We start from the raw sequence: 143,733 nt of genomic DNA, 5'->3' as shown, positions 1-143,733 counted from the left end.
GAGATGACTTGCGTATGTGTGAAAAAATGCTTTTTTCACTTGTTGTTTTGTGTTTGCTATCGCCCACCCAACTCTCGTTCTTTTGTCTCCGAATTTCACAATGCCCTCAGTTACGTGACTAATAAGTTTCCCAGGTCCAAAGTAATTATTCTCGGTGATTTCAATTACTTTAACATAAACTGGTCAACGACCTCTGCGGGGGACTTGCAGCACCAAGCATTCCTCAACATCTGCCTAGACTTTAACTTGAAGCAGATTGTCATGTTTCCCACACGTGTCACTACCTCCTCGGCATCCCTTTTGGATCTGATATTTACCACTGATCCTGAGCTGTTTGGTGAACTCTCATGTGTGGGTGCTTTGAGTGACCATTCTGTCGTCTATGCTCCACTGAATTTATACTGATCTCCACGAAAGCGCTCTGTGAAAACTATTATGTTGTATGACAGAGGCAATTTCGGCCTTATCAATGAAGAACTCACGTCCTTCTACGATAGCGTCATCTCTGACTTTGAGTCGCGTGACGTGGACGAGAACTGGTCCCTCTTTAAGAACAAGCTTAATATTCTAGTTGATCTACATGTTCCTACTGCAAAGATACCTGCGTCCTCCAGTGCCCCATGGTACAACTGCCATCTAAAGCGCCTCGCCCGCAAAAAAAGACGCTTGTACAAGGCCAGTACTTCGTCATCCTCCATTGATATTGCATCTAAATATAAAATCTGTTGCCAAGAGTACAAACATGCCTTATCCGAGGCAGAACGTCGATTCTTCCATGATGTAATGCCGAAATTGCTGTCCACTAACCCCAGAAAGTTCTGGAGTTTACTTAGACCTACCACTAACACCCAAATTGTGCTACACGATACAGAAGGTAACACCATCTCAAATGACGAATGTGCAAACATCTTTAACAACGTGTTCTGTTCAGTGTTCACCAAAGAGGACAACGTTGCTCTGCTTACGTTTCAACAATATGTATCATCATCCATGCCAGACCTTGTGATCTCTGTACCCGGCATTGTGAATATCGTTGAGGGTCTCAAATCAGCTGCTGCACCAGGGCCCGATTTGATAAACCCCAAAGTGCTTAAAAGCACGAAGCTCATTAGTAGTGCATTTTTGTCTGCCATTTTTTCACAATCTCTGTCTACCGGTACAGTACCTAAGGACTGGTGCTTGGCGAGGGTCATTCCTGTCTATAAAATAGGTAGTCAGCAAGACCCCCTCAATTACCATCCCATTTCCCTCACCTCTGTGCCCTGTAGGATTATGGAGCACATCATTTACTCAAACATTTCTGCTTTTCTCTAATCTAACTCATACTTCTTTCCACTCCAACACGGATTTCGTAAGGGTTACTCCTGCGAGATACAGTTGGCTTGCTTCATACATGACATTAGGTGTAACATGGATAACCGCATACCAACCGATGATCTTCCGCATAACGTATCTTCCTGCTTACGACTATTCGCTGACGATTGTGTCCTGGTGCACTGAATGGAAACTTCAGTTAACGTAGGTAAATGCTGTTACGTGCCTTTCTCTCGTAGCACCCCTGTTCCATCAAACGCGTACCTCCTCTCTGGCACCCCCATTATTATGGCTTCATCATACAAGTACCTAGGGGTGACTCTTCCTTCTGACCTATCTTGGAATGAACACATTAAGAATATCACATGCTCCGCTAATTCAACCCTTGGCTTCATTAGGCGCAACCTTAGGATATCTTATCCTTCTGTTCGACTGTAAGCTTACACCACCCTCGTGCGACCGAGGCTGGAATATGCTGCCTCAATCTGGGATCCACACCAAGCATACCTTTGTGACATGTTAGAAGCAGTTCAGAATAGAGCCGCACGGTTTATTCTTAGCGATTACTCTTTTCACTCTAGCGTCACATCACTCAAACGTTCCCTCGACCTGGCACCACTTGCTTTGCGTCGTAAATTCTTCCGTCTTTGTCTTTTTCATAAATTCATACATTCTCCACCATTGAACAGCACATACATCTCACCTGCTTCACACATCTCCCGGCGTCGAGAGCACCCTATGAAAGTACAGCTGCATGTCGCCCACACGTCATACTTCCTGGAATCTTTCTTCCCCCGCAGCAGCAAAGATTGGAATGACCTTCCCAAAGCCTTGGCCATCATCGATAATACAGACACTTTTCAAAATCATCTACGTGCATTTATGTTCTCCTGATGTTTGCTGTGCATCACTTCATTTTTTTCTGTATGCCAACTATGTACCCTCATGTAATGCCCACAAGGGCCCTTGAGATATTATTAATAAATAAAAAAAATAAATAAATAAATATTATTCATCCGAATCTGTGGGTATCCTGTCCATAAACTTCACGCCGTTGAAATCCTTTTCCCATCCAGCTGCATACTTTCGTACTAGAGTATCTTCTGCGGTGGAATGCTAAATAACTCCGGGTGTCTCATTATATTCTGCGTGAGCACTGTCTTGCCACACATGGACGCGCCGGAGATAAGAATTCGAGCGGGGTGCTGAAACTACATGCACATCGTGGAATAACTTGAGCAGACTGTGTAGCGAGGTGTGATGCATCTTTATTTTCATCCATAGCTCCTAGCGCGATTGATGATCGTCTCCAGGACTCTTATTTCTTCCTGACATAGTTCCTGAAGCTCGCGCAGTGATTGCTCCCTGTAAGCCGACAGGTACTCGTCCAATATTTCATGTATGATGCCCCGCAGCTTGTTTGCGGTGAAACGGGAGCGCGATATGTGGCAACACATCTCGACGAAGTTCTCTCGCTCGTGTGGCACCTCGAAGTGGAACCACGTGAAGTTGACGCACCTGAGTTGTGCCATCTCGTGGCACGAGGCAAGTTTGGACATCTGAGATAAAGCCGCAGCAGAGCTGCTCCCGAGCGGGCGGGCGCTAGTGAAGGCTATGTTCAGTGGGCCGGGCCGATTGGTGGTCGGCCAATCAGAGGGCTTGGAATTGGCTTCTTTCTTTCTTTCTTTCTTTCTTTATTATAGACACAACATGTTACATCAGTTGATTAGAGGCGGCCAAAAAGCGGCAATACTGCAGCTTGACGAGGGCACGCCCCTTCAATAACGTACAGCAGCACCACAACAATTGTGCAACTATATAAAGCAAACTATAATAAAGCAAATCGCAAAACAAATCGCTAGCACTGCATCAATGTGAATTCACAATAACAGACATAACAAAACAAAAACTAGATAAATCTAACGAAATTAATCAGAAATAGAAGTTACAGAGATGACTCTGATGCAAGGCCTAGTAACAAAATATTAGTCGCAAGAGAAATTGCAAGTTGTCAGAATTCAAACATGGCTCTTAGAGTTGTAAATGATGTATTCGCAAGATCGATACCGTTCTTGATGTACTTATTAAGAATTGTTGCAATGTTATACTGTATCAATTGAGTACCGAAATTAGTACGCAAGCGGGGTACATTCCAGTAGACTGCCTGGCGTGTCCTTTGGGTGAACTGTGACTGCAGGTTGAAAAGTGACAGTATTACTAAGTTGTTATTTTTTACGGCCGATATGTAGAACTTCAAAAGGAGGTATTCATAGTATTGATGAACTTTCATGATACGAAGTTGTATAAATAATTCCGCAGTGTGATAGCCAGGTGGCACACCGGCAATCACCCTCACTGTGCGCTTTTGTTGAAGATACAGGTCTTTGATGTTCTTTTGAGAGGTGGTGCTCCACACAAGATGGCAATAGGTTAGATGCGACCTTATCAATGAATTGTAAATAGAAATCATAACATCTTTTGGTAAATTATGGCGATGTCTACAGAGTATACCCGCTGCCTTTCCTATTTTAGATTTGATATAACCGATATGAGCATCCCATGTGAGGTTGTCCGAAAAATGCACACCAAGTATTTTGACAGTCTTTACGATCTCAATGAGTTGATGGTCTAAGACAATGTTTAGTGACAGAGGTGCGGGTTTATTTTTGGGCCTATATAATATGCCTTTAGTTTTGACAACATTTATGGCAAGGCGGTTTCTCTTGCACCACGTGTTAATACTAGAAAGAGATAAGTTTGTTTTGTCAACAATTTCATCGACGTTAGTGCCGGTAAAAAATACGCTCGTATCGTCTGCGTACATGAAAAAAGTGCCATGCTGTGAGGTAGTAACAATACTGTTTATGTAGATATTGAATAACAGTGGTCCCAAGACACTGCCCTGGGGCACGCCAGCAGTCAGTGGTAGCATACCCGAAGTACAGTTGTTGTTAGTGACATACTGATATCTGTTGTGAAGGTAGGATTTAAGTAATGATAGTGGTGTACCACGGATGCCATAACGTTCCAGTTTTTGCAGTAGTATTGAATGATTGAGAAAATCAAAAGCTTTTGTAAAATCAATGTATATTCCTAAGGTATATAATTTCCTTTCAAGGTTTTTTATTAAGAACTCTTTCTGGTGCAAAAGTGCTATTTCTGTCGAGTAACCTTTACGAAAACCATACTGAGAATTTGTAACCATACTGAGGCTTGTGTTGGATTAGAACTGGATTTTGGCTTAGAATTGGATTAGAGGGGCGGAACTCAGCGATCAGCATGCACCAATCAGCGTGAAGGAGCCAAGTAATTAGCATAAAGGGGTGGAGTCAACCAATCAATGATCAGTAGGCTTAGCATGGGCCATTCAACGTGAAGTGAGCGGAACCAAGCCAACTAATTAGCATAAAGCAGCAGAGCTACGGTCAACCAATCAACGATCAGTAGGCTTAGCATGGGCCAATCAACGTGAAGTAGGCGGGCCACCACTCAGATGGCTTAGAATTGGCTTGTGTTGGCTTAGAACTAGATTTGGCTTAGAATTGGATTAGAATAGGCTTCTATTGGATTAGAATAGGCTTCTATTGGATTAGAAAAAGGTGGTTCTTATACAGTCTGGTTCTTACACAGTCTTTAACTATACTACTGGTGTCAAGGGCCGATAGCCACACTTGAACACGCCGACAGCCACGCTGAGGCCGGATGGCCGTGATCGCGGGCTGAGTATATCTGTAAAGTTACTGTTTTCGGGTGTCAAGGGCCGTATGGCCACATTTAAACACGCCAACAGCCACGCTGAGATCGACACACACTGGAACACACGGATAGTCACGCGGAGGCCGGATGGCCGTGATCGGGCTGTGTAATCACTGAATTTGAGTGTCACGGGCCGGACGGCCACACTTGGACACGCCGACAGTGACACTTTTTATTTATTTATTTATTTATTCATTCATTCATTTATAATACGTCTAAGGCTCCTACAGGGGCAGTACGGCGGGCTGGTGAGTTTTTGACAAAAGAACAAAAAAATTAAAATGGCCTCAAGTTATCAAAACACTACTCATTAGGCAAGAAGATGTAACAATATTACCTGGCCACGGTCAATACCTTAGCAGCAAAGTGAACTGTAAGTTGTCACCATTTAACATTCTCTGGGCCAAGGGTCCATATACCATATAGGCTGGATATCCAGTAAACCAAATATGTCCCAAGGATATCCTGGGGAAGAACTGAATTTGACATTTGGATATTCCAGGGATGTTCGTGAACGTCCTGTTTACGTCCGTGCGACGTCCCTGGGAACAGACTTTCTTCCTCATTTTGCAGTCCGGGGGACATCTATGAACGTCTCCGTTGGATACCTGGATGCATATGGGACGTTTACCGTTTCATATCAAATTAGCTTGTATGCTGAGCACTATGCATTATTATTCAGTTTTTGTTATCTGTCCACGTTTTAGAAATTGTTTTGGATAAATAATCGACATCTTTTATTTGAGAGCGGTATGCAACCGCTGTATATAGCTATGGATACAGCACCTATCGGCAACGCCACGTGACCTTGCGTATCCCATTGTTGTTATGGGAGACCGCTTGCACTCGCACATACACACATATGTGATATCGAGTGAGCACTACCTACGGAGGCCTGTGGTGGCCTCTTTTGGCGTACTGGATGGAGCATATACTGAAATGAGACTTGTAGGAGTACGTTCAGTAAGTGTACGTTCAGTAAGTGTACAGCGCGGTGAACTACGATTGTAACGGTGAAGACGTCTTGGGAACTAATTAGTTCGTGTGCCAACAACGCCGAAGCATAACCGTTGATACTTCTGGCCTCCCTTTCTCACAAACATTGTTTTTAATTCAAACTATCTTCCATGATGCGATTGCTCTGCAAATAATGGTCTAAACCCAAAATGTTTCTCGCTTTGCTTACGTCACTTCAGTAAGCGTCACGTGTCCCAGATATGTGCGCAAAATGCAACGCGGTGGGGCAATTCTTTTTACATCCTGCAGATGTCCCTGGGAGATACAATGTCGGACGATTTTCATTGTCACATTGTGGACGTCCAAATAACGTTTGGTGGGCTTCCTGGACATAGGTGACGTGTGAGACTTTTCTGGGACGTCCCTGGGATATTTCTGGTTTACTGGGTAGCCACTCTCTCAGAGCCGCATGTATGGCCACATACCCAGGACTGGATAACCACACACCAATGACAGGGTAGGTATATACCTTGTGTGCCGGATGGATGTTTCTTCTGCACAATTATAATTTGGGCAGTGCTGGCCAGGGTAAGTCCAGGTGAGGGGCCCCCGTCACCGTTAGCTTCATTTAGCCCTATTGGAACCCAGATCGTAGACCAGAATGATGTAGCAGACTGGCAGATTCTCACCGTTTGAAATTAACCTTCCTATAGCCAGTGACAACTTGAGTCCTACAAGTGGGACCGCCCACTCATCCGTGGAAGGCTCCTGCGATTGGCCACCAGCCTTTGCACGACTCTCCCACTTCGCGATGTAGTGCCGGCTCTCTCCCTCTGCCCCCAGTCCCCACTTGCTTGGCCGCGCCGCACTACATTCGCGCGCGCGGACGGGGTCAAGTGTATGACTTGTGTTGTCACTGACTATAGTTGTTCCCTTGGTCAGTTCCGAGTTGAAGGCTCTGGAACGGGAAGCCTCCAGATTCAAGAAACTGCCGCTAACGTTGTAACGGGGAGTGAACTATGACGATAGATGAACTGTCCTATGAGAATAGGCAGCGGCGGTGCTGCTGTCAGTTCTTAGGTGTCACTGCTGCAACGTTGCACAAACCCGGGGCAGGAGTTCTCCAATGCATCAGAGGATGCCCCGAAGTATATGCGGCCTGGAAGGGTGGGACGACAGGTCATCGCCGACCAAATAGCGACCGCCCTGTCCGACCTTTGCAAACGGACTGCATGTCTCAGCAGCGAACGTAGAGAGGCTGTTTTCTCAACCGCATTGTCCCAGAACTACGCACTCGGCATGGTCACAAAAGAAACACATCCAGTGGACGAAACGGCGTCCCAACTATTCGTTGAACCATTTCTTGACAAAGTGGACCAGGAACGATATCCGTTAAGTTAGACTCAGGCGCACGTCTATGCAGCCAAAGTAATAACAGAGGAGCCGCAGGAATAATGAGGTATGTGTTCCAATCCAGTGCACACACCACGCTTTGCCCTTCATTTGTGTGTGTGTGTGCTCCCCGAGAAGGACTTACAGTTAAGACCAGCCCCTTGTCGTCTGATGACTTCTATGCAATCTGTAAACTTCTTGCACTCACTAGGCTTTATTGCCATTAAAACGACCCCTCACTTTGTTCCAGTTCAGAAGCTCCTTTTCCTTGGTCTCGAGATTATCAGGTCTTTGGCAGTTGGTCTTCCCAAAGAGCAGAGCATGGCACAGTGATGTATCCAGATCACCTCCCCTCCCCCAACACTCCCCCAAATATTTGGCGACACCCCTGCCTTTCTTTCCTGGGCTCCCCGTCTTTAGACACATCTGATGCGTGAAGATATTGCAACAAAACTTGCCCACCCCATTCTATTTAAGCCCCCACTCCCCTCTGTGTACTTGCGATTCTGGATAAACCACTACTACAGCCAGTATTTGGACACCTTATTGAGGCAGAGGATGTGCGTGAGGCAGCTGGTGAAGTGACAAGACATCACTGGTGAAGTGACAGGTGTGAGCCCTGACAACTCTCGAGGTGGAGGGTCACCTCATGTCTCCCAAACCTCTCGTAAACCAAGCTTTGAGTCAGAGTTCTTACGAGAGCATGGTTACGCTCATATCGGAGGTCAAGGAAGAACTGGAGGGGACAGCAAAGTTCTTTTGTCACTCCCGGCCGGCTGGAGTTCGAAAGTCCGGTAGTACAGGATATTCAGACGTACAGGCCACTCCAAGGTTGGAGGGCCTAGTCTCGGGGCTATGTAATCGAACACCATTGGTCCAAGGAGCATGCCCAGGGCCCCTGAAGCTGTACTTTTCATTAATCCATCGGTTAATGCATCACTCGCTCAATAATCACCACGAGCACCAGCGCGAAGTCCGATCATAACATTGTTGGGAACCTCGACCTACCAAAACATCTTTCACATCCGGGCGCGTGGCAGGTTAAGCATCGGGACTGAGCTCTACATACACAAGATGGAGTTGGTGGCTGCGACTCCTCCCCAACAGGAGAGCAGTTACAGATACCATTCGAATGAGGAGCACTCGGTCCATTCGCCTCAATAATGGTGGTCATGGTGTGATAGGGGCGCCTCACAGTGCGAGCGCAACCTATCCCAGACAATTGGAAAGATGGTGGCAGATACGGCGTCACTCTATCAGCCCAACAGCAGCAGTTGGAAACTGCACACAACAATTTCTTTTGAAGAAGATAGACAGGCTGTGGGGACCATTACAAATGGGTCCCCCTGGCCGCTCTTTTTATTACCAGGCGCCACACTATTTCCGTTCGAAACAAACCAGATAGAGGATTGAATGCCCTCAGCCAGGACTGACTGAGCAGGGCCAGGTCGGTGCGCATTTCCCCCGTTCGGTCTATGGAAAATGTGCGGGTCGATAAGCTGTCTCACCTTGGTAGCCGGGATCTGACCACCCCAGCAAAGCTATCCCTCTTGCGACTGGCCTGCAAAGAGCTTGGGGTGATTCCACCCCTTCCAGTCCTGTTTTACTCCCAACCTAGTTCAGCCACTGGTAGGGCATGGGTATCAACTGGCAGTATGAAATTTGCACACGAATCAACTTCACGTGCAGGTCTTTCCGAGGAAATTATCACTGTGTATTAGGGGCACATGGATTGCATACGACTCTTGCTGGCGGAAGGGGTGTTAGCTGGTGCAGTGCAAGGACGAGTAATACCTTTCTCCTATTCCGACACAGGAATTTCCTAGCCGACCTTCATTTCACTGAGACACTTACTGACAGGACAATTGGTTGCTATCGGTCAGCTTGGCGCAGACTACTGATATCGCGAAGGCTAGCCTCTGCATGACCCTCTGCCAACAGCAGGTACACACCAGAGAACACACAGCAGGTTACATTGTTCATTTCCTCCTTAGGGCCTAATGTTTCGCGTGCAATGCCTTCTAAGAGGTGAGTCTTACAAGAGTACTCTGCCTTGAGTACGGCGGGCCGCTTAGCAGACCTTATTTTGTTGGTCCTGACGAGCATTTGACATAAGGAGTCGGGTAGGGGGTTGATGGTCGATCATGTTCAGAAGACTTCTCGGATCTCAAGCCTTGGCCGTCAGTCGTTGACCCAGGTCTACCTCAAGAGCCGCTTCTCTTGCGTTATCTTGAGTCATACATCTCGTGTACCTTCCCTCACCGTGCTGGTTACTCTGATATTCTATTATCAACTCAAAATTATTTCATGCTAGCGTCTCGAGACTCCACAGCAAGCTGCATAAAGCATCGATAGAGCTAGCTGGCTTTGACACCAGGACCTTCGAGGCACATTCCACTAGAGGAGCAGCCAAGGGAGCAGCTACTTCCGTGTGCAAGATAATTGTCTCTCATAGCTAAACTTTTGCGGACTGTCCTATGAACATAATTTGCCTAATATTACAGTCAGAATTCATACATACATAAAACGCCGCGCTCGACCGTTTCGCCATCTGACGGGAAGGAGCTGAAACACAGGTATAGCCGATTAGGCAGCGGCGGTTTTTCAATTTTCACGATTTATCCGTAGAGAAGCACACCAAGCGACATAAAATTTCGGGGCATAATACGTCCTCTAACATCTACTTTAGCTTTCCGACGCTGTTCTTATTTGTTTTATCTTCATTACAAACCCCGAAGTTTATCTTGGCGAACCCTGTATAATTACCAGTTCTAACGAATGGTACTTACCTGAAGTTAGAGCTGGAATTATACGATGTATAGCGAGACACTTACTATCAGGGGGTACGCCCATCCTTTTTAGGGGAACCCCCACCCAGTCTCCTATTTAGGTTTATTTGTCTCATTTATTGTTCCTGTTCTCGCCCTCTGCGAGTCGTGGCAGAGGTCCAGAATGTGGTTATTCTCGTGTACACACACTTTAAGCGTAACTGCCCAGTCACTATTCGGAAAGACGAGTAGGGATGGGGGATCGACGCGTTATATAGGGACAGCGGTGCCATCTGGAGTTACAAAAATTAACCTTTGCTTTGAATTTGACATCTGACTCAAAAAAAAGGGGAAAAGCAGTTGTTAACCGTGATAGTGTCTCCCTATACATCGTATAATTCCAGCTCTAACTTCAGGTAAGTACCATTCGTTAGAACTGGTAATTAAATCCAAGACAAATAGAAGACATACGCGCACGCAGACAAACTGCAGGTTCGATCGTTCGTATGTTGAAACCGAAACCAAAACTTCATTCGCGAGAACTGTGTTCTAAAACGTGCTCTCTATTATCTGAAACGCAGTTCGATAAAGTGAGCCTTCCTTTCGATGAAACGTAATTCGCTAAATAGCATTTCTTTAAACTTTTGGGGCCTCGGTATCCGCGTCGCGTACACTGATCTTCTATTCTCTGGTGCGCCACAGCGTGGTCACCGGCCGCCATATTGGTGGGCCGAACGCATCCTGCCGTCTGTATTTAAGTTCAAGTGGGGCTGCCCGCGTTTTTTTTAAATTTCCTATAAATTAAAGGGCATGTCATGCCAGTTTGTTGCAGTTTTGAGTACACTTCACGCACGGACAGAGAAAGGGGGATAATTTTTCACAGGTACACTCTTAGAAATGAACTTCACCGCATAGCACGCTCCTAGCCAACCACCAGAGCAGATAACGATATCATTCGAGATGATGGTTGGCCAGGAGCGTGCTATGCTGTGAAGTTCATTTTTAAGAGTGTAAGCTCTCCATTTTGAGGAAAAATCGTGTTTATTCGTATCCCAGGCATCTGACAACTCGGACTTGCTTGTACTACTACTTCGCTGGAGCCATTAAGTAATAAGAAATTATATTTGGGTGCTCTTATAAATCTCAGAACCATGTATTTTCTATAAACAATGCGCTTGAGCTATACAGGTTCCCTCACAGTCGCAGAGCCGTGCCGAAGAAGCGGGTGCAGAACCTGCGTCACAAAAATTAGGGCCCCATCTAAATCTTCGGTGCTCTGCAGCAGACACCTTGAGGAGACCTGTTTCGATCGTAGAGGGAAAACTGTGCGACTTTAGAGTGATGCTGTGCCTACAAAGTTTGACTTTCCGAAGCACTTCCTAAAAGCAACACAATAGTAACACATTAGAATTTGCTGGGGGTACCTGTGGAGATGTGTGGTACTAGTTCTAAATGTGGTAGTTGATCCAACGAGCTCAGTCTTCAGAAGTATAAAATCAGTCAACATACATATGAGAGAACTCTATGCAACAAAATTTATGGTACAAAATAATTTACATTCCCTGCTTAACTACGTGTCAGCTTTTGTAAGACTCATGACAATGAAAGAAACAGCTTCCTAACAAAATTTTGTTATATTGAGGTTCCACAATTGCTCAATTTTAGTTAGTGGAGATTACAACAGCTCTGAAGTTGTGCATCTCGGAAAATGAGGTTTGAATAGGCTGTGCGCAAAGTCACAGATAAATTATACAACACATTCTTTTTTCTTTTCTTTTTTTTTTTTGCGAACTCGATCGCATTGCACTTGCTGGACTGAACTGACACACCACTGCTTTTTGCTTTTATGGTTCCTCGCGATGTAATTTTACATTCGCTACCTAGACCTTTAAAGTTAGGTCCATGATTTGATTATTCAAGATAGTCGAAGTCTAAGATCAGGGTCCTGTGGCGTAATATTCAGACTTCTAGGAACCAATACGTACGAGCTCGTTAGGTGTTTATCATGCAATGCAAAAAAAAGTAATAATAATGAATGAATGAAAAATAATAACTTGTAGGTTTTCGCTGCAGTGCCTACTGACCTCCATCATGACCTCCACGAGCACATGTTCGAGTGCCCTCCTGAAGAAAACCACGTCATACACCTCATGAACGTTATAGCTAACTGCCATGACAAAATTCGACTTCACCATCCCGCAAAGGAGCACATAGAGAACGTGAATGACAGACCACGACTACGGGAGAAGCTCTCAAGAATCATAGTATTCAACAATCAATGACGACGACACATGGCCGTAGAAGTCATGTGTTTCAATATTAATTTTTAATTTCTACATGTCATGTTCGCAGTGAAGTTACATACTGCCGTTTTATCTAATTTTATCTCGGTATCACTTTAAGCAATACGAAGCTAAATATGCTAATTTGTTCCACTTTTCTTTTAATTTGTGAGGTAGGGTGGAAGTAAATAAACTGCCGTGCTAACCTGGTAAGTGCAATCGCTCCTAAAGCATGTGTAATAACTCATGCGTGTGTGTGCTCTTTGTGCAGAGCGCTTCGAATTTCTGTAATGAAATGCGTTGACAGCTGAACAGCTGCAACACACTCGTGACAGCAACGTTATTTTAAGATGAGGAATGGGGAGTTTCATCGCCACGGGCGGTACTCTACCCCATTGCTGGTGGTGATGTGGGGAATGTGGGAACTCGTAGAACAAAATATGATTATGGAAAAAGCCAAACGAGAAACATGCAACAGCAAACGAAAACCACACAATAACGAACGAAAACCACAGAACACCACAGGAAAACCACACAATAATGAACGAAAACTACAAAACACCACAGGAAAACCACACAACGAACGAAAACCACAGAACACCCCACGAGAACCGAACAACAAACGAAAACCACACACACACACACACAAAAAAAGAGGAAAACGAAACTACCTTACAATAACAAACAGTGTAAACCCTTTCTGAGCAAAAGGAGTTAATTTTATAGGCTAACATTTACCGAATTTCTTCATGCGTATGCTTCCCGTGCACGACACTAACGACCCCATATTCGGATTACAGGCAGCGGAGAAGAAAAAGAAAGTAATTACCATTAAAAACTACAGGAACACCGGTGAAGCACGGTTGGAATACATCAGCACACTGACTGCTAAGAAAGATGTGTGCTAATCAGCAATGAGGAGCGTTTAAAGCGCAACAAATGCTCCAAATCAGATCGCTTCCCATTGTTTCCTATGGGAGGAGCCTGCGCCATTGGGCCCACCAACATGGCAGCCGGGAGCCGCACCTCTCCCACGAGCCCCTCTCCTATGCGCGATCCAGCCTTTATACAGGGTGTCCCAGCTAAGTGTGAACGTATTTTTAAATATAGATATATCACTTTTTCCGAGATGAAATCAATTGCAATATAGCATATGCTGAAGGGCACTCCTTAGGAGTGCATTAGCAAACTCCTAAGACAATGTCTTAATTAAATTTCAATAATTACCCCTTTTTTTATAAAAGCTACAAAGTTGTCCAATGAGAACATCTGTTCCTTTCGGTCACCTAATATCGTAGCCGTTTTCAGAACAAAAATTCTTTCGGTAGATCGTCCGCAAAAAATTCGTGAAGGAACACCGTTTTTTTTTCCTTTATTTTGTTCATTGCGCATCTTCTTCTGGGACACCCTGTAGATAGCACGTGTACATAGAGATCACTGGTCGCGTCACGCTGCTCCTCCCAGGCGGAAATTTGAACTGGAATCCCAAACGGATCCACTTGACTACCGAAGTGGTTTGAAGTAGACTGAACTGGTCCCACTTCAGAGTCAAGTGTTTCCAGTAGGGAACCACTAAGCATGCTTAGTGGTCCCCAACTGGTTCCTTTCCAGCCCCAAGTGGATACCACGTAGGAATGAAGTGGTTCCATTTTGCCAGCAAGTAGACTTGACAATGTCCACTTTAATCCAATATGGTTACACTTTGGTGATAAAGCGAAAACTAAAGTGGGTTAGACGGGCCCACTGAAACCACTTTGACAACAAAGTGGGAGCATCACTGTCTGGTGGCATCGCCATCGCTAGCGACAGAATCAAAAGGAGACCATCCAATCCGATCCAATCCCTGTCGTTCAGTTGAACCATATGGTTGAACCGTTGTGTTTTGCGGTTATGGCGTGAACGGGAACGCTACATTGAATTTTATGGACTACTGGATCCGATCACAAGTAATTGCAAGGTAAGGAGACTACTTTTGTTGTTGTGGCAATCAAGATGCATTTTGTAGACCTGGTAAGGCCATTTCATTCGAGATTGAGAGTGAGTAGAACGTTGTTATGTTGTGTGGTAATGACAAGATCTAGACCGCAAAGACTACATAATCCAAGGTGCGTATTGAAACGAATATGTTGCGATATAAACCTGATGAAAAGGGGAATGAAGGATAACATGCATGCTTTACTATCGGCAGTTTAATGATGCGAGCCGCCACTTTCGATCATCGATAAGGAGTGCAGGTTTTTACTGGACCTAGTTAGCTTTGCGAGTTTTGGGCATTGTTTTGGTAGGGGTCACCATTCCCCAAGTCGGCTTCACCTAGCGCACGGGTGCATTAGGTGAAGCCCACTTTACAAAACTACCAGTATGGCTAGACTGCAGGTACGTTTCCGCCAGAAATGGCGAAATGTAACATTTTGATGTCAGGTGAAGCCCACTTTACGGAGCAGCTAATGTTGCTCCGTGTCATTTTCTCCCCTTGGTATTCTTTGTAAAAAATTTGCATTTTTTGGCACGCTTTCTTTTCTTCCTCATTTTTTATTTTGCTCTTTCCTTTGTAACTTTACTTGTGCATTCTTATCTTGCATTTCGGCTTCATCATTCGGCAGAACGTCGCACCGGGCACAAAAGCAGCGAGAGACGAATGACAAGACTACAGGTGCATAAGCTACCTGCACGAGCTCAACGGGACACACATAAATCTTCAGTACGCAACAGTTAACCACAACTTGAAGTTTGTGTGCCCCGTGACGGGCACTAACACCCAGCGTATACCTGACCTGACCTGACCTGACCTCACCTCACCTCACCTCACCTCACCTGACCTGACCTGACCTGACCTGACCTGACCTACCCTACCCTACCCTACCCTACCCTACCCTACCGTACCCTACCCTACCCTACCCTAACCTAACCTACCCTACCCTACCCTACCCTACCCTACCCTACCCTAACCCTAACCCTAACCCAACCCAACCCAACCCAACCCAACCGAACCGAACCGAACCGAACCGAACCGAACCGAACCGAACCCAACCCAACCCAACCCAACCCAACCCAACCCAACCCAACCCAACCCAACCCAGCCCAGCCCAGCCCAGCCCAGCCCAGCCCAGCCCAGCCCAGCCCAGCCCAGCCCAGCCCAGCCCAACCCAGCCCAACCCAACCCAACCCAACCCAACCCAACCCAACCCAACCCAACCCAACCCAACCCAACCCAACCCAACCCAACCCAACCCAACCCAACCCAACCCAACCCAACCCAACCCAACCCAACCCAACCCAACCCAACCCAACCCAACCCAACCCAACCCAACCCAACCCAACCCAACCCAACCCAACCCAACCCAACCCAACCCAACCCAACCCAACCCAACCCAACCCAACCCAACCCAACCCAACCCAACCCAACCCAACCCAACCCAACCCAACCCAACCCAACCCAACCCAACCCAACCCAACCCAACCCAACCCAACCCAACCCAACCCAACCCAACCCAACCCAACCCAACCCAACCCAACCCAACCCAACCCAACCCAACCCAACCCAACCCAACCCAACCCAACCCAACCCAACCCAACCCAACCCAACCCAACCTAACCTAACCTAACCTAACCTAACCTAACCTAACCTAACCTAACCTAACCTAACCTAACCTAACCTAACCTAACCTAACCTAACCTAACCTAACCTAACCTAACCTAACCTAACCTAACCTAACCTAACCTAACCTAACCTAACCTAACCTAACCTAACCTAACCTAACCTAACCTAACCTAACCTAACCTAACCTAACCTAACCTAACCTAACCTAACCTAACCTAACCTAACCTAACCTAACCTAACCTAACCTAACCTAACCTAACCTAACCTAACCTAACCTAACCTAACCTAACCTAACCTAACCTAACCTAACCTAACCTAACCTAACCTAACCTAACCTAACCTAACCTAACCTAACCTAACCTAACCTAACCTAACCTAACCTAACCTAACCTAACCTAACCTAACCTAACCTAACCTAACCTAACCTAACCTAACCTAACCTAACCTAACCTAACCTAACCTAACCTAACCTAACCTAACCTAACCTAACCTAACCTAACCTAACCTAACCTAACCTAACCTAACCTAACCTAACCTAACCTAACCTAACCTAACCTAACCTAACCTAACCTAACCTAACCTAACCTAACCTAACCTAACCTAACCTAACCTAACCTAACCTAACCTAACCTAAAGAGAGCACTACCGTGTATGGAGTTCTAGATTGAGCAGTGGGACAAATATAAAAACGGAAACCATTGACATGCTCATTAATATGAGTCGTCCAAGTAATCTGATGAACGGTGGAGGTTGTAGTAGCGCGGATAGGGAAGGCAATCTCGCGTTCTTGATTACCTTGAGGCGGAAAAGAAATTGACATTAGAGTACCAGAAACTGAAATACTTGTTGATGCTTTCAATAAATGCGGTAAGATAAATTTATAGAAGTAAGTGAGCGGTAGCGTGTTCCTTCATTTTTCTTTTTGTTTTTGTCGAAAGTACAATGATTTCGTGATTTGTCAAAAGTACAATGATTTGCAAATTATCATTACAACTGCACTTTACAGGCTTTGTCGATTGTTCTAGCAATGACTCAGGCAAAACAGCCAGGTATGCCTCACGAGTCATTGAACATACCATCCAAGACCTCTATACAGAGTGTTTCACCTAAGGTGATAAAATATTCTAAGGATTGTAGGACTTTCGGCAATTACCTTCTGGAAACTTTTGCGACGATTGAGGAAGGCTTTCGACAATTTTTAATTGCAGGAAATTTATTTTTTCAATTCAACTTTGAAAACTGCCAAGCGAACCTCACTTTTTTTTCACAGAAATACGAAGTCCTCCACTGATAACCGCACACCCAACCGAAACTATGCACTGTATAGCAACAGAAATAGTCTAAAAAATCAGTAAAAATTCGGCTTTAGCCCCGCCTACTTCATTGTCGCAAAGAAAAGCCCAGGGTATTTGCGGGGAGAGGAGGAAGTGTTCCCGCCTCTTGTTTTACCTTTCTTTGCGCCGCGTTGACCTTGATGGTGGTGACAACCGACTTATCACAGGCTCGCAGGAGGTCAAGAATTATACTCGGATATCGTCTAATAATTTGGACATTATCAGAGGACAGTTTGCATGTCAGAGCATTTGAATGTCCTCATGCTATTGTCTTGGGTCTATTGGTTGTACGTTTTTGTCCCCCCCCTCCTTCGGGAATTCTTTGCCCTGGGCTGAAAAAAAGTCACAGGGATGCCCATGGTACAGACGAAGAAATCGTGCCAACAATGCACATAATTTTACAATGAATACGAAGGGGGGACAACGATACGAAGCTACACAAGCTGCTACACAAGGGGCGTCCTGAGGCTGGAACATACAGACGGACAAACAGAACGACCAGCCCAGCGTGATCCAGTATCGCACCTGACCGGCAACCATCACGTACATGCCCATGTCCCACTGTTGTTTGATTTTCTTTTTTATTGTTGTTGTTAATCGCTGCGACCTTTCATGGAGCCGAACCCAGCGCTCACATTCTCCTTCCCTTGACGACCTTCACAGCGTGATGTCACCAGTAGACTATAGCTGGTGGACGTTGACCCCATGGAGACGAGGTCGCGTTCACGAGGTAAATAAATACTTTCTTTGATAACCCACACCATATGTGCAAGTTCCACCACATTACACGCTATAAATTAATTACTGTCAAGTTGAAAGTGCCACTCCGTTATGGGGTATACTACCCGCCACAACACAACAAGGAAATGCAAAGGAGAGGTTAGTACAGACCATGGGAGTACGAGGGAAGGGGGCCAGGCGGGGGGAGTTCCGGCTCTTCACTCGCAGCTAGGTAGTCAAGAACAATACCCGGCTAACCTTTCCTTCTTTTTCTCGGTTGAGTTAATCTTTCCGTCTTTTTTTTTCTTAATAAATATATCCCCCCACACCCCCAGTTATCATTATAATGATTTAACCTCCTCAGCGGACCGTCTGCATATCCGAGCTTTCGATTGCCCTCATGCTAGTCTTTAGCCTATTAGTTGCAAGTTCCTCCCCCCACCCCGCCAGGGAATTCTTTGTGGTAGTACAAAAAAAGGCAAGAAAGAAAGCCAAAAAAGAAGGTACAAAATAAAAACAAAAAAAGACAAAGAAATTGTGCGAAATAAAAATGCACATAATGTTACAGATAAGGGGAGAAAACGACACGAAGCAGCACAAGCGGTTCCGTAAAGTGGGCTTCACCTGATACCAAATTGCTACATTTCGCCATTCATGGCAGAAACTTACGTACAGTCTGACCACAGAGGCAGGTTTGTAAGGTGGGCTTCACCTAATGCACCCGTGCGCTAGGTGAAGCCGACTTGGGGAATGGTGACGCCTACCAAAACAATGCCGAGTTTTGTATTAGTCTTGGTTATGTGCTTTGAATCTGTGGTATTACAGCTGTTTTATTGTAGTGCACTTTTTTTTTCATCTGCATTGCTTCCCGTCCCTGTTTATCAACAGATTTTATCGCGTATATTTTTGTGCGTCGGTTCATCCCGAATTCCTTGTAACAAACAGAGATAAGTCATGGTTGGATATGACTGCAACCTTTTATGTTCACTTTTGGTGATTAAACTGTTAGCAGTCCAGCGTGCGTGTTGTCCTCGTTCATGTCTTTTCATCGCTGGTTTATATCTCTAACACCATGTACGAACTTCATATATCATTCTGTAAAATAAGCTACATTGTCCCTGATAATGTAACAATCAACCAAAGTAATGTCAGTTTTGAATTTTATAGTGGGCTGAGATGAGTGAATGGCCTTTTGCATAAATGCTAGGTTAGCGAGCATTGAGTTGTGAAATAAATTTTCTTTAACTGCCCTTTTTACCTCGACAGAAAGCCTAAGGTACTCTGGGCTGGCCTGAACAAGAAAATGGTTGCCAAAAGGAAGACAGATGTCTCGAGAGCAGTTAACCAGATGTGTGAGCTTCATTATTTGGTGTGCCAAGTTTGTTAAACTTTGTAATGTTTCAAGTTTTGCTGCATTCTTGTTTCCTTTGACACCATAAGTTCCTCCTCTGTTGGCAACAAATAAAAGTGTGCCCTGTGTTGGCATGCAATGCCCATTACTAAGGATAGGTGAAAATTTTGTCCGAAGCTCGTAGACTCAAAACTTACACTTCAAACTTTACTGCAATTGAAGTATATTGAATGCGAGACTTCGCAAGTATTTGAGAAAAATTAGGTGAGCATCATACGGATACCGAGCACGAACCGCCCCTCGATACCGAATACAATGCTCGCATTCATTTTGCACGTGTAATTAGTTTCTAAATTATGACAATTGCAAACCGAAACAGAAATGCGAAGAGCAGAAAACAGAGCTCCATACTACGGCGGTTCGTCCGGAGGAGGATACCGTGACGTCACCCAGCATTGTTGTCTACTTCAAAACCTGCATTCTCCCTTGCCAGATGATGTCAGCAGCGTGTTGCTTTCAGTACCCTCTCGCTTGACAGAGGCGAAGCCCTTGCTTCATAATAAATTTGTTTGAATAAAATCTGTGTAGTTTGAATACAATCTGTGTATGTCGTACACATGTTCCTGACATCCCAAACGTTATGGCTATACCATAATCTTTGTGGTGATTTTGTTGTGGAATCCTACTTTAAAAATAAATGTCTATCCAACAAATATAGATGTGCACACAGCAGTTGATACACTTTTATAGGTTGCCACCATGTACTCTTTGCTTGAAAGATTTGTGGTGACATGTCGTGTTATTTTGATGAACATTTTTTATAGCTTCACGCATAAACTGTATTGCGCACTATACTCATATTCAACTTAAGAAGAGAAAGGAAATCTAGTCCGTCAGCTCTCCAAATATGAGTGCGCCACGGATAGAAACGCTGGACACAGTGAGGTCACGCTCCCTGCTTGCGCCAGATAACATAATCCATCATACTCACTACACTGCAGTGTTTCTCCTGGCACACTATTGCTTTTCATTATCTCCAACGGTGTATGTTGTTGACAGACTAGATTCCCTTTCCTTCTTATGTTGAACACTGCTGTCGAGTGTGGAGGGAGACATATCTTTTCTACTTTTTTATGTGTCATTCTTGGTGAGATTAAGCCCTTGCAATACATTTACCCGTCGGGCTCTGACATCAGAGCTCCGGTCACTGCTGTCTGTTAGCATGTGACTTCTCTCCCGCTCTTCCTCATTGGCAGAAATGCTTACCGTGACTCATTTGCAACTGGGACCTGTTCGAATAGCGAACATCTGTCAGGTACATGGTACCATGGCAGCTCTGCCCGTTGGCTTTTGTGTGAACTACCGCCTTTTAAATTAGAGCGTAGTAGTGAATATCAAAACTTCACAAGCTTCGATATTCTTGATGCCATTTTTCTGTGTCTATTGCTCCCTTTGCTGTGAAACTTGGAATACTGGATGACATCAGTGCAAATAAGTGAATAAGTGCATTTGACATTTTTCCGTGACAGCTTGAAATGAATTGTTGCAGTTCATTTAGTATCTGTTTCTGTCTTTGTACTCCAGTGCTGTTTTACATTGCTTCAAAACCAGCTGAGAGTGTAAAAATGAGAAATAAAAGTGCAATGCAGTTAAATAGGCGTCTGTGGCTGACTGTAAGTGGGCTACGGAAGTGGAACCACCTGCAAGTGATTCCCCCAAGTGGAACCACTTGCAAGTGGTTCCCCAAAGTGGGAAAGGTTTCATAAACCACTTGCAAGTGGTTTTCCCTAAAGTGGATATTCCCAAAGTGGTTCTCCAAAGTGGGAAAGGTTTCATAAACCACTTGCAAGTGGTTCCACTTGCAGAAAATTTCCGCCTGGGCTTCCCATTTGTTTCTTAACCGCGGCGCTGGTTCAGTTGGGAGATTTAGAAGGATTACAAGAGATTTAGCAGATTGGAAGGTCTTTCGATAATGGTTCCGAAAATACATATAATACGTCAAGCATATGATTCCTTTGAAGTAGCTGACATCACGTTGCTGATCTTGTATTTTGACAACTGTCTTTATAGTACAGTTTTCGCAGAGCCCTTGCGATGTGCTAAAGCTCCCTAAAACTCCCTAACTATGGCTATGAGCGACGTACAGACAGAAGGAAGGAGTGGGGAACAGTGCATTAGTATGCGGCGTCCTGCAGTGATGGGCAAAGTACCCCAAAATGGGCATGGTAGTGGGGCGGGGCGACGTAGGGGAGGGGACATTCAATCACTACTCGCAGACGACGGTCTCCATGGCTACGACCGCTGAAAGCACGTTCGTGATTGGCTACCGCCTTTAAAAACACGATCCTTATTCGCTGACACTTAGCTGTTACGTCACGTCGACGATTAAGCAGGCTTTCTCTATCTAGGTGGTGGTGGCACGGCGGCGGCATTCTGAAAAGCGTGTCATCACTGGCCGGTTGCAGAACGGCGTTTTCTCGTTTTTCCAGAGAGGGAATTCCGGCATACCCTCTATATCCGACGTCTGCTCTTTTCTTATTTATTTATTTATTTATTTATTTATTAATCCCAAGGGCCCAGAGGGCATTACATGGGAGAGTGGCAGAGGTGGCAACGAAAACAGCATATTAATACAATAGAAAATAGGCAATAAAAGTACATAGACTGCAACATATCAGAACATAACTGAACAAGAGAACAAACATAACAGAATAAACGAACGAAAAATGTGCTAATTAATGCAGTAATCGATATGTGACGTAAAGAATGAACATTATAACGAAACAAATGTGGACAATGAACTGCGGAAGCGATCGGGGGGAAGATGAGAGATGACATCGGTGGGGAGGTTATTCCAATCAACGCATGTCTTGGGAAAGAATGAGTTAGAAAATGCCGTCGTTCTGCAGCGGAAACGTGATACCTTGAGATGGTGGTCAATGCGTGGAGAGATGGAGTGAGCTGGTGTGATGTAGGGAAACGAAGGAATGTCAGAATGATAGAGCTTGTGGAAAAGGCAAAGCCTCGAAATGTATCGACGGGTTGATAAAGGTGGTAGGTCCAGGCGAAGCTTTAGCTGGGAAATGCTAGCGGTAGTGGAGTAATTGTTAGTGATAAACCGCGCGGCACGGTTTTGGACCTTTTCCAATTCATTAGATAAGTACGCGACAGAGGGGTCCCAGATAGCAGCAGCATATTCTAACTGTGGTCGAACGAGGGTAAGATAGGAAAGGCTTTTTACTTGGGGGGAGGCAAGGCGAAGATTCCGTCGTAGATAACCAAGCGTACGGTTCGCCTTTGCGGCAATGGTGGAGACGTGCGTGTTCCAAGAAAGATTAGATTGAAGTACGACACCAAGATATTTGTATGAAGAGTTTGACGGGATGCTAGTATTATTGATGCTGTACGAACATGAAAATTTAGGAATGCGACGACAAAACGTGATGTGACAACACTTGTCGATGTAAAGAGGCATGAGCCATTCCTTGCACCACTGGTCCACCAGGTTGAGATCATCTTGGAGTGTTATTGTGTCTGCCGCGGTTGTGATTTTTCTGTACAAGACGCAGTCGTCGGCGAACAGTCTTATGTTGGAGGAAAGGTGGTCAGGGAGGTCGTTGATGTATATCATAAATAGGAGAGGTCCGAGGACGGAACCTTGCGGGATGCCAGAGACTACGGGGGTAAGTGCGGAACAACAGTCATTGACCTGGACAAACTGAGAACGTGAAGCAAGGAATTGGCGGATCCACGATAGGGTGAGGTCATCAATGTTAAAACGGCGAAGTTTTAGTAACAGACGGTTGTGGGGAACACGGTCGAAGGCCTTTGAAAAATCTAAGAAGATGGTATCGGTTTGATAGCGACTGTCAAGGTTATCGTGGAGGTCATGAACGAACTGAGCTAGTTGGGTTTCGCATGAGTAACCCTTTCGAAAACCGTGTTGCCGATGGAAAAGAAGATTATGATTAGCTAGGTGGCTGATAATATTAGAGTGAATGATGTGCTCGAGAAGCTTTGAGGGAACACTAGTTAGTGAAATGGGGCGGTAATTGGCAGGGGAACATCGATCACCTTTTTTATGGATAGGGATCACTTTACCTATACGCCAGTCAGAGGGGACTTGGCATTCGCTTAGTGACTGATTAAAGATGACTGATAAGTACGCTGCAGAGGTTGTCCTGGTGCCTTTCAAGACCTTAGCATTAATGTTATCAATCCCAGCAGATGATGACATTTTTAACGAATCAATTAACTTCGTTATACCATGAGCCGTGATTACGAACGGTGCCATTGGCGGAGGAGTATGCCATGGACTGCGCAGCTGGTCAGAGATGGGGGCTTCGACAGTGAAGTTACTGGCAAAGGTGCGGCTGAGGATTTCAGCAGACCTAGACGCATCCAGTAGTGTGCCCTCGCCGTCTACAAGCTGGATGTCTGGGACCGGGCGCGGGTTAATTAAATTCCAAAACTTCCGGGGGTTTGAGCTCAGAATTGACCCAAGTTCGGATTGAAAGAATTTAAGTTTGGCCGTTCTGAGAGACTTCCTATACAGCGAAAGGGCAGAACGATATATCTCCCAGGCATGCTGGGAGTTTGAGCGTTTGGCACGGCGAAACATTTTCTTCTTTTTACTAGCCAGGGACTTGAGCGAGCGATTAAACCATGGAGCGGTCTGCGAGCATGGAATAGTGATCTTGGGAATATGAATCTCTGCAAGGTTGCAGAGTTTATTTTTAAAGAAAAGCCAGTTGACCTCGACCGACCTATTTGCGCTGTCCCGGCAGAATGTGGAGAAGTGAGACTGAAGCTCTTCGTTGATAGCTTCGAAATCTGCTCTGTCGTAGAGACGAATAACTTTCTTGGAACGAGGGCGCCTAGGCACGGATACATGTAGTTGATAGTGTACCACATTGTGGTCGCTAAGTTTCCCGATATCGGAGATAGCTTCTATAATGTCAGGACGTGTGGACAAAACTAGGTCGAGTGTGCTTGAACAGCTGGTTGAAACTCTTGTAGGAAAAGGTACCACTTGCGTAAGGTTGAAGTCGTGACACAGTTCGAGAAAATCCTTATCGATGGAAGCGGAGCCAGGTGTTACACACGGGACAGACCAGTTTATACCAGGCATATTAAAGTCGCCCATCAGGATGATAGTATTGCTAGGAAAGCGAGCAGTAACGACAGACATGTCGCAGCGCAATTGATCGATGAAACCAACATGAAAACTTGGTGAGCGATAGCATACACCGATGATGGCATGACTATTACAACAGTCAATTTTTAACCATACAATCTCTAAGCTTGATTGCACACGTATGACAGACGACGAAAAGCAGTCTCGAACACCAAGGAGTACGCCACCCCCGCGTCGGCCCTCTCTGTCACAGCGATGAATTTTGTACTTGGTGTCGTACGGCAGGAGCTCCGTGTCAGATATGTTAGCGGAAAGCCATGTTTCGGTTAAGGCAATTATATCACAATCGCAGGAGGACATGAGGCTGTTAAGTTCATCCTGCTTTGGTAGGAGGCTTCTAATATTGGTAAAAATGACCGAGAGAGACCGGGGCGCGGAGTTGGTAGAAGCAGGAAGTGATGCACTCGATACAATGCGCCTTTCGACAGACTCTTGCTGCTATGCGCCTTTTTCAACAATGCTTGAGGTTTCGTGGTTAAATGTATACAATTTGCCATTTAATAACAACTTGTCGAAGCGGAGCTTGAAAAGTGGTGCTCTTGTCATGTATTCCGTCGTATAACAGTGAAACTACACCAGTATCTCAGGGATTTTCCATACCGTGGTCAGTGAAACCGACTGGAACCGATGTGACCGTCCCTTTCAGGGGGAACTGTGCGGACATTTGTCTTGGAAGTCTACCGTAATATCTCAGACAGCACAGCAGGTGGTAGGATTCGAATCATCCCTGTCTACAGCACGACCCCGAAGTAACCACCAATAGCGGATGCTTTTGTCCGCTCGGTCATGCAGCTGGAGCAGTGTGACACTTTGATAGTGCGGTTCATTACATCATGCATGCATTGTATTGCACCCTAGAGTATTCAGAAAAAAAAAAAGAATTATTTTACTGCGTGACGTACTTGGCGAGATATCAACCGGTGGTGGTGATGATGGAACTGCTTCCCGTAGTCGACCAAGCAGAGCAATGTCACGACTATCGCAGTGGAGGGGGGCGTCCTGGGCCGACTTCACAGGAAACAGCACAGCCGGCGCCCGGAGTCCAACCCGGGTCGCCTCCCAGCCTCAACGTAGAATGCTATCACCATAACCACTAGGCCACGGGAGCTGGTAATATATCAACCCTTGAACACACGTATTCATTGAGCTCTGACATCAGAGCTCCGACCATTCCCATTGGTAGTCATAAGCACGTGACCTCACTCGCGCTGCCTCACTGGCGGAGATGCCTGCTAGGATGTCCTGGCCGGATGAATTTCGGTATTCGTGGTGCCGTTTATGTACGAGCAGCATGGTATCCAGAAAAATATATAGGGGGGGTTTCTATGGGGATTTACATTCGAGAGGAGGTGTTTCCCCCCTCCCAAATGCACAACCAAAGGTACGATTTTGGCTATACGAAATGGCCTGGCGACGCCCACGTCTACGAGTTTATTACCCTTGCCACCTTCTTTTACGATTATTTGGGACCAAGTGCCGCATCCCCTTTAATACCAACGTGTTTGTCATTAATTCAATAGAGCCACATATTACAATAGATCTCTCCCTGTTTACAAACAAATGACGACAGATGGTACAACGTCGCCGCCAACTTGGTAGACTGGAACTACAAAAGAAAGCAAAAAATGAATAAGTCACAAGAAAGTCACGGTTACATATAGTTTTTCATATTGTAAGGTTTTTATGCAATTCCTTGCATATTATTAGTTGTATGGCCTTGTTCTGCTCCATTCTACCGGTTAACCCATTCTAAAGTTCATTAGCCCTTTATAAAGATGGCTACCAGGCTTTTCCTGAAGGGCAGGAGTTTCTCTCGGAGTGCACATTGTGTCTCTGTACCAAGCAAGCGCGAACTAAGTCATAATAACAAACCACGTTCCGCGCAGGATTAGGACGTTGACTTTCTAGACGATGCAGCGAACCCTTGGGTGGAGCCTTCTTTTCTTTCCGTGGTGGACAGTGGACTGGGAACGCGAATGCAGACACGAAAGCGACTAGTAACGTGACCTCGTTTGTGTGTACCACTAATACAAGCAGCCCTTGACTTTCGTGAAGGAATACGGCTTTGTGAAACGGCAGTGTTCTCCGCCCCGGCTGTTTCGGTTTCACTATGTCTACCAACGTCATGATTACGTCACGGCGACGTTTCTTCGGCAGAGGTCCATTCTTTCGGCATGCTCGGGGTCTTTTTGACCTTCCTCATCTTGGCTCATCACTGGCGATCCTCACCGTGCCCAGAAACGTGAAACAGTCAGTGCAGCATACTATGGCTCTAGGCTGTACCGTTTAAAGGAGACTTCGAAAGAAAAACGGCGACGTCTCCATTTACAGTAAGTAAGAAAAAAAAAAGTTTTTTTTTTCTGGGCTGGGCAGTAGGGCAGGGCTGGGCAGTATTATAATAGTATTACTGTAATACATTTTTGTATTAGTATTACGTACTATAATACAGATTTTAAAAATGTATTTGTATTAGTATTATAATACGCAGAGACGCGTATAACAAGTATTATAATACCCCAGTAATACTTCTCGAATTTTGACGTGTTCGTTCATCCCGTATGCGCTATCAGCATGGTGATAATCCGGTTAGGCGGGTCAGCATCACACGTTTTAGGTCGTCAGCTCTTTGAACACCTACTCTTTTGGGGATTAGTCAGTGTACCCTCTCTGGTCACAAAATTCCCCGGGAAGAAAGGAACAATCAGAAGTATTTCTAGCTCTGTGGCTTCTACTTCTGGTACACGGGAAATTTTCGCCCCCCTCCCACGCTGGGAGGGGGGTCAGCTCAGGAGGGGCAGTTGCCCTCAACCCTTGCTAGCCTTAGAAGGGACATGTTTTAGACGTCTTGTGGCATATTCAATATGACACAAGACGTTCTTTGCTTCGACCGTACAGGAGGGCACTGTAGGTAGGGGCGGATCCAGACCTTCGGTTTGAGGGGGGCGGTTTCTTTGTAGGGGCGCGTAGTGGGGGAGGGGAGCGAGGGAAATCCAATGTATAAACTGACCTTTTTCTCCCCAGGATCCAGCACTGACTCAAAGACTGAATTTTTGAGAAAATATTATTAAAGCCAAATAATCAGTAATGCATCTATTGTTTCATACAACAGGCACTGTAAATCGTGAAATAAATGTTGTGTACGCTCTGGGCTTTTCAAAAAGTTATGTATTCCTTTATTACCATAATGTATTACCATACAGTATTAGTACTACGTATTGTCACAGATGAAAACAGACGAGCGAGACTGCGAATAATCGGCGAACGCTTTATTCTAGCTGCTTAGCTGGCTAACACAAGAGTGGTAGCTCTTAGACAGAACTAAGGTAAAGAATGCTCCGACTGGGAGCTCACAAGCTTTTATACACAGCGGTGAACATTGTAGAAAACACGCGTCGGTGGAGAGGAGGAAATATCGAGGCTTCTCCAAGGCCGCCGGCCCGCCCTTGAGATTGATGCGAGCGAAGGAGCAGATGCTTCTGGAAGGATCGCTTGGTAATCGCGCGGCGTGTCGTAGATCTCAGCCCGTCGCTCGACGCCTCGCCGTCCGTTGTTACTGTTCCGTGTGGTCGCTTCAAAGATGATACGTGGCAGTATTATAATACACATTTTCGAAAAGTATTTGTATTAGTATTATAATACGCGTTTTGTGGAGTATTATGTATTAGTATTATACGATGTGTGTTAAAAAAATACACGGACTGTTTGAATTGCACGGCTCCAGCTGGTTCCAGGGGAATCCGCTTGGTGCCGCTAGATTTCTATACATCAGCTGATGAAACGCCGTTTTCCGATTGCAGAAATCTTCATTTGTTGGTTAGCTACGCGGTGTTTCGTGAAGTCTGTTCTTTCCGTTTGTCGGATTTCAGAATGAATGACCTGAGGGAGCAACGACTTGCTGTGAAATTTTGTGTTAAACTTGGAAAATCTGCGACTGAAACATTTGCTATGCTCAACACGGCTTACGGTGATGTTGCTATGAAGCGTACGGCATGTTTCAAGTGGTATGAACGTTTTAAGGGTGGTCGACAGTCGATTGAAGACGACGAGCGTCCTGAACGTCCTTCCACGTCAACTGACGACCCACACGTCGACGAAATGAACACCCTGGTGCGGGCAAATCGACGTCTGACCATCAGGGAGCTTGCTGAAGAGTGTGGGATATCAGCGTAGGATCATGTTACGAGATATTGAGCGAAAAATTGAGGATGCACCGCGTTGCTGCGAAATTTGTGCCACGCCTGATGACAGACGACCAAAAAGCCAATCGCGTCCACGTTTGTCAGGAACTGCTTGATCGTTCAGAAGAAGATGAAGACTTTTTGCCAAGGATCATAACAGGTGATGAATCATGGGTCTACGGTTATGACATTGAAACGAAGGTCCAATCATCCCAATGGGTGGGTGAAACGTCCCCCAGACCCAAGAAAGCTCGCCAAGTTCGATCCAATGTCAAGGTTATGCTGACGGTTTTCTTTGATGCCAAGGGTGTTGTTCACCACGAGTATCTCCCCCAAGGCTCCACAGTGAATCAGACTTACTACATTGAAGTTCTGAAACGTCTGAAGGACGCCATCCGTCGCAAAAGGCCAGAAATGTGGAGGAGTGGCGAGTGGTTTTTCCATCACGACAACGCTCCAGCCCATTCAGCCCTCAGAAGTCGGGAGTTCTTGGCCAAACACTCGATCACTGTTCTTCCCCACCCACCCTACTCGCCTGACCTTGCTCCTTGTGACTTTTTCCTGTTCCCAAAACTCAAAAGACCCTTGAAAGGAAGAAGATTTGAGACAGTTCCCGAGATTAAAGCAAATGCGACGATGGAGCTGAAGGACATTACAAAAGAAGCGTACCAGGACTGTTTCAACAAGTGGAAACATCGTTGGGATAAGTGTGTCCGTTCGGGAGGGGAGTACTTTGAAAGGGACCCGGACATGTAACTTCTAAATAAAGTACATTTTGTTTTATGACGTCAGTCCGCGTACTTTTTGAACACACCTCGTAATACGAAAAAAAAACAGTATTACTGCCCACCCCTGCAACAAACAAACAAACAAATGCGAGGTCTTCCTTGTAGTCATTTCGTCTATCAATCTTTGGTCGTTACCATGTTACGTGCACTTTAAGTAAAGCATCTATCTATAGCTAGCTAGTCCAGGACGTTTTTTTTTTTTCATTTTGTTTGACGAGACGATGCAGCTTTTGAAGAATTTGGCGTGTGAACAGCGCCATTCGCACCATGCTTCGCTTGAAAAATGGCGAAAGCTTAGATCTTCATATTCACTACTTAGCATTTTACCACAATAGTAATACCACACATTGAATTAAATTTTAAGCATAACAAAAGCCTATACACGCGCCTCATTGCAACATCATTTATCACTTCAAACATCCAGAACGAATTATGCTGATTTTATGTTCACAAAATACTCTGCTAAAACATGAAATTCGTTACCATTACGCATGTTTACCGTTTAGGAGCATCACGGACTTTCCAGCCTTTAGGGCTGCCTTACTGTGTTTTTTTCAAACTGATTTTCTTCAACACGTCGGTACATTCTTGAAATTCTCATTTGGTACGCTCTCTCTGTTGCTCGCTATTAAAATTGTGTTAATAGCAGGAGGTCCTTAAACTAATTTTTAACTATAGGACCTCCATCTGAATATGCACTGTGTGCATTTTGTTTGATTAACAATAAACTTTATTGGATTTATTGATTGATTGATTGATTGAATATTCGTCAGTTGCTCCGTTTGTTTACCTAAAAAATGAAAAAGTCTGAAATGAGGAAGCGACTCGTCCCTCTGTTCAGTAACTTAAATTTGTCTGTGATCGATCGCGACTTGATGGACTCGGAAGTACTTTGCAGCAGCGCAGGAGTATTTCAGTTACCGGGAGTCGGTTTGAAGAACAATTTGCCAAGTCTGCTGAACTCAGATGAATATGTCGAATAGCCATATATAGCGCATGCCTCTAGGACGTGTTGTCCAGCATGCCCTTGTAGATGCCAATAACATCTACTTTCCTCTCACGTTGAGGTGTTCCCGCAGGTACATTGTCAGTCGGCGGAGCATTGAATGGTCCTTCCGTTCCTCACCCATGCCAGGTCGCCTTTGTTGCGCTGGGTAGAACCTCTTCGCTGCTTTCGCCCAAGGTTCTCCCCTTTCTACAAGTCGGTCCATTAACTCATCTTTAGGACGATCCTTCATGCTTCTTGGTACCGCTGTTGGGTTATTTTTCCTTGTGAGTATCATAATGTAATCTGAAAGAGGGTGCCACTTTCCGCCACGGTAGCGGCGGAAATGACGCTGTGGTTCGTAATTGGAGTCGGATAAGTCGTGTGGGTGTCGGCGATGGTGAGCCGTGAGCAGTTGCAAGAACGCGTCAACTGGTGGTCTGGTCATCGTTGATTGTCTGGCAGAAGTAGATGCTGGCACAGTTCTTCGCCGTAGTTTAAATGAAGACATGTCGCCACTAAGAAAACCTGCATAAGTTGACGGATCATCGATGGTTTGTGGAGTAATTGTTCGTTGGGTTGCCGTCGACGAATTGGTCGAAAGTCTCACTGACCTTGGACGTAGCTCTGATGATGAGTTATCGGTTGTAAAAGACCATGAGGTCTTGGAGAGTTGCGAGCCGCTGAGCACTGCGACCATAGTGAAATCTCGATCTGTTCTTCCGTCGTCGGTACGGGGAGGTCTTGCTGTCTCCAGGTCTAAGAATGATGTTTTTCGTGCGGGTGACATGACTGATGTTAAGAGGGGCACCGAACATCTAAGCCCCGATTGTGGGGTCTCCACCCAGTTTGTGACAGCCTTTGTTATATACGTCGGGGTAAGTGTAATCGTAGACATATCTGTCGTCGACCTGCTGAGCAACTCGCTTCTTTGGTATATGAGCTGTGGTCCCGCGTCGTCGAAAGCAACTGGAGATGGTCCAGGTCGTTGAAAGCCTATGAGTCGCTGAGCCCATTTGAAAGCTCCACCCAGTCGTTGCGCAATTTGGTGCCGAGGACTCTGTTTCAAGGTACCGTAAATCGAACGTCGAATCTGAACGAGCCGTTCGTCCTCTTCGTTCAGAGGGTCCCCGAACGCACCCTGAAAGGCTGCTAGTAGGGCCACGTATACAATCATTGGGAACATGATGGAATATTTGTTTTTGCAGGAGTACGTATTTGACAGGCGACTGGTGCATTCTAAGGCTATCTTCTTCTTCTTCCTCTCAAAAGATGGCCGTGGGCCACTAAGGGAGATTGGCCAGGATAGCCAGGACAATCCTTATTTCTCCTTCTTCGTCCAAGCAAAAGATGGCCGTGAGCCACTAAGGGAGATTGGCCAGGACAATTGGGCGTGTGTCTGTGTGGCAGTGATGAGATGTAAAGGCGGAGTCGGCGCGTGTGATAACTGGCATATATATGACGTATGACGTCTGTGCATGGATAAGTATGTATGTAATGTATGTAATGTAGGCGTATGTATGTGTGTAAGTGTATGTATGTAGGAATGTGCGTACGTGAAAATGTATAAGAGGAGCGAGAAAGTGCCTAGAAGCAGATCGAGAGCACAATGTAAGACACGAGACCTGTCACAACAAATCTATTACAGAGCGCAGTACGGGATGCTCCAAGAGACAGCAGTGACGCTAACGGAAGTGGGGCTCCCAATGGACGCAAATGGGTGCAAATATACCTCTGAAGGAGTTGGCAAAGTGAGGGCAGACGAGCAAAAAGTGTTCAGTTGTTTCGCCCTGGCAACAATGGGAGCAAACAGGAGACAAAGAGCGTCCAGCACGGTGAAGATAAGATAAAAATTTTAGGGTAGCGTCAGGCATCGAGCTCGTGTCAATCAGATTTCTGGCTACCTGGAGCTGCAGATGTTAGGATTTCATCCGTCCATCACACACTCCATAGCTACCTTTAACACCATCACACATCCTTAGCACTATCCATCACAGAGTATGGAGCTCAGCATTAGCAAGGACATCGTTGCTCCCATTCGGCCAGGCACCCTTCTTGTTCCGCTTTCCATGGAGACTTCCAGACCAATCTTAGAGGGAGAGGCACCGCGCTTAGAGAGAGAGGGAGTTGAAGCCATTTTAGTGTCTATGTCGAGTGAAGGGCAAATAGAGATAGGCGTACAGGCCAACAAGGAGGGGAGGCGATGCAGAGGGGATTGAGCACCGTTGAAGGCGAGAGAACCTGCTCACCCTCTGTAGGGAGGGCCGAAGGAAGAACAGTGGGAGCAGCACGCGTCACGGTCGAGACCACAGTCGAGACCACATCATGCAAAGCAGCAGGCAAGGAGGCAAGGAGAGAGTTGAAGGAGGAAATTTCATGTCTCAATTTGGCAACAGCATTATCTACGGCAGAGCTAATCATTATTTCAAGCCTGTCGGAAGCAGGTCCTGCAGCCTGAGACATGGCAGCGAAGGAGCTGCCACGGCCCTTCAAAATGGCATTAGCGTCGCTACGAGAGCAGCGCCGGGAGTCCATAATCTCCAACACAGAAGCCTCATGGTCGCGTGAAGGGCAGCTTTGATAATCAGCAAGGTGCGCTCCACCGCGCAAACTGCACTTCAAGAGCGAGTCTGGAGGGTAGTCAGACCCGTCATGGGAGTCAGCGCACCGACGGCAACGCACCCCAGACAGTGTGTAGTAACATGCCCAAAGCGGAAAAAATGACTACGCTGAAGTGGCCTACGCATAAAGGGATCCACGAGAAATATTGAATGAATGAATGAAATGAATGAATGAAATTTATTTTACACCAAACGGTGAGGGGTAACTATGGCAAAAAAGCCAGAAAGGCTTGACGGGGCCATAGCTCCCCGTACATATTAGCGGCCACGACTTGATTTCAGAAGGTCCGTTATGACAAGCAAAAGTAACAATAACCGACCCTGTGAGAGAACGGTCCCCGTTTACGGATCTGCTGCATACGGTAGACTTTCACTGCACCAATATGCGAGAAAAGATCAAGGATTTCCAGTGCAGATAGTGCCACATCCACTCCCTTCACAACACCTTTAACACAAGCCAGATGAGGGGGATAAAAGCTTTCGCTGGGCGTCCACCGAACGACGAGGTCTCGAGTAACGAGCGGATAACAGCGACATTTGAGGATCGACATACAATCCCGTCACCGCCATACTGGCGCACTTCAGAAATGTCCCTATATAGTCATCTGTAATACCTCCAATGCATTGTTTAAAGAACTTAGGGTTCTTCGCGCAAATGGAAGAGCCACTTAAGGGTCGAAGGACAACAGGGATGGACACCAGTCCATTACCTAGAACGTGTTCTAAAGGGAAGGACAAACTGTCACGTGTCGCTGACCAATACTGGTCAGGCCCCACGGCGGGCGGCATCATGTAGTTGCGTAAACGCCGGCTAATCTCCCTTACCTCAGGCCGTAGAGGTATGCCAATAAGATATCTTCCTCCCAAGACACACTTACCGGTGTAATTCGCCTCTTCAAGAAAAACCCAGCAAACCTTCAGCAAGACATACTCTTCAGCTTCAGTTGACTCGAATTCGTTTTGTGCCCTCCTTCTTCTCCTTTCAGTTCTTCTTTTTACCTGCCTATACCTGAAGCTCCACCTACTTTTTTAGCTCTCTGGCCAATCACGAGCCAAAATACAGTTCGCTATTAATCCCAGTCTATCCAAGCTATATATTACCTGTATTCACTGGGTGCCGACATTTTCGGGAAACTGGATTGAATTAGATTGAATAGGATATCCCCTGACGACCTACCAACATAATGGCGTTTGCGTCCACTTTTATCAGCGCCATCTGGATGCAGAGGGGCATGTAGGGAATACGCAGAACAGCAGAAGTGCTTGCTAGCAGAAGTGATTGGCCGGCAGCAGGGATGGGCAAGCCCTCTCGCCATCACCACCACCACCACCACCACCATAATACTTTGTATTATAATACTATTACTGTAATACTTTTGAGTATTTGATTATGTATTATAGTACTTATTTTTTAAATGTATTCGTATCTGTATTATAATACACAAAATCGATGTATTACATGTATTATAATACTTTTGAAGGTGCAATACTTTCCCAGAGGTCGTAAGTTCGACCTGCAAAGTGTCACCCGTGCACTTTATCAGTAATTTTTCGTATCCCACAAACATCTGAACACGAACAACGCCCCTTTTATTTCCCTGTCCCAAATTATCTCAAAGCGAGTGACCTCGGGGCCAGAGGTTACTGGAGACTTCCTCGCATTTCTTCCAGTTCAGCATCCGTAAGGATGAGTCATAAGCCTTTTGTCATATGAAAGAGTGCGTCCAGTTCAGCCAATCACCCCTGTACGCGGTTGCACTATGGGCAGTCACAGTCTTTTGAACGGCCCACATTTTCTCGTCCAGACCGGATGAAATCAGGACTCTGCCACACTGTGAGCAAGCTATTCACTGCAATCAAATTGATCAGCGCTATCTGATCATAATCGGAAAGGCCATGCCCCAGGCATGGCCACGCACATGGCCAGGCAATGTGCAAAAATGTAAACGTGAATAAAACGCCATTAGACTGCCTCGATAAGTAATGCGCAAATTGTATATATTTCTTATTTTCCTTTCTTTCTCCCGAAGTTACGCAGCAATGTATTACTAGTGTTGCTCGTGTAATACACAGAAGTATTAGTATTATGTATTATAATACCTCAGAATCAAAGTATTATGTACTAGTATTAAAATACAAAATATGAGTATTACTGCCCACCCCTGACCGGGAGAACCGATTGTTGAAACAGACTGCCGGTATCATACGGATTTTAACTATAAAACATAACAAGCTTGAAAAAAGAACGGGCTAAGGTGTGTATCTGAATAAAAGTCTGTCATCAAATGCAAATTTTTGGCCATCCGTTGCGTTTTTCTTGCTATTTGCTTGCGATCGCTGTCTTTACTACGCTAAACAAGGACGACGAAACATATTCTTTTCACATAAGCATCAGCACTGGAGCGTAATTAACAGGTGATTTGCAAGATAATTGCAACAGAATGTACACTTACGGTATAAAATTGAAGTAACTTGTGAAAAAGTTCTGTCACGAAATCTTCGCTTCGCCGTTCTAAGCTACGCCGCCATTTTCAGGAAAATTTTGGTGTCATGGCGGCCAGCATACGAAACAGCAGAAAATCAAAAACGCGCAGTTTGATTGAGAGGTCGAGCTTCTTGTTTAGAGTCCGCCTAATGGCAAGACTTCCTTTGGCATACACGGCACTGATGCCATGTGACTAGGGTTGCCACCTGTCCGGATTTCACCCGAACTGTTCGGATATTCAAGGCTTGCGTTCGGTGTACGGGTGAAAGTGTAATCCGGACATGAAATGTTCCGGAATTGGCCAAGACGAAGTAAAAACCTTATGAGTTGAGTTTTTCGTTCGTGCCCCCCTAAGCCGAGGGTGTGGATCCGCCTGTGTCCTGACGCCAGTTATTCGTAGACTGACATAATTTAAAAACAACTTATTTGATTAAAAAAAGACATTTCATACATCGTATTGATTCAAAGGTCTATGCAGTGATTTATCCAGACCCCTTCTACATCTCAACACCTCCAGATGTATTATGCCGAAATCCTAACTTTTTTACCTGTGCCCTATTTCCCCCATTTTTTTTCAACACCCTCCCACCCGTGCTTGGGATTGTGGATAAACTTGCGCTTGCTACCACACAGTAAGGAAGTTTAAAACGTTTTTGTTATTATGACTTTGGAACCAGCGATATACGAGGGCATTGTTCCACATGAAAGGGGTCCAGCGTTACATTTTGCGAATTTTTGGGTCACCGTAGCTGCAGTTGCTGTGAAGTTTAAAACGTTTTGTTATCATTATGACTTTGGCACAAGCGACATACGAGGCCATATGTCCATATTAAAGCGATCCGGTGCTGCTTATTGAGAATTTTGCAGCTACCGCTGCTACAATCCCTGTGAAGTTTAAAATGCTTTTGTTACCATTATGACTTTGGCACCAGCGATACGAGGGCATTGATCCATATTAAATGGATCCGGTGTTGTTTTTTTAAGAATATTGCAACCATCGCTGCTGCAATGCCTGTGTAGTTTAAAACGCTTCTGTTATCATTATGACGTTGGCACCAGCGACATACGAGGGCATTTGTCCACATTAAAGCGGTCCGGTGCTGCTTTTTGAGAGTTTGCGGCTACCGCTGCTGCAATCCCTGTAGAGTTTAAAACGTTTTGTTATCATTATGACCTTGGCACCAGCATTGGCAGCAGAGGGCATTGATCCATATTAAAGGGGTTCAGTGTTGTTTTTTAAGAATTTTGCGACCACCGCTGCTGCAATGCCTATGAAGTTTCGATTTCAATTCAATTGGATTCTCAATTTGGATTTCGCAAACATCGCTCAACAGAACAAGCTTTATTGAAACAAAAAGGCTTGATATTAGCAGGTTTCAAGAAACACCTCTTAACACTCGGAGTTTACGTGGACTACACAAAAGCATTTGACCTCATTAATCACCAAATATTTTTTTCCAAACTCCCACAGTATGGGATAAGAGGTACTCCCGAAAAACTAATTGAATCGTATCTTTCTAACCAACAACAGTACGTTAAGATCAAAAAATATTCTTCAGTTACAATGCCTATCAAATCCGGAGTACCGCAAGGTAGTATCTTCGATCCCTTACTATTTATTATTTACGTTAATGATTTGTTCAGCACGTTACAAAATGTAAGCGTTATTACATATGCTGATCACACCAGCCTCTTCATGCAAGGATACTCTTCTTCAGATGTAGTAACCAAAATGAACCGTGTCTTGCACGAGTTATTCACCTGGCCTACATCAAATTTTCCAAAGATAAACACCTCTAAAACGAAAGCTGTCATGTACCGCCCGAGGAATATGACTGTCACTTGTAATAACAAACTATACATATCAAACAATTAAATAAAGTTAGTGGACAAAATAAAAATATTGGGTGTTTGGTTTCAGGAAACGATGGTTTGGGATGAACATGTTAATTACATAGAAGAAAATCTCTCAAACGATAGGAACGTTAGGTCGCCTTAAACACTTACTTCCGACTAAAGCCAAGCTATGCATATACAATTCCCTGATAGATTCACATTTTTGTATTCTCATTTAGTTTGGGGTACTACGACCGAAAGGAATAAAACTAGGCTTCTCCTGTCACAGAAAAAAGCAACTAGATTCATCGCCAAGGTATCTTATTATGATACCACACGTCAGCCTTTCAGGAAATTTAACGTTCTTAATGTAACTCGATTATATGAGTATCGGTTGGCAATAGTAGTAATGAATGACCACGTTTATCTGGAAACACACAACTGAGCCAAAACACGATTAAATTAGCAATTAGAGCTCATTGGGACCCCCCACAGTAATCAGGACCCTCCAGGGAGTCACCACACTAATTAGGGAGCATCTAACTTGTGTCCAGACCAGTTGTGTGTTTCCGGATAATCGTGGTCATAAAAAAAAAGAGAGATAGAAATAGAGTGGAGAGAAACAATTTATTCGAAAATCAACGACGTCCGAGTGACCAGCGCCCGCCATGTTGCTTGTTGACGGCCGGTAGTTGCAGACATCGACGACAGGTGGCCACCTAGTTGCAAGGCATCATGCCAGATGGTGCCACCGTCATACCTCTATGCAAGAAAGACAGAGGACAACAAAATACTAGCAGCAGGTAAGATTGCAACACTGCTCAACAAGTCTAAGCATGCCAGAGCGCGGGGAAAAAGGCCTAACCGCTACTGCTAAACATACGACAACATGGAGAAAACACTATAGATCGGGGAAAAGGCTTAAGGCGATCGACTAGGCCTAACCACAGCATCACCTCACAACACTACGCGGCTAACACAAGACAACCACAAAATGCTATGCGCACAACGCTAAACATGCGTCAACACGGAGAAAATGCTTGGTACGCTACAGGTCACCGCTAAACAAGTCTAAACATGCGCGTACAAAACACAGGGAATAAGGCCTAACCGCTACGACAAACATCCGAGAAAAGGCTTAACATGAGTGCGGTAAAAAAATGTGCAATCATCGGGAAAAACCGCCACGGCAAATCACTCACCTTTTCCTCCGCGGCAACAAAGCGTCCGATCTCGACGACAGCCAAGTCTCAACTGACGCAGCGCGGGGACAGCGGAGCGACTGACCGCACGTCTTCGCTCCACAACAGCCAGTGCGCGAATCACAAGAGCGCCTCTCCGCGGCCGCTACGCACGTGCTTTGTGCCACCACTGCGCCTGGCTGCCCGGCATCGAGCGGTCATCTCTTCGCGGGCGCTCCTCGTTTCGGTTTCGCTCTCTCCTTCCACTGTGCGTGCATGCTCCTAGCGGCAACGGGTTGCTTCTCCGTTTCGGTTTTGCTGTCGTTTCTTTGCGCGTGTTTATTGGAAAACACTGTATAAAGGCAGCACGCACTGCGCTCGCGTCATCATTCTGACCGATACGTGGAAAACGTCATGTGTGGTTTATTCTCCTGCATTTCTCGCCAATGAGGAAAGACAAAAAACGAAGAACTTCGCGAATTTATTCGCGGCATCGTGGAGGAAGCCTTTCAAGTTCACCGCATGGAATGGTTGCAAGCACGTCAAGAAATGTGTCAAGACAAGATGAAGACGCTTGACCGCATCTTAGCGGCGGACAGACTGACGAAAAAGAAGTCCAACTTTAGCCTGGATAATCTGTATTGGGAACGCAGTTCCGATCTAGAGGACGACGACATGTAAATAAAAGAGATGCATTTCCCTACGAGGCTCAGTCTCTTCTTTTTCTTCGCGCAACGTGTACACACGCAGCATGTCTTCCCCCGAACCTTTTCGCTTCCGCCATCCTTTTCACTGTATTTTAAGCAGCCCCTCCCTGTGAGGTAAGTCCACGTTCATTGCGAAGGTGCTGAGGAACCTCAACGACATTGTGGACAAGCCTCCGTCACAAATATTTTACGTGCAGAAATATGCTTTGCCGAGCACGCAGGATGAATTTGGGGACTCTGTAAAATCCGATCTTTTCATTCGGGGTTCTCACCACGGCAACGCGTCGATCTTCTTACTCGTTCAAAACATCTTTTTCAGCAGTAGCCATTTTAGAACTATATCCACCAACGCCAGTTACGTCGTCCTGTGGCGCACCGTGCGCAGCGTCCACCAGGTGGAACATTTCGGGCAACAGCTATTTGGCAGAAAAAGATTGCAGTATTTTCTGGACGCATATAAACAAGCGATGTCGTCGCCCCATGCTTATTTACTCGTAGATCGTCACAATTATACGCATGAGGATCACAGGTTGCGTAGCAATATCTTTCTGGGAGAACGTCAATATATCTACGCTCTGAAATGAATCTCCTCCCTCACCTCACTTTACTCAAAGTGCTCTATACTCTACCTCCTCCGCACTATCACGACGTCTTGAGACGTTCTTCCTCGTCCGACATGAAACACCTCTCCGAAATTTGTCTCAATGTATTGAACGGAAAGGTGGCTCTAGCTCCAGACACATTTGTGCATTTGAAGAAGTACAAACGCTTCTTACGTCGGCTCGCCTGCAAAAAGATTCACAAGAATCCGCAACGTTTGAAGCGCTATCTGTCTCAGCAGCGACGGCAGGGCGTTCTTTCGTCGGTGGTTCCTCTCCTGCTTTCTGCTGTGTTGAACCTTTTCGCCAATGGCCAAGAGAATTGAAGTGACCATCTCCATCGGAAACATTCTTTTCTCGAAGGAGAGTGACGACGTCAAAGCGAAACCCATACTGCAGGCACTGTATCGCATTCTCAAGCAGTACAGATTCGATCCCTACGACAATTAAAACAAGGCGTCCGATGCTACAAATTACTTTGACTATACGCTCCTCTCTCCAGAGGTGGACGAAGAGGAAGCGGAAAGGGTCGTCTCGGAATTAAAGAAGGTTATTTCCTGAGATCGCGAGGGTTGTGTCTCCGTGTCAGGCAAGCCCATCAGACACTCCTCCGTTTACGAACTCGTTAATTATTTGTTGCAACGTAAGACAGGACAGAAACTTTCCTGGTTCCCCAAAGTCTCGAAACTATTGCGCCTCATTTCTCTGCCCAAATCTCGCGAGCCTCAGCAGCAGCAGCAGGCGTCAATTGCGTGGACGACTTATGGAGGGATATGAGAAACCAGAGGGTGGTTTGGTGGGAGTGGACCGCTATAGAAAAGCGCATCACTTGAGCTAAGAGAAGGCTCTCACCATTCTCAGAAAGCTGGATGCCTACTCACTACACCATCCGGTGAGAAGAAAGTTTAATAGGAGACGCATCATCACGCTCAAGATCAACGACTTGTGGCAAATGGATCTAGCCGACTTTTCAAAATACAAGGGGTTCAACGGTGGCTACCGCTACATTCTCGTGGCAATCGATTCTCTCTTCCGTTTTCTGCACACCTTCCCGCTAAAGACGAAACGCCCAGCCGAAATGAAAAGGGTCATGATAAGACTTTTCCGGGGAGGTAATGCACCTACACACATCTTTTGGCTAGTTCCATCTCAAATCGAACAATCCGGTACACTTGATGTCTTGAATGAACGGGAAAAAAATATATGTTGAAGCCATCGGTGAGTTAGGAGAAACAAACGCGTTCCGAATTATCTGCGCTGCGCGGTTCGGGAAGTAGGAGACGAGGAAAAAACTGTCTCTCATAAGACGATGTCGTCGAGCGCGGGTTTGAGCGTTCGTTGCAAGGCTATTTCTTGTCGCATTATAAAAATTTCTTGATCTGATTTTAGACCACTTAGGGCACAATAGGATCCTGCGTTGGCAGTGCTGTACCGGTTTTCGTTTGTCTACAAAAAAATGTCAAAGTTGACTCAAAGTGCCGAAAAGCACCATATTCACTGAAACTTTGCGGACGATGTACAAAACGGATGAGATTGAGCTTTATGCCGTTTAATTTGTCATTCATGTGGCTATCAAAGGATGTATAATTTGTTGCTCTACTCTGTCAGGAACGTAAGGGATACTTCTTCCAGTAACACCATACCACCGAAAAATGACGAATTTCGGAAGCCTTTATCTAAAAAACCCCACCAAAAACTTACCTCGAAAATTTTATATGTTGTAGGTAGTTCCTCAGACTATGCACAAGAAAAATCGAAAGTTGCACTTTGTCGGTAGGCGCACTGTGAATTTTTTGCCAGCCCTATACGCAGAGCGCATTCAAGCCGTGGCACCGTGTCCCGCGTGTTGCAAAATCGAATTTTCCAAAGGGTCTTTCAACTTCTGTCTTCACATAAAAAGTAATTGCTATCATTTGAAACCATTCTGCGCGCTTGCGTTCATAATAGTGCTGTAATCGCTGAATGTAGATTGTGGAGCAATCATATGTGCTCACATTTTTGCGGGATGACACACATGCATTGCAAGTGGTGGGAGCCCGTCAAGAACAGAATGCTTTAGAATACTTTTGCGTCTTTATAAGAGGTATATTTGTCCATGGTGATCATATCGAAGCATATTTACAGTACACAGAATAACAAGAACTTGACAGCGAAGAAGACAAGGTGACGAAGGTAAGAAGTTAACGTAAGTTATGCAGAGCATTCTGGGTGGATGAGAGTGCTCGTGTCATGAACTGCTTTATGCCGTTATGGAAGCCACTTTCCTAAATGTTACTTTTGATGGCAGGTTCTTGTCAGATTTTCTTTCAAATGTGGGCAACATTGCTGCATGTTGTGATTCAGATTCATGGAGAAGAAATACGGGTGCACTTCAGTAGGGACGAAGTAACATTTAGTATCTCCAATCTACCGGCATGTCCGCACTTTCGCTTTCGTGCTGGACCCTCGTTACAAAGAGGCCCACCAGGGGGTGCCACTACAATCCATCCATCCATCCATCAGCCACCTTTGCTGTGAAGTACTTGAAGCAGCTTCTGCATAGCTGACCCACTTCTGTTACGCCTTCGGCTTGATCTGCTGGAACCACAGTCTTTATGGCAGCTACGCCGATCTCCGAAGCAAAGCGAAAATCCTTTGTCTATAGCACTTTTTTCTTGTGTATGAGGCGGTAGTCAGCGAAATCCACACGATCAGCACTGTACAACGAAGAGGCCATTGAGGTAGGTGTGATACCAGGACAACACACTACAGTAATGCAGATGTCGTCGCACACTCTGTATAAGGGCACTTCCATGCACTTCTGTAGTCGAGAAGTGAGTGAAGCGTCTTCTGTGTGTAGGCGAAACTTTGCGCAAGGTGTCTTCAGGGAGTAAATGCGATCAGGACCTTCCCATGGTCGCAGCATGTCGAACCGAATGACATATTGGACAGCGGCGCCAGTCGGGCTGTTTCGGCAAGGTTCACAAAAGGCACCATGAATTAGCCTTGAGTGTGTGCGTATGACACTACAACATTTTCCTCAGTGTAATTTCCCCTGTCCGAGGTCATGAGGCCGTAGGAAAGGAAATGTTTCAAAGAATACTGGAAGTCACTGCGTCCCTCCTGCCATAATGCGTACAGTAAGTATGCTTGTTTAGAATAACCCTGAACAGATATGCCTCTTACAAAGATGTAAAATCATTCTGTTCTTCCCTTGCTCCCAGCACTTGCAATGCATGTGTGACATCCCGCAAAAAATGCGAGCGCATCTGGTTGCTCCACAATCTAGATTCAGCGATTATACCATTGTTATGAACGCAAACGCTCAGAACCTTGAAAAGGAAACCTTGAAACCTCAGAATGGTTTCAACTGACAGCAATTACTTTTTATATGAAGACAGAAGTTGAAAGTCCCTTTGAAAAGTTCGATTTTGCAACACGCGGGACACGGTGCCTCCGCTTGAATGCGCTCCGCGTATAGGGCTGGTAAAAAAATTCACAGCGCGCCTACCGATCAAGTCCAAATTTTGATTTTGCTTCTGTGCATAGTCTAAGGAACTAACTACAACATATAAAATTTTTGAGGTAAGTTTTTGGTGGGGTTTTTTAGATAAAGGCTTCCGAAATTCGTCATTTTTCGGTGGTATGGTGCTACTAAAAGAGGTATCGCTTACGTTCCTTACAGAGTAGAGCAACAAATTATAGATCATTCGATAGCCCTATGAATGACAAATTAAACGGCATAAAGCTCGGTCTTATCCGTTTTGTACATCGTCCGCAAAGCTGCAGTGAATATGGTGTTTTCCGGTACTTTGAGTCAACCTTGATATTTTTTTGAAGACAAAGGAAAACCGGTACAGCACTGCCAACGCAGGATCCTATTGTGCCCTAAGTGGTCTAAAATCAGATCAAGAAATTTTTATAATGCGACAAGAAATAGCCTTGCAACGAACTCTCAAACCCGCGCTCGACGACATCGTCTTATGAGAGACAGTTTTTTCCTCGTCTCCTACTTCCCGAACCGCGCAGCGTAGAGAATTCGGAAAGCGTTTATTTCTCCTAACTCACCGATGGCTTCAACACATATTTTTTTCCCGTTCATTCGAGACATCAAGTGTACCGGATTGTTCGATTTGAGATGGAACTAGCCTTTTGTGACAGAGGAGGGGAATTTTACAACAAGGCCGTCAAGGAGTACCTGGCTCGAAAGAAGGTCCGCATGTATTCTACCTTCTCTCCAGTAATCAAAGCATCACAGGCAGAACGAGTCATAAGGACGCTGCGCGACAGAATATTTCGTTATTTTAGAGTAACCGGAAAATACCACTTCGTTTCCGCGCTTCCCAAGATCGTGCGCCACTACAACAACACCAAACAGAGGACCCTCTGTGAAAAAGAAGCTCAAAGTGGGGAATAAAGTGAGGGTCCTACTACACAGAAAAGGTTTTCAAAAGAGCTCGGAAGGGAGTTCGTCGCCTCAGATTTTCACCATGCATCGTGCATTTCGTGCATCTGGAAGATTACCGGGGTAAGGAAGTGGACGGATCTTTCTACCCGGAGGAAGTACTCGTTGTAACCCGAGACACCAATCAGCCTTGGCCAGTAACGAAAGTGCTGAGAAAGAAGAAAGTGAGCGGTCAGAGCTTCTTCTGGGTTCGCTGGTTTGGTTACGACAAAGAACACGACAGTTGGGTTCCTAGCAGTGACGTGGTCAAGATTGGGAAATGACGTCAGACATCTACGTCCACCTCCTCTCGAACGCCGGCATGGATAAGTTTCCATCGAATAAACTCCATGCCTTCACGGTAGCTTTCGAAAGCCCGCTTCAGCTCTCGAATCGTTATAAAGTTGGTCTGATGGATCTCAGCATAAGCAACGATTTTTTAAATATCGGATACGAAAGGCAAGATGCGAAAATCGAGGTTTCTTTCGAGGACACGGTCGAAGCCAGGAGAACTTTTCGCGTCACCTCGGACCTCGAGAGGCATTTGAGAAAAGCCCTTTCAAAATTTAACGTTTTTTTCGCGTACAATAAATCGCGATACGACTTCATGTTACCCGTAGGCGTGAAGGTCGTGGAATTGGACCCTCGACTGGCACAGGCGCTCGAGGCGTCGCTGGCATCGCGGGAAGCAGGTCGTGTGGTGAAGCCTCCCAAATTGAGCGAATGCGAAGCCACCTCCGTCTTATTGGAGCACACTGCACCCGTCGCTTTCGACAACGTCATTTTGAATTCGCAAACCACGTTCCTACGTAACACACTCAACAAGTATTTCCAGTTGCACAAGTTGGACGCCTCGCAAGAATTCGCGGATAACGTCTACTCTCTGAAAACGATGAAAGAGATGCTCCTACCGGAACCCTTTTTAAAGCTGCTACAGTTCACACCCGTCGAGGGACACGAAGAAACTCTACGCGTCACTCTCCCAGTTGCACGTCAATTTTCTTTCACGATCAAGACGAAAATCCCTCGATCTTTGCAAGTACATCTGCCTCCCGGCTATAATGCTACACCCCAAGCACTCCTGGATGCGATAAACCAGCGCGTAGGCGAACGCGCGCGCTTCAGCTTCGACGGAACCGAACAGAAATGTAAAATTCGACTTTCCGAGGGCACCACCACCTTAAGCCTTTCCGAGTACCTGACCGTGCTTTTGTGCTTCGAATCGCATACTGTGTTCACGGAGAAGGACGCCACGAGCTCCGTCGAGGTACTTGACGAGTGGACGAGTATAACGACAAGTGTATTCAATCGCCTTTTTCACCTTGCTGCGGGCTTTTTTTATCTACGTAGACACGCGCATGTCGAAACGCTACGGCTTGAAAAATTGTGTATCCGTGTTTTCCTGAAACCTCTAAGAGAATGACGAAACAATAAAACGTCTCCTCGTGAGTGAACTCGCTTCGTAAAATAGCCTATTTATTTTTTCACGACTTACATAAGACGCTTGCTAGACGATCTTCCAACGTGCTGACCCGACGTTCTTCGCCGGTCACCGTGACGTCAAGGGAATGTGGAGTAGCGAGTAGCGACGGACGACGGGTCGGTTGAAACCCGCATTGATGAGACACGGGTCAACTGCCTCTCCTCGTCTATACTTTTTCAACAACTCGAGCTTGTAATCTACGAAACGCTTCATTTTCTTTGCAATCTTCCCACTGCCGGTTAACAGACGTAAGGGTATCGTCTTGAGAATCGAGCGAAAGTCACCCTCACATCCATCGGCATGAATACATTCGCGTTTGCACAAAGGTTGCAAACCTCTGCTCGGGCGTCATGACTGAAACGGAATGAGAGTATACCCAACCTTTTTTTATTTATTGTGAGAGGTTACATGAGTTAACCTCCAGCTTTGGTTTTGTAGCCAGCAAGACAGCCCAAATATGGACAAAGGCTCGAGTTTAGCCAATGGCTGGGGTTTCTCGACCAGAGTCCACCACAACGACAGGTGCTCAGCTGATCGCCGATTCGCAAAAAGAAGGTCTTCGGAGGAGGCTTGAAGGTTAGGACCAGGGGTAAGTCTCTCGTCAGTAGCCATCTAATCTGCATGAAAGGAGCGTGAGAAACACGTGTTTTTTTTTAAACACACACACACGTACAGTCTCCTTCAGTCACAGAGTGACACTGATGGTCCATCGTCTCCATCTTCCTTCAATAGTTGAAGTCCTTCGCAACGTACGTCGAACGATACCGTCCGACAGCCGAGAGACGGGCGTATCAATCGGTCCGTCCAATGCTTTTGGTCTGAAAAAAAAAGTGGACAGTTATAGAACGTATTAAAAATGAGGACAAAAAAAGCGTACCTTCAGACCACAATCCACCGCAGTTGGTGCAGAAGAAGCGGGCGCTGCCAATCTCCCAAAATATGTGAGGCGGGAAAAAACTGACTTCATGCGCCGCAAAAGTCTTGTAAACTGTAAACGAAACTGTTCAAACATTTCGACGATGATGACGTCATGGGTATTACTTACGAGGATCTACCATGCTGAGCATGATGGCGAGAATGACAATCAAACGATCGCTTCGACAGTTATAGTAAAGCTTTTCCTCTCACTCTCTATAACGTCCTTGCACGTGTTTGGACATGTTTGGACGTGTTTAGACAGGAATCCCGCGATATAAAAACGTCATGCAGCACGCATTAGACTAGTGGTTATATAGTGTATCACGGCCAGTGCCGGAGGTTTCTGGGTTCAAATCCCACTCTCGGCCTTCTTGTAGCCATATAGAAGTCGGCCCAGAACGCACCAGACTGTTAGCTAGACATTGTTGTATTCTTTTATTCAACATCGATGGGATCATTGTTATATGCGACTAGCAACGAAAAACGGCGCGAAAGACGGAAGGCGGGATGGGCAAAGTACAGACGACATCGTCGCAATGCGAGGAGGAGGAGAGCGGTGTAGCGACTATCAAAGGTGCTCTAATTCTACGACGATTGATCGAGAGCCCATGAGGGGCATCCATCCATCCTTCCATGACGTGAGCCGTTTCGTGAAGAAAAATGTAAGTTGGCCGGCTCTGCTGTGTGAGTGTATTCTATATATGGAATTGTTTTTCGGGAAACAATAGCCGCTGTCACCGCATGTCACTAAACACACAGGGACTCATCCCAACCTCTCTCATCATCATCAACCTCAGGTGTTCCTCAACTGAAGGGAAAAGTGAGCATTGTTTCATGAGGGGGAATCTCATACTGAATTTATTTGACCGCAGTGCCACGCTGTCTCGTATGTCAGTACGATCCCATCGATGCCATGCTCTTGGCCGTAGAAAGAGAACACGAAGCTGAAGCTAGAATAGAGGATCTCGGTAACAGTCCAGTCGTCCTCTCCAACGATGACGACGACGACAATTGGGTCAGTAGTCCGCCTTTCATAATATCTGAAACGGACGACGACAAACCCCTAGATGGGCACGAGAGTGCAGACGAACTGCTCATGTGGGAAGAGGATCAGTCGTATGCAGATTTCATTCCTCTGTCTGGTAGGGCTAGAGATGAATCACCAGATGCAAGCCCAGAATTTCGAAGGGATGAGGACCCCGTCGAGGGTCGTAGAATCGTTGAATTAAGAGAACACGTCGTAGAGGATCATCCCTTCGTCACGGAGAGGTGATTCCTTCCTTTTTTTGTCACAGATGAGGCATTTGACGGAACGGCTACTAGGAACACGCTTCTCTGCTTCTCGCACGACGACAACGTCGACGATTTGCGACTCTATCTACCGAGCATAGCTCCAGTAGTCACGCGCGTCCTGGAAGCATATCCCATGCCTTTCAAATTTTGTCTGTGCTCGAAGGCACTCAAGGTTAAGGACGGAGCCGACGGGTTGACTTCTCATCTCCTTGACGTGAACTTTCACTTGAGAGTGGTTCATAAGCACCAAGAAATCGAAGGCGCGATAAATGCTACCATCGCAGAACCCTCGCAACGTGTAGAAAACTATACGAGAGAAGGGTCTGGTTTCCCCTCCAACGACATCCAATGTGTCGACTTAAAACTAACGCGCTTAGAAGCGAAACGGATTGGGTGCACGATCGAGCTTCCTGAAATGTTGAAAGACTCTCACAAACGTCAAACTTGCACCGAATCACGAAAACGAGTGTTTCAAGCATAGTGTGCTGGCACTCTTGCATCCGTTGAGGAGCAAACCAAACCTTCATGTCAGATACCACAAATACATGAATCCTTCGCATCCGGAGACACGTGTAACGTACTAGCCACCCTGCTTCCCAGTCACTTACGAAGACATTACCCTGTGAGAGAGAAAAAACAAAATCTCCGTGTACATCTACGTGTTCGACGAGCAGACGAGTTCGATATCTACCGGACGGGTTCCCTGCACGCTGTATAAGGATAAAGTCCATCTGCTCGAGGTTAGAGAGCATTTCTATGGAATCAGACAATTTAGCACTTTCATGGGACGAAGTGACTATTTTTATTGCGAGAAATGCACGTCCGGTTATGGGGGACGAGAGGGGCATTGCAGTAGCACGAACGTCTGTGTCGAGACGTAAACGAAGTGATTCTCGAAATGCCAAAAGCGGGGGAGAGCGTCTCCTTCAACAAGATACAGTACATGCAACTCTATCCCTATTTCGCGGTGTTGGACACGGAGAGCGTTTTGGAAAAGGACGCGCTCGTTAAGGACGCCGTGAGTGTGCACAGGATGGCATCGTTGTAGTGAGAAGTTGCGACGGCAAAATAGTAGGACTATTTGGGACCCAACGCGGCAGAAAAATGCTTGATCGCGCTCAAGCGATTTAGCGATCAAATCAATAGGTTGAACCACTGTCTCGCGCCGTTGGTCATGAGTATGGAAGACCATTTTCGACACGAGAGCGCAACGCACTGCAAATTTTGTGGAATCGAATTTAACCGTCACACGCGGAAGGTGTCACATCACGACCACACCTGCTTCGTAGAGCCCGGGTTTGTCGCGCCGCTGTGTGATACGTGTAACCTTACGTGCCGTAACACGAAAGAACTCGTCGTGTGCCTGCACAACCTGCAATATGATTTGAGCTCCCTTCTCCACCACATGCACGTTCTAAATCTGCGTGAACCGTGGATCTTAGCTTCGAGTTCGGAAAAGATGTTTCAACATTGGCGAAAAAAGAGGGTTCAACATTGGCGATCTCCATTTCCGCGATACTACGCAGTTTTTCAACCTTTCCTTGTCGAACCTGGTGGAAACTCTGCTCGCCAGCAGCGGCGAGAGCGCGTTTCATTGCACCCGGCAAATGTATGGTGACCGTTTCAGGCGCCTGCTCAGGAAGGGCATTTACCCGTATGCCTTCGTCGACAGTTTTGAAGTGTACAATTTGCCCACACTACCGCCAAAGGAAACTTTCAAAAGTGACCTGAACGACCAAGAGATCGCGGACGAGGACTATCATTACGCCCTCGAGATTTTCGAATTGTTCGAATGTAAGAACCTCGGCGGTTACACGCGTCTCTACGTCACGCTCGACGCCTGTCAGATCTGCAACGTCATACTGTATTTCACTAAGACTGCGCTAGAGACGGATGGGATGGATATCCTACGTGCCATGTCCCTCGCCATTTACGCGTGGAGCAGCGCTCTGAAGCTAACAAAAGTATGACTCGAACTCATGAGCGATCGCGAGATGTACGAAACGATCAAGAAAGGAATCAGGAGAGGCATTTGTAACAGCTTCCACAGGTACTGTCTGGCTAATCACGAGGGGTGTGACGATTACGATCCCCAGCAAGAAAAGACTTTTATCCAGTACCTCGATGTAAACAGTTTGTACCCGTACGCGATGACTTTCCATCTCCCGACAGGTGGTTTTGAGTGGGTCGATCATTCGAGGTAGAGCGAGATCGATTTTCTCAACATTCCTCACGATTCGGAAGTGGGTTACGTCTACGTGGTAGACTTGTCGTATCCCGAAAAACCGCACGCACTCACAAGGGATTTTTCACTGGCACCCGAACACAGGTGCGTGGACGAGAACGAACTGTCCCCCTACCAGCATCACTTGAAACATGCGTTGGCGCTGAAAGCCCCTCCCACAAAGAAGCTCTTCCTGACGTGCTACGACAAAGAACGCTACGTCGTTCATTATGCATTGCTCGCTCTGTACGTGAGGTTGGGGATGAAAATAAAACGTGTTCACAGCATCCTCTCGTGCCGCCAAGACAATTTTTTGCGAACCTTCGTGCAGAGAAACGTCGCGTTGAGGAATGTGGCAACCACAAAATTCGGGCGGTTCTGTACAAAACCATGTCGAACAGTACGTTCGGTAAATCGATACAAAATGTGAGACGCATGAAAAGCTACGCTATAGCCTACGACAAAGAAAGCGCACTCCGAAAAGCTAGCTCCGTCGATAGTCAGCATTTTCACATTCTGAGTGACAAGTGCATTTTGTACGAGATGAAACAACGTCGCATCAAATGCACGCACCCCCTTTACGTGGGCTTTGCTATTCTAGAGATATCCAAAGTCCGAATGTATAGCTTCATCTACGAGTCGCTCCTTTCTCGCTTGACGTGGCCAGTGCAATTGATCTATAGCGATACAGACAGCATAATTTTTTCGCTCACGTGCGAGAGCCTCGTATAGCAGCTGATGAAAATTCAGCACGAGCTAGATCTCTCCTCCTGCCCATCGGACCATCCACTTTTCAACGCCGAGCTCGCGAACCAGGTGGGGTACTTCAAAGACGAAGCGGGAGGAGTTATTCAGGAAGGCGTAGCCATTCGAGCCAAAATGTACAGCATTCTCTTGGCTGGGACACACAAACAGATCGCGAGAGCGAAAGGAGTTAAGACGTGGTGAGGAAACATTTATTGCACAAAGTCTACCTAGATTCTCTGTTTAATGAAAAGACAGTCTCTCAGAAGTAGTTCACCATCCAGAGTATAAAGCAAACAATGTACACCATTTCGAGACTCAAGAAGAGCTTGGTCCCCTACGACGACAAGCGCTATCTCGTGGATGCCGTACACTCCTTCCCTTACTGAAGCTGCCAATACGGTAAGCTTTGCTGGTGTTTTGACGTGTATAGGATTACGATAGTACTCCCTCTTTGTGCAGCGGCGAAAAACCCGGAAGGGAGCCCGAGAGTGTCGTCAGGGATCGAGTGACAGTGGAACAAAGAGCAAGTCCTTCGTGCACACGCATTCAACGACAGTCATGGGCAGCATCGAAGATACATGTGTAGGTAGCGTGTTCCAGGAAAGAGACAACGTTCTGGCTAATCCACGGGAACAACTGGCCGAGCGGCCCGTGCGCCGTGCATTTATTAGCGCGACCAATTTGAACGAGCGCTGATGGCGTTGCAGATTGGGCTGCTCACTACAGGGCTCCCCCTCCCCTTCGACTGGCTGACGGGGGAGTTGGAGACTGGCTGAGGGTGCTGGCCCAAGAGACTGTACGACGGAGCCTGGGGTCCGGGTGCGGAGGTCGTACAGTGGAGCAAACAAGTGGTGCAGGAGAGTCGGACTCCATGTAAGCAGGCTTCTAATGACACCACCTGTTGGTGTCCGGCCATGTCGAGGATAAGCGTCTTGTCAGACCGGCACAGCACACGGAAGGGGCCGTCGTAGTGAGGGGCCAGGGGACGGCGAACGGCGTCATGACACAGGAAGGCATGTGTGCAGGACTTGAGGTCTTGTGGAACAAAAACCGGGACAGTGGTGGGCAGGCACGGAGAGGTCAGAGCAAGCTGACGGAAGAAGCGTCGAGGTCGTGGACATAGTCGGCCGGGGGAACAGGCTGCTCAGCTTGAGTGGGGCACCAGAAGTCAGCGGGCAAGCGCAGGGTCGTGCCGAAAACCAACTCTGCGGCAGAGCAGGCAAGGTCGTGCTTCAGGGCGGAGCGAATGCCCAGCAAGACTAAGGGCAGATGGTCAACCCAATGAGTCCCGGCCTGGCGAGCGATGAGAGCGGTCTTCAGCTGGCGGTGAAAACGCTCCACCAGACCGTTTGCAGCGGGGTGGTAGGCTGTGGTCTGCAGATGGTGAATGCCGAGGAGCGCCATGAGTCGCCTGAAGAGGGCACTCTGGAACTGCCGTCCCTGGTCGGTGGTAATGCGGGCGGGGCAGCCGTACCGTGCGATCCAGGCGGAGAGGAGGGCGTGCGCCACGGTTTCTGCAGTCGCATCGGGAAGGGGAACCGCTTCCGGCCATCGTGTATAGCGGTCCACGATAGTAAGAAGGTAGCGATAGCCGTGGCACGGGGGTAATGGACCAACGAGGTCGACATGAAGGTGCTGAAACCGTGCATCAGGCAAGGTGAAGGGATGAACGGGCGTCTTGATGTGACGTGTGATCTTGGCCTTTTGGCAAGCGATGCAAGCCCTCGTCCAAAGTCGAACGTCCTTGTTCATGCCCGGCCACACAAAGCGAGATGACAATATTCGCTGCGTGGCACGGATCCCAGGATGGCTGGTGTTATGAAGATCTTGAAAGGTAGGGAAGCGCAGGGAGGGCAGCGAGTAGGGACGGGGCCAGAGAGGTCGCACCATATGTCAGACGACGAAAAGGGTAGAGGCGCCTTCTGAAGCTGTAGGGAGTGCTTGGTCGTGTCTGAGAGAAGGTGACTAAGCGTAGGATCTCCCGCTTGCGCGGCGGCCAGAGTGTCGAAGGTCATGGCAGCCGAACACGTGGCACCCTCGAGGCGTGACAGTGCGTCGGCCGGAGCGTTCTGATCACCACGAACGAAGCGGATGTCGGTGGTGTACTCCGAGATGAGAGAGAGACGACGGAGGTCGGTCGGGGAGTATGTGTCACGGTTGCACTTGAAGACAAACGTAAGAGGTTTATGGTCCATGAGAATGTAGAACCGCCGGCCTTCGAGGTAATGCTGGAAGTGCCTCACAGCGTAGTAGATGGCGAGGAGTTCTCGGCTAAAGGTGCTATACCTCTCTTCGGATGGCTTGAGCCGCTGAGAGAAGAAAGTCAAGGGGGCCCAATCATCGCCGGACTGCTGCTGCTGTAGAACGGCGCCAACGGCATGAGATGAGGCGTCCACCATTAGGCGTGTAGGGGCCGAAGACACCGGGTGTACGAGCATGGCGACTGAAACAAGGGCTGCCTTGATGGTTTGGAAGGCAGTGAGAGCTTCTGAGGAGAGAGTCAGAGGAGAGTTGGCCTTGGTGTGCGTACGAAGCAGGTCGGTCAAGGGTCGCAAGAGGTCGGCACAGTGTGGCATGAAACGGCGATGGAAGTTTACGAGGCCGAGAAACTCGCGGAGCTTCCGCAGTGAAGAAGGCACGGGGAAGTCTTGAACGGCTTGTACCTTGGACGGGAGCGGTGAAATGCCGTCCGCCGACACGCTGTGGCCGAGGAATTCCAACGACGGAACGCCGAAAAGGCATTTGCCGGGATTGATGACAAGGCCGTTGTCGTGCAGGCGCTGGAACAGCTGGCGCAGGTGTGCTTCGTGTTCCTCAGGAGACTTGCTGGCAATGAGTAGGTCGTCCAGATACGCAAACACGAAAGGAAGACCTCGTATGACCTCGTTGATAAAGCGCTGGAACGTCTGTGCAGCACTCCAAAGACCGAACGGCATTCGTACAAATTCGAAGAGGCCAAACGGTGTGATAATGGCGGTCTTCGGTGTGTCCTCAGGCGCTACTGGGATCTGGTGGTAGGCCTTGACCAGATCGATCTTGCTGAAAGTGGTCGCACCAGCAAGGCCACTGGTGAAATCGTGGATGTGCGGCAAGGGATACTGGTCAGGTACTGTGCGGGAATTCAGGGCTCTATAGTCGCCGCAAGGCCGCCAATCGCCGGGGTCCTTCTTCGGTACCATATGTAGCGGTGAATCACCGCTACATATGGTACCGTAGTACCCGGCAGCCATCAGGTATGGTACAGGTACAGGTACAGGTCGTATGGTAGTGATGGGCGATACTATCGAAACATTCGATACTATCGATACTTTTTGACTATCGATTGTCCAACTATCGAGTGAACCGGAATATCGATAGTATCGCGATAGCTTTTCGGACTATCGATAGTATGGTGACTGGTGCGCCTGGTGCGTCGGTGGTGCACTTCACTGAGCTTCACGTCGCTTAAGCCAAGCCAGTCCAGCACTTCGCTTCTGCCTGCAAACTTTTCATACTTTATTCAGTCCGAAGTTAACGTTTTAGCTTGTTCCTTTTGAAAATGACACTTTATGCGAAATTTCCGTTTCGCTCCTGCAAACAATCAATAGTTTGTTCACTCAGAATTTAAAATTTTAGCATGTTCCTCTTCAAAACGAAACCTTTTGAATTCGCGTTTCGCTCCTGCAAACTATCAATAGTTCGCTCAATCCGAAATTATATTTTAGTTTTTCTCTAGCAAACTATCTGCACTTCGAATTTAAAATTTGAGCAGGTAACGAAACTTTCTTAATTCGCGTTTCGCTCCTGCAAATTATCCATAGTTTATTTATTTTTTTATGATTTCAGCATGTTTCTTTTGAAAACGAAACCTCCTGAATTCACGTTTCGCTCCAGCAAACTATCAATAGTCCGCTCACTGCGAATTTAAAATTTTAGCAGTTTCTTTTGAGAACGAAACCTTCTGAATTCGCTTTTGTTCCTGGAAACTCTCAATAGTTTGTTCACTCAAAATTTAAAATTTGAGCAGGTTTCTATTGAAAACTAAACTTTCTGACTTTGCGTTTCACTCCTGCAAGCTCTCAACAGTTTGTTGACTACGAATTTAAAAATTTACTCATGCTTCTTTAAAAAAACGTATGAGTTCGCGTTTCACTCATGCAAAGTATCGTTTAGTCACTCGCAATTTAAAAGTGAACATATTTCTATCGGAAACAAAACCGTATGAATTCTTGTTTTTCGCATGCAGTTTGACGATCGCGTTTCGCTCGTGATTGATAATTACCTCTCGGGGGGGGGGGGAAGAAAGAAACATGATCATGAAAATAAAATATGAAGTTCACAAAATATGAACTATCGGAGTATACATCTACACACTTCTATAAAGTTGGCATTTCTGAGGAGGAATTAGTGGCCCTTAATTGTCACAAACCCGTATTACTGTGACAGTAACATAAACTAGTATCAGTTTGACAGCGTATGCGGCTGCTCTGAATAATATTAACCATACGCATAGCGCACAACAACCCACGAAATCTCTTTTTCTGCTTTGTTGGCTTAAGCAGAGCAGAAGTTCCCGTCCGTTTTTCGGCTCCTTATATAATCGTTTTTTTTCTTTCGTGCTAACGGTGCGAAACTATTTGAAAGATATCTGCTGTGTAACTATAAATAAAGGTATTTGACTAGATTGATAAATAACTCGAAGCAGTGACTTCTACATTTTTGCAGCAAGCGGGTTTGGTATGTGTCCAGCTTACTATCGATAGGTGAAACCATCGATAGTTTTGAACAAAACTATCGATACTTAAATGAGTAGTCATCCCAACCATCGATAGTACTATCGATAGTGTTTGGATAACTATCGCCCATCACTAGCGGTGATGACCATTGGCTGGACGATGGACGGATGAGCCCCAGCTGCAGCATGTGGTCAAACTCACGGCGAGCAATTTGGAGACGCTCACCGAAGAGCCGACGGGGGCGTGATACCGCGGGTGGTCCGGTGGTCTGGATGTGGTGCATGACTGAGTGCATGGGCGTAACCTCAAGGTTGCACGGCTTGGTAACAGCGGGAAAATCAGCCACAATAGCGGCGTAGCGGGACGCAGGCAGCACAGTACGAATGCCCGTAGAAGTCTGCAGCGCGGGCGAACCAGACACCGAAAGGGTGGTCAGGGTGTCTGTCAATTTCCTGCGCGAGAGACTGATGTCGAGTGCGAAATGCTGGAGGAAGCCAGCGCCGAGGATAGGGTGGGGTACGTCGGCGATTACGAAGACCCACCGAAAGAGTCTTCGCTGGCCGATGTCAATGGCAAGGGACCGCAGACCAAAGGTAGAGATCGATTAGGCGTTCACGGCTTGGAGGGTGGCAGAGGACTTGCCATGGACTCGGTCGGCCCGTGTAGGAGGCACAAGGCTGACCTCGGCACCCGTATAAACCAAGAACCGATGGGCCACGACCCGGTCGGTGATGAAGAACAGACGGCTTGCCGGTGGGCCAGAGCCGTAGGCCGCCGCTATCGACTGGCCCCCGAGTTTCCTGTCCAGGAGCACGGCTGAGTGCACTTGAGGGCACAGTCGCCAAACTTCTGGTGATAATAGCATAGATCCCCCTGGGAGGCCGGGCTGCGGGAAGGGGATCGGCGCCGACGAGAATGAGAGCGTCGGTACCGTGGGCGACCAGAAAGGTCAGCGCGCATAGCGGCAACAGCGTCCGTAAGCTCTTTGACTTGCGCTTGTAGGGCTAGGAGCGTAGGATCAGAAGAGGAAACAGCCGCGATGTTTTCAGTCCACGTGAAAGGTGGCGCAGAGGGGGCGGAGTAGTCGATGATGCGGTCTGCCAACTGGGCAAAGTTATCGAGGGAGACCCCGTCAGATCCGGCCAGTACCAAGCGGACTTGCTGTGGGAGCCGCTGGAGGAAGAGCTCCCGCAGGATCGAGGGCTGAGTATCAGCCGAGTCTCCGAGGAGCTGCTTCATGCGGTGCAGTAATTGGGTTGGCCGCCGATCGCCCAGTTCTTCCCCGGATAGAAGTTGGCGGAGCCGGGATTGCTCGGTGCATTCAGTGCGGGAAAGAATAGCCTCCTTCAGCCGATTGTAGGGGTTGTCAGGCGGTGGTGAAGCCAAGAGGTAATCAACCTGGTCGGCGATCTCCATGGGCTGCGCGGACACAACGTTGAGGTACTTGGTAAGTTCGGACGAAATATGCCGAAGTGCAAATCGCGCCTCAACTTGGGAGAACCAGGCCCGGGGATTCTTGGTCCAGAAGGGGGGCAGCTTAATCTCACCGCTGACGGCGGCGATCGACGGATGGTCTCCAGCATCGTGGACTGGAGGGGACGTCGGGGCTGATGACGCAGTGCGTGGAGCGTCCATCGAGACATTGGGTCACCAGTTTGTAGGTAGCGTGTTCCAGGAAAGAGACAACGTTCTGGCTAATCCACGGAACAACTGGCCGGGCGGCCCGTGCGCCGTGCATTTATGAGCGCGACCAATTTGAACGAGCGCTGATGGCGTTGCAGATTGGGCTGCTCGCTACACATGTATCTTCGATACTATCTTTTGATACATTTTGTGTATCGGTATTAGGTATCGCGTGCCAAAAATGAGAGTATCGGAGTATCAGTATCGAAAATACATTTTTAGTGTATCGTGTATTTCAACAATACTCGATACTAAAAGAAAGACGCAAATATTGAGGCTGTTGTGAGACTTAGGGTCGGCGGCGCTCGCTCAGGCGGTAGTACAAGCCAGGCCGCAGCGGCGTAGACATGTCGACCATAAATTCGTTCGAAGCTTACATCTGTGGGAACTAGCTAGCAGACAGCCATACAGGAGGAAACCCAGAGGTCAACTGTTTATTCGAGCGCGTAGCGCGTGCCCGCTGTTGCGATAGACCTCGTCGTCGTCGACAGTAGGTGGTCGCCACAGGTACTCCCCCGCCCAGAGACAGCGGGAGCTGTGGTTGCAGGTTGCAGCAGTAGCAGGAGCATGGGATGGAACGCAGATGGGTGATGCGATGATGGGAGGCAGGTGCGGTGCTGAAGGAGTCTCTTTCAGTCGCTTGAATCGCTTTGAGTCGCGTGAGTCGCTTTGAGTCGCGTGAGTGGCTTTGAGTCGCTTTTTGAAGAGCTTGGCGATGTGCGCCAGAAGGTTTGCGGGGCCGTGAAGAGAGGTTGACAAGTTGGTTGTAGAGAGGTTGAAAGCCGTGTTGGCTGCGCGTGTGTGTGGCGTTGTTCGCCGCGCTGATGAGCTGCCGAGACGTCGGCTGCAGGGAGGGTGACGTCGGCTGCCGTGACGAGCGCGACCGCTCGGCGAGCACGAGGCTCTGGTGCCACGGCCGGCAGGTGATGGTAATGCGGTGGTAATGAGGTGACGTGCGTGCGAACCTTCCAAGCTGACCTGATGGCTGCCGAAGATGGAATTGGCGCATGGTGGTGGTGTGCCGTGCGGTGAGTGACCTCTGTTGCCGGGTGGAAAAGGCAGCTTCCTCCTGGGAATGACGTTGAGTGGACCTGGGAAGCTTGGTGCAGAAGATGGAGAATTTAGGGTGGTAAGAAGGCCGAATAGTCCGAGGTGTTCGAATGTTCGGGTCACCAACTGTGGGAACTAGCTAGCAGACAGCCATACAGGAGGAAGCCCAGAGGTCAACTGTTTATTCGAGCGCGTAGCGCGTGCCCGCTGTTGCGATAGACCTCGTCGTCGTCGACGGTAGGTGGTCGCCACACATCCGTGCGCGCGGTCCATCGTCAAGGTCGCCCAGAGAGGAGGCCCTGGGCCGTGCCTTGAGACGCGCTCGTGGGCGCGCGCGGCTTCTAGTTGGTTCCAGAAAAATCTCTTCCGTCTCTTTCTATGGTGGGCGCGCCAAAAACGCCTTACGGAGGACCAACCTCACGGCTTCTGGAACTGCACTGCCCGTTGTCCATCTGCTCAGTGCGCAACAGCACATCTGTACGCACGTCCACTTGACTTGAAGTGTGGATTCCGCGTCTGCCATGCCGAAAGAATAACCGCCGGCTTAGCTTGAGCATTGTAACCTGTTCTACAGCTCACAATTCACAACGGCCAACTAAGAAAATCAAGTCAGAGGCAAAGTCAGAGGCTACCGGGTAAGTACTGCAGTACCAAACGATAAAAGCAGCAAAAAAAGCTTCAGCTTTATTCGTATGAATAGTCAACTGCTCACAGACCGGTACGCATGAAGAACATTATCTTAAAAGAATTGTTTTTTGCTAGGCTGCTTATTGAAGCGATCGTTTCAACGTACCCATGGCTTCAGTCCAATCTGAAGTTCTAACAAGACTACTGCTCAGACAGTGCAGCTTCATTAAATCCGTGCGGTCGGATATGTTCAAACCCTATCAGAAAGAGTGCGCTATAAAAATACACTAAAGGTTTCAGAAATAACAAATAAATATTTTTACTTCCCTAATCGTATTACCAGCTTTATTATATTGTGATTTCACTGATGTAAACTTCGCTAACCATAACACCAGCTTTATTATATTGTGATTTCAGTGATGTAAACTTCGCTAATCATAACACCAGCTTATTATATTCGGGATTTCAGATATGTATCGAAGTATCGACGATACATTACCGAGTATGTGTATCAAAAATCAATTTCGTTTCTGTATCGGTATCGGAAATACAATTTTTGAGGGTATCGTGTATCGGCATCGAAGATACTTTTTTGAAGTATTGTGCTCAGCCCTGATAAACGAGAATAAAAAGTTCTAGTTGAGATATGCTCTCTCTCTCTCTCGCAGACAGGAGAAGCACGGGTCACGTGGCAGTGTGGTAACGGAAGGGGTGTATGAAAAGAATGACCATTCCGTCATCGTGCTGGTGCCGTGACCCGCGCAATGATGACACTGCTATGAAGATTCCCCATTCCTTTAATTGCACGCCTGATCTTCTCGTAATGTTCTGTTCGTGAGATCAAGCAAGTCAGGGAGGGTGCAAGCATCAATCAACCAACTCAAGAGACGTCTTTGTATCTATTCAATAAAGATGTTTCCGTGAAAAAACACACAGTCTCGTCAAACTTATTCGGACTGTTTAATGCGTTGCATTTCAATAACCTAACCGTTTTTCAATAAATCGGTGACAAAGTTCACAATTTGGACTGCTTGCAAGTGTTGCTGCTTCCGCAGGGCGTACTTAATATGAGCAATGGCACGAGCAAGAAGGTCCACGATGTCTGCAGGGACGTAGTTGAATTCGGCGTTGGTCAAGCTCACAAATTCGCTCATCAGTCCCAGGGGTCCGTCCGGAACCGTTATACAGACGTTCTTGTAACGGGCGTAGATCCGACGCACCATCTCCTGCAGCAGCCCCGAAGAGATCTCTCCTATATTGCCAAAGCCTACCATGTCTATCACGTAACGAAAAGCAGTGATGACGAGGTCGTTACGGTGGCTCTCCTTGTTGAAACATTCATTCTCCACTTCTTCCCAAGAAGCGTGGATACAGGGACAATTTTGTAAAGCGTGGTAGCTGAACATTTTCACGTATTGATGACGCGAGCGCAGTGCGTGCTGCCTTTATACAGCATTTTCAAATAAACACGTGCAAAGAAACGAGAGCGAAACCAAAACGGAGAATCAACCTGTTGCCGCTAGGAGCGTGCACGCGCAGTGGAAGGAGAAAGTGAAACTGAAACGAGGAGCGCCCGCGAGGAGATGACCACTCAATGCCGGGCGGCCGGACGCAGCGGCTGTACAAAGGGTGCTAAGAGCGCGCATGCGGAGCGGCCGCGGCCGCGGCGAGGCGCTCCCGTCATTCGCGCGCTGGCTGTCATGGAGTGAAGATGTGCGGTCGGTCGCTCAGCCGTCCCCGCGCTGCGTCAGTTGAGACTCGGCTGTCGTCGGGATCGGACGCTCCGTAGCCGCGGGGGAAAAGGTGAGTGATTTGACGTGGCGGTTTTTCCCGATGATTGCGCATTTTTTTACCGCGCTCGTGTTAAGCCTTTTCTCGCATGTTTGCCGTAGGGGTTAAGCCTTATTCCCTGTGTTTTGTACGTGCATGTTTAGACTTGTTTAGCGGTGACCCGTAGCATACCGAGCCTTTTCTCCGGAGGAGGAGGAGGAGGAGGAGTGTCGTTGGGAGGAACCCGAGAGGTCTGCCTGCCTGATTAGGCGGCATGTTTCTCGGGAAGGGAAAGGTGGTGGAGAGGAGGAGAGGAAAGGGTGAAGTGGAAGACCGAGCAGAATCCGCTCGGGGGGAGGATAGCTGCGTCCATGGGCCGACTTCAGGGGAACTGTGCCGGCATACGCCTATTACACATCTGAGGGAAACCCAGGAAAAACCCCAGACGGCACAGCCGGCCCGCGGATTCGAACCGCGGACCTCCCAGTCTCCAAGCGCACGCGTTACCGCTGCGCCACCGGAGCTGGTGATTTTTTTTCTCCGAGTTGACGCATGTTTAGCATTGTGCGCCTAGCATTTTGTGGTTGTCGTCTTGTGTTAGCCGCGTAGCGTTGTGAGGTGACGCTGTGGTTAGGCCTAGTCGATCGCCTAAAGCCTTTTCCCCGATGTGTAGTGTTTTCTCCGTGCTGTCGCATGTTTAGCAGTAGCGATTAGGCCTTTTTCCCCGCGTTCTGGCATGCTTAGACTTGTTGAGCGGTGTTACAATCTTACCTGCTGCTAGTATTTTGTTGTTCTTTGTCTTTCTCACATAGAGCTATGATGGTGGCGCCATCTGGTGTGATGCCTTGCAACTAGGTGGCCACCTGTCATCGATCTCTGCAACTACCGGCTGTCAACAAGTAACATGTTGGGCGCTGGTCACTCGGGCGTTCCGGAGCGGTTTCTTCGCCACGGCCTCGTTGATTTTAGAATAAATTGTTTCTCTTCACTCTATTTCTATCTCTCTTTTTTCTTTTTTATGACCACGATTATCTGGAAACGCACAACTGGTCTGGACACGAGTTAGATGCTCCCCAATTAGTGTGGTGACTCCCTGGAGAGCTCTGATTACTGTGGGGGGTCCCAATTAGCTGTCATTACTAATTGAATCGTGTTTTGGCTCAGTTGTGTGTTTCCGGATAAACGTGGTCATTCATTACTACTGGCAATTACATACAAAAAGCAATCAGGTCAAACATCACTGCATTATTCAATATAGCAACACCTAGAACCAGAAATCCTCAGTATACACTGCGACATCCACTCAAATTCGATATTCCGTACACAAGAACTAATTATGGTAACCAAATTCTTGCATACCGGCTTCTAGTGCTAATAAACACACTTTTGCACAGAAATATCTACCCCAAGACCACGCACCCTCGCGCACTCAAACATTTCATTTAGTGGATAGCGGTTGTACTACATTGGCATGGTGGCACCAGCACGACGTTGTGGCCTAAACCTTTGCTCTTCCTGTTTCAGTTACTGGTTGTCTTTTCGCCCCCGGACTTTACTGAGTGTTCTCCAGCGGCTTGCATGCGCCCTTGCATCGACACGTGGCTAGTGATACCGGGTATGCCACTCCAACAACCTACGGCTTCAATGAACATTTTACATCCGAGTCACTGCCTTGGAATGTGCAACCGGATTGGATCAGAAACAGCAGCGGCACCTGTGCAACAGATTAATACCGGGCGTCTACGAGGACCGCTTGACAATTGGCATGGTGGCACCAGCACGACGTTGTGGCCTAAACCTTTGCTCTTCCTGTTTCAGGTGAGAAAAGGATCATATGAATACATTTGCAAACGGTATCAGATAGTTGTTGTAGTGCCACCATGCTTTGTCACGTTCACATGTTGTATTTGTGATTATTACTCCAACTTCTGTGCAATGTTATTACTCTGTTCTGGGGACGTTGAGCTAAACCCGGGCCCAAACCATGAAATGACCCCAGCTAACGCTTTGTGTCTATCATGCATGAAAAGCTGCACAGGTGCGTCTTGTATCAGTTGCCAAGATTGTAAAAACCACTATCATATGGGAAAGTGCTCAGGAATTTCTGAAGCGAGTGCAACAAAAAAATCTTTTGATAAGGAGGTCTGGCGCTGTCCTACTTGCGTTACAGCTAAACTTAGATCAAAACAAACTGCACAAAAGGACCAAGATGATCAACTGTCTGTCATTCAAGGCCAACTGTCGCAGCTGACCACGCAACTTGTATGCCTCCCGGGAATTAAGGAAACCATTGATAGGCTACTCCCCATTGTTGAAACTGTTCAAGCAATTGAGGCATCCATGGATATGCTTTCTTCAAAGTACGATGACTTGTTGGAACGCGTAGCGAAACAAGATGCTGATATTAAGGAACTAAAAACACGTGTCTCCAAGATTGAAGGAAGCTCATCCGCGACAGAAGAAATACAGCGTAAACTAAACAAATTAGAACAATATGGACGTCTAAGCAACCTTGAAATACATGGCATTCCTGTCACCGCCCAGGAAGATCTTTACGAAAAGCTGAACTCCATAGCGGGGGTTCTGCAGGCTCCAGTGCTCACTAAGACAAATACGGAGGCAATCCATCGACTGCCTGGAAAGTCAGAAAATGTACCGAAGATAATTGTTAAGTTCCTAAATCGCAACGAGAGAGATATCTGGCTACAAAACCGACGTAAACTTAGAAGAAACGAGAACACAAGATCTGTCTACGTCCAGGAAAACTTAACAGAAACAAATAACAATCTGTACTGGCTGGCACGCAGCAAGGCTCGAGAAAAATCTTACACGTTTGTATGGACCAATCATGAAATTACCTTTGTTATAAAGGCACAAGGTAGCAGAGTAATTAGAATTGAGACCATGGATGACTTGGGTAAAATTGTATAAAATTACACGATGCAACCTCCTTTCCTATATTAACACACCATGTACCACGAACTTATTCTTCCACATGAATTGTGTAAGGCTGTTGGGCACCATGGATTAAATATCATGCATGCAAATCCCCAGTCCGCATCGAATAAAATAGAGAAAATTGAATGTCTGCTTAAGCAATGTCAGCACTCCTTTGACATACTTATGTTCAGTGAAACTTGGTGCCGAAATGAGCACGACGCCGTTCGCTTATCTCGATATCAGACATATTTTCTGAATCGCACTGGGAAGAGAGGGGGCGGCGTATCTATTTTGGTGAGGGAGAAGTCATGTGAAATCATAACGGAGTATAGCATTTGTACAGACGATTTTGAAGTGTTGTCACTGTTGTCAGGGGATGACGTTTATTCTGTGATATATCGTGCTCCGGACGGGAACACCTCATCGTTCTTTATTTTTCTTGAAGGCATGCTGTCTTACATAGTCAATAACAAATTGACACTGTTTCTCGGTGGTGACATCAACATAGATATGAGCAAGACATCACCACCACAAACAACACTACTGCAGCTGCTCCAGTCATACGGTTTCATCAATTTTGTTAACACCCCTACTCGAGTTACACCCACTAGCAGTACAATAATCGACGTGATCATATCAAATTATTGTGCTGCACATATTACTAGTGGAACGATAAGCACAGATATCAGCGATCATGTGCCGATCTTCTTCGGTTGTCGCGGCCAGGGTAGAAGACCAAGAAAGACGACGATAAGACAAGAAATAAATGAAGGTAGCCTGTCAAAATTCAGAAATCAAATTGGGTCTTTCAACTGGAGCCATGTCATGTACTGTACAGACCCGAACGCCGCATACGATTTGTTTTTCGGTGTCGTAAGTGACATGTATCGCGACTGCTTCCCGTTTGTGCACAGGACTCAACCAAGGCATGCTCGTAAGCCATGGATAACGCATAATATCCTGAGGTCGATTAGAAAGCGTGATAAGCTTTTCAGGAAGTTTTTGAAAAACAGGGATCCAAACACCTTAAGCACCTTTAAAAAGATTCGAAATGATATAAACAGGATGATCAAGAAGGCCAAACAAGAGTACACCTTGAATATTTTCTCGACATGCAGGGGCGATACTTCGGCCAAGTGGCGCAACGTCAACTATCTATTGAACTATGGCCATCCACGGAAGCCTCTCCAATGCGTTATCCACGAGGGTATTAGTTACAGTGGAAGTGACATGGCTCAGCAATTCAACGACAACTTAGTCAATTCATGTGCGGCAAACGATAGTGACATCAATATAGATGCTGCCTGCAAATATGTCCCTAACTGTACCGTCAGCTCTATGTTTATCGCTCCCACGGATGAGATCGAGGTTTACCGTAGCTTTATGCGACTTAAAAACAGCAAGGCACTCGATGTACACAATATGCAAATCGGTCCCATCAAGGCAGTGCTAGATCTCATAAAACCATACTTAACTCATATTCTCAACCTTTGCTTGAGTCAGGGCTGCTTTCCAAATAGCTTACAGATGGCTAAGGTTACTATGATTCATAAAGGTGGGGACGTGCGCAGCTTATCTAACTACCGCCCTATCTCAATTCTATCGGTGTTTTCGAAAGGCTTCGAGCGAATAATCTACAGTCGCTTATCTGCGTATTTTGAGAGAAATAGATTCCTCTCTGACTGCCAGATTGGGTTCCGGAAAAATTTTTCTACTGAGTTGGCTCTGATACTTCAAAAGGAAGTGATGTTGAAAAATATCGAAAACATGTTACTAACTTTGGGTGTGTTTATTGACTTTAGTAAGGCATTTGACTGTTTATCCCACAGCCTACTATTACACAAGTTGTTTCGGTATGGCATAAGAGGCCCTGCGCATTCCCTATTTTCCTCGTACCTGTCTAGTCGCCACCAGAAAGTTATCATCAATGGACACCACTCCTCCCTCCGTAAAATTACTTGTGGCGTCCCGCAGGGTAGCCTTTTGGGCCCTCTTCTCTTTTGTATCTACGCGAATGACATCGCATCACTAACTAATGAAGCAACCTTTATCATCTATGCTGATGACACGAGCCTGCTGTTTACCGGTTCTGATCCTGATGGCTTAATTAGGAGAGCTAATAGAGTACTCCGTGAATTAAAATCTTGGGCCGATCTCAACTGTTTAAGGATCAATGCCACAAAAACCAAGGCGTGTATCTTTGCTGCCAAGAACAAGTCTGTCAATGCAGGGGAACAACTTTTGATTGATGGCACCGTTATCAGCGTTGTGGACAGTGTTAAGGTTCTTGGTGTCACTTTCACCTCTACTCTTTCTTGGACACTGCACATCAATCATGTTCACTCTAAGGCATCACGTATCTTTAGCTTCTTGTACAAATATCGCTCATCCCTACCCAAATCAGTTGTACTAATACTTTATTATGCGCTCATTTACTCGCATTTTACGTACTGTTTTCTGGTATGGGGAAGTGCAACTAGGTCGGACCTGGATAAGTTACTAGCTCTGCAAAAAAAGTTCATCCGAATCCTAGACAGCCTTCCTTACACCCACACAACAGTAGGACTGTTTAAAAAGCATGGCTTGATACAAATACATAACTTGTACAGATACAGGTTGCTTTGTTTTTACCAGGGAGCATGTAAAAATTGTATAAGTACCATTTTAGCTTTATTTAATCTGAATCCCAGCACACCCTACTATAACTGTAGGAACCAAAAAATGTGGGCTGTACCCCGTTGCAGAACACGCTACGGGGAGCAAAGTGTGAGCTACATCTTGCCACATGCTCTAAACGAATGTTTTTTTGATCCTGTCTATACATCGCGGAAGTGTATACGCAATTCTTGTATGTAAAACAATGCCAATTGTTTTCTTTTCACGGGAGCTGTGAGCTCGTCAAGTCACAAAGGTGACTTTTTTTCACAGTTCCCGCCACATGTTATGTTATGTGGAAATAAATAAATTATTATTATTATTATTATTACTATTTCCCACTTATTTTTGCTAGATGTATGCTATTCTAACTATATTGTTGCATATGTTTTTCCTTTTTCCTAACAGCTATATAATTGATGCCAGTATTTGTGTTTAAGTTTAGTTGATGTAGTACTAGCATTCGTTAGTTTTATTTAATGCATTAGTTTACTTAGTATATGTGCTGAATATGTGTTATTCGGATATGCATTGTTAATTCTAGAGATTTAGTTTATTATTTTATGTTTTTTATGTTATACTGCTTGTATGCTGTACGGGGGCCGGACCATCGTCAAGCTGTACTTTACAGCTTTATGTCCGTGCCTCCACACCTGATTGGTGAAATAAAAAAATAAAAAAGTTTAAAACGTTTCTGTTGTCATTACCACGTTGGCACCAGCGATACCAGGGCATTGATCCATATTAAAGGGGTCCAGTGTTGTTGTTTTTTTAATTATTGCGACCACCGCTGCGGCAATGCCTGTGAGTTTAAAAACGTTTTTGCTATCATTATGACGTTGGCACCAGCGACATTCGAGGGCATGCATTTGTCCATATTAAACGGTCCGGTGCTGCTTTTTCAGAATTTTGCGGCTAACGCTGCTGCAATCCCTGTGAAGTTTAAAACGTTTTTATTATGACTTTGGAACGAGCGATACTAGCGCATTCATCCATATTAAAGGGGTCCGGTGTAGGTTTTTTAAGAATTTTGCGACCCCACTGCTGCAATGCCTGTGAAGTTTAAAACGTTTCTCTTATCATTATGACGTTGGCACCAGTGACATACGAGGGCATTTGTCCATATTAAAGCGGTCCGGTGCTGCTTTTTGAGAACTTTGCGGCTACCGCTGCTGCAATCCCTGTGAAGTTTAAAGGTACTGTAAAGCAGTAGACAAGCATGATATGCCGGTGATGTGACTAGAGACTTTGTTGCTTCTAAATACCATATGCGGAACCATACGACCGACAACGCGCTATAAATATTTTTAATTTGCCATGAAAGTTGCGGCGTAGTGGAGCGGTGCGACGCCTGGTGTCAAACAACCCCCTGTACAGCGGACAACACTGAAAATTGGTATTACACACTATGACATCGGAACTTCGTTATTTTAGTAACCATATTATTAGTTTTCCTGTTTACCTATGCATTCTGAAACCCCTGTTGACAGTTTAACCTGTTAACCCCTGTTTTTGCGAAGTAACCCAGTGCTGGCCGCTGTTCGATGGGGGCTCTCCCTACTTCTCTGCTGCGCCTGCGCGCTCCTTTTGTTCGCGGCCTCTTTCGAACGAACAAACTCTCTCTGTGAACCTCTGTGAACAAAGAAGTCCCGACGCTGTCTGGCTTCTTGAACGTCTGACACATTTTTTTCAACGGCTCAGCATTTCATTTCAGTTCGCTTATCCGTTTATCCTCAGATGTGGATCGTTGTGTGGATTGCAGGGGCGGATTTTATGGCGGATTGTGGTGGATTGTTATGTCGGGCCCAGTGTTATACGCATGCAATGTGGTTGCCGCCGTATGTGTCAGAAGTACGGATTCATTTCGAATACCTGGTACAGTGTTGCCCGTAATATTTAATTGTAATTTTCTAATTAACTGCACCGTCTATTGGAATGAAACTTGCACAATTTTTGTCCTGGTGGCTTCGACTATCGAATAGCCACACTAAATGACATTTGATCGGTGCTGCTTTACAGTACCTTTAAAACGTTTTTATTATGACCTTGGAACCAGCGATACGAGGGCATTCATTCATATTAAAGGGGTCCGATATTGTTTTTTAAGAATTTTGCGACCACCTGCAATGCCTGTGAAGTTTAAAACGTTTCTGCTATCATTATGACGTTGGCACCAGCGACATACGAGGGCATTTGTCCATATTAAAGCGGTCCGGTGCTGCCTTTTGAGAATATTGTGGCTACCGCTGCTGCAATCCCTGTGAAGTTTAAAATGTTTTGATTATGACTTTGGAATCAGCGATGCGGGGGCATTGATCCATATTAAAGGGGTCCGGTGTTGTATTTTTAAGAATATTGCGGCCACCGCTGCTGCAATGCCTGTGAAGTTAATAACGTTTTTGTTGTCATTATGACGTTGGCTACAGCGACGTACGAGGGCATTGGTCCCTATTAAAGTAGCACAGAAGTCATTTTAACACCCAGTTTTCTTCCTATAAAACTGTTAAGTAGGCCAGTAAGGTGCACCATGCGAAGTAATTTACACCACAGAGTCATAATTACCTCAGAAATTGAATTTAAAATACGCCGCAAAAAACGACCGTGCGCAACGGTGGTGAAGAGCAGTACCAGCCTGTGATCTGCCTGGAACCTCGCGCTGACGCTATAAGGAGAACGCTCGCTGATTGGCCTAGAGAAATGTTGACTGCTACTCCGCTGTCGTCTGCTACTCGGCTGCTCGGGGTTCTGATAAAGCCTTTCTCCTTGCTCGGTAATGCTTCGGCCGCTCCTTCTATCCCCAGTTCTCCGGGAAAACTGGCAAAACAGGTTTACGGCGGCAAAGGGACAAGGCGCTGACCCCCACTGACCGGCAAACCAGAACGAGTCTCCTCATGCCGTCATCGGTGATGTGCCTTCATACCTCCTCATCCTCGTTATATCTGGAGTGGCGAGTTAAGGGTGAACGCGCGGAGCTATGTTTATGTGAGTTTTTTTTTCTGGGAAACAAATTGCACACATCCTTTTGCGCTATTCGGTATAATGACACACACACTTTCATCAGATGTCTTAATCTGAAAATTTTTTCGATGGCCCTCTGTACACCTTCAAAGCAGTCCGGTGCTGCTTTTTGAGAACTTTGCGGCTAGCGCTCCTGCAATCCTTGTGAAGTTTAAAACGTCTTTGTTATTATGACTTTGGAACCAGCGATATACGAGGGCATCGTTCCATATGAAAGGGGTCCCGTGTTACATTTTGAGCATTTTTGGATCACCATAGCTGCAGTCCCTGCGAACTTTAAAACGTTTTTGTTATCATTATGATGTTGGCACTAGCGACATACAAGGGCATTTGTCCATATTAAAGCGGTCCGGTGCTGCTTTTTCAGAATTTTGCGGCTACCGCTGTTGCAATCCCTGTGAAGTTTAAAACGTTTTTTTTTTTGTTATGACTTTGGAACCAGCGATATACGAGGGCATGTTCCATATGAAAGGGGTCCGGTGTTACATTTTGAGAATCTTTGGGTCACCGTAGCTGAAGTCCCTGTGAAGTTCAAAAAGTTTTTTTACCATTATGACTTTGGAACCTGCGATACGAGGGCATTTGTCCATATTGAAGCGGTCCGGTGCTGCATTTTGAGAATTATGCGGCTACCGGTGCTGCAATCCTTGTGAAGTTTAAAACGTTTTTGTTATTATGGCTTTGGAACCAGCGATATACGAGGGCATTGTTCCATATGAAACGGGTCCAGAGTTACATTTTGAGCATTTTTGGGTCGCCGTCGCTGCAGTCATCTGTGAAGTTTATAACGTTTTTATTATCATTATGACTGTGGAACCAGCGATACGAGGGCATTGGTCCCTATTAAAGCGGTCCGGGGCAGCTTTTTGTGAAATTTGCGGCTATCGCTGCTGCAATCCCTGTTAAGTTTAAAAGTTTTTGTTATTATGACTTTGGAACCAGCAATATACGAGGCCATTGTTCCATATGAAAGTGACGCCGGTGTTACATTTTGAGCATTTTTGGGTCACCGCAGCTGCAGTCCCTGTGAAGCTTATAACGTTTTTATTATCATTATGACTTGGGAACCAGCGATACGAGGGCATTGGTCCCTATTAAAGCGGTCCGGGGCTGCTTTTTGAGAAATTTGCGGCTACCGCTGCTGCAATCCCTGGAAAGTTTAAAACGTTTTTGTTATTATGACTTCGGAACCAGCGATATACGAGGGCATTGTTCCATATGAAAGGGGTCCGGAGTTACATTTTGAGAATTTTTGGGTCACCGTAGCTGCAGTCCCTGTGAAGTTTAAAACGTTTTTGTTATCATTATGACTTTGGAACCAGCGATACGAGGGCATTTGTTCATATTGAAGCGGTCCGGTGCTGCATTTTCAGAATTTTGCGGCTACCGCTGCTGCAATCCTTGTGAAGTTTAAAATGTTTTTGTTATTATGACTTTGGAACCAGCGATATACGAGGGCATTGTTCCATATGAAAGGGGTCCGGGGTTACATTTTGAGCATTTTTGTGTCACCGTAGCTGCAGTCCCTGTGAACTTTAAAACGTTTTTGTTATCATTATGACGTTGGCACCAGCGACATACGAGGGCATTTGTCCATATTGAAGCGGTCCGGTGCTGCTTTTTCAGAATTTTGCGGCTACCGCTGCTGCAATCCCCGTGAAGTTTAAAACATTTTTGTTATTTATGACTTTGGAACCAGCGATATACGAGGGCATTGTTCCATATGAAAGGGGTCCGGTGTTACATTTTGAGCATTTTTGTGTCATCGTAGCTGCAGTCCCTGTGAAGTTTAAAACGTTTTTGTTATCATTATTACGTTGGCACTAGCGATATACGAAGGCATTGGTCCTTATTAAAGGGGTTCGGTACTACTTTTTTCGAATTTTCGGGTCACCGTAGACTCTAAGAAAAAAAGGTTGAAAAGGGGTTGAAACGGCGCACTTCTTCCCAGAGAACTTTTTTTCAGCCTATTCGCTGCGAGATCGACCTATAGGAGGCGACACTGTCACCATTCTAGTGTGGATAAGACGTGGGCCGATGTTGATGGTTCTTTTCCGTAATTCTTGCGTATATTCACCGGAAAATCAATTGTGCCGCGATGGTACGATACTATTCGGTTCCCCAATGCTCCACCTACTGCACTGAACGCGGAATAAACGTGTAAAACCAGACGACGCGTCCACACTATGGTAGTTCTCTGTTCTCTGCAGCGCGCCGACACCGTTCGATCTCGGAGCGAATATACTGGAGGCATGAATGCGGCGTTTCTACCCCTCTCCCCGGCTATCTCTTCTCAGCGGTAAAAGATATGTCGGTGCATTGCCATGTGTGGGGTAGAAATGAAAGGCCCAAGCATACTGCGAAGAACCCTACGTCACAGCGATAACCAAGTTAGCCTCCGTCCAAGGTAAATATAGATGGTAGCGAAGCTTGCATTGGCCACCACGTCTTCAAGGGCGGCCATGATAAAGACCGTCAGCGCCATCCATCCGTTGCGGGGCAAACTACAAATTCCGTCATAATGACGTCATCTGGTACGTCACCATTACGTATAGCGCGGGGCGGGCGCTCGCGCTGCGCGTGCGTTCTATCGAGATGTCGAGCCGCGGAATGTCAGAACCGCTGTTGCAAGCAAATCCAAGAGCAAAAACTCAAACAATTTGTAAACAGAGAAGAATCAACAGTAGCGACATGCGTGCAACAAAGGACTCAGAAGACCAGGTGGGGGCTTGCTCTCTTTTATCACAGGTAAATTCGCCATGCCGTTGTAAACAGTATAAATACCCACATCAGACAATTGATGTTCTGAGGCTGGAACACAGAGACTTTTCAGTGACTTCCACCTTTCATCATAAATACCCACGACAGAATACTGTGCAAAATAACCAGTATGACAGTCCATGTACTGAATAAGCACGAAAGGATAATGTACAAATTCCAGCAAACACAGGTGGGGCCCAGGACCTTAATGTCCAATGCATGCTGCTATAGCTGTCCTCATGTACATCTGGAACTTTCCACATATCTCTCGTACAAAGAAGGTGGAAGTGAACATATTTGCACTTGAAGATCACATTATATGATATTTGCATACGGTGTGGTGCTATGTCTGCCCACAGTTTTTGGCACTGTAACGAATGCTATGGGGGAATAAGAAGGCACAAGTCCATTAGCTCATTTTAGAAGTCTGTGATACTTTATCTTGCAAAACAGGCACAACAGTATCAGCTTCCAGCAATGACAACCTTGTTCAGTGTGTACACACCCTGCTGATGAGTACTTCTACTTTGATTACAACATCATTTTTGTATTAAAGGAATGTCAAAGCATCGACAATCTTCTGTGCTTCTGCTACTTTGTGCACATTTTGCCATGTGGTGTAGATTTGCAAGCTGCACAAGGTGCTTAGCCCTGCACATAACTGCTCCTACATACTTGCACACAACTACTGAACTCAGCGCAGGATTCAAAATATAAAATTACCTGCTAGGGATCTACGTACACAGGTATACACTTAATACGTATCAAAGAATAGGCAAACTGCTGAAGATTCAAAATAGAAAATGTATGCTAGGTATCTATTTACACAGGTGTACAAACACTAAACATATAAATAATTGGCAGCACAGATTACTGAACTCTGCATGGCTGTCAAAATACAAATAACACAGTAAGGAACTATGTGCAAAAGTGCACTTTGACAAATCGTATGCTTCACAGGAATGAAAGAATTACAAGAGATCATGTGTAATCTAGGTTGCAACTGAAAGCACTGGATAGACAACAGAACCATGCATATCCCTTTGCATGGAAAGAAAACTTCTGGTTACATCACAACAACGTGCAGAGATTACGAACTTAGTCTCGCTGCCTGCTGCAGTGCCTTCTGACGTAACGTACTACTTCGTGCTTCGTCATTCCTTTCTCGTGCAAACCAGAACAGTCGTACCCTCAGAAAAAAGTGAAATAGATGATCATACACGGATGAAAAACACAAACTCAATGTCTTTGGCACAAGTATGTCCAACGCTTCACACAGCTTGGACCTGACCCCTTGGGAGGTGAGGAATGTCTTAACGTTGGCTTTGAAGACTTCCTCACACGCACCCACAAACGTCGCAAAGGCAAGAAGAGGAACCGACAGCTCCAAAGTCAGTGCTGTCCACATTCTTGACACTCAAATAAAGCAATAGCTGGCTACTGTCCTGAAATGTGGCATTCCCGCGAGGAATGTCACAAGTTGGACTTGGTGGTTTGAAATTGAAAAGACGACGATGAAGAAGAAAACGGCAATGAACAGTCACAAAGTGCGGAGTCAACGTACAGCAAACTCGTAGCTAACAACATGGAGAGCGACAGGAACCGGAAGAGTACTCGGTTCTGTCTATAATCTTACGTATTACTGGCAGACCGCGCGAATTGCTCATTAAAAACATGCATATTGTATTAGTACAGACATTTTTCGCGCCTCCGATTAAATTATTTTTGTTTACCTTCGTAGTTTGCCCCTCAACAACCACGCTCGAATGTGTATCATGAAGGGCGCAGGGCTGCTAACACAGATTTCGTATTTTTTCCCGCCTTCGCTACCATTTATATTTACCTTGCTCCGTCTTCCTCAGCACACTCACAGAGCTACCAAGGACGCCGATAAGGACGTGTGGCGACGCCTGCGGGCCACGTTTCTTTTTCTTTCTCCTTTTCCAAACTATGATGTGTTTACTAAAAAAAGCTCTGTGCCTGGTGAAAATGCAGTAGGCGTAGGCTGTGATTCTTTGCGCGTGAACAGCTCACAACTGTCAAGGCATACTGTCACCGTAACATCCTGTGCCTGTGTGCAAAAAGGGTTGGAAGAGAGTGGGAACAGACGTGATCTCGTGCTCAGACTCGACGGCGCGTTCCTGACCGACGGCGAACTCTGCCATGAAGGTGCTATTTAGTTATGGTGGGCGAAAAGCGGTAGTGTCAGGGGGGAGCTGACATCACCACAGTGGAAGACACAATTGGTGCCGCTGCCGCGCTACTGAGCATACCAGAGGAAGAACTAAAGAAGAGACCAACGGTGAGTTACTTTGTATGTTCGAAAAACGTTCAGATGAGTATATCACTTCACTTATCGTTCAATCTGTGCATGACTGCGCAGACGAAGGGAAGAAATTGCGTCACTTTAGGCGTCCGTTCGTTCCAGACAGTCATGCATACTGCATGCAACGAATCTATAGCAGTGAAGATTATAACACGTTACGGCGAAAGAACGGCGGTGGTGTCCTGCGATGGCAACTCAACGGTACTCCGCCTAAGGGAAGATGAACTAATGTGCTAGCACCTCACAGTGAGTAGTGTCGTGTACCTTTTGTTCGTGATAAGTGCTTGACGTGGCCATCACCTATATTATGGTCAGTTCTTCACTGATGGCGCGCTATGTATAGTGTCGCAGTGGGATAATTATGCTGTCTTATCGTTCCTTGCAGATCTACGACGACGACGACTTTGACACCTGTGTGGAAACAGCAGAAGCTGGTAGTTTTCGTGGCTGTATAGCTCCCACCGTGGTTCTCTTTACTACGAACTTGCCATTTGTACGCCTTCGTGACACTTTTTGTTCGTTCAGATTAGGGAAGAATGCAATGCGCTCACAGGGACTGTCTTTGAAACTGCCTTGGACAGAGTTCTGCAGGACATTTCGGAAGCGGCTTTGAGGTACAGTCGAAAGAAGCGCCAACTGGAAGCGTTCTTTGAAGCCTTTAGAGTCTGAACATGGTGACGGTAAGATGATTTGTCCTCCGAGAGTCGAGATAGTCTACAGGTAGTTCGGACGTTTCACGGCTTTGTGGCTTCCATAGCGCATATGCATTGCGACACATGCAGGGTGTTTCTGTTTAATTCTTGTGTAATATCGGGTGAATATTCATATTGTGATTATATATATGTGCAGCAATGATAGTCACACTCCTTGTGGTCCTCAGTCTGGCACATGAAAGGTCCTTCATCACGCCCCAGGTGGGTTCTTATTGTACATAGCAAAAGGTTTTGTTATGTATCTATGGAAACGAGCTTTGCATTTTTCGTACTTTATTACTGGTGTCTCCAGAGAAGATAACGTCCTGCTGAAAATACTTGGGAGATTTTGTCTATGTATTCTGGTAACTTTCTACGTAAAGAATGAACATGTCTGTCATCTGGTGTGTTTTCCCGGGAAGTATTCCATCCGGAGCGAACGCTGTTATACCTGGAGAAAGAGACCCTTAGGGTGTCCAGCTTGAAGGAGCCTGTGAGGACCCTCGTCGTGCTTTACTGGTTATGGACATAGAATTGATGCCCAAGTCCCCTTCTACACTGCAAGTGCTCTACAAATTAATGAATGTACCCCTCGCATTGGTGAGCCCATGTGATAAAGCTGTTGTGTCTTGATTGGAATAGATTGTGCAAAATAAAGATTTGTAATTTGTAACAGCCTTTTCTGTGCGCTTCCATTCCTTCGGAACAGTGTTCATTAACTGCATGTCGTTACTGTTACCTTCACGTGCACCCCAACAAGAGGGAACAGTTCTAATTATGTACAAGAGCAGAAGAGTTCTATTTATACGGTGGCAAATGCTTCTCTCGAAATGTGTGGAATACCCCTCCCCACCGGCAAACGTATATCACTGCTAAGGTAGAAAACATTTCTCCGTTAGAATGTTAAGATTCGAACCACTAGGGTAGAACTGCTTCCTTCAGGAGTGGAAATTTATAGCAGATCACTTCTACCAAGGGTAGAACGTCCCATCGCAAAAGGTATAGCATTTATTTCCAACGCGGAGGCAAATTTCGCCTCCTCGAGGTAGACGTAGCTCCCCCATGAGGTATAACACACATGACACATAATGACACATGACATATGACACATAATACTCAACCGTGGACGGGTAGAACTCTTCAACGAAGACGGTAAGCTGCCACCCCACTATCGGGTAGGTCTGTTCTACCCCTGGGGTAGAAGTGGCAGGGTAGAACTGCTTCTACCCCTCATCTTCTACCCCAAAAGGGTTGAAAAGTTGGGACAACGCACTTCTACCCCAAGAGGTAAAAAAAGCTTTTTTCCTTAGAGTGTAGCTGCAGTCCCTGTGATTTTGTTACCCTTATAACTTTGGCAGCAGCGATAATAGGGTATTGGTTCATATTAAAGGGGTCTGGTGCTGCTTTTTGATGATTTTGCGCCAACCGCTACTGCAATCCTTGTGAACGTTTTTATTATTGTAAGATGGTGCATGAAAGAATGAATCTTTATTGTCGTCGTCGTCGTCTACACAACAGTCTGACTTCCTCTTCGTCAGTCGTAACCCATGTTACAATTATGACCTTGGAACCAGCGATATGAGGGATTGGTCCTGTAGTAGTTTATATTAATGAACGAAATATAAACGCTAAAGCACGGTGCACCCCTTTAAACGCATGATACCAACATGTGGGCCACCAGTACCAAAGTGACAAACGACAGGCATCTTACACGGTTTACGGCACCCGCAGTAGCACTAACAAAGTCACAGAAACGGAGTATGGGTGCCCTTTAAAGTGTGCTACTCCCCTTGTTGTAACAATCTTTTAAAAGTGACAACTAACAGATTTCGTCGCGCTTCGCTGCGACCGTAGTGAAGGGAATATAAATCCCTGAAGCACAGCTCATCACCCCTTGAAACTGTACTATGACAACCTGTGAGCCACCCGTACCAAAGTGGTAATAGGGTGAGGGGGGCGCTCATGTAGCACTGATGAGCAGAGCGTCGAACCGAAATGTTTTTCGGTTTGTTTCGGCTTCGGATTCGGCCATAAAGTTTTCAATTCCGGTTCAGCTCCAGCTCACGTATATCGGTTCGATTAACCGGTTGAAGTAGCCACTAAAAATGATACAAGATCTCCTAGTTACGTTTTTATGCATTTATTTCTGTTTTTCAACCAACAGGACCATCCCTTTCATCCCTTCCCCGAGCAACGTGCCGCCAGTCTATAGGCAGGCAGACCGCTCGAATCCCCACATCATGTAGAGGAGGTGGAGTTCCTCTACATGAGCCCCGACCGGCGATGATGGTATGCCACGGAGAGGCGATGACAGTGGCCTATCTCCATGGCCGCGCCGGTGGAACTGAGGCGGGTGCTCCAGGCGCGTGGCCATCTTCGTCGTTGTCCACGGCCCGCTACAGTGCTCCCCCCCTCAGACGCGGAGCGGCGATAAGAAAGATCCAAGAATCACGTCTATACCGGAGGGAGAGCGCAAGAGTGATCGTGGATGACGCGCACTGCTGGACATGTCCACGGGCGGCACAGCACACGTTGCAGGCAGAGGTCGATGAGTGGGGCGGGAGCGGCCGAGATGAGGCTTGCCAGAGATGAACGTTGACGATGGCGAAGTCGTGATCTGGCGTTGGAGTCGTGGCCTGGGGTGCCGCAACCGGCACGGGAGCGAGAGCTCGTAGGGTCCCAGGAAATGACGCCAGGTGAGGCTGCGTAGCCGTGAGGACTGCCGAGACGCCGGCTGATGCGTGCTGTGGCGTCGGCTGCCGCGACTGCCGAAACCGGCAGGCGAGCATGTTGCACAGGTGTCGCGGCCGGCAGTGGGTGCGAGTTGAGATGCAGAAATGAAGAGGGTGGTAAGTGTGCCGGGGGCCGTGGACAGCGCAGGTCGGTCCCTGGAAGCCGTGGAGCGGGTCGGTGGGCGCATAGGGTGATGAGTCTGGACGTTGCGTGGTCGGTCAGATCGGTAGCGTGGACGGAAGCGGGACGGATGCGGTCGGCGTGTCGGTCGTGATGCGTCGGGTAATGGTGGTGGCTTCCAGGGATAGCTTGCCTTGGTAGTGCTAGCCGATTTTGTCAAAAATTTGGGATGGAGAAGGGCCGAATTGCTCCGAACTTGATGTTCATCGTTCGGGTCACCAAATGTAGAGGAGGTGGAGTTCCTCTACATGAGCCCCGACCGGCGATGATGGTATGCCACGGAGAGGCGATGACAGTGGCCTATCTCCATGGCCGCGCCGGTGGAACTGAGGCGGGTGCTCCAGGCGCGTGGCCATCTTCGTCGTTGTCCACGGCCCGCTACAATCATCCCCCACCACACACCAATCCGAACCTGAACCGGTATCCCGAACCGGTAGCCGAAGTTTTTAGATCGGTTCGGTTCCGGTTCAGTTCCAGCTAAAAATTCCGGTTAATTCGGTTTTCGGTTCGACTTGGTAGCAAAACGCAAGAGTGATTGCTCTCTGAACACAACTGAGTCCAAAGAATGAATGCTCCAGCTAGAAACAGCACGTGCGTTTGCCAGAGAGCAGGCGATGTGTCTGGAAGCTTCTTGCTTCTTCTTCAGCATGCGCCGGGATGAGATGTACCGTTTCGTGCCTGTCCTGGAAGTTTCGGCTGATTGCCATCTGGGGGCAGAGGTTCGAACGTAGGCGGGGACGTGTTTTTGGCGATGCTACATCCACTGGGTCGTTCCATCCACCACGGCCCTGAGTTGGCCCGTGAGATGGCGCTGCTCGATCTGTGAACCCAGTGCCGTGTATGCCAAAGGGAGTCTGGCCATTAGGAGGAGCCTAAAAAAGGGGCTCGACCTGTCATTCAAATTGAGCGTTTTTCATTGGCTACTGTTTTCTATGCGGGCCGCCATGACACCAAAATTTTCCCGAAAATGGCGGCGTAGCTTGGAACGGCGAAGCGAGGATTTCATGACAATTTTTTTTCACAAATTACGTCAATTTTATTCCGTAAGTGTACATTCTGTTGCAATTATCTTGCAAATCACCTTTAAATTACGCTCCAGTGTCGATGTTTACCTGAAACTAATATGTTTCGTCGTCCTTGTTAGGCCTAGTAACGACAACGATCACCTGCAAATAGCAAGAAAAACGCTACGGATGGCCGAAAATTTTCATTTTATGACATACTTTTATTCATATACACACCTTTGACCGTTCTTGGTTCAATCTCATGTTTCATAGTTAAAATACTTATAATACCGCCAATCTGTTCCAACTAGCGGTTCTGCCGGCCAATCAGTTCTGCTAGCAAGTACTTCTCCTTCTGCTACTTCTGCTATTCTGCGTCTTCCCGGCGTGCCCCTCACCATCCAGATGGCGCCGTTAAAAGTGGACGCAAAATCCATTATGTTGCTAGGTCGTCAGGGAATATCCTATTCAATCTAATCCAATCCAGTTTCCCGAAAATGTCGGCCCAGTTAATACAGGTAATATATAGCTTGGATAGCCTGGGGTTAATAGCGAACTGTATTTTGGCTCGTGATTGGCCAGAGAGCTCAAAAAGTGGGTGGAGCTCCAGGTATAGGCAGGTTCCATTAATGGCCAGACTCCCTTTGGCATACACGGTACTGTGTGAACCTAGAGACGAGCGTTCCTTGGGACCGCGAAAATGGTCGGCGATAAGTACTGAGTCATGATCCCATTTCTGTCTCTCTTTTTTTTTTTCTGTTTTCGTGGAATGAATTGACGGATTTTGACGGTTCCTGTGTTCGCTTGTTTTTGCTTTTAATAAACGTTTCATGATCGGCGTCCTCGAGCGATGCCCGCATTTGTTTGTTTGTTTTTGCTTTTAATGAACGTTTTATGATGGCTTGATTCATTGCCTGTTAGGCGCGGACTTCGAATGGCGCGTTTGCGGCGTCCTTGAGCGATGCCCGCGTTTGTTTGTTTTATTAAATATATGGAACACGCGTTGTTAGAGTGATCTTGATAAGACGTCCGCAGAATCGTTGCGCCCGTGTTTGGGTGATAGTAAGGCGTTCTTTGGCGTGTGTGTGTGCCTTCCCTTTTATTGAGCATGTCATGCGATTCGTGTGCGATGGGCTGTGGACCGGGACACGGCCGGTGAGAGGTATACCCCGTTTTTGTTTCTTTGTCGTTTTGCGGGACAATGCGTCACTATGGACTGTCTCCCTCTGGGTTTTTTTTTTTTTCTTCTCTGTTTCATACCCCCTTTTTGTCTTCACTGCGTCATGCGACACGTGTTTTTACGAAAGGAATTTGATGAGATGCCATGCCCGTGCCGTTTTTGTGCGTATGTTTAGATAATGCCGACAGAAGACTCTGGTTCTTTTCCCCCTTTTACTGAACATGATGCCACACATATTGTTACAGAAGGACTTTGACGAGACGCCCAGGCCATTTTTGTGCGTATGTTTGGTAATGCTGGCTAATGACGAAAGAAGACTACTTTTTTGATGGTTTCTTTCATTAAACTTTTGTTGGCATCGTACCGCTGTCAATCGACTGGGCGCGCATCATCTTTCTATGTGAAACCAGGAGACGCATGCAACTTACCACAGCTGGCTGCGAAATTAATGCACATGACATTTATTGCAAGGAACTGCATGGACAGGCTTTTGTTGGAGATGACAACAGTACATGTGGTCGAGGGCGGTCCTCTGAAACCCGTGCCGTAATGCCTCGGTAGTGGAGTACACTGTTGTTTTTATATGCTGTACCATATCATGATGCGTGCTCATGCAAAATGACATCCGACTGTCATTTTATAGGATTAATGGTTCCGGGACATTTGGTCGAAAGCCATTTGATCGAACGCCGTTTGGTCGAAACGGCAGCGGTCGTTTGATCGATTTTTTATTGGTTCGCTTGTAGCGTTGATGTAACAAAAAGAAAAACAAAAGAAAGCGTCAGTCCTAGATGCTGTTATCTTAAGGAATATTTAACTCTGTGTAATACGCTACCTAATGGCCTTACATTCCTTTCTTTCGACTGTGTGGGACGGGGATCCAGGACAATGGACTATTTCCGACAACGCGTATGCGCATGCTCAGCCCCTGAGTCCACCATCTTTGAGCGGAAAACATCGCCATGGATCCACCTACGGGGGTAGTAGCTCATAAGCACCAAATACTCATAACCTTCAAACGCTCAAAACATCCAAACGCTCATATGCACCGAAAAAAAGTTGGTGGTTTTGAGTGTTTGGTGGAAATGAGCAGGAGGGGAGAAGCTGCTCATAAGCACAAAACGTCCAGAACATCCGAATGCTCATATGCACCGAAAGGCGGGAGACCACAAAGGCCGGGTCTTCCTCTCCCGCATTTGGAACAAGGTCATAGGGTGAGAAAGGTGGAATGAATGGCGACTACCAAGGCCGCTTAGTGTGTCAGTTTGAAGTTTATGTAACAGCATGGTCCTGCTTGTATGTAGTCAGAACGAATCTTTATGGAAGTTTATTTTTATCTATCGTGAGTCAATGGGTGTTTGAACGCCGTAGTGCCCGCCCATTTGGTCGAACGCCGTTTGGTCAAATGACGTTTGATCGAAGGCGTTTGATCGAAAGCCGGTTGATCGACGCCGTTTGTTTGAAGGGAGTTCAAAAATGCATGCACTGTGTCATCCGCACCTCTTTTTCTGTTACTTTAGCATACGGAGCTGGCAATCAGGGTACTCCGCTTTTTTTCATTTTTATTATTATTATTTCTTTTCTTATTTTTCTTTTTTTTTTCTTTTTTGCAGGGAGACCGCTGGTTACTTGCAGACGTTTGTAATTTACGAACCAGTCGGACACATGTTGAAGAAAGTTGCACCAGGTTGGGAGCAGCCGATAATCTGTGTTTCTTCTGAGCACCCTTCTCATTGCTGGTGACATATTTAAAGGGAACGGTCTGAAACAGGATAGCCGTATGTGCGCGAAAGCCACCCGAAGTCTGTGGATGCTAAGAAGGAAATTTCGCCATGGCACAACGAAATATATTAAATTAACAGCATATATAAAACCTTAGTTCAACCTCGTTTAGTGTATGCATCTGCAATCTGGGTCACTACACATGCACGCTATCCGAAAAAATAGAGAAAGTACAAAGATCTGCTGCCCTGCTTATCTTGTCTAGGTTTCGAAGGACTTCTTCGGTTACATGTCTGTAGCAAGAACTAAATTTAGATTCACCTGCACATAGGCGAAAAGTAAATAAACTAAAAATGTTCTTTCTCCTTTACAATGGTCAGTTGATTGTCAGAAACAATAATACATTGTTAAAATTTATCCACATTCAACAGGAATAAATAATCGAAAAATGTCATTAATTTATTTATTTTTATTTGCCAAGAATGTTTAATACTTGAAATCAATTATTATTTGACAAAGTGGGTTAGCATGAGGAATGTGTTTACGAGCAAACGGGTTACACGCAGTTAAATGTTGCTTAGGATAACGGAGGAGGAGGAGGAGTGTCGTTGGGAGGAAACCAGAGAGGTCTGCCTGCCTGATTAGGCGGCATGTTTTTCGGGAAGGGAAAGGTGGTGGAGAGGAGGAGAGGAAAGGGTGAAGTGGAAGACCAAGCGGAATCCGCTCGGGGGGAGGATAGCTGCGTCCATGGGCCGACTTCAGGGGAACTGTGCCAGCATACGCCTATTACACATCTGAGGGAAACCCAGGAAAAACCCCAGACGGCACAGCCGGCCCGCGGATTCGAACCACGGACCTCCCAGTCTCCAAGCGCACGCGTTACCGCTGCGCCACCGGAGCTGGTAACGGAGGATAACGGCATTTAGAACTCCGGCATTCAACACTCCAAGTGAACTAATAAAAAATCGATCAAGCGACCGCTGCCGTTTCGATCTTCGATGAAATGTCTTTCGACCAAATCATATGTCGGCACAGTTCCTATAGAAGTCGACCAGGATGCACATTCCCCCAGGTCGTCAGTTGTGACGTTGCCCACCTCTGTGAGGCCAACAACGGCGAGACCTTTCATCGTCACCACAGTGAATTAAATTCGCCTACCTGAGGTAGAGTGTGGTTGACAAAACGTGTAAGAGTCTTATTAAGTAGGTCGTGGGTAGGAGATCATGCACGAAATCGAGAGCAGCTCACGGCTGGCAACAGTGGGCAGGCGGCCGTGACGGTTGGTTTTGACCAGTTTGTCCGTCGATGAGTGTGTCAGCTACACAAGTTGGTACTTGTGCACGCTTCAGTTAAAGTATCGCTGGAGCAGCAACGTGTACAGGTAAGCTATGCAAAAACAGAACGGTGAGCAGACGCAGCTCATATTCGTCTTCCACAACAGGTCAGGCAGCAGGGAGCCGGCCGCCTTGCGGTCTCCAAGTGATCACAACAGCTGAGAACATCAGCTACGGATATGTCAAGCAACAAACGGTGTTCGCTGAAGCGGTAACATCGGTGATTGAGGTGGGTACTGGGTACACCTGTCCTGTCAGAGTGCCATATATTTCGGATAGCGAAGTGTTTTCAGTTAGTATTTCTGATTTGGCAGGTCGTACGGCTGGTTCAGAGGTGCATTTTGCGTTGTGACAAATGTGTGTAGGTCTAGAACGATGCATGGAATTAACTGACGGTGACAAAATAAAGCTATGCTCAGTGTTGTGAAAGCTATAGCTAGGATGCTCCAGAAAAATCTGAAACCTGTTCTTTTGCAGTGAAGAAATGGAAGCTGACTTACACGCGAACTACATTCCTCCAGACTAAGGGACTGTAGCACTCACAGATGTGCCGCTTTGAAGTTTCTTATTGTGTAATAAACGTTCTTTGTTCTGTATATGCTGTCTTTACTGTGTAACCACCACAAGTAAATAAAATAGAGAAGTAAAATCAAATCATATAGTACCTGTAGAACCCAATAAAAACCTGCCACAGCGTCCACAGGATAACCACAGAACGGCCCCCTGCATGCCTCAAATTATCCAAAATGTGTCCTCTGTTCGTCGGCCAGGATGTCCTGTAGACCGGTTCGGGCGGTAACATTGAACAAACTATGTTAGTACAATTTCCATCCGTGGGAAGTTTCCCGACGTCCTGAGGACGTCTGGTTACCCGAGGTCGTTACTCCATGGGACATCCTAAGGTTGTATATGGCTGACTGGGATATTTCGAAACATTATCAACCAATCCCGGAACGCGCATCCTCCTTTGGCCAATGAGCATCCGTCATGATGCCTGACGATGTAATACCACGTGACTGGGACGTGATTTTATTTTTCTACTGCCGCAAATGCGGGGAGCTGTGGAGGCCTGGCTCAACTCTATACCAACCTCGTGGCGCTGTCGAACATTATGACGTCATTTGTTTACAAACAGGTAGAGGTTTATTCAACGACAAAAACGTGATTGGGGGGTTATTTTTTAGACGAAAGGAGAAAAAAAAGCGGGGGAAAGGTCAGCCAAACGGCGTCGGCTTGCTATTCCGCAAAGAGTGAGAAGAAAAGAATCAGGAAATAAAGGATAAACTAACAAACGATGAAAGAGGGAGATATAGATTAAAGACAAAGATGACAAAAAAATAAAATAAAAAGGCGACTAACAAACGATGAAACAATGATGTGGGGCACTGCAGTGCCCCACATCATTCTTTCAATTCTTTCAATTCTTTCAGTCGTACAATCTCATTCTTCATGAAGAGTGATATTGCACGACTGGAGTTCACAGGCTGTGACGTGATGGGTTTTGAAGTTGAATGAGGGGTTTGATATGTGATATGGGTTTGATATGTGATTGATATGTTCTGAAGTGATGTGGTGTGGTTTATGATGGTGATGTGATGTGATGGACTGCGCCGAAATCCGATCATGATGTGATGTTGAATGAATTCTTAGGAGATGCCGATATATGCTCCCACCTTGTCAACGACGACGGAGGAGGAGAACACGCATGCAGGCTTTTCGATAGCGCCACGTGTTTACGAATTAGTCAGCCAGAGGTTAGTGATATCCCTAGAAATCGGCCTCTAAAAAGGGGGTAATGATATTTGATGGGGCAATCTCAGAAATTTCAATGGGGGTGTTGTAAAAAAAAAGTTAAGAATAACAACACATGGAGGAGCTGTAGAGGAATCTGTGACAGGGTGGCTTCGCTTCGAAAGTAGAGGAAATAAAGCATAGTTCAAAAGATACATTATTCAGAAACAGGTACAGTAGACACACGGTCACATTCCTCACGCGAAAGGGATAGCTCAGCTGACATCGTCACCATCAAACATGGCCGCCTCCACGATGACTGCGAGCGTTGCTGTTAAAACCGAAAAACTTGACGCAGCAGAAGTGGAGCAGAAGTGAGTTAACTGTCATCTTGATTTGTCGTGGAATTTAGCAATTAAATTTCTTTTGCGTGGTAGTGCATACAGTGTAGAGCATGCGTGGTGTATCTGAAAGACATCTTCTCGGCAGGATCCTTGAACTATGTGAGGCCAATCCCACTGGAATCACCGATAAGATTGTCCAGCTACAATGTCCAGGTTTAGAAGCCTCCAAACGAGCTGAGGCCGTCAACAAGTTGCTCAGCCAGGTTGCTTTTATAGTTCCTATGCCCATCGTGCTATAACATTGAGAGGCTCAAGAGAGCTCATCTTGTATGTGTCGATGTCTGTTTCTCTTCTCAGGGAAAAATAGAAATTCTGAAGCAGAAAAACCAGCTCTTATATAGATTGAAAGATCCCGACACAGAAAAGTGAGTTACCACGACTAGTATATGAGAGCAAGCTTTGGAATAATGAACCTTCTGTAAAATCCGAAGGCTATGCAAGGGCACAGACAGAGAAGAAAAGGTTGTCTACCAGATCGTCGAAGAGGCAAGCAACAAAGGTACGTAAAGCATGATTTGGATAAGTGTTGGTGACTTGCAGCCCTGATATGTGCAGGGATCTGGATACGGGACATAAGGATGAAGAGTGGTCTTGTTCTTACTCAACTAAATAAAATTTTGAAGAACTTGGAAAGCAAGAAGCTCATAAAAGCTGTCAAGTCAGTCTCGGTACGTATCAGTAATACAGCCACAATAACGAAAACTGTAGTGTTTTCCATGTTATGTGTGCCAGCCAGTGGCGCCATTATGGTATGCGTCACCCGGTGCGGGAGCTGTTTGCATCCTCCCCCCATTAACGGATCCCTTTCCGTACCATGCGAGACATGATAACTAACAATATTACACTACACAGAGAAGAAAATGGTTCTCGCGGAGGACTCCTTACGTTGTTTTTATGGCGTCACTGTGTCGCAGAGAAACGGAGGAACTGGCGCTACTGCTGCCAGCATGAAATGCTCTATTGATTGTGCGGTCCCAGACTTCATGAGATCCCATATCAGACGAGAGGGGGTAACAGCATGTTAGCCCCTTTTTGATACCACGGGTTACAACATGCGAGGCATCATGTTCTGTTTTCTTACAGGCGTCGAAAAAAAAGGTGTACATGTTGTACAACCTTGAACCTGACCGTTCCATCACAGGAGGGGCGTGGTACAGTGACCAGGATTTTGAGTCTGAGTTTGTCCAAGTATTGAACCAGCAGTGCTACAGATTCCTCCAGAAGAAGGTAGTTCGTTTATGCTATCCAACCTTTGAGGCTAATGGGACATTACTTTCAGCTGACGATTGCACGAGAAAATTCTACGGACCCTTTGTTACAGAAGAATTCGTCATTTTCTTCTTCGAAGGAAGTATGGAACTTCATTAATGAACTAGGCATCAGTAAGGTAAGGTTCTGACAAGGCTTGTGGAAGGTCTGATGGTGTCTATGAAATCAGTTGCTAACTTTAGCAGTCAAAGATAGGCAAGGTGGTAAACTTGCATGCAGAGGCCTAGCATATATTAAAAAAACAAAAACAAAAAACATGGCAGGGTAATAAATTTGTGTTCCACAACTCAAACAGGGTGCACTTTTCTGGTGTTCTGGTGGAGGAGAAATCCAGTCATACTGAAACACTTTATAAGCTAATCTAGTGCAGCAACATACAGTAAAATAATTCTGTAACTGCATCCAATGTCTTCCAGAGATCTAAGATTTGAGCATGGGGTGTAAAGAGTAACTGATGATGATTTGTGGCCTCAGAGGAGCAAGGAAGTAACTCGAAAACCTGCTTTGGAAAACCTGTCTATCACAAGCCACCATGCTCAATATCTCATCTCATGACTGTGCAATAAAATGCATAAAAACACCATAAAAAGCAGCTATGATTGGTGCAAGGGCATAGACACCCCTCCGCAAAATGTAGGCTACCTTTTATATATGGTGCCATTTGCTCATGGTAACTCAGGTTGATTTGCTGAAGCGCTTAAGAAATGTGATCACCACTGGTTGGCGATCACCATTTTGCCTCGGAAATGTGAGAGACAAGATAGATTTCGCTCTCAAATTGTATTGGGTTGGAATAGCTTCCAAAAGCATCTTCCTTGACCAACTTGATGACATAATCAATTATGCATTGCAGAATGGTTTGCTACCTTGGTATCAGTATCTGATTCACCAATACCAGTGAGGGAGAGTTGCAGTGAAGGGTCTACGGGTATTTGTCTTGTAGCACCTGTCATCTTTTAGAGTTGCCTGGAACATGCAGCAGAAGTTTTATTCTGTGTAAGCTGTAATTACATATTTACTTAATTACAGCTTTACATAACTGCTGTATAATTATGTATTTTCCTAAACAGAACTTGCATTAGTTATGCACACTAAATGTACCTTGAAGCATGTCTCAGAAACATTAATGAGAAATCAGGTTGTGTGCTACTACTTTTGCTGAGATGTCAAAGCGTGCGAGAAAATTACTTCTTAAATGCTCAGTAAGTTTTCTTCTTTGCTATACTGCACTGTAGCACAATGTACGCCAGCGCAACTGCATTTGATGGAAATTTTTTATCGCTTGTGACCTGTAGTATGCATATTTATTTGACCATATAATGGGGGTGGGTGTTATGCTCGAGGCACACAATATGTGTAGAGAGGCTTTACAGTTTACACAAACATAAACCGTTCTCCCATGTCAGCATCTCCTGCAACGTTTAGGCACTGGCATATTTCTTCATCGGAGCAGCCCCTTGCTAGCTCTCAGGAATAGATGGAATAAGAAAGGGATTCTATCCATCTCTCAGTATGTGCGTCTGCTCCTTTTTGCTGCTAGGTTGTCGCTCCAATGGAGAAATGTGTCACCCCGGTGTTCCGTAAACTTTTGTCCCAAGCTGTACCTCGCAGTAGTTTGATGTAAGTAAAAAGACATTTTCAGCATGAGTATGGCCGCTAGAAATACACTGTGGCCTTATTAAAGCGATTTGGATGTGTTATAACTGAACCTCTTGGTCATACCTCCAGCAATGGCACCAGTTGGGTTGACGGTGCTACAACCTTTCCATATATATTCATCCTGTGCTAGAATGCATAGTTACAGGAATCTTCTGTTTGGGTCAGAAGTTTGTCATAGGCTTCGAAAATAGTGAACTGGCTGTCGATTACTACACGAACAAATGTGATGTTTACATGCTCATGTGTTTTATACCGTTTTGCTTATGTCCACAAGCTCACTAGACTTTCCATATTTGTGCCCAGTTTCAGTGTCAGGGTCGAGTCAGTCATGTTTGTAGTGGGTGCTCACTGAAAGCTATTGTAGCAAAGACAGTTGCTCAACTGATGTTCACCCCTGCAATAACAATTAAGAATGTCTACCACTTTAGACCTTTCTGTGACTGTGTGCTCCTTTTCATTTCAAATAGGTCCAGCTCAGCATTGAAGACATTGAAACAATCTTAAATACACTCATCTATGATGGCAAGGTGGAAAAGACTGTAGTAGCAGAAAAGTCCACAGACATGATCAATCTGTACAGAGCGGTGGAGCCACTGGTGCAAAGCACAGGGCTCATGCGCATGCCATGTGGAACATGTCCTGTAAGAATCTTTTGCTCAAGGCTTATTACAGTGCCCTACAAAGGGAACTATGACTCACGCACAATTGACAGCTCATTCTTGGGGTGAGAGAAAGCAATTATAGCCGAACCTCTTTATGGGGAAATATCATGAGAACGACGCATTTGTTCATTATATCCGATTTCCACTGTAACAGTATAGCACCCAAAAACAATGAATGCTGCTCACAAATTTGGCACTATGATGCTTAAAGCTCATTAATTTTAATTAATTTTAAAAGGCCACAATGCAGCAAGGTCACTGCAAACATATATTTATTTGAGAAAGAAAAATCTGTTATGTTCTGCGGCTTTGTTGCAACGGCATTATTTACAATAATCCCTCCTACATAACGAAGACCTTCCTTATATGTCATCAGGTATCACAATGAACAATCTTTAAGCGCCTACCACATTAAAAGGCGTTGTGAGGCTTTGACTGATGTGGTTTATGACATCATGCACACAGTGTACTGCACACCAGAGCATTGAGGAAATAAGAATTGTTTTTCCATGTGTCATACTTGGTGACTACATTAACCCCTGAACACACGCGCATGTCAAGCTTCGATGTTACGGGAAACGAGAGCCGAAAGGCATTCCCTTCAGTAGTTGTAAGTAGGGATTTTCCCAGGATTTTCATCCTAGGGGGCATTAGTGTCCCATAGTGGGCAGAGCCGTATATTGAAAGGGAGTCTGGCCATTGGGAGGAGTCACAAAAAGAGGCTCGACCTGTCAATCACAGTCTCGCTCCTCTGATTGGTTTGCTTTTTTACCAAGGGGGTCGCCATGACACCATACTGCCACCCAAAATGGCGTCGAAAACAAACACAGTGAAGCGGGGATTTCATGACAAAATTTTTTCACAGGCTACTCTGATTTTACGCTACAGCTGCACATTCTCATATACGTTTCTCGGAAATCAGTTTCAACTTACGCTCATCCATCGATATCTAATTGAAAATAATACGTTTTGTCGCCGATGTTGGGCCTAGTGAACACGGCGATCGCGGCGATCACAGCAAAATCATAACAAAAATGGCACTGTGCTGTACAATCTTATATTTAATTGCTGGATTTCATGGATATAAACATTCTTGCCTTTTATATTCCAACTATTCATGTAGGTTTGTTTAAAAATCATTCGAACGACAAAATGTGTCCCAGCAGGTGGTTCTGCCGGCAGCGGTGCAACGACGGAAGCAGACGACAACTCCCGACGTGCCTTACGCTCCCTAGGTGGCGCTCATCAAATTTGCACCAAAAATCCACTAGTTTTGCAGATAGCGAGATGTATCAATTTCAATCCCATCCAATCCACTTGCCACCCAAAATGGCGCTGCCCATGTTGGATAGGGGGACAAATAGTGAGGATAGGTTGATTGATAGCGCCCCATATTTCAAGACTCCATTGGTCAGAAAGCTGAAAAAGTGGGTGGAGCTTCAGGTATAGGCATGACCCATTAATGGCAGGACTCCCTTTTAATATACGGCTCTGATAGTGGGCAGAGCCGTATATTAAAAGGGAGTCCTGCCATTAATGGGTCATGCCTATACCTGAAGCTCCACCCACTTTTTCAGCTTTCCGACCAATGAAGTCTTGAAATATGGGGCGCTATCAATCAGCCTATCCTCACTATTTGCCCCCCTATCCAACATGGGCAGCGCCATTTTGGGTGGCAAGTGGATTGGATGGGATTGAAATGGATACCTCTCGCAATCTGCAAAAGTAGTGGATTGTTGGTGCAAATTTGATAAGCGCCACCTAGGGAGCGTAAGGCACGTCGGGAATTGTCGTCTGCTTCCGTCGTTGTACCACTGCCGGCAGAACCACCTGCTGGGACACATTCTGTTGTCGGTATGATTTTTAAACAAATCTACATGAATAGTTGGAATATAAGAGGCAAGAGCGTTTATACCCATGAAATCCAGCTGTTAAAAATAAGATTGTACGGCACAGCGCCGTTTTTGTTATGATTTCGTTGTGATCGCCGTGTTCACTGGGCCTAACACCGGCGACAAAACGTATTATTTTCAGTTAGATATTGATGGATGAGCAAAAGTTGAAACTAATTTCTGAGAAATTTATATTAGGATGTACATTTGCAGCGTAAAATCAGGTTAGTTTGTGAAAATTTTTTGTCACGAAATCCCCGCTTCACTGTGTTTGTTTTCGTCGCCATTTTGGGTGGCAGTATGGTGTCATGGCGACCCCCTTGGTAAAAAGCAAACCAATCAGAGGAGCGAAACTGTGATTGACAGGTCGAGCCTCTTTTTGTGACTCCTCCCAATGGCCAGACTCCCTTTTAATATACGGCTCTGATAGTGGGGATGCGACGGCCATATCTGCTGCTTTTCTGACTGACTTTTTGGGCCTTTCTGGTAGGTATTTCTTTGGGGGGGGGGGGTTAGTTTGGGGGGGTAAGATTTTAGGGGCCATTAGGAGGTGTGTCGAGGGGTGCTGGGAAAATCCCTGGTCACAAGCATGTGACCTTTCCTGCGACATCTCACTGGTGGGGGTGTCTTGTGAGTTTTGGTATTCACGGTGGCAGGTCACATTAGTTACCCCACCTTGGCGGACGTCATAAGGGTGCGTGATTGAGGTAAAGGTGATTGAGGATTGTTCAGATATGGCGAGCCGTAATCAGCAAATTTTAGGAATATTAAAAAAATAGTACGTCTCTTACTAATATTAATTATATAATATAATATAAATTATATAAAACTTAAATATTAAGAATTCTTGCTTTTTAATGGTGATGTTGTTCTCTCACTTCCACTTAGGTGATGCATAACTGCCACGTTGGTGGAGTGGTTTCACCAGCTACATGCCAGTACTTCAAGGATTGGCTGGCAATGGACTTTGATGAAGAGGGCAATGGGTGACTGCAGGTATGAAACCAGCGTGGCCTCATTTTGCAGTCCAGTGAAAAAGTGTCCCATCATTCTTGTAAATAAATATTTAAAGTATTTCTCCTCTGTATGTTTGGAATCAGTCTCTTGTCCTATACAGGGTGTCCCAGAAAACGTGTCATTGAATTATAATAAAAAAACTACGCCACCTCGAATCATGCGGTCAACACCATTTGTTCTTACTAGGTTTTTGCCACCTCCTGATGTCAATGTCATGTAACGTAAATTTAATTATGTAAATTTTTGCGAACTGAACTCAGAAATTTGCCAAGTAAAGGTCACTTTTTTACCCCACCAATCTGAAGAGCGTGCCGAATTTACTCAAGTTCATGATAGTTGACGGGCATCCAGGAGGTATGCCATCGAAAAAAATCGCCGAACATCATGCTTCTCGGAGCACCTGATCATAACGTGCAATGACTTTTTGAGCGCAATCACTGTCAGTCCGGCAAAAGGAGGTTTCAAACCCAGCCCACAGAGTGATAGCAGAAAAAGCGACAGTGAAGAAAAAACAGTGAAATCAGGAGAGGGAAGGCATGACCCCAGGGGAAGTCGGATGCGATAGGCCATGCATGTGTTATCTCTTTCGACGATGGCTGGGTTTCCAACCTCCTTTCATCAGACTGACAACGATTGCGGTGAAAAATTCATATAGCGGTACCCTCTGGGAGCTCCGTAGAGCATGATGTTCGGCTATTTTTTCTGATGGAGTAGTTCCTCAATATCCCTGTCAATCTTCATGAGCTTGGGTAAATTTGGCACGCTCTTCAAATTGGTGGGGTAAAACAGTGACCTTTACATGGCAAATTTCCGAGTTCAGGTCGCAAAAATGTACCTAATTACACTTACGTTAGATGACATTCACATCAGGAGGTGGCGAAAACCTAGTAAGAACAAATGCCGTTGACAGCATGATTCTAGGAGGTGTAGTTTTTTTTATTATAATCCATAATGACACGTTTTCTGGGACACCCTGTATAATGCCACAGTCATCCATCTGGAAAGAGGTTGTTACTTGAAACAACCTAGACCTGGCCTGTCAAATTTGCTGGAGCAATTTGGAACTGCATAGAAAATTTAAAACATCGGTAGCACATCGTGAACAGTTTCCAGTGAACAAACACTGTCTGCAAGGACCTAGGTGTAGGTCTGCAGTATTGTAAACAAAATAATATTTTGTTCTACACTTTGAGAAGTTCAAGCCACATTCAGGGTTTACCTGTCCTTCTTTTACAAATGTTTTTGTTCCCACGGTCGCCCAAAAAGAGAAGGATGATTAAGAGAATTACAGCATATGTAGGGAGTCACTTTTTCGGGTTAAACCCGATTCTGCCCGGTTATTCGCCCCAAACTGACCTCCGACCAATTCGGGTTAAACCCGATTTCTCCCCGAATTCCGGTCACTATGAAATCCTCAAGTGACGTTTCCACTGAAGACGAACAAAGGTCGCCACTTGTAACACATGGGTCTCTTGCGTTCCCAGCAATACACCCATGTGTGTCAACACTGTCTATGCCTTCGGGGATTACCGCTGGAAGGTCACGATTCCGAAGGAAAAAGAGCGAGAGAGAGATTAGGAAAGGACTTAAAAGACAAGAGGACAAACAAAAACACCCGATAACACCCGAAGGCAATTATCGCCCGATTTCTCCCTGAATTACAGATTTCAAAATAGCGCCCGATTTTTACCCCCTGAATCTGAGAAAGGCATTTAACCCGAAAAAGTCACTCCCTAAGCATATATCATGAGAAGTGGGCCAAAATATTCATAAATCCAAGTTGAGTTTTTCCTTTCAAAGCTGCACATCATATACATGGGCCACCCTGTGGTTCGTGCTAACCTTCCAAATGTGATTTTTATGCCATTGGAAGATGCGACGTTCTACCCTGTACACTTCATGCAAAGTAAGTTTCCCCCTCACCCTCTAATAGGATGCACAAATGACGCGATTTTCACTATGTTTGTAATTTTTTACCACCTTCATTATAGAATTCACCGGTAAAATAAACACGGTCTCATGCTGTATGGCATCTCAGGTGTACACAACAAAAGTTCCCTTTTTTGCTGAGCAGTACCTCCTGCGCTAGCGATACTTGAAAACAATAAAAGTCTTGCAAGTTTGGCAGTTCTTGAACTAGGTTTTCGGTATGTAGCGATCCAGACAAAAATAGCAGCATCATGTGATTCGATTGTAGAATGCTTCCACTACCCGTGTTGGCACGTAAAGAATACCTTAAGTTCACAATCAATGCATGGTATAAAGTACTGAAACGTGCCCTAGGGAAGGACATGGTATGTTGCGTTCATGCAATCAACCTCCAGCGCCTGGCTTTCTCAAATTTTCTTAATTTCCTCGTTTTTCCTTTGTACGGTTTTATTTTGTCAAAGTTCTCTTCACACTGCAAATACTATGTCACTATGTTCATGGCAAGTTTTCGCTTTGTACACAAGAAACAGCAGAACAGACGATCATCAGGGGGAAACCATTGACGAGGCCAGGTAGACTTTAGTAAGGAGCATTTATTCCGGATGACCGCTTGACCGCAAGTCGAAAGAAAGAATCAGCTGGTTGCCGGAAGGAAAGCGCACTGTAATCAAGTCACGGGCCAGGCAACTGACAAGCCCCTCGTCTTCCTCAGCACACTACACCGTCTCACATATTCTTGGATACCCGTTCATCTCGGCGCAACAGTTGTTTCATTAATCTGTTCAAAGTTTTGGACTATCATTGTGCCGGGTACAGCAATAGTGTTAGTGTCCGTCAGCCAAAATCCTCCGTTCACAAGAAACATCCTCCTTCGAAACCCATCAGGCCTCAATATTAAGGCATTCTCTAGCCCACATATAGAGGTCTCTTGGTGTTAGGATTTGACCCTCCACGATTCCTGCAGGCTTGTCTTCGCTGTTAGCTGGTCCCCCTGGCTCCCTCACATGGCCCACGAGATGTTGCATGAAAATTCCTACAAGCGTCAATACCGAAGTCGTCCTTGTGGTGGCACAAATCGCAGCTTTTCTTATTTTTGTACCGGGCAGCACATCCGCCTGTGATGTAATTCACCTTGGAGGAAAACAAAGTTTTCTCGTGCATGTCATGTTTTCTAGTTTCTTAGGAACACATAGTGGAAGCATTCTGCAATCGAATCACACAATGCTGTTATTCTTATCTGGACTGCCACATTCCGCAAATCCTGTTCGAAAATCTGCAAAATCTGCTAAACTTTCCGTTTCAGATGTCGCTAGCGTGCGAGGAACTGCTCGGAGAAAAATGAAACTTTTTTGTGCATACCTGGAACATCATACAGCATGAAACCGTGTTTATCTTACTGGCAAATTCTAGAGTTAAGGCGGTAAATATTACCAACATAGTGAAAATCACATCCTTTGCGCGTCCCATTAGAGTGTGAGGGGGAAACCTATTTGGCATGTGGTGTACAGGGTAGAGCGTTGCATCTTCCAATGACATAAAAATCACATTTGGAAGGCCATAGAATCAAAGTTCGAGGTAATTCATTATAAGTAACTCGTTACTGTAACTAAGTTCCTTTTTTGGTAACCTATAACTTAACTTGGTACTTGTGTGCCGTGGTAACTTTCAGAGGAACTCGTTTCTTTTTCAGGTAACTTTGTCGAAGTAACTTGAGCGAAGTTACAAGCTACTTACTTTTAATTACTTCGCTTTTCACGCACGTCCACTTGTTGTCTTGCTTTCTCTTGGGTTCTTTCATGGCATTTTATGCCATAAAACGATGGTGCATGAGCAATAGCCACGATTCACTGGCTTGCCCTGTCAATTTTAGCAACATTTTAGCAATCTAATTTTCCGGTGGTGGCAGCGTTGATTCGCTTGCCTTAGTCGGCCGCGCACATTGATTTTCCTGGCAGTCGCTAGCGGGCAGCGGCTTCCGTCACGGCGAGTTTACTCTTAAAGAGTGGTTGGTTTGTCCCTTTCGATGACGCACCCTTGGAAGTCACTGGGGAGGTGTGTTAGCTTGTTAGCTTAGCTCAATTGGTAGAGCCCTGGACCGGTAATCCAGAATATGTGAGTTTGAGTCCTACAGCTGGCTAACCTTTTCAGTGACTTCCTTCTTTTATCATTAATTTCTTAGGCACTTGAGGCTTTGTATGTATTTGTCCTTTCTATGCGTTCCAGCCTCAGAACATCAATTCCCATCATGATCTAAGTGTGTTGCACTCCTCCAAAAGAAACTAAAGGTCAATTCAATGGTTCACACGAGCTGCACCTGTGTACTGCTATTCTGTATCCAAAGTAACTCGTTCTTTTTTCCAGTAACTCCGTAACTGCGAGTTACATTTCAGACTGAAGAACTTCATTATTAACTTAGTTACATTTTTCACAGGGTAACTTAACTCGCAACGAGTTCTTTTTGACGCGTAACTTCTCGATCTATGCATAGAATTAAGCACAAACCCATTAATCACAAAAATGTAACGTACACTTTTCTCACTCGGCGAAAACTTTTGAGTACTTTTGATATTGAAGAAAATATTTTTTGAAAAGAGACCTTCGAAACTACTTTTCCCTCGAATATCAGTGATGGTCCAGTGGGATGTTTGAATCATTCAGCTTGGAATGGCCCTGTACCTGGCACAATGAAGTTCCACAACTTCAAAATGATTTCTGAAACAACAGTTGTGGTAAATGAACTTAGTTTTCTATTGGAAAGAAAATTTCTCAGATATCCAAGAATATATGAGATGGTTTCCCCATGACGCTCGTCTGTTCTGCAGTTTCCTATGTACAAAGGGAAAACTTGCCATGAGCTATTCGCATATTTGCAGTATGAAAGAACTTTGACAAACTAAAACCGTACAAAAAAGCGATGAGGAAGTTTTAAAAAAATTGAGAAAGCCCAGCGCTGCAGGTTGATTGCATGAATGTGACATGCTGTGTCCTTTGTGGCAGAGTAGCGCCGGGGGGCAACATGCCCAACATCTCACCTTGCAGTGTCTTTTCCTGGGGCACGTTTCAGTACTTTATACCACGCATTTACGTGCAAACACGGGTCTAAAAAAAATATTTTCTTGCGCAAGTCAAAAAGTACTGTTCTAGTTTCTTAGGAGCACATAATTGAGGCATTCTACAATTGAACCACACAATGCTGTTATTTTTATCTGGACCACCACATCCCGAAAACCCAGTTCGAAAACCCCCAAATTTGTGAAACTTTCGTTTTCAAGTGTCGCTAGTATGGGTGGAAATTTTGTTTGTGTACACCTGGAACACCATACAGCATGAAACAGTGTTTATTTTACCAGTGAATTCTAAAATGGAGGCAGTAAAAAATGACAAATATATAAAGAAAATAGCATCCTATTAGAGGGGTAAACCTATTTTGCATGTGTTGTACAGGGTAGTGTGTTGCATCACCCAATGACATAAAAATCACATTTGGAAAGTTATAGAATTAAGCATGAACCAATTACTTGCGAAAATGTAAGGTACACTTTTCCCACTCGGCGGAAACATATTGAAGAAAATATATTTTGAGCAGAGACCTTCGAAACTACTCTTCACTTGAAGCCCTCTGCCTGCACAATAAAAAAAAAAAAAAAGAAACGTATCAGTGATGCTCACGCGGCATGTTTGGATCATTTGGCATGGAATGGCCCTCCTATTTCCGATATGGTGGTGTCGAAATGTGTTGGTGGTGTAAATTAGAAAGTATCAGACCAAAGCCCAGAGATCTCCGATCCACAGAAATAGAAACCACAGCGAGCTTGCACGGCACACCATGAGATATGGATAAAGGTGAAATCTCTGCGTGTCTTGCAGAGCTTCATTTTAGATCTGGCTTCTTTTTGTAAAATAAGGGCGAGCAGGCAAGTGAGCTGGTGAAGGTTTGATGACGGTAGCATACCTTGAGCTTGAGGGAACAAGAGGACGCTCTGTCCTGTCTATTTTTTTGTGCGTCCTCTCGTTCCCTCATGCTCAAGGTATGTTACTGTCGTCTTTTTGTATCCATCTCTGCTGTGTTCCCTCCCTCTCCAATGGCTAGCTGTTCCCCAATACATGGCACACCCCTGCTTTATTTATACTGAAGAGATAAGCGTGGCTAGTATACTCATTTTTATTTCTTCTTCGGTCTGCCTACTTTGCGTATAGGAGTTTTGGAAACAGCAAAGACAAGGTTTACCTTTGATTTTATTGCATAACAAAGCGGGGGTACATTACGCTTTGCTGAACGACAACCAGTGTGTTGAGAGGGATTGAATGCAGCAGAGGAGGCGAAAAAAGTGGTTGTGTCTAAAATAAAAATCTGCAAGATGCACAGAGATTTTGATTTTTTTTTAATTCTGCAATAGCGCCGTGAAGCAACTTTGGATATAAGCAGCATGCAGACATGGACACATGGTGAGAGGACAGGGAGGGGTAGTGTACATCCTGCAGGGGAACTGTGCGGACATTCATCTGGAAAGTCTGCCGCAAAACCCAGGGAAAACCTCAGGCAGCAAAGCCCGTGGTAGGTTTCCAACCCACAACCTCCCAGTCTGCAGTACGACCATGGCTACCACCAGCAGAGGTTTTGAGTTTTTCCATCTCTCATAGTGTGCCGTGCGAGCTCGCTCTGGTTTCTACTTCTGCGGACTGGAGATCTCAGTCAAAGATCAGAGATGTTGACACAGTGTTATGCTGTTTTCATGTTGTCACGCACATAATACTCTACTACTGACCGCAATGTAATGACATGACAAGAGGCAAATGTTGTGCCGATTAAATTTATTACTATCTGTGAACAATACCCACTGCTGCATGGAGAACAAAATGGTGCACAGTATAGGCTTTGTGCAGTGAACAAAAATTTACAACATGATTGACTTCAATTTTCCCTGTCGCAACCTGAAAACATTGTTTTGCTGCTGGCACCTCACTAGGTGCATTTCCCATAATATATTACATATATAAAAAATGGTGTGGGCATCTGCAACATTGCAGTTGCCAACTTTGGTGCTACTGGTGTTATAGACTGGTAAATAAATTCTAACAAAAATGTTGGTGATAGTATGCACCACACTTTGCAGATGACAACTATGCTGAGTTTTGCCCATTTACCGAAGAGCTCCCATGTTCAAATTGCGACTTGTTACGCAGTAGGTAGTTTGCCAGGTACTCAATGGGGTTGGATGGCCTGCAAGAAAGAAAATTTTTTGAAAAGTGAGGCACAGCACAAATCATGTCTGGCTTCAACATGTGAGCTATGGCAACTGACATGACTTGACCACTTGGTGAAAACCAGAGGTCGGCACTTGTGACCCCCCACTTCAGCTCTTTCACCACACTGGGCATGAGTGAGCATGCTCATTGAGAATGCAAAGTTCCTCCATGTAGCAGCTGTAGGCGCTATGACCATGAGACATCCCTCCTTCTGTTCCATTTATTTCACTTGGTTTGGCTAAGTGAGGATATAGAAAGCAACATTTCCTTGAGCTTGAGGAAGTGCGAGGACGGAACAGCAACAAGACAGGACGAGGCTCAGACCAGCAATAACATTGTTATTGCTGGTCTGAGCCTCGTCCTGTCTTGTTGCTGTTCCGTCCTGGTCCTTCCTTAAGCTCAAGGACATGTTGCCCTCTACATCTGCACACCAGCTCGCTTGCCTCCTTGTGTTATGTTCAACATAAGTGAGGATGTTAGCAGAAGCACTGCTCACTCATTCGAGCTTTCCGTGACCTGAGGTGAAATTTGAGCCGAACGGAAAAATTCATGTGGGTCAGGACCCTAATCTTGAACTCTCACATAGCAAGCACTACCATTATATTTGAAGTTGGCACGCACCTAACGTCACACGACGGCACGTGAAAAGCATTTGGGTAGGCTGGGATTTTAAACCATCGTCTCAATTGGCTTTCACACTGGAGCTTGTGGTGAATCATGGGCAAAGTGATGCATTTAATGCACGTTACAAAACCTTGATAAGTTCAAGATCTGAACCCAGAAAGGGAAGGTCATGAGATTTCCCAAAACTGGACCAAAGGTCATATAAGCTTGCTGACGTAGTTTGCACAGCAGGAGATAGAATATCTATCAAAAGTCTTGTATTCTGGTCAGCCTCTCTGACATTCACAATAGTCTCCCGATATAATAGACTGCAACCCTTGTATTCATCCAAATGTTTACCATTTCAGTGGTGCAATCCTTATTTTTTACTTTTAAAGCATGCTCTTGTATATGGTCATTTAAATATCTCTTGCGTTGGTCAATGTAAGAACCTGCAGGCCACTAGTACAATAGTGCTTAATTAGAGTGCCACTCAGGTCTCGGGAAACGACGTTTATTTTATTTAGTCCATGAAAAGAAGGTGCCTCAAGGATTCTATATGCGAAATTTCAATCCTGTTTACGAACGCTGTGCATTTCTGTCAATTTCTGAAGATCTGCTGAGCCTCCACAAGTTTCTGTGACGTGAGGAGCGGGTGATGTAATCATAACTCCACAAATTACAATGATGTCATGTTCTGGAGAGGGCATTCGTCTCCTAGCAACGACGCCAGCGTCTGGGGAGGGTCATGTGAGGCTGATCGAAAGAGGAGAAAATGGGAGAGATATCTTCTTCCTCTTTGTGTTTTCTCGAAGGTCGGAGCAGTCGGAGGACATGTCACTAGGGGGCTCCACTAACGGAGTGCAAGTAGTGAGCCCCCAGAAGACGTGAAGGGCGACAACATTGCCACATGAGAACCGGGCGCTCCGTCGGAGCCTAATATGACGTCACAGTTCTCAAAAATAAAAATAAATTTGCTCTAGCTTTTGCATCACGTAGAGTCAAAATATTTTGCAGGAATGTAAAGTGAGACAAAAAGATTTCAGTAACATAACTTTGGTAGGATTCTGAAGACACGAGATTTAGTCCGTAGTGGCACTTTAAATCAGCGTTTCCCAAACTTTTGGCGGTGACGGACCCCCGGAAGCGATGAGAACCAATTCACAGACCACAAACTTCAAGTATTCTGGCAAGTACGTGCGAGTTTTCCGCTTACATTCTTTTGCGCTCCGGCTGCACGAGGCACCCTCGTCATCACCGTTTGCGGCAGCGTGTGCTCCCTTCGCTGTCTCCAGCCAACGTTTCATTAGGCTGACGGTCAACGTGTCCGTCTTTATATTTATGAAGACAAAGGCCACACACTTCTTGTTTGTATCTGTATGACGCGGGCAAACATGCATTGCAGGACTTTTCTATCAGAAATTAGAAGCTAGCCGTTGAAGCATGCTTGTACCAATTTTGGAAGTCCTGGGTGTTCGGAAATCGGGCAGCATGTACGAGCACGTGTTTGTGGGAATATTGTGGTATTGTGGGAAATATTGTCCGGAATATCAACAAGTTTTTTGTTCAAGAGTACTGAGGTACTTGTCAAGTAAGCTTGCATCGAAAGCTGGTGGGAAGTAGTGATTTCCAATTAGTAATTTGACGTTACACTTGAGCTTGAGTTTAATTCAAACACATTCATCAGTTTGTTCAAGGTGAGTGACCCGGAAACATGGGAGGTGGGTATTGACGGCAATTAGAGATCCAGCTCCACGTTGTGCTTGTGAAGTACAGCATCATTGCAGAATGACTATGCATAACTAAGGCCAATAATGATTTCGTAGTATTTGTAGCCCGACATATCATATTCTTACTGCCCATGTTAAATTGAAACTTTCAACAACATTTCAGAACTCTTGTTACATGTGTCATTGAGCCTGTTTCATATCTGGCAAATTGAAATCTCCGGACCTGTGGTTTTTTTATTTAAAGAATACAGTCAGACGTTCTACAGGGTGTTTATTTTTATCCATCAGGCAGACATCCTGCTGAAGAGAGTCTGTAGCTACTAGATCACTCATTACCAAAAATTCATTAATTAACCCATTAGTCAGAGGTTTTTGAGGAAAATGTAAGATAGCAGAATTACAGCCAGTTATTAATTATTTACAGTCACCCTATTTTTTACAAGTCCTGAAATGCACGGCTACGTTAAAATATTTATCGCCAATTTTGTTATGCATACGAGCCGCACCCAAAACCATGCGCATCAGGAACGCGGGAAAGACATGATGTTTGTACGACTGTCGTTGCCCCCCACATTGTGTTGGAGTTATGGTAAACTAAACCTGAAGCCCATTTTTTCACCTATTGGTTGCCATTAATGAACTGTTAAATTGGGAGAAATCATTGGCCAACCTTCTAACACCCTTATAAGTCAATGAAAAAATGGAATGAAAAAATTATGCACCCTTATAAGTGTCATGTTTGCACCACCTTTATGGTTCTATAAGCTGGCAGCGTGTTCATCTCTGTGATGCTGGTTACCCAGATCTGTTATCTCATGGGATTTTGGGAGGCAAGGTAGTTAGGGATTTGATACTGGAAAAAAAGATATTGGCAGGCAAAATGGTTCTAAGAGATAAGGCAATTATTGGTACTTGTGTTTTAACTAAATATATTTCTAAAATATACCACTTTACCCGATGGCAGTGACTAGAAAGTTTGACAATAATCTTGTCGATGAAAGATGAGGCTTTGAGGCTTTGTATGTGTTTGTCCCTTCTATGTTGTTCCAGCCTCAGAACATCAGTTCTTTCATGTTCTTTCATGCATAATAATCTTGTGTTCAAAAATGACTTTCGGCTTGATGTGTTTACGCCACATGGAAAAAGTTAGTGTGTAAAAATCACAAAAACAAATTCATTAATTGTTTGTCAATATGTTCTGTATCAGATACCATTTGCCTGTGGGCACAGTTACACCATACATGGGCCAAAGTAAGAGATGAGTACGAGAGCACCCTTTAAAAGTAAAAAGTAGAGATGACACCTCTGCAAAACATCTGTATGATTGTTGGAGTTGCTTCCGTTGTAGCACGAAACAAGGGATCATTTCCAATTTGAGTAACCCCTAGCACAAGAGCGGTGAATGCCATGTTTCCCCTCAGTAGTCGTAGCAATAGTCGTACGGACAGGCACATCGTGTGGCAAGTAGCAAGAGAAGACATGCAGAAAGAGCGATATCGCCTCACAAGCATTACGAGTACAAATCATCGTCAAGTCTCAGCCAAAAAAATTCTGCTATCCACAAAGCCTAAAAAAGTAGATATTTTCCCCATACTTAAGATGGCGGCTGCCAGCAGGTGGCTGCACATGCGCACACGCATACGGGGCCATACTGTACGAGTACTGGGAATGTGAAAGCCAGAGAATCTGGTCAGAATAGAAGGCTTTTGAGGGAGGCTCTCTATCACCTCCTGTGCGAACTGTGTCAGCAAGCGTTCTATGACATTCGGTTTAGCCTTGGGGAAGCTGCCGGCATTCTCTTTTTGGCCCACTTGAATTTTTCTCGTCTGGTTAAATTTCTGATCTGTAAAACACTCAGCTGCTGGAAACTAACTATTCCGAGGCTGGAACGCAAACAGACAAACACACAACAAGCCTCAAGGTGCCTAAGAATATGAAAGAACTGCCATATTTCAATCAATTCTTAACTGCGTTTGAAGAAAGAGAACACAGATGAACATGCGTAACTACGTAAAATAGCGTAAACGGAGGCCAGCTGGTGTGGACGAAATCTACGATGAAACAAGCGCGAGCAATGGGCAGCACAAAATAGACGAAACTACACAACGAAGCTAAAAAACATGCATGTTCTTTTTGTCGTCCCTAGTCTAGTTTTTTTTTTTGTTGTTGTGAGATGCTACAGCTCATTGGCTTTTTAATCTCGTTCGAGACAGTTTTGCTTGTTTGCAGACAGTAAAGACCCTTTTGAGCGAGTGGAAACACTAAGATTTATGTGTGTACTCTAGAGGGTGTTGGACCAAAGTGTCTCCATCAAGAAATGAAAGATCCCTCCTCCCCCAATGAACAGAACGTTAATAACTGGTAACTCACACAATTACAAATAACGATGTGCTACGCGCGTTCCCCGCGCAATATTTCACTAATTTCTGTGTATTTTCCTATTCACCTGCACTTTAGGGTGCAGCGCAGTGAAAGGGGGTCTCCCTCAAAATGCTGTGTATCTTGTTGGACGTTACCTTTCTTTGGCAAGAGTGGAAAGTGCTTGAAGTAAGATTGGGACAACAGTTTGGTCGAGGTACTGCCGCGTTGATAGCGCCTGGAAGTCTGCTTCCAACTTGGGTTTCTTTGGTACGCTCACGCCGATGTTTTCCTTGTCCGCCTTCAAAACACCAAATTGATCATTTGTTCGAGATAACCGTGCACTATACCTGGGAATTCTCGGATACTACTGCCGCGACGTTTTCTGCTGCTACTTGTGCGTCCTCGACGACTTGGCTTTTCGCCGCGTTGTTATGATCTGCACCAGGAAATGCCCATTAATACAACACAACGCTGGTACACTCCTACCATATTGAGCTGAACAGCTTTACAGAATGTACTGTACCCGGGTATATCTAACCGACAACACATCGCATGCCTTATCGATAGAAACCTACCCTAATACCTCCAGTCCACAAACTCACCCTCTGCCATGTTTCCAGAAACGCGAACAGGGGATGGGGGAGACAGGGGAGACACACTTCGTCCCTCTCACGCGTCCCCCTTGCCCCCCTTTGTCAGTGTACGTAGACTGCAAAACATGAAATTCTCCGCAGGAGCCAAAATTTAAATATTCCTATTTCGTTGCTATTCTTGCCCTTCTTGCAATGAAACTCCAAATTGGAGATTTTGTGGTTCAGTGACGAGTAAAAACTGGACGGCGTATTTTTCTTAGAAATAAATAAACACGAAAAAACGACGTTTATGTACAGGGTGTGTGCAGAAAAACATGACCCGCATTTTTACATGTAACTCGTTGTCTACCACTGATCTCGATTGTAAAAGGCTGGATCGCGGATAGGGAGCGCGAGCGTGAAGAAACCGGCCGCCATCTTACGGTGCCCACAACAGCCGCCGCAGCGATCATGGCAACTTCTTGCAATTACGGTCGTACCAACCGTACTGGCAAGGTTACGGGGCCTAAACATATACAGGTGAGTCACTCTTCATCAAGGAATAAATAGGCGTCCATTCTGGACATTTATTTGACCATTATGAGGTGTTTTTTTGCCCAAAACGAGCACTGGATGCAGGTTGCTTGATCGCTCTTCCGACGTTCAATCGAGCACACTTGCATTTTACCCGGCGGCAAATACAGTTTGAGTGCATAATATGCTTGAAAGAACATGTTACACTACACAGGTAGTGTTGTCATCAATATATGTGCGAACACTCGAGTGCTTTTTTGCATGCATTGCTAGCATGGTACACGGTGTTCTCTGCTGAAGCAAGTGCCACATTCATTTCTTTGAATTACCTTCGCGCACAAGTTCGGTATTACGTCATAATAAGACCACGATTGTCACATTTTTTCATGTATTGGTATTGTTTTGTGCCTTGGTTTGATTTGTGACAAAGAATCCTACGTAACGGTGGTGTGGCGCGACTTGAATAACGCCTTTGTGTCTGAGCTGTATCGTCAGCTTGTTACGATAGTAATAATTTGTTGCGTGTCGTGCTATTTGAAGCAGTTTCTAAGGCAAAAGTGGTCTCTCAATACAGGTTTCGTCATGAGGGCTACCCAGTGAATAATCTGTGCAGTGTGATACGGCTGGGTGTACAGGTAAGTATCACGTTCCTCATCCACTGGTTTCTACTTTACAGGAAGGAACAACCTCAGTGCACGCACTGTGGTTAGCCTCTCTCAGTTTTGCATATTTTCTTACATGTTCACATCAGAAACACACCTTACACTTTAGGCTCCTTAACCCAGCAATATAATAATTAGAGATTATAATTCTTTTTAGAAGAGTTCCCCATATTCTCTTTAGAATAGTTTTTAATCTTTTTAATTATTAGAAGATGCAGGGATTGTAAACCATGTTTTAAACTGATGTTTTAACATTTGTCCAATGCATTTATTAAACAACATATTCATTTTTAACTGGTTGCACCCAAACCAATGTTCTGATGTATTATTTCCTTTGTTGTCGATGCACCATAAAAATTGGAATAAATATCATCAATGCAGGTTACTTCACAGCTGCCTCGACGTACTCAAGAAATGGGTGCAGAACCAGCGTAATGCCCACAAACTTTGACTACCACAGCAGCTCCAGAAAGTAAAGGCATTTGTGTCACATGGGATTTTTAAAGGCATTCACAGTATATAATACCTTGTATGAACTGTTGTAGATCTAAGCAGCCTCTACAGTACACTCTCAGAAATTAAAACTTGTCAGGGAACTGTGATAATTGTTTCAGTTAATAGGCATGCACATATACGCTATAAGAAGACAATTATTTATTGAGAATGCACTTCTCTGGCTACTCATGTTGTTTACATCTACTGTTGATCACATTCATTTATCACATATTATATTCTTATATATTATTATTGTGTTATCACATATTTGATCACATTAAATTTAAAATTTAGCATATATGAGAAAATATCAGTGGGGAAGTTGCTATTCATTGCTCATTCCAACCTAAAATTGAGTGCTACAAATTTAGAGAGCGTACCTGACCATTGTCATTCCTAAAATATATATTGCCATTGTAGCAAGGTCACTAAACAATAAATGTAGCCTTTTGCGACCTCCCTGCACGTTCATTGTATCCTGAAACGCATAAGTGCAAGAAATAAATCTTGAACTTGAATACACTTGATGTTGTATAAACTTGACATAAAATGTTGAATAATATAATGAAAGATATAAAATATTGAATAAGCTTGAACTCGTATATTCTCTTTACTCATCATCAGTGATCTTCATTACAAAAGCATATCGTGTTAGACTTTTTTGTTTGCGTTTCACAGACTGGGTACACGAGGGCCAAAATGACAAAATCACAACTGTTTCAAGCTCCAAATAGTCCTGTTGCAACTTGAAGACCATATGCGGAGCTGCATTTTTTGGAACATGCTCCACATAACAAGCATGACAAAGTCAGCACTGGATAGCAGGACCCCGTCCCCAAGCAGCTTTTCTCACGCTGCAATTGTATTCAACAAAAGCATGTGAGTGCTGGAGAAGGACATTCAGTTTGGCACAACCGCGCCTGCAAATAATCAGAACAAATAAAGGAAGAAGCAAACAAACATAGAAGGGCTGTACTTCAAAAAGAGATAAGTCCTGTGTCTCAAGGAGGTGTTACCACTTTCTAAGTAACTTAATTGATTAAGCTTACATCACTACCTGTTTAACTGTCCTAACGAGCGTGATCTAATTGCGTGAAGTATTTAGGGCTGCTTCGGTGTGTCCATATTTGCGAGGCAAAGCACCGCTGTCGTTCACTAAAAGACTGTTTCTGCGGCGATGCTTGATATAAATCATACTAAACCCATACACGACTAAGACAACGGCTGTGATTCTAGTACGATCTCTTTCTGCCATGCGAGTATATATCATCCCGGACCGTTCTTTATGGAACAATTTTTGTCCAGAACGCAGCACGGGATATTACATACATGGTTGTTGCTAACCTCACATCGTTTCTTATTGAAATATTGGCTGGGAAACGTACTGTAGTACAATCCCCAGCGCTGCACTGCCGTGACGGTCTAGTTTCGGAATGCAAAACATAACGTAATTAAGAATCGAATGACAGGACACCAGTGAAATACTGTTAGGATACATCAGTATACTGGCACCTTACAAAATTGAGTGATGACAAACAACGATCAACGCCTGCAGCGAAATAAATACTCACAATCTCCCTTACCTCCCATTGTTTTCTATGGGCACACACTGCGTTTTAGGGCCTCCCAACATGGCGGCCCGAATGCACGCCTCTCCCCCACGAGCCCCTCTCCCGTGCGCGATCCAGCCTTTATACATAGAGATCAGTGTTGTCTACTTAGCCGAGGAACTTCCGGTGGCGCACGACGGCGTATTTATGCGTGCGAAAGCTACAAAAAAATCCTGGAAGCCATACTCAGTGTAAAAAAATTAACTGAGCGCGAAAACATGGGCTTCCATGCATTAGAATAGGGCGGTCATGACAGTGCACGGTAGTGCATTTCGGTCTCATGAGAGTTATTTGCAGGCACCGCTAGGGGTACTGCCGATGAGCATCCATGTGGGACATCGTTTCGATTTATGCACTGATAGCTCCCCTAGCGGTACTTGAACACAACTCTCCTACGTGCACCACGTTGCCCTTTCACATACACCCTATTGTCCACCATGTTGCCCTATTCTGATGCACGGAAGCCGACGTTTTCGTTGTTCCGTTTATTTTTTAAGCTGGGTGTAGCTTCCACAATTTTTCTACAGATTTCGCACGCATAAATGCGCCGTCATGCGCCACCGGAAGTTCCTCGGCTAAGTAGACAACGAGTTACATGTAAAAATGCGGGTCATGTTTTTCTGCACACACCCTGTACATAACTTCGGGTGTAACCTATTTGAAACCGTTAAAAATAAACGCTCAAGAATAATCGCGTAGGTATCCACCGTTAAAAATAAAACGCCCAGAATATACGCTTAAGAATCCACCATTAAAAATAAACCGCGTAACTATCCACTTTTAACAATAAATTCTAAAAAATCTACGGTTAACAATATATCGTTAAAAATGAACTGATAACGTCAGACGAATTAACGATGAAAGTCACTGAAAAGGTTAACTTGAGGCCTTGTATGTGATTGTCCCTTCTATGTTGTTCCAGCCTCAGAACATCAGTTCTCTCATGTTCAGACGAATGTCGGCACAGTTCCCCTTGAAGTCGGTCCAGGATGGAAACTGACAATCCCTGTCTCCAACTCCTGTCTGCTGTCCTCTCTCTATCCATCCACGTCTGTATGCCGCTCATATAGCCACAGTTGCTTCGCAGAGCTAGCACGAAATAAAAAGTAGCAAGTATCGAAAGGGGAGGGAAGAACATGAACTCGTTGTCACAGGACACATATCAGTTATTGTTATTAGAATACTATCGTATCAGAAGTTTTCATTTATCATTAGCGGTGCGGGTTGATGTTAGTAAACGTATGGCCGCCATAGTAAATGGTAAACGTAAACCAAAAGCAGAACTCTGACCAACATTGGTACTCCTCTAAAAGGTGGCGCAGCGGGCACTGGCCTGGCCCGGGAATCAGATTCGCTCGCTGCGTTTGTCTTCTTTGTCGCCGTGTTGACGGAACCGAGAAAATCACGTATCGCGGAGATGGCGTTTTTAATGAACTGTGACGATTTGTTGCAGCAAGTAAGCTCAGACAATCTTGAATTACTGGAGCAGGTCAGAAATGAAAGTACCTTTGCCCTCTGCACGATGTCTTGTGTGTCGAGCAACAGCAGCATGCTTCTCGCACTGCTTGTTCGGACGGACCCTGTCTGTTTGTTGTCGTATCTTCTCGTCATGAAGATTTTAGGCATTAGCGCGTAGTGTTGTGCATGAGCAGAGCACAGCATGAGGGCATGGGTGTCTGTTGTGGTTGTTCACTGCACCCTATCAGTTGCGTTTGTTTCTTTGCAGGCCTCGAGTGTTTTCGTGGCAGTCATCGATAGCTGTAAACTCCGGCTTGAGCCGCTTTATTCTGTAAAAACATTTTTTCTGTCGCGCCTTTCCTTTCTTACACGCACATAGACAACGTGGGGGTGGGGATACAAAGGCTGGTATACAACAGAACCATCATCAAAGGAGGAAAAAAAAAGGGGAGGTACGTAATCCCATGCAACTTTCTGTGCCACTGTTGTGGTCAGAACTCCACCCACCCCGTCCGATCGACGATGTCATTCTGTGTTACTCATGCTAGCGCGAACACAAGAAAAATGGATTATAGGCCTGTTGCGCTGGAGTTTTTCGAAGAGCCAGCTGACAACTAGTCCCTAGCTCAGCGGCCTCCCGTGTCTATATTTTCCCGCGAATGGGTGACGTTGAGGAGCGCTCCAGAGTGAAAACATCGCCACATTAAAACTTAGTTGTTATTCTTCTTTGGCCGTAACCACAGCTACAGAAATTCAGAAGGTAAACATGTCTCTACAGCTTTACAAACACACCTTTCGAAAGGTATCGCAGCCACCGTTGGATTAGTGCTGTTCGTTGTGCGATGTAAACGTTAACAAGATTCTCAATGGAATGACTCCAGTTACCTTTATCTAGGACAGAGACAAGACGTTTCACATGTCATTTGGTAGACAGCAGGTGTAATTAAGTTGGGCAACAAATATGTGAAACAACGTGATTCTAGGTTTGGAATAACAGACGACGGAAATGAGTTTTCGTGTGTAACTGTGACACATATGTTGTGAATCTTTGAATAGACAAAAGGAACAGAAGCTTATTAGATGATTTCACCAAAGTACCTCGTGCTGATTAGGCTTACTGGAATTTAAGGCCATACTGAGAACAAAGATCCAATTCTAGTGGCGCCTCCATCTTCATGTGTAGTGTGCAGTTTTGAGAGCAGTAGATGCAAGATAATGACTACATTGCTCAAGTTCGCACCCATGTTGAACGTGCCGTTCAGTGTGTAAAAGTTCACAATCTCCTAAACGGAAAAATACCTGTAACTTTAGTCGCACATGTGAGTAGGACACCTCATGTCTGTCGTGTTCTAGCTAACTTACACTTCACAGCATCAAATGAATGTCTGTTGACTAATATATGATTTATTTTGCACAATATTGCACATCAGTAAAAACGGCAGAAAGGTTCTACGCTGAAATCGCAGCAGGCCCAGAATGACCGACTGCCGGAGAACTAGGGAGTAGATCGTGTTTCGGGCGCATGTGTCGTAAAATCGCAGCTCTGCCTGGTTAGTGTAACAGGCCTATACAGAGGAATGATAAATTTGCAGTGTTTTCATTGCTTGTCTCTCTGATGCAACATTCTCTTTTCAATAATTCTCTGCACCTGCAAAAACAAACGCAACGCAAACCAAGTGCACCTTTTGTAGATTTGTGAAGGGTCTCTGTGTCCCTCGGCAATTTGATACCATGGTATAAAAATGATGAGAAAAGATTAGCCTTCTTACGTGGGAACACTTTTAGACAACCCATGTGTTACTCTTACTGCTTAGTTGTATCATTTCAGGTTGAGTCACTAGAGGAGATTCCCAAATGAACACACCTAGGGGCTGAACCTTCCATTATCTTCTTTGCAACTGGTCATAAGTTGGCTTTCAATGCAGACATATGCAACAACAGAAGGCAGCTTTATGTTACCCACATTACATCCAGGAATCGGAACCGTTATGTGTTTCGGTTCAGGTTCAGGCATATTGGTTCGGTTCGGTTCGGGTTCAGCTCCGCAGCAGCGCAAAATATATGTTCGAACCGGTTCAGGAAAGTGCGTTTTGAGAATTGCCATGAGTTAAAAGCATTATCCTAGCGGTCTCTTAGAAGGTTGCTTGTAGGACTTTTTGTTTTAGTAATAAACATTGTATGTATTGCAAGCACACGATTCTCAAATAACACAAATTTACTTTTGTTGTTGTTACCAACACAGCACTGGTTCACAGCAACACAGCGTGTTACAGATCTGCATTTCAGGTGCAACGTTAAAGTAGCGTGCTGTACCGTATTTTCACGCGTATTAGCCGCGGCTTATGCGCGAATATTTTTTTTTCGGACACTCTGCGGCTTATCCACGGGTGCGGCTTATCTGATGGCTATTTTTCCCTGGTATTTTCTCCATACCCCGGATTAAACGAAAGGGCCGACAGCGCCTCATGTTTTTTTCGGAACAGGACCGCCCTGCCAGTGCACGAACAATACTGAACAGGGGCAGGTCCACATTCGAGTGGGCTGACCTTCCGAATACATTCCCCCACGCAGCTATAACAAAAGGGGTGACAGTGATTAATGTCTCCTGGAACACCACTAATTCATCAATCCACAAAAAACACGCAACAAGGCCACAATCCGATCTTAGTAGAACACTAGAACTGACCTCCTTTGTTATACATCATGCCGACACTGGAATGTGGACCACAGGGTTTATGGCCTTCCCTACGGTCTCCTTTGTCGGCAGGAAGGGTTCAATACACCTGACATCGGGATAAAACGTGGTCAGCTAGGCGTCAGTTCTCATTTGACCTGAGCAGTGGATTCGTGGACACGGGCACGGCAGTTAGAGGTAAGGCATGGCTCCAACGCTGAGGCACAGCTACGACAGCGGCTTCAAACTAAAAGTCGTCGACGTCGCGGACCAGTACGAGAACAGGGCAGCAGGCAGGGAGTACGCCGTCGACGAGCGTTGAGAGTCTCTATTGATTTTGTTTGTGCATCACTGGTTTAGGGCACAAAGCAGTCACGTCGTATTACCCGCGGCTTATCTGCAAGTGCGGCTTATCTGCAAAAACATTTTCAAAATGTATCTAAAAACGAGTCCTGCGGCTTATCTGCGGTGCGGCTAATACGCGTGAAAATAAGGTACTCTCTATGTTCACTCGCCGTACCCACCCTCTTATATCCTGCTCAGGGACTGACCGTTATTTTCACAGCCCAAAACGAAGACTTTGGGTTGCTGGACAAAAAAAATCGTGCAGCCTACAGCTGCAAAAAGGACAACCACAAGACTAACACAACTGAGTGAACGAATAGCTGTGAGTAGGAAATACCTCGCGCACATGAGTTGCAGTTTTGTTTTGTTCAGGTTCGGTTTCAAATTTTTTTGGCAATGCTGCTCTATCTGCTGTGTAAATTGTAGTTCCGATCTCTCACAACGCACATTATGTCTGAACCGTTTCACGAACCAGTAACCGTCTAAATTTATTTCACTTCAGTTCCGGTTCAGTTCAATGCGAGAGAAAAAATATTTTGGTTCGGTTCAGTTCCGGTGTAGCGAAAAATATGCGATGAAAGATGAAAGTCACTGAAAAGGTTAGCCAGCTGTAGGACTCGAACCCACATCTTCTGACTTGCCGGTCCAGGGCTCTACCAATTGAGCTAAGCTAACACGCCTTCTGGGTGACTTCCAGGGTGCGTCATCTGAAGGGACAAACCAGCCACTCTCAATCACTCATCCTCCTTTCACTCTTACATTTTTGCACACTCATACACGCATTCGCACGACGGGATCGAAGCAGGCGGCAACTGATGAACATGAAGGAACTGATGTTCTGAGGCTGGAACAGCCTCAGAACATCAGTTCTTTCATGAAAAATATGCATTTTTAGCGGTGTTCGGTTCGGGTTCAGTCTTGGTTCCAATCCCTGATTACATCGCATCTGCAGCAATTTATCTATGGTCAGTCTGACATGTTTTGAAATACACTGGGACAGCCCTGAATTCAATCTGTAGTTTACACAATGTGTGGTTCTCTGTGTCTGCTCCACGTAGAGCGTGTGCTTGCCACGTCTGCTTTGTAAAGCCATTTTGGTTATTGAAAAAGATTCACAACAGAAAGAAGACTGTTGAGGGCATCTAAATTTTAATGAGACGAGACTTTCGTGCAGAAGGCTGCACTTTAGGTCTTGTGACGAAGCTAAACCTATGGAACATTGGGTCCATACAAGGACCTTGTAAACTCTAGTGACTTTGAAGGTGATTTAAGCTTTTAAGTTTCTCTTCCAACAAAAGTACAGGTCATTTTCCCAAGTGCAGTTTTTCTTTTCGATCCAGTGAGTGTGACCACAGGTCAGCTTTTGCGCACTTGAGGGGGTTTGACACATTTGATGACTGTTAATCGCACAAATTTATTTTTTAGGTAAAATCTATGATGCACATCACTTTTGGTCTGTTCACACAAGACAGATGTTTGCATAAAGATTAAAACTTTGTACTGAATCAAATAATTTTTTGTGGAGTAGTGCACCAGGAATTTTTAGAAATTTGGATGCTTTGTATAATGAGAACGATATTCAATGCACTGGATGTTTAAAAAATTCTGGGTGTTTATTTATTTGAGCAAAATTAAATCCACAATTAAAATTTCAATCCACAGTAGCGAGATTAATATTGAGATTGTATTCGGAGATTTGCTGCTGGCTGCGTGTTTTCACAGTGCGAGTACTTGGCCGACATCTTGTCTAGAGATTTTGAGGTTTCAGTGAGGCGGTGGCCATGCCTATTTAGGACAGATTAATTCTAGGAGGGCTGTTCGGAACCAGCAACAGCAAGCAAACAGAATACAGAGCTTTTGTTGCCAGGAAAGGGCCATTCCAGTCGCTATTGTAACATGTACATGTACATTCAGACAAGTACTTGACATCCTCACGGAATATTCTAGTGGAAGAAAGAGCAATAAATTACTCACAGGGCAGAGGTTCTGCCATGTGTTACGTTGAGCATTCACACGGTGCCAGAATATTGAGAATGGCGTAATGTGCACGTAGCAGATGACACTGTCGTCATCTTTTCCTGTCGTCTGCTATGCACTATCTTTTGGCTGAAGAATGTAGCATTTGTTTGAGTCAGGGGAAGAGACACGGGTGTACAGGACGAAGACACAGACAGAACTAACGTGGAGGCACTCGAGAAGACTCTTGACGACTCCGCAATTGACTCCCTCCATGTTGGCTCCTTCTTTGTCCCCTTCCTCAGGCTCAAGGAAATGCACACCCCATTCACCACCATCACCATTACATACCTTCCAACTCTCCCGGATTATCCGGGAGACTCCCGAATTTCGTTCAGTCTCCCGATTGCACGAACAAGCGCTCCAATCTCCCGGAAAATTTGGGCCTTGAGCTTTTCTTAACTAATTTTCCTTTCAGAGCTGCGCACACGAATTCCTGAAGAATTAGAGAGCCCGTAACACGTGTTTCGCGGCATGACCATCCATGGCTGGAAGTGGTGGCAGATAGCGTGTCACATTGTGTCCGTGTTTCTCGAGAAGGCTTGCTGTTGTCCTATCATCAGTCCAGTCTAGTACAGTAGTTTAACCTCCTCCGATGGCGTTCTCCAAACAGAAGAAATACCCGCACGTGTTCCTCATACATGCCAAGTGCCTTTCCACAGGTTTTCTGGTTCAGCACAACCAGCCACGGAGCGTAAGCGACCACATGCGACCGCTGTTCCGGAAGATGTTTACAAAAAGTGAAGCGCTACAGGTGTGGACGGACGAAGACCACTGGCATCATCCGTGAAATGGCTGCGGCCGTGCGAAATGCATCGCAGCTCCACCCGATAGTGGCTCCTTATGACGTAGTGGAATTGCAATACAGTGGCACTATTTTGAATGCACAAAATTAATGCGTCCCCCCCTCCCCGGTCGCGCTGCGGGCAGGCTCCCGAATTTTGAGTTTGTCAGGTTGGCAGGTATGCCATTACACCACCACCACCATTACACCAGCCTGCTTGCCTCCTGCTGCTTTGTTCCACATCTTGTGGCTGCGGTGCAGGATATTCTCCACGGTGAGCAGCGCATGTAAAAGACATGATGTTGAGCGTTCGCACTTACATGGCAGCAGTAAGCTGTGATGTTATTCCTATCTTTCGCTGGAGTATTCTGAGGAATGTTGCTCGTGTGCATATACACAAATATTCCTATACATATGGAAGATCACTTGTGACCTACATGCACCTAATGGAGTCCACTCCTTACAGCTTTTGGTGTAAGAAAGACTTCTGTAAGGCTACTATTTTAAGAAGTGACGAGACAACAAAAATGCAATTCTGGATGATGCTTATCTGGTCCATTTTATGTTCCTTTTATTTGTGACTACTCAAATCCAGGACATTTTGAGACTGGAGGTATCAAATTACCGAGGATATACCATATACTGTTGGCACTAAACTTAGTTTAGCAACACACATTCCAGATTGGACTGTACTTAACCTTAGAGAAGGTTGAGCATGCAGAACAGTTTTACAAAACCGTAGTCGGTGCTCGGTTGCTGCACCACTTCTGGGAGAAGTTGTCTAAGGAAGACGAGATTGAAGCTCACAGGGTAAGTGAACTGTAAGTTTTTCATCACATTATACTCTTTTCATTCAATTCTGAACAGTGTAGTAGCATGGCCCAGTGTTCAGTGTTCAAGGTTAAATGGACCATGCTTCCCACAATTTGCTCTTATAGCCTCGGTGCTCTTTCAGAACGAAGCCCTCTTGGCCATAGCTGAATTTGTCAAGACCCATCCACGAGCATCTGAGCAAGAGACTCTTGCAGAGATAGAAAAACAGATCCGGAACTTTGTTCACAAGATGGAATCTTGAATGTGATTCTGCGTAACCTACCATACCATTTCACCTTCCATTGACTCAACAGCTAAGCAATGGGTAGACAACCATCTCATAATGGCATGTGCATTTATCAATATTTTGACAACATGTTCTGTATTTCTTAATTTTTGTTCTATGAAGCGTATATCTGAGAGATTACTACTTTCCAAAAGGACTCTCATTCAGCAACAGTGTATAGGCTCTGCTATATTATAATAAAAGCTTCAAGCTCTGAAAGGATGCATGCTTTAATGATGATACAATAAGTTAAAACATTGTGAGCGGATATTTTCACGTTGGGCCATCTTCCAGTTTGCGCCACACAATCTGTAAAGAAAAAGATAAAAAAAAAATGAACAGAAGTACTATCTCTAGAGGTACTTGTTTGCTCTAACACAAGTCTCGGTTACTGCCATGTGGAAAGAGTTTCTTTGTGAGAGGTACAGCAGTGCTGTGCAGAATTGCATGGAAATGCCCACATGCCCTAGTTCAGAACATCTTTATAGTGAAGTTAGTTGGACTGCTAAACCACTATAGCATATCAGCAGTTCATGGTTGGTGTTTCAACACACTGGGACTACAGATTTACTTCAATATATGGTTCATTATACAGGGTGCTTTTTTTTCTTTTCTTCTTTCCAGTATTTTTATAAAAAGGCAACGAGAGCAGCACAGATGTCACTTTTGCAGTTGAGCTATACGGCTAGGCAGACATCCTTTCGAAGAGAGTAACTAACTACAAGATGACTACATAAATTCATTATTTCTTTAATACGAGGACTTCTGTCAAAAGAGAGATTCTGAAAGCTATTCATCTTTTAAAAATCCTGAAACAAGCACATGCTGTGAAATATCAATCACCAAAATTCACTATGCAAATGAACCGAAACCAAAACAGTTCATCTCTTGGATCTCATCACCTTCACCGACAGAGGCTTATCTGGGCTGCAAGCAGTTGATCTGGCCAGCAGATCTGATCATCACAGTCATCTCCATTGCACCAAAGCACGTGGCCCTCTGACATGGAATGTGCGCTGTGCCAACGCCACCTAGATACAGAAGGCCTGCTTAATGCCTCCTCTCCCTCCTTCGCTACATGGACACAAAGTCTGAATTTGTCTAGCAAATTATTGCAGCTAACTTCGCAAATTGGAACCTGTAGACTAAAAAGTGCAACACGCTTTCCAGAAAATCAGTCTTGAGAAAAATATGGGACTATGTTGCGCTTTATTTTGTTTTCCAGTTTAGTACGCAGGGACGTTCACTACTCGCAGACGACAGTGGCTGCCCATGCGGCTGACGGTGGCTCACCTCCATGGCTACGACCGTTGAAAGCACGTTCGTGATTGGCTACGGCCGCTGAAAACAGTATCATGATTGGCTGACTCTTAGTTTTGTACGTCACGTCGACAAGTAAGCAGGCTTTATCTATCTAGGTGGTGCTGGCTGTGCTCCCTGCACTCCTGACTGGCGTGGTTTTGTCTCATTTACATTGTAACATTCACTATGGATATTTCATTGCACGTGCACCTTTCAGGATTATTGAAAAATGGAATGGCTTTCAACGAGGATTGTCTCCCATTCTGCGATCTCGCTTTTGCCTGAAGTTAAACGAGGGGGAAATGAACATGGTCACTAAACAATCACTTTGCAACATGTTGAAAATGTCAAATGATTGCAATATTCATCCTGTGCTGCTCTAGTACCTGTATGTCGAGGAAGGAAGGGATTCTGACAGCTACTGGCTGTTTTGAATTTTATGTACAGTTTGCACAGCTACCAGGTGAATCATGCAAATCTTGAAACATACACAGGACACTGTATCAGCATTGTCCCTTTTAAAAACCACTTCTTCAAAGTGAGCTATACTTTGTAGTACATATAACATTAGAGAGTTAGTTCTAAATATTAATGACATGTATCTCAAATGGCATCCCCAGGTAAGATACATACGTTGCACATTTCCCTGACTAAGGCCTTTTCCCCTTCTGCCAATTCCTCAAATTCTGGCTCACTATCTGTAGTCTTGTCAAGCTGTTCCCGGACTTCCAGAACCTGTAAGACATCAGCACGTATTTCATGTGTATACTCCAAAAGGACAGTTTGCAGACATAATGGAGGTAGACCTACATTACCACACAGTGCAGAAATGCAATTCGAAATATGCAATTTCACGAAAAAATAATGGAAACTGACCTTCATGGCGTGGACTACAGCCTCAGGCCTTGCAACTCCAAGGTACGGTTCCTGATGGGGCAAGTTGACAATGTAAGCATTTCTTCCTATATCACTTACTTTTTGCAAACTTAAGTGGCTATTGAACGGAGGAGTAGGTCACAAAAGAGCTGGTTAAGTTCAGTCCTCATTACTTTGAGTCCAAGGAGCACTCGAGACAAGCCACGAACATTCTGATGTGTAAAAATTGAAATATGATTTTTGTTTGTCCGTGTGCTTCAGCGTTAGAACACTTACTTTCCAGCATGTTAATGTACCTTTTTTACAATGGCCTATGCACATGCGTATAACCTTGAGACGCCGGAGAGGGTTATCTCCGTCTTCACTAGATGGAGCAATATGGGGACGACAGAAGTGGGGCCAGTGGGGAGACAGCAAGAACGACGCAAGCTCGTCGGTCCCACTCCAGACGGGTTTTGGCCCGTTTTGCTACCCATGTGGATTTGTTTTGACGCGCACAGAGCATGGTTCGTTGGAGAGCCGCTAGGATACGACACGTATGTGAAAAAGGTCCATTCTGACGTGTGTTTCACGTGGAAGGAGCAACGGGCAGACACAGGCTCATTTCTGGTTTTTGTGTTTCCTTTCAGAGTTGTGTGCATACCAGGGCTGCGGAGTTGGAATGATTCCGGAATCATTCCAAATTTATCAGAGCCTAGAATGGAATTGCAAAAACTGTCCTAGAAATGGAATTGGGCATTTTTTCGCTGGCGTGGAATTGAAATGGAATGGTCTGGGTGCCCCGGTGGTACCCGATGGTTTTTGCCCTCGTACACTCTTGTCTTTGTGCTTTTACAGTACTGGGTAATGTCAATCTCCTCTAGTACTGCTGGGCTAGCCAGTATGCTTACCGGTCCCTTTTCTCTTTAAAGGAATGGAATGGGCTTGCAAAACCATTCTAGGAGTGGGAATTTACGATAATTTTCATTCCAAACAATTAAAAGGAATGGAATTATCACAAATCTCCATTCCTACGAATGGAATTTGAACGGTATGGGCAACCCATTCTGCAACCCTAGTGCACACAGCGTTGTGGGAACAAGGTGGGCATTATGGAAAGTAAACTGTTCATGTCCCCAGGGAACTTGAAGCTTGTGTTGTGGTTGTCCCTGTGTATGTTCCAGCCTCAGAACAATTACTTTCCATCATGTTCACTAGATGCTGTGCCTCGTACTTGTGTCGTATGTTTGGATGTGTGTGTGTGAAAGGAGAAGTGTAAGAGAGAGTGAATGCGTGACCTGTCAGTCAAATAAGGCCCCCAGGCAAGTAGTCAGAAAGCAGATGCCAGCATGGTCAAATTGGTCAAGGAGCTTGACTGGTAATCGAGAGATGCATGGTTCAAATCCCACCACTGTCTGGCCTTTTCAAAGACTGTCATATTTAGACTGAACATGTTGGTGTGTTTCTCAATGTTGCTACGTCAAATGCAAAAATAGAGTTTTTACAAGCTTAGCTTGATGGGAGTCATATGTTGGTCAAGGTGCATGTTGGCAAATTGTATAACCTGAGAAAAAAGGAAAAAGCAGGGAGCAGGTGTGTTGTGGACCCACCCACCACGTAGAATACATCATTATCATTTGAGCATAGTAATGTGACAACTGTACACATATTTGGGCACTGTCAGGGGTGTTGGAAGATAAGGACAAGGGGGTCTTTCACAGAATGGCCCCTCATACTGGATGCACAAAGATGTATTCTTCATAAAGTGTTTCTTTGAAAAAGGTGATCAAGTGAGTGAAAAAACCATGTTCATCGTGCCATCAAGATTTCAGTGTATATCCACGTTGTTGGGTGCCTACCATCACAGTGTTAAAGAGGTATGCATTTTTAGACTGCATTTCACACAAGCTACATAGGTGCAACTTTTTGCTTTCTGTGAATAAAATTACTGTCACTATGTGCGCTATTATTTCTATGTCAGTGATGTGGAAGAAGGTAAGTGGTTTTAGAGCAGTGTTTTGGTGATCAGCGTGACTCACTTGAGACCACCCAAGTCTGCCATTCGTAAACATACCAGGTCTGAAGAAGAAGAGCCGTTAGCGAGACCTTGGAATGGTAATGCATATCGCCTTTCCCCTTGTCTGTTGTCGTTTGTGTCCTCTACAGGCTGTGGGCCAAGTCAGTATGATCAGAGCTTAAGTTTTTCACAAAGCATGGTGCACTTACGCTTTGTCCTTGTTCCATTTCGAGGACTTGGATTCGCCTTTCCAAGTTCCGTATGTAGCGTAATACTTGCTCTGCAGGGGGAGAAAGAAAGTCAAGCGTCATGAAGTACTATTCCAAAAGTCATGGTGGTCACTGTAAAACGTGTGCTCATATGTCCTGCACGTCGATCGTTACAGAAATATACAGGGTATCCCACAAAACGTGTCATTTAATTATAATAACAAAACTACGCCACCTAGAATCACGTGAACAACAGCATTTGTTTTTACTATGTTTTTGCCACCACCTGGTGTGAATGTCATCTAACTTAAGTTTTATTATGCTAATTATTATAAACTGAACTTGAAAATTTGCGAAGTAAACATCGCTTTTTTACCGCACCAATGTGAAGCGCGTGCTGAATTTAGTTTAGTTCATGATAAATGACAGGGACAATGAGGAGCTACTCCATCGGAAAAAAACAGCCGAACATCATGCATTTCGGAGCCTCCAGAGCATATAGAGCTCGATGACTTTTTGAGCACCTTTGTGCAGTCCGACGAAATGAGGTTGCTAAACCCTGCCCACAGAGGGATAGCAGAAAAAGTGACAGCCTTGAAAAGCATGATTCCAGCAGAAGCTGGATGTGATAAGCCATCCCTGTCTTATCTCTTTCTACTATCCCTGTGTGGGGTGAGCATAGCAACCTTCTTTCGTGAGGCTGACAATGAAGGCACGCAAAGACTACCGTTAGCCCTATCTTTTCGGTAGCCCTTTCTTTCTGGGGGAATTGACAGGTGGTGCGACGTTTCGAGCACAAAGCTCTTCGTCAGGCAGTATGAGAATGAAAAGGAAAAGAATTTACGGCATCAAGCATGCCAACCTGGCCCGCTAGGGGGCCAACGTGCGGTTTTGATGGCATGCAACACCATCAAGTAGAAAAGAAGATTAGAAGCCCAAAAGTAATATGTCATTGTGTCCTCCAGGATGCACAGTCCCCAGATAAAAGGTTAGACGACTTTCCTCCCGTCTTCGTGAAATTTGATGCCAAAACCAGACCTAACGACATCCAAGCGAAGGTCATCAAGAGTGTGATCAGGACCCGAAAAATGCTGGAAAAACAAGGGTCGTTAGGTCTGGTTTTGGCAGTCAAATTTGACGAAGACGGGAGGAAAGTCGTCTACTCTTTCACCTGGGGACTGTTCATCCTGGCGAACTCAATGACAGATTACTCTTGGGTTTCTAATCTTCTTTTCTACTTGATGGTGTCGCAGGCCATCCCAACCGCACGTGTCAGTGCTAGCCCCCTAATGGGCCAGGATGGCACGCTTGATACTGAAACTTCTTTTCCTTTTCATTCCCGTACTGTCCAACGAAGAGCCTGGTGCTCGAAACGTCGCACTGCCTGTCAATTCCCCCCCCCCCCCTTTTAGCTTATCAGCCCCCTTTGGTACATCATGTCGCTGCAATGCAGCACTCAGACAGGACGAAGGGCGGTTAAAACAAGGAGACAAACGTATCCCCGTCTGAGTGCTGCATTGTAGCGACATGAACTATCACCAACCCCACTTCTTCCTCCCATTGGTACACTTCCCCCCCCCCCCTTTTATTGCACTTATAGACAAAAACAAGGGGCCCGTCTTGCGCTCTGGTACATTGTTGTAATATGAGGTTTCTGGAGTTTCTGACCCAAACACTGATATGTGCCATGTATTGTGCCCTTGAGGGTCAAATACATAGTTCAATTTTCCATTTGAACCGAAAACGTATTTTCGGTTTTCCTCCGGAGCATAAAATTTTGTTTCGGTTTTCATGCCATTCCGTTTCGCCCAAAAATAACGTTTATTTTTTTCGGTTTTCGATTCGCTCCGTAACCCTGAGCCTACAATGTTTTTGGCAGCTGATGGAATACAATATACACAAGCACAAGTAATTTACTTAAACGGAGACTCCACACCAGCAACATGTTGAAGTAACAGTGCGACATCCATCCATACCGTATGATGTCTCAGTGGACACAATTTGTCAACCCCAGGTGGCACAGATACTTAGAAAACCAATATTTTCCTTGGAGTAATTCTGCGCTGGATGAGCGGTCCAGCAACACTGGGCTTCACCACTCCAGTATTCTTCGCGTGCGCCTTTCTGTAGGTTCTGTTCTACCGGTGGAGAGTACTTTACAACGAAATCGTGGAAGCAGATGACTCATCATCCATGTTGCATGAAGTTACCAAGCGCGTGCCTGAAACTAAGTAAACAGCCGACGGCCCGCACGAGACTACCTGTGACGCCATGCAGGGTCCAGGTGGCTGGAGAGTTGGCTTCAACAGTTTCAGTTTCGATATAAGTTTCCCAGCTCTTTTGGCAACTAACGAGTCCCCGACGGCCAAACCAACTTTGTGTCTCATTCTGAAGAATGTACCGAACTTACACAGTCACTTCAAGAGTCTCCCTTTAAAAGGAGACAAGACCAACAAGCTGGAAAAATTTACCCCCCCCCCCAAAAAAAAACAAAGGAAATCAGTCGAGAAATTAAATGACCGTTCCTCTTGCAGCACCTGACACATTTTAAGATTGACACATCTAATACCCCAAACGCACTGTCACACACGATCTGGTTCGGCGTGAAATCCTGGTCGCCACAATCCCGCTGGGCACGTCTGCGCCGTCCGCTCTTCACTTTTGTGACCCAGGTTTTCATTTGACACCATGTGGCGAGAGCTTGGCACAATACCCACTGAAGTTTCAAAATAAAAGGAAACATTGGTTCAGGATGTCTGCTTGAATGATATTCACTTTAAACCAAATGCTATTTCAGCGTTTGTGTCGTTTTCTTCGTGCGGGCCACCACCATCTTGCCAGCTCAGAACCGGCAGTACGAGTAGTGAGTAGGTGAGGGTGAAAGGGAGCCACTGCACCTGCGTCAACCCTTGTTAAAGTGTGTAATCGTAATCACTAGGGCCCGGAAATTGAGACACTAAAAACGATGGAAATAGGCAGGCATTTAAGCCCTCAAAAACACCAATAGGCAATGAAAAGCAAAAATTGGCATGTTAATCTGGTATGCTCTTTGTCCTTGTTGGCATTCCAGAATGCTCCATCCAGCAAAACTTGCCTGTTTAAAGGCTACGGTACCATACACGCTTTGACTTCTGGTACACGAATGCTGAGGCGGCCTAGAAACACTGAACTTTTATGGGTAGAAATCCAGTGAACCGGTAGAGAAGTAGGAAGGGAGTTGTCTCAGGACAGGAGCCGCCGATATTTCGAACAGACTGTTCTTCTTCTGGGCACTGTCCTCATCATTGGCATGGTATTTAAAGGGTTAGGTGTGACGTGATAAAGGTTCATGCGAATTGTGGGTCAACTGCCTGGAGGGAAAAAAGTGTCTGTACAGGCTTCTATGGCCGGAGTGAAGGGCCGCTTTGTTAGAGTGTGGAGGGATTATGTGAACGAAGTGATCTAGGCTCCAGACCGGTTACAGAAATGGGAGGTTCACGAACACGGGGACGAAACGGGACAACAGGCAGGAATTGGCAAGTATTCCGAAAGATAAGGAGGCTAGTAGTTATGTGGGGAAAATTCCAGAGAGAAGCAAAGCTTTTTTTTTAGGTGTATATTCGTAATACAAAGTTGTGGCATGAAATAAAGAAAGCAAGAAGCAGTGGCCATGCAGAACATAACAGATGATAAAGGGGATAGAAGGGAAAACGTATGGCATATTTTATTTGTGAAGTGTTTCTAGGGTGCCTTGTGATTTGTTGATACCGAACGGGTGAAGAGCGTTGAACTTGTATATGAGATAAGACTCCCTATCACGTCTGTCACGTGTGGGTCTGAACACGGTTTCTAGACAGTCAAACCTCAATATACACGGGGACCGCATACAGTCAAACCTCGTTTTGAAATACAGTCAAACCTCGTTAGAACGAAACGCGATATAACGAAATTCGCGATAGAGTGAAATAATCTGGATTCCCCGGCAGAGGGCCATAGAGACCAATGTATTTTAACTTCCGCTACAACGAAACACGTTTTAGCCGCCGCCTCGATACAGCGAAAGAACGAGATAAGGTTTATGACCCCAAAGCTGACTTTAGGGTCATGAAAACAAAGGGCGCAAGCAGCGTCCTGTTCCCGCGGCGAAAGATGGCACGCGCGATTAGGGTCGGGAAGAATCTGGTGCCTACAAAAGGAAGTCTGAGTCATTGGTAGGTTAAGAATTTTCTTCTGAGGCTTCTCCTTTTCGCACTTGTTTTGAACTGTCCGCTTGCAGCTAGAGTCACTCTAGTTGCAGTCAAGTAAAAAGAGCACGAGACGCAAGGCGCCATCGTTCGCGTGGCGGTGTAAGTGACGAAATCAGCCTAGATGATTTTCTTGACGGGGACAATTATGCCGTAGCAACGGAGAGCCTTACGGAAAACACACTGTCATAGACGTAGAAGGTTTGCGGGAGATTGGAACTCGATATGGAGAAAGCTGCGGAGGCTTCGGCGGCGTACGAACAATGCGTGACACCGCGTCTTCTAGGCACAACGCAGACGCGTATAACCGGCTATTTCACGCAAGAATAAAATACCGTGGGTGCACTTTGGCGCTGTATTTGTAGTTGTTGTCATTTTTCACGAAAAACTTTTCCGCATCGTAGCGGGAGTTATCGACGCTTATGTACAGCGCGCGCCCTCGCAAAGGTCGCGATCCGTGACCTTCAATTCGGTACAACGAAATGTTCGATACAACGAAAGAAATTGCAGTCCCCGTGAGTTTCGTTATATCGAGGTTCGACTGTATTACAACAACTACAAATACAGCGCAAACAGCACCTACGGCATTTTATTCTTGCATGAAATAGCCGGTTATTCACGTCTGCGTCTGCGCTGTCACGCATTGTTCGTACACCGCCAAAGCCTCCACAGCGTTCTCCATATCGTGTTGCGATCGCGATCCCGCACACCTTCCAAGCACGTCTGTGGCAGTGTGTCTTCCGTAAAGCTCTTCGTTGGTATGACATGTTTGTCCCTGTCAAGAAAATCTGGCTGATTTCATCACGTAGGCCACCACACACAAACGAAGCGTTTCCCACACGCGCGCGTTGGTGCCTTGCGTCTCATGCTCTTTTCGTCTTGTACTTGGCTGCAACCGGACAGTTCAAAACCAGCGCGAAAAGGAGAAACCTCAGAAGGAAAATCCCAAACCTTCCAATGACTCAGACTTCCTTTTGTAGGCACCAGATTCCTCCCGACCCTAATCGCACGTGTCACCCTTTGCCGCGGGAACAGGACGCAGCTTGCACCCTTTGTTTTCGTGACCCTGAAACCGGCTTTGGGGTCATAAACCTTCTCTTGTTCTTTCGCTGTATCGAGGCGGCGGCTAAAAGGTATTTCGTTGTAGCGGGAGATAAAATACATTGATCTCTATGGCCCTCTGCCAGGGAATCCAAATTATTTCGCTCTATCGCGAATTTCGTTATATCGCATTTCGTTGTAACGAGGTTTGACTGTATATAGTTTAATGCTGTCACAATTGTGACCAGGAACGTTAAAGTGTTTGGCGACTGCTTTGGGGAGTTTGTTGGACGTGTCGGTTCTGTGTCCAGTAAGGCGGTTGCTCATTTGTTGGCCGGTTTCACCAATGTATTGCATAGAGCAGTGTTTAGGCATTTTTAGGCAAATGCCTAAAATTCCGGGCCCTAGTAATCACGTTCGCGAACAGGGGACAAGAGTCTCAGTTGTTGAAATCTGTCGCCAAGACTCGGTTTGTCCATACCTGAGGGCGATCATGATCGCTGCCTAATCACGACTGCACATGATGTAGATCCTGTGTCAGTGTGTTTGGGATATTAATATGCTTTACTTTTCTTACTTTTCACTCACTAATACAATAAGGCAGCACATCTATTTAGGGCAGCTATTCCCCTCCTATATCAAAAATATATTGTGCACTAAAGGGCCTAGGCATTCTGTGACTTCAGAGAATTGTTCTAAATTATTAGATTTGCCACATGAGCTGACAGGTATACTACCATTGATAACTGTGCGGTGCCGGTGGATTGCCTCTTCAATGGCTATGGGTCGTCCGTCTTCCACCGAAGGAGGAAGTGGTGACTCTTGATTGGTGGCTGATGATGAACTGCCATCTCCATCATCACGTCGGGAGTCGAGGAGGCTTCCTCCACAGTTGGGGCATGTGTGCCGATTTCTTTCTTGGTCCAGGTATAGGCACAGTTCCTGAAAACGTTCAAGTTTGTCCTTTGTTAACCTCAATAGGTAGACACCAAACTAGGTTGGTCTTTCAAAGTGTTCACCGTGCACATCTAGACACCAATGCCATCGCTATGGCAACTCTTTGATGCCTTTGGCATAGAAAGAAGTGGGCTGCTGTCGTAGCCACAGCAGGACATCTTTCTAGATGGGTTTCATCCATGTGGAACATCTTTCCTTTAAGGTTCTCTTTAAGGGACCCAAACGAATGGTAATCGCCCCAGGTTAAATCTGGACCATAACCTCCGAGCGCATTTCGGCAAGGGTTGCTTCTGTCAGGTCGCTGTGTGAAGCCGGGTACTGTCATGAAGAATGAGCCTTCCGGAAAACATCCCAGGCCTTTTCTTGCAAACTGCATTTCGCACGGCACCTTTTATCAATGTTGATTAGTACTAGGCATTACTCACGACCCCTACTCCAAGTGTGATGATTGACTGCAAAAATTCTTCCCCCTCAGATTGAAACCGGTTCAGCAGCTGCTCAGAGGTTGCCATGTGCGCTCCCTTCTGGTCATAAGTGAGGTGTCAGGGAACCCATCTTGCACAGACTTTGCGGAAGAGCAAGTGCTCGTGAATGATTATCTCCACACTGCAGACACGCTAATATTACGCTGGGCTGCAATGCCCCGAACTGTTACTCGCCTGTTCTCGAGGATAGCTTGATCAACACCTGCGATGTTCACTGGCGTGACTGCAGTCGGACGAATGTGTCCATGCGGTTGATTCGTCACACTATTCCTTCGCCAAACTATCTGCACCATTCGTACACTCTTCCATTTGACATTGTTTGTTCCACATACTGTCCCTGTAATCCCTGCAAAATCTCAGCTGATTTGATGTTCTCCTTCACAAGGGACTTGGTTATGCATCGTTGTTCCACAGCTACAGACACACTGCTCATCACCACGATAGCTGCCACTGCTGCACTGCAGCGCTCACCCGAGGAGGATTGCACTTCGTCCTCTGAAAGCTTTATTCAATTACATTTACTCACAGATTTTTCTCTAGCAAAAGCCTCAATCAACCTTGAACAACTCTTGTAGTGTGCATAAAAGCGTCCTACTTTCACACAGTGTTGATATGGTGGATCGTATTCACTACTTTTTTCACTAGCAGCAAAGCGATCCCACTGCATTTTTAATTTGTAGCAGAAAAATTATTATCCTTTCCTCTGCTCCTTCTACAAGGGTCGTCCCAGGTTAACTGTGACCTTTGCTTGAGAAAAATCAGTGAGTGAATGTATAATTGAATAAAACTTTTGGAGGACGAAGTGCAATCCTTCTCGGGTCAGTGGCTTGTGCAGCAGCGGCGCTATCATGTCGGCGAGCAGTATGTCTCTAGCTGTGGAACAGCAATGCCTAATCAAGTTCCTTCTGAGGGAGAACGCCCAGATGAGATTTTGGAAAGATTACAGACACAGTATGGGGAACAAACGACATCAAGGAGAAGAGTGTACGAATAGGCAGACAGTTGGGCGAAGGATGGGATATGGTGACGAATGAACCATATGAACACATTCGTCCGACTGCAGTCACGCCAGTCCACATAGGAGGCGTTGAGCTAGTCATCCTCGAGAACCAGCGAGTAACTCCTCGAGACATTGCAGCCCAGCATAATATTAGTGTCAGCAGTGTGGAGACAGTCATTCACGAGCACTTACTGTTCCACAATGTCTGTGCAAGACAGGTTCCCCCGACACCTCACTTGTGACCAAAACGGACAGCGCATGGCACTCCCTAAGCAGCTGCTGAACTGGTTTTAATCTGAGGGGGACGAATTTTTGCAATCAATCATCACATGTAATTAGGGCCAGAAGTTTTCGGGTTTTACTCTTTTTCAGATTCGGGGAGTAAAAATCGGGGAAATACGTTTATACCCTAAATTCCTGCAAATATCGTGTGAAATTCTTCGCACTGTGCTAGTGCATTGTGGTGCAGGGAGAAATCGGGTCTTATATTAGAATGAAAAGGTTTTGGGACTTTTTTTCTCAATTCGGGGTGTAAAAATCGAGTGCTATATATTGGATGGCCAAATTCATGCAAATTCAGGTGACTGACAGCACGATGCATTTTCCAGTCCAAAAGCTACATTTTATATCAGTACAGTGGCAGGATTCCTATACTATTAATATGTAGTGCGCAACCAGAAAAGGAATTCTTTCTTAAATGCATCACTTCAATGCTTCTAATACAACAGCAAAACCTTACAACACAGCTATGACATGGTAACACATGTACTCTCTCAAAATGTTTTAGAAATTCAAAGGAATGAAGGTACAATTGTTAATATGATCATCTGTAGTTACCATCCTTTGTGAACATACAGCATCATTGCCATCCTCAATGTCGCTGCACCCATTGACGAACGGTCGGGCCTCTGAACGTAACGCAGCTGGCTGAAGGTGCGCTCAACGTCACAACTCCCATTGGGAATACACAGTAAGCTCAGAGCTGCTGACATCAGATTAGGGTACTTTGTGTTCTTCACCCAGTATTCCATGATGCCCAGGCCATTATTTGTTGGGATGTCTTCCTTAAAGTACTGACAAAATTCTTCTTGCACAGATGCAGGGTCAGTTACAAGTGAAAAGAAGCTCTGGTATGATTCGAACTCTTGGCTAGCAGCATGCTTCTGATGGGGGTGCTTTCCTCTCAGCTGTTTCGCACATGGCATTGTCCTCGTGGCCGGGCAATACCTTTTGAAGAAGCACCCAAGTTCACCGTCTGCATGCTCAGGACTTATTCCTGCAAAGCAGACAGCGTGCACAAAGTCGTGTATCGCACCTTCTGCTTCTTTTTCCTTGCTCCTCTGTCTTACGGTAATGTCGAAGATGGTTTGTTGTTTCGTTTTCGCCTGCTTGGCCTTCTCGAAGTCCGCTTTCAATTTAGCATGCCGTGCCGACGCCACGTGCTCTCTGATGCGATCATAAGACTTTTTTGCTGGATCTGGCAAAATCTCCAGGCAGCAGTACTTGCAGACCAACGTGAATTCCGCAGGTGTTTCACCGGAGTCCTGAAAAGCGTCCAGGCGCGCCTTCTTCTTAACCTCAAGATCTGAGTACTCCCTCGCCCAGTCGTGGGCTGTCTTCTTTGGTCTGCCATCAGGACAGCAGGCTTTGATCCCAAGAATAGGGCTGTTGCGCTAAAGTTTGAGGAGGGCGACTAGATTGCCACTCTGACCCCTATCGTCGGAATGCTACGACACGCGGCCGCTCTCGCCCTGTATGCATAACTAAGCAATGGGTAGGACGCGTCAAAGAGTGCGCCGTTATTTTTTTATTTTTTTTCAAAATTGAACTCTACTCAAATGGAATCGAACTCTACTAAAAATCGCGAACTGCTGTTGTGTCGTACGCATAACAGCAAGAAGATGGCTATGGCAAAAACTTTCCCGCCCAAGAAAAGTCCCCGGAAAAGATGTCCTCGAAAGAAATGTCCCCGACTGGCATCGCTATTCCGGCTGCCGGCGATATGCAGGTGGCTGTATTATCTTTTGCACTGCAGAACTAGCTAACCCTTAAAATATGAAGCCCTGAAATAAGTATTCCTGACTGCTGGCACCGTTTACCGTTTTCAGTCATAGACTTACATTGCGGCTAAGTAATATCCAGGTATAATTATTGCAGTAGACAAATATCGGCATCCGTTCTAATGAAATAGAACACCAAAACTTTGACCAGATATACTTTACTTTTTCTTGTATTTGCTTTGCAGTTTTCTGCTTTTTATATTAAAAGTCGACTGTGCAGCCGATGCTTCGGATAATTGTCGCTGTGTGACAGTAAGATGAGTCTAGGGACGACGAAAACAGACACACACAGACAGACAGAGTTTGGAGACATCTGTATGTGTCTGTTTTCGTCGTCCCTAGTCTCCGGGTCTTACTGTCATGAATTACACTCACCAGCTCACTTGTTTTTATCAATTCTTTCACTGGGTCGTCGTCACCAGAAACTCCATATATACATATACAAGGAAAAAACATAGCCGGAGCTCTTTCGAGCTCTAACAAACATATACATATACAATATATAGCCTCGTGTATATGTGCACAACCTTTGTTTCCGTACGCCTTAAGAAAAAGTTAGACGTCTGTTTGAACGAGGCGGACATATGATAGCTGATTCCAAATCTAAATAGTTGAGAAGTTCGCTCAGAGGTACCAGGAAAGAGCAACTATTTGGGTGTTGAACCACAAAACAGTTTGTGTTTCGTTTAGATGTCACGTTAATATTGTTCAACTATCTTCAATTATAACGGCGAGCGTTTTGTTAAGTCCCCATTGAACTCGCTGAGCACCCTGAGAATTAATCTTTGCCACGTTCTTGTTAAGCCTGATTTTTCTCAGAATGAAATTTATACTTTTACTGGTGCACCCCCAGTGCACCAGAGAAGCACACTAAACACCCTAACAAACAGCGTCATTCGCGACATGCACGCGTTCTGCATATGTACATCGTGCCGCGCATTGTACACATGTTTCAGCGACTTTTTTAGAAAGAATTTGTCGATCCTTTTGACTTTTTGTCTATCTGGAAAACAGATGATAAACGACAACGCCACACCAAGTTAGCCAGCGTTGACTGAGTGTCGTCTGCTAGGGAGCGGCCGTGTGTTGAAAAGGTTGCCACTAGCGGCGCTGACACACAAGGTTTGCTGCGCCACCTGGCCCAGTGCAACAGGCCTATAGGCGTCACACAAAGGTGCACGTTGCGAAACTGAACGAAGTTCGTGTGATAAGTCCGACCGAAAGCATCCCACATGGACGCATGACGCATCATCCACAACCGGGGAGAACACAGAAAGCCCGCCGCTTGGTGCGCATGCGCAAATCAGATGTTGGATTGAATTGACTCGTTGCTCGGCTCGACACAGATTGAGAATGGCCGGTTAGCTTGCGCCCTCCTCTATGTTCTACGTTTGGCCAGTTTCTCGGGTTTTACTGACATCGTCGGGGCGCAAATATCGTGTTTAACCCGAAGTCTGATAATTGCATTCGGGGGGGGGGGGGGGGGGGGGGTACAAACGGGGAGAAATAGGGTTAAACCCGAAAACTTCTGGCCCTACATGTAATGAAACCTCAGAGACAAAAAGAAGCAGCACGGAATGGCGACATCAGGCCACGACCTACTCTATACTAGTGACCTGGACAACTGGCAATCGCCTATGGGAGAGCCGGGTCATAGGATAGTTACGGTAGTGGCCGCTGCAAGCGCCACATAGCATTATTGGGGAGAGGGAATCTTGCTGTTGCCCTTGCCACCGTCTTTCGTGCTACCAAGCTGTTGCTAAGCACGTGCTATTCTCTCTCTTACTCCTTCGTCGTCGTTGTCAACTCAGCCCACCATGCATTGCCGCAGTTTCGCCAAGTCACGTGGTAACGAATAGTGCGAACTAGCGCCAAATCTCATAGCCAAGCGGCGACTGCCAGAACTACTACCTCAGCGCTGGCATCTTTGCGGATGTCCAGGTCTCTAGTATAGTAGTAGGTCGTGCATCAGGCTTCCCCGCAGCAAAAGAAAAGCAAGATGCAGCCGTCTACTGGGAAGTCGATGGGAACTTTCGTTTGAGATATTCATGGTGAGACATTCAGGGTGTCATTCACGTGGACTTCTTGGAGCAAGGCTTCACGATTAATGCCAAGAACTACTCCGCGTTGTCAAAGGGTGCCGTGTGAAATGCAATTCGCAAGAAAAGGCCTGGGATGTTGTCCAGGAGGGCCATTCTTCTTCATGACAATGCCCTGCCTCACACTGCAAATTTGACGGTAGCAACCCTGGCTGAAATGTGCTGGGAGGTTTTGCCCCTTACAGCCCAGATTTCACCCCAAGTGATTACCATTTGTTTGGGCCTCTTAAAGAGCACCTTCAAGGAAAGACACTCCACACAGATGAAGCGCTCCAGAAAGACATCCTGCAGTAGCTATGACAGCAGCCCACTTCTCTCTCCTCCAAAGGCATCACAGAGTTGCCGCAGTCATGCCAGTGGTGTCTAGATGAGCACGGTGAATACCTTGAATAACTGATGTAGTCTGGTGCTTCCCGAGTTATCAAATTGTATTTAAAGAAATAAAAGTCTCGGTCAACCTTGAGCGACCCGTGTACTTTCCATGGAATGGAAAACATGGGAAAAAGGTGCAACAGTAGCGAAGCAGAATTTTTTCTTCTTATACAGGTAGACATGCCTAGTGACCCTCTTTGATTGCAATTACTCTCATAAGCTAAGCCAAATCAGATATAATGAGAAAAAAAAGAAAAGAAAATTGTGAACCTTTCTCTATCTATCTAATTGTGTGTTGTTCCTCCCTTGTACTCTGTTCCTTTTCTGTAGATTTTCCACCCAAAGGTACTGCTGGCTTTCCTTTAAAGTGGTTGTGACACTTTCATAGATCGGGTTCATTACAACCTACACACATTGTATTGCGCACCATGCAAATAACTGTATTTTATATTTATCTGGAATAACTTGAGATGTAGTGTCACAACACCTTTGAGGTTTTTGTGGCTGAGGTGAAACATTTCTTGCAGGATAAAATTATTTTAGATGCTATCGATTGCCAAATGTTATGAATAACTGTGGGAACACAAGCTGCACCAAATGCACAGAATGTAGAAACAATGACAACCATAGTTTGGTGAGGATGAGTGAGGTATTTCATCACTGCAAGCAAGACCATACCGCACTGCTTGCAGTAATTTGGTGATGACGTAACGTTGGCCGTTGCAGTAAGCACAGAAGCCCTAGACTAGACTGTCCAGGACCACTGTCCTTCGATACTCCTGGTCGTAAAACTGCGCTGTAACTCTGTAGGAGAGCTTCTCCTCGGGAGAGAAGCGAATACCTGGGCGGCACTCACTACATCAGGCGTGTGGCTGGAGCGCACATACAGTGCAGTGGCCCGACATTTCTGCATGCTTGTGACGGAGACACCACGCCGAAATGTTGTTGCATCCCATTTTGCAACACGGGATGCCGAACTTGTAAAGAACGTGTGTCACTGTTTGCTCTGTCCACTAGCAAAATGCTCAGAAATGCCTGGAAACGTGCATCGTATCTCTCCAAGCCACTGTCGAAGAAGCGATTACGTAGCATACCTGCTGCGCCACAGAGAATGCTGAGCAGAACTGCAATGACCGCAGGTTCTGCTGGAGATCAAGAGGCCCTCAGACACAGACTTGAGCGACACATGACTAATGCAAGGCGCAATATATGTATAGATGCTAGAACGATCCAACATACCAAAGGGTATATGCGGTGCACTTACGTGATGCAGAACTAGTTTTAAATTGCAAGAGTTAACGAAATGAGAAAAAATAGTATTAGTACTATCTGATACTATTGCTGCTGATTGCCCCAGACCCCGTGTCACAAGCCAGGTCAGTTATGTGGTGAATGTTAAAAATTATGCCATACATTAGTAGGCTCAGGTGACGCTCATCACAGCGATGAGCAGTGTGTTTAGCAGAAGGCCCTGTGTAGCAGGATCAAAACTTGGTGCAGTTCTACGTTTATTTTGATTCACTTCAGTGCTTGCTTTACGTGATGTAGACGGAGACGACCACCGCATCAATCAACACCCAATGAAATCAAGTATGTGAACGTGGCACAGACACCACGACAATTACCTAGGTTTTTTTTGCATATGTTTACCTGAACAGCCCGCAGGAACGCTTCCGAGCACCACACCCCAATCGACGTGCGCGCCACCTAGCGCAAGAGGTGGGCCCTTGAACAAACTTTCAACGGAGTTGCATGACCAGGAGTACAGAAGGACCGTGCCAGGATGCAGAAATAATGTTATTCAGGAGCGAAATGGTCAGACTATACCAGCATGCTCAGCAATGTTCTTTGCACCCTTCTTTACGGCAGTACAAAGGTGACTAAGTTTAAAGCAAAAGATATTTTTATAGAATTTGATATTCTTTTAGGGAAAGGCCACACATTATTTTTTCTGTAAATGCTTCATAATGGCAGTAACCCGATGACATTGCTACTCTCTTCCTAAGGAACTCATTCTCCAGGAAACTTAGCTCATTATTAAAATTATTAAAATATTATAAAGTCTGTCTAGTATAACCTAGCCCAGAAAGTTCACATCGCAAATTTCGGAAGTACTGGGCTAAACGAGAAAACTATGTACTGCAGATGAGTAAGGAAACTGAGGTAAGCATATCTATCTGGTGAGGTGGTACAGTCGAGTTGTCAGCTTTTTCCCAGAGCAAATCCTGGTACTGTAGTCACAGTACCAGGATTTGCTCTGGGAAAAAGCTTTCAACCCTTGGTATTTGACAGAGTAAGAGACATGTGCCTGTATCAATCTCAAGTGTAAAATCCTACTTTGAGCTGCAGGTTGTCGCGCAGCAAGTCTTGTTGCCTGATATCAAGGCCCCGCAGCTTCCCTTGGTAGGCGGCCACCTCCTGACGCATGACCGAGGCAGTGTAACGTCCAAACCGCTGCCACTCACGGGCCAACTTGCGCCCCTTCTGGCGGTCATCATCTAAGAAGCAGCACAGATCTCTCAATTCCTCACTGTCTCGCTGCAGTCGTTCGTTCACCTCCCGGAGGCTGCGGATCTCCATTAGGTGCACCTGTTCGTGGACAACCTTTTGTACTCGCTAGTCTTAATTTGTTGCATTACAAAATTGCTGAAGGAAGAGACCTGCATCCGACGGTTGACCTCTCGCATCATTGCTCCATGGTCCATCATCACCTTGAGATTCTCCGCCTCTGCTCTGTGCAGCCAGCGCAGCATCTCCTGTGGAGGGCTGCGCAGCAGTTCTTCGTCTGTGGGCCGAGGGGCCGCCATGGAGTTCCTCTCACCCGGATCCTCATCCTATGCCACCCTCAGTCTGCCACAAACAAGTAGAACAACTGCGTGAGCTATTACAAAAGTGGACAATTTAGTTCAAGTTAGGTCTAATTAATGTACAGTTATTTCTAAGGGTCACCAAAATTCAAGATTTCACAGAACGTGGAAATATAGCAAATAATTAACCGTAAATATAAACACATTGTAAAGCCACAAATACGTCGCCCATTTGCATTCCACTGGGTCATGATTAGCATACAACAAGGTGAAGAAACAAAACAGCTAGAACGGATCAACGGAAACAAAACACGTCGAAGATGTAAAAAAGTGCGCACATGAGAAAAGGAACTGCATCTCCTTTGCAGAGTTGTGTGCGCATGACCTGCAGTAGCAAAGCAATTGAAGAATCAACAAGCAGCTTCCAAACTGTGCTGCTGTTCTGGGGTGCAAAAGACATTTTACTTGCTAAAGTAACAATTCAAATTCCCCAACCCAAACTAAAGCTAAGCAAATGCTGTCATATGCTTTCCCGTGATGTTCAGAGCACACCATTGAAATTATCTAAAGTAATTTCGCAGTGAATTCAGGTGCAGCCAGTTCAAGCTCGCATCACCGTGAAACTGATGTAAATATGCCATCCATATTTTTTTTGGTTATCTCAAACACTACGACAATGTCGCGAGTGAAATTTTGAATTTCGTATCTTGCAGTTCAATACAGCTCACAAAATCAGTCGACAGGTTGAGAAATTCCCTTTAAGTGCATTTGAAAACAAAGAATTAACCTCTACAGGAATGTCATAGTTGTATTCCACTGTCGTAAACAGTGTGTTGGAGTACCTAAAAACACTATTGAGTGTGACGAGAAAAGTAGGCTATTCTGGAAACTGCATAACCAAACGGTCTCTTACCTGCATCACGCAGGTAATCATATTTCGCAAAATTTTCAAATGGTATCATTGACCTGAGAGCACCTAGCCTTTAAAAATTGAGTCGCATGACGCGTTTTATCGTGCCAGTCAGTATTTGTTATTGTTTTGTATCGCTTATCAAGAATGCCATTGCAAATTCTCATACCATGTATGATGTGTTTGTCGTCGTCAGCATTTCCTTGATGCTCTACGTATATCAACACTCTAAAAAAAAACGTCAGCAAAGTCAAATCTACACGAACTTTCTTGCATTCACTTTCTATGTTCCATATGTTAGCATGTTTTTCGACCGATTGCTTCTGCGTCTATCAACTGTTTTTGTATAGGGCCATTTCAATCTTGTAACGACTACACGGAGGGGCAAGTATTTATCAATGATCAAGTATTTTGCGCTCCGCTGTGTCAGCGCACCGGGAGGTCCTCCGGAAAGATTACACACTTCGTCTAGAAAAGTAGATTCCTGATTGTTTTAGGAACTCTTGCTAGGTTACGCTGACGTGATCTGGCGAATACGGTACCCGTAAGAAGCGTCAAATTCCCGCTCTCGAACACATGGCGGCAACTAGCCCCTGTCCGCCAACACGCTCGCGCCAGTGCATCAACAAGTGGTCGTCATTGCGCGCCACTTTTAGTGACCCGCATTTCAGCGAAGTCGACGTGGATGGATGCACAGAATCATCGCACCCAAACGGGGTTACATTATTAAACGTGCGTTATGTTAAGCTCGTGTGCACAAAGAAATATGAAAGTCAATCTTTGAAACTTTTCTTAAAGTACAAACATTACTGACGTGTCATCTGCCTTTCCTCTTGGTTATACATGCGCCTGTGCTTGTTCCTGCTAGCCGAGTCATAATAACAATCGAACACATTTCCATTTGGTATTACTTACTGACAGTGTCATCCTTGTCAGGTCACACTTGTCAATGAATTCCACACACTTCAGCAAGAAGAAACACAAACAAAGTTGCATCGAACTTCGCTGGTCGTTCTGCGAACGGCGTGCGTGCCCCCTACAAACGTAACAAGTCAAAATTGTCCCGCTGTCTCTATCAAAATATACTGACTTCACCATTCCTAAAGTTACGAAGAACTGATTTTGAAGTTACGAAGAACTGATGAACAATTTTGATAAAACTAACCAATAAAATTAGCTCAATGCTTGACCCTACAGCCGCGCCGCCGCAGGCGGCGTCCATCCTGCGAATCTGTAAACGCGGGAAATTTAATTCGGATTTGTGCTCGTCTCTCGAGGTCGCTTTTGGGATTACATGTTTGTCAAGGTATGGGAAACGTGGTCCCCGTTTCTCAACAGGTAGTCGCTGTTCTTTATTGATAAGAATTCAAATTCACGAAAGACGAGCGGAATGTGGCGTTCCCACAAAGCGATTACAAGAAGCGAAAGATTGGCCCAGATTTGTTCTACGAGGATTGCCTGCGCCAAGAAGAAAGGTTGACACAAATCCTTCGAAAAGTGATTTTCTTCTAGGTGCATGAAGTTATTGGACAGTAAAAAGGCTTACCAAACTGAAAAGTACGATACAAAACTATCACTTCAAGTGAAGGATGCCCACCCAGGCAGGTGTAACATGAAACGGTACTCTTCAACCGTGAGTACGAAAACAAAGAGCTTACTTGGAAACATTTTTCCAATTTGTTCCCAAGAAAGGTTACGCAGGATAGGTCTGACGGTACGGAAGATTATCCTTGCCCGATACTTTTCCATTCTTCCGATAGCCAGTGATATGCGGCGCTTCATACAGGGAGAATACTTTTTCGGATAGAGCTTGGTTGTGTTGGTGGGAAGCAACAGTTCAGCTGTGGGATTGCAGATTAGTTGTTGCTGATTAGATCAGTGGTCTGGTGGCTATAACTGCGCAAAACGTCTTCTAAATGTCAAGGGAGGGTATAGGAAAGACTATTTCCTGTATCGTCTTCTAACGACTTGACACGCAAGGACCACTGGAGTCGTGACGTCACGTACTTGTCGTGACGTGACGTAGGGTCGTTGCGGCGCCTGTAGCCGTAGAATGGTGGTATATATGCTCTGTTCTGCAATGTAAAAACTAAAAAATAAGGCGTGAGTTTTCACTATTATTACCGACAAAAGACTTCGGAAGGTATCGCCAATCAAATTACAAAGGGAGAAAGAAAATTCAAACACGTTCCGTGTTTGTAGCAAGCACTTTAAAGAAGACTTGGAGCATCCCGTCGGCAGCAGAATGTTCGGTGGCAGACCCGTCTGTGCCAGTTCCACAAACGCTTTTGCGCAACGCTGCTGTACACAGCTCCCATCCCAGACAACACGTGATATCCCGGGGACATCCCATATTGATCCCAAGGTCCACGTCCCGTGTAGAACGGGCCTAGGAATCCCAAAACGATCCCTGACGGGAAGCTCTAGGGAGACTGTCCCCGAGATGCTCGTAGGACATCCTAGAATCGCAGAAAAGTATAAGGTACGAAACGATTTTCATTTCGCTACTGCACTTTACGCCTCATTTGTTTGCAGCTAAGATTGCTATTTATTATTTCTTGAGAATTCTATTGCATGGAAGTTCTAATGTAGATTAAATTTACGATTTACGAAACGGCCGCTCTACCTTGTTGAGTTAGGCTTAATCTCTGGTGGAATTGTGTATTCCTTTTACTATTAAATTACTATTTGAACTTGCAATTTTGTACCACATAGGGTCTGATACAGTGATGTTTACAGCGCAAACAGTGACTGCCCAGACAGAACACTGTGTCCCATAATATTCCCAAATCGATCATCCATGTCCGCATCCTGGGCAGATGTCCCAGGGAAGTCCCATGAGGATGTGAATATTTCCCCTTCAAAGGCCGTGTTCAAGCTGTCCGGCGATGATCCGTCCAGGACTGGAAACGGACGCACCTGCGCCGCGTCGCCCGGTCACAACGGTCGTTGCACGTTGCACTGTGAAGTGCAATCATTCTGCAATCGCAACGATGCCGCAGGGCCTAATCTGCGTGTAGTTTCGGAATTGAAATTGTAGTGGTAGAGGGCTGGATTCAGTTTTTTGGCGTTTTTTAGCTTATTTTGCAATACGCCATGCTGGAATACGAATAGATATTATTACTATGTGTCTGCGCACACGTTTCGCATTTGCAAATATCGTGAGTACGAAACTTGTGCTTGCTGCGTTCCGCTAAACGCAGACTAACCGCCCGTGCGGTTTGAATGGGTTTGAGGTGCGATGATGAAGCGGTCTCTGCGTCTGCCGTGGAAATGAGCATCGGACGACCTGATTTTGAATGTAAAATATCGTGAGTACGAAACTTGTGCTTGCTGCGTTCCGCTAAACGCAGACTAACCGCCCGTGCGGTTTGAATGGGTTTGAGGTGCGATGATGAAGCGGTCTCTGCGTCTGCCGTGGAAATGAGGATCGGACGACCTGATTTTGAATGTAAAATATCGTGAGTACGAAACTTGTGCTTGCTGCGTTCCGCTAAACGCAGACTAACCGCCCGTGCGGTTTGAATGGGTTTGAGGTGCGATGATGAAGCGGTCTCTGCGTCTGCCGTGGAAATGAGGATCGGACGACCTGATTTTGAATGTAAAATATCGTGAGTACGAAACTTGTGCTTGCTGCGTTCCGCTAAACGCAGACTAACCGCCCGTGCGGTTTGAATGGGTTTGAGGTGCGATGATGAAGCGGTCTCTGCGTCTGCCGTGGAAATGAGGATCGGACGACCTGATTTTGAATGTAAAATATCGTGAGTACGAAACTTGTGCTTGCTGCGTTCCGCTAAACGCAGACTAACCGCCCGTGCGGTTTGAATGGGTTTGAGGTGCGATGATGAAGCGGTCTCTGCGTCTGCCGTGGAAATGAGGATCGGACGACCTGATTTTGAATGTAAAATATCGTGAGTACGAAACTTGTGCTTGCTGCGTTCCGCTAAACGCAGACTAACCGCCCGTGCGGTTTGAATGGGTTTGAGGTGCGATGATGAAGCGGTCTCTGCGTCTGCCGTGGAAATGAGGATCGGACGACCTGATTTTGAATGTAAAATATCGTGAGTACGAAACTTGTGCTTGCTGCGTTCCGCTAAACGCAGACTAACCGCCCGTGCGGTTTGAATGGGTTTGAGGTGCGATGATGAAGCGGTCTCTGCGTCTGCCGTGGAAATGAGGATCGGACGACCTGATTTTGAATGTAAAATATCGTGAGTACGAAACTTGTGCTTGCTGCGTTCCGCTAAACGCAGACTAACCGCCCGTGCGGTTTGAATGGGTTTGAGGTGCGATGATGAAGCGGTCTCTGCGTCTGCCGTGGAAATGAGGATCGGACGACCTGATTTTGAATGTAAAATATCGTGAGTACGAAACTTGTGCTTGCTGCGTTCCGCTAAACGCAGACTAACCGCCCGTGCGGTTTGAATGGGTTTGAGGTGCGATGATGAAGCGGTCTCTGCGTCTGCCGTGGAAATGAGGATCGGACGACCTGATTTTGAATGTAAAATATCGTGAGTACGAAACTTGTGCTTGCTGCGTTCCGCTAAACGCAGACTAACCGCCCGTGCGGTTTGAATGGGTTTGAGGTGCGATGATGAAGCGGTCTCTGCGTCTGCCGTGGAAATGAGCATCGGACGACCTGATTTTGAATGTAATTGAACCGATGTATTCCGGAATCCGCTTTTCAGTCTTGCAATTCAGGTGAGTTTTTTCCCGCTAGCATCCATGTGCCGTTTGACTGATTTCATGCCACACGAGCGACTCTCGATTCCTTGTCAGGTTATCTGTCTGTGTTGCGAAGCTTACACCACAAAGAAAAGAACCTACTTCAAAACTGCTAAGGTAGATCAGTTTGGTGTAATGTTTTGTGGTGGTCAAGTTTATTCTGAACGTCTGCCTTAGTGGCCTGCCTTACACTATCAGTTGCTGTTTTTAATGTCAGTTATGCCGAACTTCATGGTGGTGTTATCTTTTATTTGCTTCGATTTTCCTTGTATTTCTTCTATACGAAGATCATACTCCAAGGCTCATGTGGCGCATGATTCAAGGGTACTGCAGTATGATTTTAGTGCTTATGGCGAACAGCGTCTCCTCACTCTTCCGATCTGAAGCAACGTAAGAAAAAGTGAGATTTTGGCACACTGATTATGTTAATTATGTCCCAATCTACAACTTTGGAGGAATATAAGTGCATGTGCTTCAGATTTGACAATGTGTATGACATGCATGTTCTTTGAAGCTCAATGTACCAACAATAAATGTACAATCTCAAGCGCAGTCTACTTTCCTTTGATGTTTAGGTTGCTTCACCTGGCATGACGACAAGATTTTCTGCACAAAGTACAACGCAACGAAGAAGCAATCAAGTCGTGGTTTACAGGATGCATCAGAACACTTGTCGCGAAAGATTTGATGAGTTGCCTGCAAGGAAGCACCAAGCTGCGCAAATTGAAAAGACTGTTGCAAAACTTATTCATGTGTCTGTGAGTGTGTGTGTGTGTACAGAGGAACATTTGCGTTGCATGTTGATTACTCCAATCGTTTTGCCCCATCCAAACATCCTTCGAATCGCTCGTAAATTATTTACTTCTGGCGAATTTAGAACATACTTTCGCTCTGATAATTTGGGTGTATTCAGGGAATTGATGCTTAGGGTTTAGTATACATTAAGCATTTCATTTTCCACAAACTGATTTTGTTTCATTCCAAAAGATCCAAGAGCATGTTCATGATCTAGCATGATATCAAGATATCATTTGGAAGTGCTATAATTTTTTCATTCGTTCTGAGTCAGCTCACATTATACTTTGCACAGAATCAATTTGGGATACGTTGAGGTAGTATTTGCAGTTGATTATGATTTTCTTTACTGAACATTCTACGCATATGTCTATCAATTTGTTCTGTCTGGGTGCTTTTGGATTCTGTTCTCATATGAGACATGCAAACTGTAAGGGAACTCGGGCGTTTATTTTGAGGTGGAAATGTTCGTAAGACTCAGCAGGCCCAATACATATCATATGAACCTATATCCCAGACAGAACACCATCTCCCACAGACGTCCAAAATAGATATGTTCATATCTGAAAATGGACCTGAAAAGGGAGGTAAACATTGCTTCCAGCACCGTGTGTCGGATATTTCCGGCGCGCGTCAGAAGAACCCCAGGAGGTCGAAATTATTCACAGTCGCCTTCGGCACGTGCAGCATGTCGCCACACCTTACCTTACGTCTGACTCACCTTACGTGTAAATCTACTCACAATCTTTATGTACGTGATTGAGGAACGTGTCTTGGAAGGGGGAAATGTTCTCCAGTAGATTACACTTATTGCGAGAAAATACCTTCTTTAGACACTTATGGGTGTAAAAACACACACACAAATCAGCTCGCATGGACTTGCATGTTCTTATTTGGCACCGTCGCAACACGAAAATCAGCCTTTATTCCGATGCTTGTCCAGCGATTCCATCCTTTATTCGTCCTATATTCCGATGCTTGTTCTGCGTCAAAAAAAAAAAAAGGAAAAGAAAAAAAAAGAAAAAAGAAAACCATTGTTATGTAAGCAATGAAATTAAAGGAGCATGGATGTCACCCCTAAAATATTTTTTGTTTTTCGCTGCGGCGTCTTCTGCAACGAATAAAATGAGCACCTGCGAAAGAACGATGAGCCCAGGTTAGAGGTGTGCGCCGCTGCCGTTTTTGTCGGCGGCGGCGTTGTGCCCATTTTGGGTCGGCGTCAGCGGCGTGAATCGGCGCGCCGGCGGCATCATCTTCGGCGGCGGCGTTCAGCGCGAACCGGCGGCGTGCTCATCCGCGCGTTACCGAACGACATTTTAGCGATACCGTTTACCTCAAGATGGTTTCCCTTTCAGTTCCTTTCCCCTGTAACAGTGTATCTGAGACTACGCATTAGTAACGTAACGCTTAAAAAGCAAGCGAGCTAGTGTCATACACCCAATGGTTCATAATTCAACGTGAACACTGATTAGAAGATCGGTATTGTTTTGGAAGGGGCACCCACATGCAACTAGTTCATTGTCTTCATATTTAACGAACTGTACTATGAAATGCAGCTTCGTTCTGAATTTGCAATACATCACGTACATTGTCA

The 143,733-nt window shown here is 45.6% G+C and overlaps 5 protein-coding genes and 5 long non-coding RNA genes across 15 annotated transcripts; 5 read left to right on the top strand and 5 right to left on the bottom strand.

The window, feature by feature from the left end:
• Window positions 1–46,323: 46,323 nt before the first annotated feature.
• Window positions 46,324–46,770, bottom strand: LOC135397962 (uncharacterized). The gene is made up of 2 exons (XR_010423916.1): window positions 46,632–46,770; window positions 46,324–46,575 (listed from the first exon to the last, which is right to left on the bottom strand). It is a non-coding gene; the product is annotated as an uncharacterized LOC135397962 (long non-coding RNA).
• A 9,862-nt stretch (window positions 46,771–56,632) lies between these two features.
• On the bottom strand, window positions 56,633–57,490 carry LOC135398558 (uncharacterized). Its single transcript, XM_064629951.1, has one exon. It carries the CDS (start codon window positions 57,488–57,490, stop codon window positions 56,633–56,635), a length of 858 nt encoding a protein of 285 aa, XP_064486021.1.
• Window positions 57,491–74,249: 16,759 nt separating this feature from the next.
• On the top strand, window positions 74,250–76,053 carry LOC135397961 (uncharacterized). 2 transcript variants are annotated; one of them, XR_010423915.1, is made up of 4 exons: window positions 74,250–74,660; window positions 74,787–74,930; window positions 75,070–75,364; window positions 75,534–76,053. It is a non-coding gene; the product is annotated as an uncharacterized LOC135397961 (long non-coding RNA). The 2 variants fall into 2 exon arrangements; XR_010423914.1 differs by having other exon boundaries at window positions 75,070–76,053.
• Window positions 76,054–83,481: 7,428 nt separating this feature from the next.
• LOC135397960 (uncharacterized) lies at window positions 83,482–84,274 on the top strand. Its single transcript, XR_010423913.1, has 3 exons — window positions 83,482–83,576; window positions 83,637–83,758; window positions 84,007–84,274. It is a non-coding gene; the product is annotated as an uncharacterized LOC135397960 (long non-coding RNA).
• Window positions 84,275–85,535: 1,261 nt separating this feature from the next.
• LOC135397959 (DNA-directed RNA polymerase III subunit RPC6-like) lies at window positions 85,536–92,229 on the top strand. The gene is made up of 9 exons (XM_064629438.1): window positions 85,536–85,634; window positions 85,750–85,867; window positions 85,962–86,029; window positions 86,096–86,163; window positions 86,220–86,332; window positions 86,748–86,891; window positions 86,944–87,051; window positions 89,060–89,233; window positions 92,035–92,229. The coding sequence occupies exons 1-9, from the start codon at window positions 85,561–85,563 to the stop codon at window positions 92,134–92,136; spliced, it is 969 nt and encodes a 322-aa protein (XP_064485508.1). The 5' UTR covers window positions 85,536–85,560; the 3' UTR covers window positions 92,137–92,229.
• A 6,658-nt stretch (window positions 92,230–98,887) lies between these two features.
• LOC135396596 (protein dpy-30 homolog) lies at window positions 98,888–104,743 on the bottom strand. The gene is made up of 4 exons (XM_064627645.1): window positions 104,636–104,743; window positions 104,381–104,469; window positions 104,189–104,331; window positions 98,888–99,313 (listed from the first exon to the last, which is right to left on the bottom strand). The coding sequence occupies exons 1-4, from the start codon at window positions 104,643–104,645 to the stop codon at window positions 99,214–99,216; spliced, it is 342 nt and encodes a 113-aa protein (XP_064483715.1). The 5' UTR covers window positions 104,646–104,743; the 3' UTR covers window positions 98,888–99,213.
• A 307-nt stretch (window positions 104,744–105,050) lies between these two features.
• Window positions 105,051–106,886, top strand: LOC135397957 (uncharacterized). Its single transcript, XR_010423911.1, has 3 exons — window positions 105,051–105,145; window positions 105,714–105,774; window positions 106,183–106,886. It is a non-coding gene; the product is annotated as an uncharacterized LOC135397957 (long non-coding RNA).
• Window positions 106,878–107,945, bottom strand: LOC135397958 (uncharacterized). Its single transcript, XR_010423912.1, has 2 exons — window positions 107,880–107,945; window positions 106,878–107,216 (listed from the first exon to the last, which is right to left on the bottom strand). It is a non-coding gene; the product is annotated as an uncharacterized LOC135397958 (long non-coding RNA).
• A 1,282-nt stretch (window positions 107,946–109,227) lies between these two features.
• On the top strand, window positions 109,228–116,501 carry LOC135396595 (uncharacterized). Of its 2 annotated transcripts, none has more exons than XM_064627644.1 (3): window positions 109,228–109,362; window positions 115,865–115,993; window positions 116,139–116,501. In XM_064627644.1, the coding sequence occupies exons 1-3, from the start codon at window positions 109,324–109,326 to the stop codon at window positions 116,256–116,258; spliced, it is 288 nt and encodes a 95-aa protein (XP_064483714.1). In that variant the 5' UTR covers window positions 109,228–109,323; the 3' UTR covers window positions 116,259–116,501. The 2 variants fall into 2 exon arrangements, with proteins under 2 accessions (XP_064483714.1, XP_064483713.1); XM_064627643.1 differs by having other exon boundaries at window positions 109,228–109,395.
• LOC135396594 (coiled-coil domain-containing protein 85C-A-like) lies at window positions 116,497–137,691 on the bottom strand. 4 transcript variants are annotated; one of them, XM_064627638.1, is made up of 9 exons: window positions 137,535–137,691; window positions 135,563–135,752; window positions 135,240–135,491; window positions 126,667–126,871; window positions 120,666–120,736; window positions 120,514–120,606; window positions 118,461–118,511; window positions 118,218–118,319; window positions 116,497–117,313 (listed from the first exon to the last, which is right to left on the bottom strand). In XM_064627638.1, the coding sequence occupies exons 2-9, from the start codon at window positions 135,707–135,709 to the stop codon at window positions 117,251–117,253; spliced, it is 984 nt and encodes a 327-aa protein (XP_064483708.1). In that variant the 5' UTR covers window positions 135,710–135,752; window positions 137,535–137,691; the 3' UTR covers window positions 116,497–117,250. The 4 variants fall into 4 exon arrangements, with proteins under 4 accessions (XP_064483708.1, XP_064483712.1, XP_064483710.1 ...); XM_064627642.1 differs by having other exon boundaries at window positions 116,497–116,591; window positions 137,535–137,689; XM_064627640.1 differs by lacking the exon at window positions 137,535–137,691 and adding an exon at window positions 137,162–137,180.
• Window positions 137,692–143,733: the final 6,042 nt, after the last annotated feature.

Source organism: Ornithodoros turicata, chromosome 6 (genome assembly GCF_037126465.1).
Source record: "Ornithodoros turicata isolate Travis chromosome 6, ASM3712646v1, whole genome shotgun sequence".
NCBI lineage: Eukaryota > Metazoa > Arthropoda > Arachnida > Ixodida > Argasidae > Ornithodoros > Ornithodoros turicata.
Note: the sequence above shows the minus strand (reverse complement) of the source record. Positions and strands in the feature narration are given on the sequence as shown.

What these genes read in the sequence shown, in the direction of transcription:
- LOC135398558 (XM_064629951.1), bottom strand. Translation starts at nt 57,490, where the DNA reads ATGGACGCTCCACGCACTGCGTCATCAGCCCCGACGTCCCCTCCAGTC.
- LOC135397959 (XM_064629438.1), top strand. Translation starts at nt 85,561, where the DNA reads ATGGCCGCCTCCACGATGACTGCGAGCGTTGCTGTTAAAACCGAAAAA. An exon ending in CGAAGAGGCAAGCAACAAAG is followed by an intron (nt 86,164 to 86,219) that starts GTACGTAAAGCA and finishes TGATATGTGCAG; the next exon opens with GGATCTGGATACGGGACATA. An exon ending in AAGCTGTCAAGTCAGTCTCG is followed by an intron (nt 86,333 to 86,747) that starts GTACGTATCAGT and finishes GTTTTCTTACAG; the next exon opens with GCGTCGAAAAAAAAGGTGTA.
- LOC135396596 (XM_064627645.1), bottom strand. An exon ending in TAGTATCCGAGAATTCCCAG is followed by an intron (nt 104,332 to 104,380) that starts GTATAGTGCACG and finishes GGTGTTTTGAAG; the next exon opens with GCGGACAAGGAAAACATCGG. An exon ending in TCCACTCTTGCCAAAGAAAG is followed by an intron (nt 99,314 to 104,188) that starts GTAACGTCCAAC and finishes TCTTTCTTGCAG; the next exon opens with GCCATCCAACCCCATTGAGT.
- LOC135396595 (XM_064627643.1), top strand. Translation starts at nt 109,324, where the DNA reads ATGGCGTTTTTAATGAACTGTGACGATTTGTTGCAGCAAGTAAGCTCA. An exon ending in ATCTTGAATTACTGGAGCAG is followed by an intron (nt 109,396 to 115,864) that starts GTCAGAAATGAA and finishes CACACATTCCAG; the next exon opens with ATTGGACTGTACTTAACCTT. An exon ending in ACGAGATTGAAGCTCACAGG is followed by an intron (nt 115,994 to 116,138) that starts GTAAGTGAACTG and finishes GTGCTCTTTCAG; the next exon opens with AACGAAGCCCTCTTGGCCAT.
- LOC135396594 (XM_064627638.1), bottom strand. Translation starts at nt 135,709, where the DNA reads ATGGCGGCCCCTCGGCCCACAGACGAAGAACTGCTGCGCAGCCCTCCA. An exon ending in AGGTCAACCGTCGGATGCAG is followed by an intron (nt 135,492 to 135,562) that starts GTCTCTTCCTTC and finishes GTCCACGAACAG; the next exon opens with GTGCACCTAATGGAGATCCG. An exon ending in GCGACAACCTGCAGCTCAAA is followed by an intron (nt 126,872 to 135,239) that starts GTAGGATTTTAC and finishes GAACGTTTTCAG; the next exon opens with GAACTGTGCCTATACCTGGA.